We start from the raw sequence: 144,179 nt of genomic DNA on the forward strand, positions 1-144,179 counted from the left end.
GGAGTCAATTTATGCAAGCCTCTGATTACTACACAAAAAGCTTTGATTTTTACTGATAAACTGATGCTGGTAGAACTTAATCATTTAATATTAATCTACACTCCATAATGTACGATAAGTTGCAGCGTTTCGTATTCCTGGTGGCTGAAACAATATATCGCAATCGAAGCAGAACAATAGCAAGCAATTACCCAAAAAATAAAAAAAAATCAATCACGATTTAAAAATTCCGCTCCGGCTCATCTCATTGCAATAAGGAATTGTATTCGTTATTTCTATAAAATTATAATTATTATAAGAAAAGAACATATATAGGTAAGAAACCTGCTAGACTGTGAGATACTCGCTACAAATTTTTAGTAAAGGCAAAACTGTGATTAATAATTAATTAATTATTATTATTATAAATAATAACTGTATCTATTGTTACACATTAATTTCGTGATCTTCACACGTTAATCTACGAATTCATTACCAACAAAAAATATATAATAATAAGTTATTCATTATATTCTATGAGATCTACATACATATCGTCCATACGGACTGACGGACATGTATTTATGGTCTCAACTGTTGACTACAGTTACAACACCAGTCTTCTTATCGATAGAATGCGGTAAAAAAACAAATAAAAACAACAGTCGAGCGTGCTTGGCTGTGAGATTCCGCCAATCCATTTCCAATATGAATAAAACAGAGCGGTACTAGTGCGATATTTAATTATACAAAATGAATATACCTAAAATATTCAGAATGATCAAGAATATATATACTTATTTGTGTCGAAGCTGCATCCTTTTACATTTCCTTAATGTAACGCTTAAGGTAACGCTCAAAAGGTATTGAAGCGAAAATAACTTGTAATTGGTAAGAAACTATAAACTAAAAATTTATTTAACCACAATTAGCTGGGGGAACAACGAATAAAAACCGACTGAATAGACCTGAGCCGCTATAAACAAAGTAGAGAGAAAATAGATATAAATGGATTCTATTGACTCTGCATTTATAAATAAACAGACCACCGCCTTCTAAGGTTAAATCGACTTAAAATTGTTTAAGTTATCCTCAACTTCAATTCAACTCAACTCAATTCGTCCGTGACTGTTTCGGATTCCCAAAAAATAATATATTACAAAAAAGAAAAATCTATTTTTGTAGATTTTCTAACATTTTGTCAATAAAATTTTGTGTTTTACCTTACATTGTCAATTAGCTCCTAAACATTAGGCAAATAAGCGAAATTAATTTATCACCAACCAATGATAAATTAATTAGTAGTTCATTTACTTTGAATATTTCTTAGCATGAATGAGTTTTTTAAATTTCATTGAAATTTATCAATAGGTCTTGAACCGTAAGCCACGACCAAAAAATAAAATTTAAAAAAAATCAAGTAAGAAAGCTAAAGTCGAGTGTGCTCGACTGTGAAATACCTGCTACCCATTTTGAATAAAAGCAAAATATTGCACTATACAAAAAACAAAAATATACTAAATTGTATATTTTGTATATTAATACTGTATATTAATACTTCACTCAATGTATACTATAGAGGGCAAAATATACCAGATTGTCAGCCAAAGCAACTAAGACCCCTTGTAAGTAGGCGTTTTTGCCCATACAAAAGTATTTCTTTAATAACATCGACAATTTTTATCTGATCGCAATTATTCATTATTGTATATTCGCGACTCTAACTTTGCGGGGCCGAAGTGGGCGTGGTGAAAACTTGAAACAAACTTGATCTGCGTGAAAACATTACAAATGCTGTCTATCTCTTATAGTCTCTGAGATCCTGTGTTTCATACGGACAGACAGACAGACAGACGGACATGGCTAGAACGTCTCGGATGTTGACGCTGATCAAGAATATATATACTTTATAAGGTCGGTTACATACATTTCCTGCCGGCACAAACTTAAATACCCTTCTACCCTATGGGTAGCGGGTAAGAATATTTTTATAAAATTTACCAAACTTAGTTTTGGTGGTTCCAAATAATTTTTTTTTTAATATTTTTTTTATAATCATTCGCAAAAATGTACACATGTCACATACATATGTACCTTGATTAGTTAATGTATGCACATACATATGTATGTATTTGGTAAATTGTATTTGTAATAAAAATCATGTCAACAATGAAATATGTGTGGGTGTTGCTTTTTACTTTAAGTAACGATGTTTCAATCCCACTGTCTAAATAAAATAATTTGTCAATAAAGTTCTCTATAAAGAAATTCAATTTTTCAAATAACCCACAAAGTTACAGTTGAAAAAAACGTAATTATCCTTATAAGTATGTGCTAACAATAAGATTTTTGAGGACATTCAAAAATCGGTATTAAGAATACTTTGTATGTATGTATGTACATGCATTCTAAAGAATGCTAATAATAATGGAAATACGCAATTACACGTTTTTTCAGAATTTTCTTTTACTCTTTGCTTTTGAATATACAAAGTATACAGAAAAACAAAATTGTCAAAATTGGTGTAATTATTCTATTTTGAGTTTTATTGCTTTTATTTGTTTTCAGAATGAGTAGCAACAATATTAAAGGTTTATCGACTATCGAATAAGCAAACTTTATGTTTTATTTTTATACCCGCTACACATAGGAAAAAAGGGTTTTTATACCCGCTACCCATAGGGTAGAAGGGTATTATAACTTTGTGCCGGCAGGAAATGTATGTAACAGGTAGAACGAGGCATCTCCGACATCTCTCTCAACAGACGAGACGATCTAGCCATGTTCGTCTGTGTGTCTGTCCGTCCGTCCTTATGAAACACTGGATCTCAGAGACTATAAGAGATAGAGCTATCTTTTTTTTGCACAGCATTTGTTATGTTTGCACGCAGATCAAGATTGTTTCAAATTTTTGCCACGCCCACTTCCGCCCCCGCAAATCAAAAAAATTGAATAACAAGCGTAATTTTAAAGCTAGAGTTGGTATTTTTGTATATACAATAATTATTATAGTAGTTATGATTCCTGAAAATTTGGTTGCGATCAGATAAAAATTGTCGAAGTTATTAAAGAAATACTTTTGTATGGGCAAAAACGCCTACTTACTAGGGGTCTTAGTTGCTTTGGCTGACAATCTGGTATATTGAGCCGTCTATGGTATATTTTGAATGGTGTACTATATCGATATACCAAACATACCATTTGGTATATTTTTATACCGCAAAATATATTTCTTTTATTCAAAATGGGTAGCGGGTATCTCACAGTCGAGTACACTCGTCTGTAGCTTTCTTACTTGTTTAACTTTGTAACGGAAATATATGTATGATCAGCGTCAACAGCTGAATCAACTGACTATAAAAGATAGAATTTTGATAGCACTTTTTACGTTTGCACGCAATTCAAGTTTGTTTCAAATTTTGCCACCCCTCTTCTGCCTTCGCAAATTGACAAAACTCGAATAACAAGTGTAATTTTAAAGCTAGAGTCGCGAATTTATATATCAGTATATACAATAATAACTATAGTCTTTGTAATTCCTGAAAGTTTGGTTGCGATCAGATTACAAATGAAGATATTAAAGAACCACTTTTGTACTACTGGGGGTCTTAGTTGCTTTGGCTGACAATCTAGTATATTTTGTATATGATTTATTATTATTATTATTATTATATTAACATTATACATTATATTATATTATTATATTAACACACCAAATATACGTTTTTTCATATTTTTTGTATTTTATTGTATATTATTTCAGTATATTTTAGGAACAATTCCGTGCTGTTTTGCTTTTATTCAAAATGGGTAGCGGGTATTTCACAGTCGAGAATACTTGACTGTAGGTTTCTTACTTGCTTAATGTAATGAAATAGCCAAATGAAAAAAGCATGATACATTAATATTGTATGAAGATTTTGTAACATTATTCACATAATACCTAAAATTACAATTGCGCTGCCAAAACAAATTAACAAATAGAAAAACGCCAGGGTACAAAATTAATATACAAAAGTAATAAAAGAATTCAATCAAAAATAATTATAAAAATAAATAATTTGAAATAAATAATAGCTATGCCAAATTCAAACAAGTAAGAAATCTACAGTCGAGTATGCTCGACTGTAAGATACCCGCCGGAAAAAACACGATTTCGCTCATCTGGAAACAGCGCTTAAGAACAGAACAGTGCTTATTATTCGCTATTAATACTTTAGCTTCTTATTCGATTTATTTTTCGATTTGCGGAGGCGTAAGTGGACGAGGCAACAATTTAAGAACACTTGATCTGCGTGCATAACAAATGCTGTTTCTCTATACATACATATATCGTCTCGATTACGCTGATTAAGATGTATAGACATGTTACATTCATTTGAAAACACAATGGTACGAGGGTTGCTATTTATATTTCTGGCCTAATAATACAAATGCGAATATTTATAAAAAAAATGGATTTATTGTTTGTCACAGTATTCTCCAGCAAGATTTATATACTTTTGAATGCCCTCAAATCAATTGTCGAAGCATATTTTCCACTCTGATTGAGGCACCTCCAAAACATAGTTTTTGAACGCTTTAACAGCATCTTCTGACATCGAAAATCGATGACCACGCCTTTTTTCGATGATGTGCGGATATAAAAAGAAGTCATTGGGTGTCAAGTCAGGGCTGTACGGTGGATGACCCATGAATTTCACGTTTTGACCGCAAAAAAAGGCCCGGATTTGAGCTGGTGTGTGAGAGTTCGCGTTGTCATGGTGCGGAATGATCCACCTTTTCTTGTTCGTTTTTCGAATTTCTACAAGGATTTCAGGCAAACAAATTGTGGGGTACCACTCAGAATTGACCGTCCTACATTGCTTAAGCGAAACTGTCGCCACATGACCAGTTTTACCGAAGAAACAGGCGACCATTTGCTGAATAGTGCTTCCTCCACGAACAAGATTCGTTGGATTTGGCTCGTCTTCAAAGACCCACACGGTCGATTGCTGTTTTGTTTTGGGCTCATAACCATATATCCATGAATCGTCACCTGTGACGATCTTATAAATGTCTTTTGAAGCACAGGGAATGTATTTTTTCAAAATTATTTTGAACCAATCCACACAAGCCGTTTTTTTGAGCAATTGTCAAATTGTGCGGGATCCAACGAGAACAATCCTTTTTTACGACCAGGTGTTTATGCAATATCGAATGTATTCTGGTGGAAGAAATGTCAAAGGATGCCTCTATCTCACGATATGTCACATGACGATCTAGCATTATCAGTTCACGCACGGCATCAAATTTTCTGGCACAACGTCTGTTTTTGGACGACCTTCACAACCTTCGTCTTCCAGCGAGCATCGGCCACGATAGAATCCATTAAACCAGTATTTCACAGGGCTATAGGATGGCACTTCATCGCCTTATAAAGATTTAAGTTCATCGGTGCACTCTTGTCGTAATAATCCAAGTCGAAAGTTGTGAAAAATTATTGCTCGAAAGTGTTCACGAGTTAATTCGATTTTTCTGCCGAGGTAAGTTTTTGATTAATCATTTATCGATATCAAACGTGGTCGCACATGAAAAAGTTGTATGGAGCTTTTATCGATAAAAGTCCAAACTTTTTTTGGGAAATAGCCAATTGGTCCTAATATGGCTAAAAGTGACCTAGGCCAGAAACTTAAATAGCAACCCTCGTATAATACCCTTCTACGCTATGCTTCAATTTAAGAAAAATTCAGAAAATTGTTGTGATACACATGCACAATAAAGTCGCAGTAGGAATGTAACTGAAGACTCTAAAAATTCTGGTTTTGATTTTTATTGTTAATTTCAAAATAATCTTGTTAAATCATATGCAAATAAAAAGTTTCATAAAGAAAAGATAAGCAAAATTGTAATTGAAAATAATTACCGCAGGCCACAGAGCTAAACGTTTTTGTCTAAAATTAATAATATGGCATTTTGAAATTCGGTGGATAAAAATATTCCTAAAGATCAATGCTTGAACGCTTCCATAATGGTATTTGTTTGTTTTTATAATTTAAATACGTGCAAAGGTCGCATTCGAGGCCAGAGCATTACCAAAGGTGCACCTGATCATACATACATACATATGTTATATGTACATACTGTCTATGTCTGTATTTTTGTGCTGTGCATACACGGTTAGAATACGCCAGTGCGTCTGTTCACATACATGTATATTGTTACGTATAGTGGTGATTTTTCTGATTCATTATAAATTATTTCAAGCATCATATATTAAGGTATATGTAAACATACAACAAAAATAAGAACATCATTAAATGGGGCACGCATAAAAACATGCACCAAAAAGGAGTACAAACTTTATACTTACATATGTACGTATGTGCGTACGTACTACATGATATGTATGTATGTACATATGTAGTATATATATACATATGTATATATATTTCTTGGGTTATTCGGACATTTCGATTGCCTCGTAAAGGAGTGTGAGAACGGAAAGAAGCTTGCAAATTGCTTGTGTGCGTGGTCATTTATCAGTCTTAGTTTCAGGGGTTAGAAATGTTTTACAATAAATTCAACAAGCAAATTTTTGGTTTGAGTTTATTAGCTGTCGGCCATTACCTCAGGCCAAAGAGCACATTCCAAGGAAGGATATGGCCTGTCTATCCAGGCAATACAACCCATTCCATTCCATAGTCCATTCAATCCGCCCTTCTTTACCCTTCTAGTATTAATTGACGAACCACTCATTCATTCATGTTTATTGTCAAGTGTCGTCAAATCACCTTCCACTTTTGGAACATTACATACATACATACATTCATATGTATAATGTTTGCCATGCTCTGCCGCAGCATTGCCAGATACAATTAAGCTCTGACTGCGCATGCTCTAACTCTCCCATAATCTCATATTCTTGCGCTCAGTTGACGTCATACTAGCTCCCATGCTTAATGCTGTTCGTTGCACTTTTGGCACGTTTTCACATTCGGCTGTTGCGCCTAGGACATTGTTTTTCATATTGTATACTCGCTCACGTCGATTCATCGGAATTTGTCTTCGGCTTGCGCTTCGTGGTTGTTCTAAAAACGAACGTTCAGAGCGAAGGTCGTCGGCCATAAAATGCGCATTATGTTGTGCGGATGTGTCAGTACACGTTTGTTATTTGCCGCAACAACAGTGGGGCGCCGTCGGCGACAACTATAGCGGCAACGACAGCAGTAGCTAACGGTAACGGTTACGCAGAAAGTAGCGAAGTCAGCAAAAATCGTGGACTCCGCATCGAAATCGCATTCAGAATGGCGACCGTTTTAAGTACATAAAGCGCATTTCGCATTGGCGTGCAGTAGTGACGGTAAAGGAATCGGTCAAGAATATACAGAACCCGCTAGTTCTTGTTATTGTTGTTGTTGTTATTGTTGTTTTAAATGGAGTGTGTTGGAATGCATAAAGTGTTTAAGTGAAGTGCTCCTCAAACTTTGGACGCGAAGAAAAGGCCAACAACCGTTAGTTATATGTATATGCAACAACTGGATACGGATACTTTCGACAATCTTTAAGCACAACCAAACAGCCAGTTAAGTAGGTAACGTTACCATTACCTTACCCCTGGCTCTCACCCATTCAGCACACATGCTCTTGAATAAAAGTTCAATTTCCTGCTTTAATTGAAGCGTAGTGCAAACAGCAAGCGACTTGTTCGCACACTGTCCAATTGCTCTGGCTATACGGCAACATAAGGTCTGGTTAAAGGAGGAAGTCAGAGATACACATATATATATAAAAAGAGAGACAGAAAGAGATATAGTAAAGAGAGGGAAAGATACATGCCTGACGGGGGCTGTTGGACGTTTGACTCTGGTCAGTCATTAGTCATTTGCTCATTTCCGCAAACGCAGCCGGACGTACAGCACTTGTAAGCCAATAAACAAGCGATGGCAACGAAAGAACGGACGATACGCAGGCGAGGACGAGGAATATGGGGAAGTAGACAGTCACTCACATTTCTCCCTAAGCATACAATGAATGAAATACTGATATAAAGTTGGACGTATTCATGTCATGGTTTGTGATAAAGATGTGACGGGTTGGTCAACTTCATACAAGGGAGTGCTTGCGGCTTTTAGAAATCAACCGCAAGACGATTTTGTTCTACTTTAACTTTCATAGAATCATATACATATATTTGTATCTTGAGCGACATTCTAAATTATTGGACAATTTTTCGTCGTGCTAACTTCTGCCTCAGATTTTTTGTAAAATCGATTTAACTTTGTTGGTACAAATTGCGTACATTTATTCCTTGTACATTGAGTTGGAATTGAAACTTTCTGCCTAAAAAAAATATATTTTACAGAAAATAAAAGTATTTTAAACTCGTTAAAGAATATTAGTATGTGTCACATATTCAATTCGACAATTTGAGTTAGTGGGTCTGTAATATTAGAGTTTTAATCATATAATTTATAAAGTTCAATGTTTCTATGTTGGTATTGGTAATCACAATAAAACGTATAAAGTGAAACTTCACATAGCGGACACATACATACATACATAAATAATGCTGACCCCCTTCTGACACTTTTTAACCAAACTAATCTCGAAGACTAGAAGATGTAGAGTTATAATGTAGAGGTGGATAGTAATCGATGACACTATTGATAGTTGGGCGCTATCGAGCCACAATCGATAGCAGCAGATACTTTCGAAAGTGGGCCAACCACTATCGATTGTGGCATCGATAGCTGGCGTCTCACATTGTTCTGTGTAAAATCGTCAGCAATAAAAAAAATATAAGTACATATGGATCGCTTTTTAAAAATAGGTATGTTTAATGTATTAAACATAAGTATTTTGATATATAATGTGTCAAATTTAATATAAAAGTCAAATGTCCGCAACGCCTAGTGCGTCAAGTAAAGATAAGATGTGGAATAGTATTACAAAAAATTTCACAAGTCTGGAAGTATTTCAAGAGGTCAAACGTTAAAAAACTTGTGAAATTCCTTGACTGCTGCAAAGAATACAAGACAAACGGCAAGACGACAAAGTTTGTATTACAAGTGATACTATCGTTGACAATCGATAACACTATCGATGGTTCAAAATTGACTGTCGTCGAATATCGATGGCGCCTATAGTTCTTCGTATTTACTATAATTGTGTTTTGACACCACTTATTATCATTGCAGACAGATTATTTTGTTTCCTCCCGCCCTTGTAAATATAAAATCGCATAGCAAGGGCAATTTTAAAGCTATTGTTGATTTTATTACATACAATAACATTTTTTATAACATTTTCCAATCAGAAACCAATCAGATAAAAATTGTAGAAAGTGATTAGTTGACATTCTGGTATATTTTATCTGGTATTCCGAAATACCAAATATAACCTTAAGAATATTTTAATATTCTTTCGTTTTATTTAAGAATTAGCTTAATTTTGTAATTAAGTTACTAAATACTGAGACCACTGTTCCGCGGATAATTCTGGTGGTCGTACCGTACGTGTTTTTTCTTGACAACATCTCACTGAGTGATATGTTACTTATATTCTAAAGTAACAGTTCTTCACTAGGAACAAGAAAGGAGTTGCAACTGAATATGTGTCCTATTAAAATACAATAACAGAGACAGAGCTCAAGAACGTACATCAAGCAGCATTCCGCTCATAAAGCATTAGCATAGGTGTAATGGAAAAAAGACAAAAAGAAAACAGAGCAGCGACGCAATACAGATGGCACCTCCTCTGCAAATACTCACCGTGTCCCACCTAACCCAAATTGTTGTTTCTTCATGGTTCGCTTTTTCGCCCGTCTGTTTCTCTTTCTCATTGCCATGATATTTCTTTTTTTGACTTGACTGACGGCTCGCAACGCGACAAATACAAGCCTCAGCCAGTGGACTAGCTAGCCCTAGACCACCCCATCCATACGGTCTACCCCTCCCTCGAAAAGCAAGCTACAAAAACCAAGGCATTGGGGAAACTTGTTTTGTAATTGTTTTTGTGTCGAGATGTTGTTTGTGTTTTTTGTTGCTACTATTCGTGCTTCTTTTTGTTTTGGGTTTTCTTATGCCGTTGCCCTTACCTATGAAAGGGACGAAGGGACACAGTTAGGACTACCCCCGGTCCATTATCACGTACATCCCAGTCAGAAATTAGTCTTGCTGACTAAAATATGCCTGCTTACACATTATTTATAAAAAATTACTAAGACTGGTGACTTTTTTTTGTGTGGTCTACAAACCAGCCAAGCGGACTATAAGCCAATGCTTGAAAAAAATTATGTGGTAATGAAACAGTTAAATCGTACTTCTGAGTATATACACAAAGTCTCTGTATTCTTTTGGTTCTAAGTATTGATCATTTTACACTTGCCGGCTGGACAACACACAAAGAGAATGCGCATTCACATTCGTTCGTGTTTTTAATACGTAGCGGGTGAACATTCAAGGGATTCTGAAAGCGACATTGCTGGGTTTATTCTGAAAACGTGGACTTGCTTAAGAGATCTATTCGAAGGCTTTAAAAAATTCTGGGTTTAAGAGTTTGAAACTCTTGACAGAGTCTCAGACGCGAAGAAGCCCTAGACACGTCTATCTATTGCCTGAAATCATTTCTACCGAATATTTTCCACTTTCGTCTGCAAGCTAATGTCATTTGGTTCTTCGTCTTTTTAAAATTCCAGTTGTTGAAGTCCATCATAATGATATTATGTCGTTAAATGTCGAAGTTCCAATTTCTGCTCCGATTTTGGCACAGTTGGGAATGGTCGATGAAATTCAGTCTTCTCAATCCTCTATTGAAGTTAGTCAACTATTTTAGAATCTCGTCTGGTCCATTAATTGTCCAGAATATGATAGTTACAGTGCCACTGCTTAAACAAATTTTTACCCTTGATGCGACATCTGTTGATGTTCGGGATTATAAAAAACTCAAGCCACTACTAAAGTGCACAAATTCGGTTTTCGTTGTGAAGGGAAAATTTCCTTCTGCTGTTCCTCGTGAACAATTTAGAAAGATTTGCTGCAAAGAGTTTGGACAGGATTAAAAAGTGGCTTAAAAAGCTTTCCATTGGGTATATAGGTATTATAACTTTACGCCTACAGGTAATGTATGCAACAGACAGAAGGAGGCATCTCTGACCAACGAAAGTATATACATATATTCTTATTCAGCGTCAACAGCCGGGACGATATGTCCGTCTGTTTGTCTGTCCGTCCGCCCGTATGAAAGCCGGCACTTTAGACACTATAAGAGAGAGAGAGAGAGAGATATTTTTTTTCTTAACATTTGCTATTTGTGCACTCAGATCAACAACAGAATTTATGATTCTTGAGAATTTAGTTGCGATCAGATAAACATTGTAGAAGTTACTGCTGAAATTTTGTACTATCTGGTATATTTTGAGTATATAGCTTTCGGTATATTATTGTGTCATTTCAGTATATTAATTTGGTACAATTTTAGAATATGAGTTTATTGAAAACGGAAAGCGGGTATCTCACAAAAACACACTCGACTGTAACTTTATTATTTGTTTTCTTTTAATGGCATTGCCCTTACTAAAACTTGGTTAAGACATGAAATTCTTGATACTGATAATTGTACAAGTACATTTTTTCAGAGGTAATTGCATGCAGCGTCGCGTTAGTAGTGTTTTAATTGCCGTAGATGCTCATATTGCATTTGGATTTATTGGACACTACAGGTTTTCCTGTTCGTATATGCCTCCAACTGCTTATGAAGCTTTGTATTTAACTTTTATGAATTTTTGCATTCATTCTGATTGTGATAATTTGAAATTTCTTGGTGATTTATTTCATGTTAGTTTATTGTTGAAAAAGTTAATCCAATCAATCTATTGAAAATGTTCAGTAAATCTAAATTCAAATAAAATCAATACATTTGAAAAATTTAAATATTGCTAAACAAAGGGCATACTCTGTTGAAGATGCGATATTTATATTTAAAAAAACTTTCGATCGAATAAAGAGAAAAACCGAAATATCAAAGATAGATATTTAGTACACAAAACAGTGTCTTTTCATTTGGTTGCGATTGGATAAAAAAACTTTAAAGTTATTCAAGAAGTAATATTCTAAGTAATTTTATATATACATATGTTGAAATCAAATAAACTTTATCTTAACCCCAGCTTGTCCTATATTTGCCTATCTCAGTTTTATGCAAAGAATAATTGTTTGCTGTATGTATTCGGTTGAACATATTTAACATTTCATGAAACAATATAGCTATATAGCTGTGAATTATACAATACAACTTTATTTCTATCATTTAATAATAAAATAATAGTTTTTCAAAATAATTATTGTTATTTCAACGAAATTAAAGTTTCATAAAAAGGTTTAAGTACCAGCGTTGATCTAAACGTTTGCCAAATCAATTTTAAAAATTAAAAATTAAATTGGCGATGAAATGATCCGTTACGTGACTTGGAGAGACTTATAAAAACCATTTAAATTTTTCCTAAATTTGGTCAAAAAGCTATTTGTAAATAGACTAGCAGCAGTTGTTATAAGATATTCCATAAGAAGCTGGGGCCGAAAGGTTCGAGGCAGACGCAAATATATGTATGTATGTAAGTGCTCGTATACGAGACTCAACCGCACAGAAATAGGAATAGGCCAGAGTCAGAATTAGACCGACATCAATAAACCTCAACTAAGCCGTGTGTTTTGACATAGATTTAAATTGACATGGCTGTGCAAACAAAACGCAGAACAGAAAGTCGGGGAAATGGTGAGTGTGAATCGTTGAAGAGGCTTGCGGCTTACAGTGGAATTCGCATCGGTCGAGTGGGCCACATTTATAATCGAACCTCTTCTTTCACTCACAACTAAACCTACATTCATTAACATACGCATTTGCTTTAACATTTACATTTGCCTAATGCACAAGCGTTGGGTCATGGCAATCACTTTGTTATTTTAACTTTTAAAAAATTTGATTTTGCCAACATATTGCGAATACATATGTACATACAAACGCGAAGACAGAAGTAAAAGAATATAAATAAAAATGCAAAATAGTTTATCATTTAACATATTTGACGGCCCTTGGGTATTCCCTCTCGTTCGTTACGAAAATTGTTTGCTAGACATTAAATTCGAGGATGACAGTTGCAAGCCAAGTTGAAGATTGTTTAGTAGAGGTGATTGGGATGTTGATCTTGTATAATAAGGTATGAGAATGTTATCTATCCAAGCGTCGCGAAACCATTGGCTTTTTTCTGTAGGAGCACGTCTCCACGTCGTTGGCTGTATTTCAATCTCGGATTTTCGATGCCTACAAGAACATGTGTAATGCCCTGTTTCCACAGCACCAAACACTCGGTTTTTATACCCGCTACCCATAGAGTAGAAGGGTATTATAACTTTGTGCTGGCAGGAAATGTATGTAACAGATAGAAGGAGACATCTCCGACCCTACAATGTATATATATTCTTGATCAGCGTCAACAGCCGAGACGAAATAACCATGTCCGTCTGTCCGTATGAACACCTAGATCTCAGTGACCATAAGAGACAGACAGTATTTGCTTTGGTATATACAATAACGACTATCGAAAGTGCGATTCCTAAAAATTTGCTTGCGATCAGATAAAAATTGTCTAAGTTACTAAAGAAATACTTTTGTATGGACAAAAACGACTTCTATGTATGTATGTAGTATATGTTTGCGTATTCGTATATACATACATACATGCTCGCCTATATTAGTATCTGTATGCATAGAGGGTTCATAAGCAATGCGATAGCTCTGGTGGTAGAGTGCAAGTTGAGCATGTTGTGGTGCTCGGGTTCGAGCCCGGTCGGGGTACAAACTTTTCTTTTTTTTTTAACCACCCGGTCGGTGGTGCTCGAGTTCAAATCCCGATCGAGAATACATGCATATTTTTTTTTAATATTTTAAGATTATTACCGCAATATTTTGCTTTTATTTAAAATGGGAAGCGGGTATTTCACAGTCGAGCACACTCGACAGTAACTTTCTTACTTGTTTTCGACAGCATTTGATATGTTTGTTGTTTGTTTCAAAATTTTGCCACACCCACTTCCGCACCGCAAATCAACAAAAATCGAATAACAATCGTAATTTTAAAGCTAAAGTCATGAATTTTGGCATATACAATAATAACTATAGTCATTGTGATTCCTGATTTGGTTACGATCAGATAAATTTGACATGTTTTTTTGATATTTTTATGGTATATTATTTTGGTATATTTTGAGAATATTACCGCAATATTTTGGTTTTATTCAAAATGGGTAGCGGATATCTCACAGTTTTTTAAATATACATATGTATTTGAAAAGTCACTTTTGGCTCATGTAAAATCTTATAAAAACTCAGTTTTTTTACATGCATGAGAAATATAAAAATATCTGGCACTATTTTCGGTATAATTTTTTAGTTACGCGATATTTTATCGAGGTGAAATCGAGGCGGAGTTCACCACAGAAAAAATGATAACAAAGTGCGTACTGAAACTGATTTTTAAAAAGCATTTTGCGTCAATTTTTCGGTGATGTTGATTGCTTACTTATTTACATATAAGTTAGTGATTAAAGTTCGTTTACATTATGGGTACCAGTTTTTCGTGAGAATTTTATCGATGCCCATTTTTTGCTGTGAATTCCACAGTGTGGAAGCAGCAAAATGGGATTTGATAAAATGTGAAAAACTAAGTGGCTGTGTAAACAGGACATAAGACATTTTCTGCCGCGTATTTAAATTGAAACATATTGAAGGGAATACATTACCTAACACTCTCTTTCAGTATTGATTCAATTTGTAGCAATCAGCAATTCCGCAGCTTTACCAGCGGTGTATTTTGATATATGTACATATTTTAACTTTGTTAAATTTTAAAATATGATTGTCTTCGATGAAATTTTTGTATATACATGTACATGTGTTTGTTTTTGCAGTAGTTTTTATTTTGGAAAAGAAAAATAAAATTGTATTTATAAATTGGTTACACCATCGTAATTAGGATCTGTTACTTATATTTTATAGGAAGCTAACATTTTTTCCCCTTCAGGCAGAAACTTTTCTTCCAGACTGGTAGTGTATATATGTTACATATTTATTAAAGATTTACGTACGAAGTCCAAAGTAGCACGTAACAACGATTCCCTTGGTTTGTTGAATGTTAATCAATTGGTTAACTTTGCTTATCTGTACGTCCATTTCTATACTATCTTTTAGAATGCCAGCGACTAAGGCTTCTTTCGTGTTGGAATAGAGATATCACATAACATCGCGGTTACCAAATAATGTGCCTGTCAACATTTTAAACAGCGAACAGTCTAGTCCATCGGTTTTATGAATCTATAAAACTAACAAAAGCTTTTACACCCGTTACCACCTATAAGGTAGAAACCATTGTTCCTGCAGGCAGTAGGAGCCATCTCCTACTGCATAAAGTATATACATATATTCTTGACCAGCGTCAACAACCGAGACGATATAGGTATGTCGGTGCGCATAATACCTAGATCTCAGAGACTGGCTATATTTTCTATTCGACATCACTCCTTATTTTAGCATGCACGTCAAAATTGTTTTATAATTTGGCCACACCCACTTTCGTCCTCGCAAATTGAGTAGCAAGCTTAATTTTGAAGAAAAACAAGATTTTTCATAACTACAGTCTTTATGATTCCTGAAAATTGTCATCAGATAAAAATTATAGAATTTATTGAATATGGCAAAAAACTGTGCGACTGTTTAGGTTGATAATCTGGCACATTTTGTAGTTTATATAATAGATATACCAAATATAACCATCGTTATTTAGAAACCATTTTTCAGTATTTTAATTTGCTATATTTGTTTTGCTTTTAGTGTGAATGGATAGCTGGTATCTCACAGTCGAGCACACTCGACGCTAGCTTTCTTACTTATTTTTATTTTATGCAATGCACATTGGGATGAAATGCCTTTATTTTGGCCAAAACCTAAAAAGTTCATGTTAATATATCAATAATGTTACAATTATTTCAAGCTTATAAATGTCCCTAGACATCGAAAATATTTAATTGGTATTTTATTGTGGAGCCCTCGACTTGCACCAGCCGTTGAAAGTCAGCTGTTCTTGCTACGTGGTGCGTGCAAGCTTGCTGACTAATCAAATTTCTTAATTTTGGCGTTCTCGTATTTTTAAATAGTTTGACCAATTAAAATACCTTAAATTGGAAAATGTTCCGCATGGTATGTAGAAAATATTTGTATAAGTGTTTAATTATATGTACTTTTGTGTTGTCATGTTTTTAATGAAATACTTAAGCAGTAGTTTTGTTGGTTCTAACCTTAAAATATTTGTGTTTATTGGAGCATATCTAGCAAGATACAACAGGATTCAAATAACAACTTATGTGGTAGTATGAGTTATTATGTGTATATTCAGATAGCAATTAAATAATTTGCGGGGGGTTAAATATTTCAATAGATACAAGCAAGGATTTTATTCGTCAAGGTGACTTACTAAAAATTTGGCTGGATACAAATCGCAATTTCAACGCCTCTTTTGCCTGGGTAATTCCAAATGATTTTATGGAAAACGATTTAAAGGTGATTAAAAACAAAAAAATATAAAAAATAGAAACTAAAAAAATAAAAAATAAGAAAATGGGAAATTCACAAATAATATAAGCAGCAAATTCTCTAAGTTTCAACTTTCTAGCTTTAAAATTACGGTTGTGGCCAAAATAAAGGCATTTCATCCCAATGTGCAATGGTTGTTTTGAGGGGGACACATCCGACTGTTTTTATGCTCTATGGTATACACAGGTATTCTTCGACCTATTGAATGCTTGTTCCATTTTTTCCACCTTTCTTTGTATTCGCAAAGGGTTATCATTGTTGTTTTTTGTTTTTGACGTTCTCATCAACGTTTCTGTTGGCGCTGTCGTTGTCCAACATGTGTCAAATGCAAATTTAAGTCTTATAGAAAATGAGTATTTGGAGACTGCAAAAGAAGCTAGGATAGAATAAGAAATAGAGAGTGTTGAGGAGGTGGTGATAGGGGTTAGTTGTAGGTGCTTGCAGTGAGGTTTCGCTAGTGGTATGTGACATCAATGAAGGAAGAAAAAAACTAATAAAGGAAGAACCATAATATATACGCTCATTTGCATGTCGAACAAAAATGTTGTAGGTTTGCAGGTTTTAAATGGATTTTTGCGGTAACATTGCATTGCAGGACAGTTTTCATATTCATATCAAGACGACATCAGGTCACTTGCCGTCTCCATTTTTATATAATAGATAGTCTGTAGTCTAGTCCCACGGTATTATCAGACAAATCAGCATATGTTCAATGACGCTTCTACTCCAACAAAGCAAGCACCCAACCAAGCAACGAAGCAATCAAGCCCCCAGCAACCAACCCACAAGCGAAGAATACAAAATGCAATACAATGTCAAATCCATACAATTTTTTCACAATTTCAAAATGTTTTATGTTACGAGCTCCTTGTTTCTTTGTGTGTCTGTATGTGTGTAGCTGAATTTGTGTGTGTGTGTGTGTGTGTGTGTCTACTGAGGAATATTCAATATTTTCTTCACATAGCGCTGCCTGATGCCATATTCCGTTGGTTTGGTGGAGAGGGAATGGATATATTTCAAAGCTTTTGTTATCAATATGTCGCTTGCTTATTGAAAATAATACAATATGTAGAAAAGTGTATGTGTGCGTATGTGTGTATCTTGTGGGTACTTTGAAATCCATGATTCGCTGTAGATGTGCGGCATCTGTGCGCTTTGTCACCTGTCTATCTCGGCACTTGAGCAATGACTTCTTGCGTAATTTGAACAACAACAAGCAGGTCATCTTTCTAATCATCTCAATTGTCTTCCTCGGCGCTATCATCATATTATATTATCATTTCTAATTTTTTATCGAATGATTAAAAAAAAGAAACTCAAAACATTGTTTTTTTTTATTAAACTACAAACTCACAAAGACATTTCGCATACGTCTCTAGATACATTTTTGCATAATTATTTCGGTGAGCCTTGCGTATTATTAATTTATTATTACTATGATCACGTTGAATACTATATGCACCCTAGAACTTCTTATCAATGTCCACATAGGATCAATATGACGGTAATGTGTTGCATCTATAGTTAAACTTCTTATTTGTCAAATGCTTTGCAATTAGTCACATAAATTCCAAAGTCAAAGAATCTATGCCCTTTGTTCGATGTGCGAGTAGACGACCAAGATTTGCTCATATCCTAATTGAAACATGGCAAAAACATCAAACCTAAATAGAAAAACATAATAAAGTTGATTAAATCAATCAGGCGAAAAGGTTAAGAGCGTACTTCATACATTGCCAATAAGTTCCATTAGCGTTCTTATGATTAGCTCAATAATCGTATTCAGATTTTCGTTGGGAGTTGGGTCTGGTGTTCAATGATGCTGTGCGATAATGTTATTCCAATTCAATGCTGAAAATAGAATTCAATTGAGTTTGTATTATTAACTTATTTGTTAGTCATTTGAGTAGCCGGTAAACGGCAACAAACGAAAACAAATGCTTTGTACATTTAGTTCTGTGAGGGATAGACACATTTTTCTGTATTTCGAATTATTTCTTCCGACACCATCATTTGAATTTTTATATCAATTATCGCATTGAATCATTATATTCTATAAAAAGCTATAATATTTCTTCAATAACGTTTTCCACTTTTAAAAGTCGAAAAATTTGAACATGACATTTGTCAGGTCCCAAGTGACAGGATACACAATATAACATAGAGATAAAGACAGATGTCGAACGAAATGACGCCATATTAACTGAACCATAAATCAAGTTGTAACGAGACTGACTGATGTACACGGGAGCTGGCAGCAGATGTTTATAAAATGCCAGCGAGAACAACAAGAATAACAGAAACAATAACAACTATAATAACAGAAGACGGTATCTAAGAGCTGGCAATCTAGGCAACATAGAAATAAAAAACAAAAAAAGAAGTGTCAAAATTGAGCTGGACAGTTGCGAGGCATTTCGTACAAATATGCAGACCGACCTACATATATAACATGAGTACATATGCATGTTCACATTTACACACACATGCGGCTATAAAAGTGACAAATGTTAAACGAAACGAAAAGAGAAACTGACAACAGGAAGACGCGACGTAATGAAGCAGAAAAAAGTATGTACATTTTTCGAGACTGAAAATAGTACACATACAAACATATGTATGTACATATGCATGTTCTTATGCCGATAGTATGAGCAAAAACCGACAGTCGAGTGTGCTCGACTGTGAAATACTCGGTACTTGTTTTTAAGAAATGCAGTCGGATGTGTTGCTATAACATACAAATTTAATATTTTTCCTTATAAGTTGGTTATTTTATTCCCCTCACACGCATTACACTTGTAAGAAATACACGAGTTAGCTTCTCAGTTTTCGAAATATACTAAAGTTCCGGTAGCCTTCAATTCCTTATCGTTTTGGTTTTAATCTCCTATATAATATAATAATATTCAAATTCTGCATATTTTGCCTTTTCATTTTATAAGGATATCAGTAACAATCATTTTTGTCCACAGTAGCTTCTGCCGTAGTCGTTGGCATTTCCTAATCATCAATTGTCCTCTATAAGAAGTTTCGTTCACATGTGGTCCCAACTATTACCTTGCCTCACGTATTGAATTTAAAAATTATTACCATACACTAGCACTTTATATATAGTTGTAGCAATGTTTGGGTTATTGCAGGTTTTTGGTATACAAAGGACAGTTCCGGCATCAGTCTTAAGCACAAGAAATCATTGTTCCTGACTATGTTAAATGACTTATATTTTCTGAGATCTACATTGTCTCGGCTGTTGACGCTGATCAAGCATATCTATACTCGTACTTTATCGTGGAAGTAGATGACTCCTTCTGCCTGTAACATTTCCTGCAGAAACATTTCTTTCTATCCTACCAAAAAACCAAGTTCTAAAATTAAAATCATTATTTCGTCTTAAAAATTGATTGTTGTAATAAGACCACTTTAAGAACATATTCTTCAAACTAAACACAATAGTCCTCAAAAGGCAAAATTTTAAAAATAAAACCAAAAATTCTGTATTTAAGCTACAAAACTTTGTAATCTATCAAAATTCCTATAAGGTTTTTATTTAAATTTGAGTGTTTTTGTGCATAGCTCAGTACTTGGAGCTGTCGCGATCATTCTCAATTGCAGTCTAAGAAGAGGAGGGGTTCTTGGGTTCAAATACTGCCAAAATTATAAATATTTCAGAAAACAGAATGCTCTAATTAAAAATCGTACAACGGTAATAGAATAAAAAACGTAGTAAGAATAAAATTGTACAAAATAATATTTTCTTATCTTATAATTAGATTTTTGGTCTTAAAACTATAAGATTTTTTATTCATATTAAATGATCTTGAAATCAAGATGTGTTTTCTAGCTTTAGGATGTTCATGTTCTTGACGTACCCTTCAGACCAACATTCTAGGTACTAGGACCAAAACCATGATTTTTTTCTGTATACAAACAACACTGATTACCTTGTATAACCTATACATAGTAGGACATTGACGAACAGATTTGCATAATTATTTATTAATTAATTATGAATTGAATTTAATTTACGAATTTCTTATTGTAAAAGTAATATGAGTTGATTGTAAGAATTAATTGATTAATACCTATTAAAACTGTGAAAGCGTCAATTTTGAAATGAAGAGCAATCCAATAAATCCGAGAAACTGATTTAATTGACGGCATGTTAATACAATAATAGGAATAGGAATAAATATACTATGAAATATAAAATCGTTTTGGGAAACCCTTACACAAATATGAAAGGATTCAAGACTTTTCGAGCATCGGTTTGTTTTTTTAGCGAAGATGGGTTGAATTATGAAAATTTCGTAGGATAGAAATATGTTAACCAAAAATTTCATAACATTAGAGAAAATGTAATATATAATAATTTATTTAATAATTTAATATGTTTAATATCCACTTAAAATTTAATTACTTGTTACTTGTTACTGAAAGTTGACAATTGAGCTCAGGGTGTAGCTGAGACATCTTGCAAGTTTAATAAACAAATTCCGATTATAACAAGCACGACCACACCAACGCTGTATTACCAAGATTAACTAGAGAATTTCCGTGGTTGAGGATTGTATATAAACTGCTCATAGCAACATATTTACATATAAAACAAAATATGTGTATATATAACCTCAAAATAAACTTTTCTATTAGGGTTCAAGTGTTTAACATAGATTGTGGGCGAAGACGAGAAACACCTCAATGCTAAGGATTTCAAGTTAATCCTAGCATAATAATGAAACATTTTCGCTTTGGCTGATGCTCCAATTTTCAATTTGATTATATACTTGACCGAATATTTAATATTTCCATACTCGCGAGGTTCCACACAATAATTATACACTTACTCATACACATTCACGTTGACACACAAATTCAAACGCTCTGCATGGCATTTACTCGTAAATTAAACGCATTAAGATATTAAAATAATATTTTCTTTTTGTTCCCTGCTTAATGTGTCACGTGATTAGGTCAAATCATGCCAAAAATTCGTAACATTTTGGTAATTTTAACTACGCCTAAAGTTTTATTTTACGCCTGGAAACGAAAGCCGATTCATAAAAAAAAGTTGTTCGGAAAGAACAAGTTATATTTACTCCTTCAGAACGATTTAAATTAATTGGACTCTTTATTTGCCATTTCTTTTCTATTTAAGAAATCAAAAAGTATATATATATGTTTAAATCCATCTAATAGAGATTTGATATTTCGAATTTCGATGCCTCTTATGGAGGCTTAAATCATGACCGCACTCAGTTCATTAAAGTGTCTTTTATCGGTTTCCAATTTCGGAGGCGCCTTTCGTGATCCTTTTGGGTCATAACTAAGCCTTTGACACCCTTCACCCAACACCTTATCAAATAGAGTCAACTTATGTTTATGTGCTGGATCCCTTCGTTCTATCGCTCTCCATCCGTCTGTATGTCGTTGAACAGTCAGTCATGCTGTCGAAGTCTGAACAATAAAAATAAAATTTATTGCTCAAGTTTATGTTAAAGCAATAAATGTATCATGTATTGAAAGACTCACTAGAGGAATACATAAATATGTATAATATACAATATGTGTCTATGTATCTTTATCTGAGCGTGTTGAGTGTGGGTTTGTGTTGTGTATGTATGCACAAAGTACTCATCTATAAATTTTCGCCCATTCTCACCTAGACGCGTGTCCAGGCCACATGTGGTGCTCCCTTCACCGACCTGCCGCTAAAATGATTTTGCTGTTGCCTTTTAACTACTCAACCCACTCAACTCGCTCATGGCTATAACCATCCCTTGATTCAAATCCCATAAAGTTGTTCAACTTGGCGCTGCTGTTGTTGTTATTATTGCTGGGATAGTTGCCGTTTATTTGGTTGGCAATTGCCGCATCATTAATCTTACTCACGGAAACGGCGCTTAGGTCAAAGTTTTGGGTTTGCGTAATTTATCTTTGAGTTGTTCCGCAATTATGTACCAAAACGGTAAAACCCCGAAACTGAATTAAGCTCAATCCAAACATTTTACTTTGTTCCGCACCTGCAGTTGCAACAGATACGCGAATTTGGCATGTTGACCGGGCATGTTTATAGCCAACCCTTTGCTCGAGAGGCCTTCAACCGCTTGATTTAGTCCCCGTTCTAATAATTCTTTGCCTTAATAATTGAGGAGCAATTTCGCACCCGCGGCACTAAAATTAAATTGAACTGTTTATAAAACACATGAATTGTTTATGAGCAACAGCCAAACGCCACCAAACAACTACTGCAACACAGCCACACCTACACATACATATGTATATATGTATAGGTATGTACAAATACATATATACATATAAAATACACGCGCACACATTCTCACTCACAACAGCGCAAACTACCAAGTTGGGGCTGGGGTTGGGATGGATGGGCGTGGCAGGTTGCGTCGTGTCGCACGTGAGGCGTCGTCAGTCATGTATGTATGTATGTATGCAGGGAATACTTATCAAGCAAATGACACTGCAAAACTTATGTTGAGAACGCCAAACAGATGATGACCAAGCAAATGTGCGCTTGTTCAAAACCTAAGCAATTACGCGTTTGTAGTTTTGCCAATTCACACATATGATATGTATATGCTAACTTAAAAAAAAGACATATACACATGTTTTATGCTAAACATATTGCCATATTTTTTATGGTGTGCAACGGGTCACTTGTACGTCATGAATGAAAAAATTAACTAATTTTAAAAATGTCAATTTTCCAAATAAAATTCGTTTGTGCTTTATACAGAAAGACACGATTTGATGAATTTTATATTTCGCATATTTCAAAAACTGTTTTGTACAAGGTAAAAAAGAATAATTCATTCGTCCCAAACCGAAATTTGAGTAAGAATGCAAAATATTTTTTAATGATAACCAAAGTACACGCAGATCAAGTTTCTTTTAGAATTTTGTCACGCCAAATTTCGTGAAGTCAAATCGAAAAGAAACCGATCAGATAAAAATTTCAAAAAGATCTGGATGAAATAATTTAAAATTGCAAAAAAAACAGCTGCACAGTAGACAATATTTTGTATTCTATAAAATAATTTTAAAGTATATTTTCAGTAATTGCAGGTATATATATATGGTACAATTTAACGATAATACCGCTTTCGTCCCGCAAATCGTGCTTACTTTTTAAACATACAACAATAACTACAGTATTTATGATTCTTAAGAATTTGGTTGCGATCGGGAAAAATTTTAAAAGTTGTTTAAGAAATACTTTTGTATGGCTAAACACTCCTACTGCAATCCACCCGATTAGTTACTTTGGCTGACAATCTGGTATATTTTGTACTATAGTATATTTTAAATATTATTCTATATCAATATGCCAAATATATGCTTCGGTATATTTCATGTCTCTTTTTTCGTATATAATACAATGCTTTAGAGTTGTTATTGCCTAGAGTTGTGATACCCTATGTGCGTATTGAATTATAGTATTCAATTCGCCTATAATTACAGCACGAACTACTCGTCGCGTCCACAGTAGCTTTTGTAAATGAAATGGCTGCATTTCCATTGAAACAACGCTGGCGACAACGTCAGCAATAATAACAGCATTAACATCAGCACCAATTGCATGAGGGTAGTAGCAATTAAATTATTCAAGTTTTGTTATTAATAAAGACGCAAAGTTTACAATTATTTTAACGAATTACATGCAAGTTCTGCCATGACCCAGATGATGACCACGACTTTATACTTTAGGATTGACGGTCCTCACAAAATGGTATAATTGTGGGGTGTGGGGCGATATCACAATACATGAGTTTTTAAATTTATGTGATGCGTTTGTTGTATGCTTTTGACTATTCGTCCATATGTGTAAGTGTCGTACGGGCTTGTAAAATATCAAGCGACTGCTTTTTTAAAATGGTTAATCTCAATTACTAGCGTAAAATATACAACACATGTGTTATTGTGTATATACCGTAGATTCATTCTAACGCATACATGCAAAAATCATTGTTTTATTGTGTTTGCTTTAACCGTTGCTGTCAAGCCTTTGGATTTGCCAGAGTTGTTTTAAATGGCGCTTCCCCTTGACTCTTTTTATCCCCGCTGCCCATAGAGTAGAAAGGTATTACAGCTTTGTGCCAACATGAAAAAATCACGCATCTCCCCATCCATAAAAAATATATAAAAAGGTACGTTAATCAATGGCAGAAGTCAAGTCCCTCAATCTGCCAGTCGTATAAATGAATATTTTAAGGAAACTGCATCTTTCATACAGGTTTGGTTATATTGAAATTGTGTAGAGGGTATCTGATAGGCAAGCACTCGCGATTGTAATTTTCTTAATTATTTCTTGTATTCATAGTAAGTGATAACAAAAAATATACATATATAAATAAGGCTCAAAGCAAAACAAAGCAAACAATACTAGGGTTGTCCACATGTTACATTTAAAAATAAATAAGAAAGTTACAGTCGAATGTGCTCGACTGTGAGATACCCGCTATCCATTTTTATTAAAAGAAAAATATTGCGGTATTCTTCTCAAAATATACCAAAAATAATAAAAATATACCAAAATGTATATTTGGTGTATCGATATAGTACCACGTTCAAAATATACCATAGACAGCACAATGTACCAGATTGTCAGCCAAAACAACTAAGACCTCTAGTAAGTAGGTGTTTTTGCTCATACAAAAGTATTTCTTTAATAACTTGCACAATTTTTATCTGAGCAACCAAATTTTCAGGAATCACAATTACTATAGTTGTTATTGTATATATCTAGTATATTTTACAGTGATGGTATATTATGAATGTGGTAATATATCGATATATCAAATATATCCTTTTGTATATTTTTAGAATTTTTGTAGTAGACTATTTTGGTATATTATTTTTATTTTAGTCATAGTGGGTAGCGGGTATCTCACAGTCCAGCACACTCGACTGTAGCTTTCTAACTTGTTTTCTTTTATTTCGTGTTTCTGACACGTTTTTTTTTTTAATGTTAATTTGAGAACTGAGACCAATACTTTATGTACCGTTGGGACATGGGTACATTATGGTATATAGTAGTTGTAAGCCAGCAATGATGAAAGCTGATCGGAACGCAAAATATTGCGGTATTCTTTTGGAAATATACTGAAAATACTACAAAGATACTAAAAATTGTATATTTGGTATACCGATATAGTACCACATTCAAAATATACCAAAGACGGCACAAAAGTATTTTTTAATAATTTCCACAACTTTTATCTGATCGCAACCAAATTTTAAGGAATTATAACTAATATTGTTATTATAGTAAACAACAAAATTCACAGCTTGACTTTTGTTGATTGCGGGGGCGGAAGTGGGCGTGGCAAAAAATTTGAAACAAACTTGATCTGCATGCAAACATAACAAATGCTGTTTCATACGGATATACGGACAGACGGACATGGCTAGATCGTCTCGGCTGAGAATGGTGATCAAGAATATATATACTTTATAGGGTCGGAGATGCCTCCTTCTACCTGTTACATATATTTCCTGCTGGCACAAAGTTATAAAACCCGTCTATCCTATGGGTAGCGGGTATAAAAACGACGTCCGGACCACAGTGGGTTGAAACATTTCCGATTTGCTTTTGTGTGTTGTGCCGTTTTTTTATTCTTTATTTTATTTGTATTTTATTAGGCTCAGTTAAAACCCTTAAACACATAATTTCAATTGTTATATGTACATAACACAAAGGGACCTTTGATTTTGACATACGTATAACTTGGACAGAAAGCTTAGAGCGCGCATGTGCATTTGTGCTTTGGGGTTTGTTGAAAATCATTCCGTGTTTATGTTATGTAACATATGTGTGTATAAATGCTTGACATTGCCTGAATCTTATTTCGTATATGAAACCTAAGCAATAAAAACAAAATTCAAGTTGAGAAATAGCTTTCTATTTCTTGTGCCACTTGCTCAACAAATGTTTATACCCGCTACCCACAGGGTGCCGGCAGGAAATGTATGTAACAGACAGAAGGAAAATCGAATAGCAAGCGAAGATGTGATCAGATAAAATAGTTATTTAAGAAATAATTGCTTAAATAATTAATTGAATTCTTTGACCATCATTTGCACTCTATGGTGTTTTTAATGTTATACTCGTAGTATATAGATATACTAAATATAGCCTTTGGTATATTTAAGTAATTTTTGTTTATATTATATATTTTAGAATCGAGCACATTGGACCCTTGCTTTCTTACTTGCTTTAATGTTAATTGACTAAAAGAGCAAATGCATTCATACTACTATATATTCAATCTTTTTGACGCATTAATATGTATGTGCATTGTGTTCAGTAAGGATAAGGTAGAGTCTGCTCGTCCGTTACTTGTTTCTTGCTACACATTTTCAATAAAACGAAAAAGTGCGAAAATATCAATATATTGAGTGAATGCCATATAGCATTTTTTCTTGAATAATTTACAAGTTTTTCATCTGATTGCAAACAAATTTTCTTTATTGTGTATACCAAAGTTATCTTTTTATTCTTTATTTTAAATGTGCGGGTGCCAAAAGGGAGGTAACAAAACTCAAAAAGTCGGTGGTAGATAAGACGACAGATTATGTTATATCTATCGTCTGTCTTCATATATTATAGATACATTTCCAGTTAGCACAAAAATATTTCCCAATTATAAATAGTTCAAATAGAGCTGATAAAAATAAAAGAAAATATAGGTGATCAGCATTTGTTGCATCTAAGAAATTTTCTTTTCGAAATTTCCGAAAATAATGTCTGATTAAGAAAGTTGATTTAATTTTACATTCTAAAGCGAATTTCTGATTATTAACGCTTCGCAGAGATACTAACTCAAACGCATTTACTCACCTACATAATATGGTGAACCCGCATGTTCAGAAACTTTGGCCTTAGCTTTAAATTTGACCAAAAGAAGTCATGTCTGCCTGAGTGCTCTGTGTTGCGTTCAGTTCCACTAGCTCCCGCCATGGAACCGGCAGCTTATGGGCTAAATTTAAAACCTCTTTGCTACTTACACACTCAGATACATTTATATACAAGCAACTTACATATGTTATTATCACACAAACTCGCAAATTTTCGCCGGAGCTCTGGAAAGAGGCAACTGCTCCCAAATGTACGTTACGTTTTTCACAATTTTTCTGTGGTGCGCAGGGTTTCTGCTTAGGCTGCGTTGGGTCGCAGCCCCTCAATGGACATTCAGTCTCAAAATATTTATGTTGGTGGCGAAATGACGGGCAGGCAGGGAGGCATGACTGGATACTGGAATTGGTGATGGTTGCGTTGCGACTTCAGCTGTTTGTTTTGTAACTCGTTGACACTGTGTCACTGACATAAAAAATTAAAAATATAAAGCTGCAGACCCACCATATAATTTAAACGGCATGAGCAAACGAGTGAGCGAGAAAATAGCTGGTATTATACGCGCAATAAAAACTTCCAGTTGGTCTTCTTATCTGATGTTGACCTTTTCGCAGCACTCTGAACTCTCGATAAACGGAAAACATCAGCAAAAAAAGTGCTTTGCGCAATAGTGGCATGTAATATACCACCATGCTAGTTTTAAATGCACTGGAATACAAAATAGATATAATATACTAGCCAGCTTGGCACACAGCTTTGACTGTGATTTATACTCATGTATGTAAATTATATACATATTTATTTTTCGCAATTTAGTTTTAACTGAATGTGGGTTATTTGATCAAACCATTTCCAAACGGGTAAAACTACAATTATATACTATTTAATATCAAAAAACTTGTTACATTTTCGATTAGCGTTTATTGTTAATATTTTACTCACTGCTGCACTCCCCGCTGGTTAAATGAAACACGTGAAAGACAAATATTATATTTTCTCTCCGTAACTAAATCGAAACATATTTCACAATCACAATAAATGTATAGTAGCGGTTTATTTTAAATAACTATTTTTTATATTATTAGTAACATGGTCTCCATCAACTTCACTAATATTGGTATTTCAATATATATTTTTACTATATTAATTAATAACTCACAAACGAGTTCGGAAAAAGAAATTTAAATAAAACAAAAAAAATATATATATTATATATGTATGTTACGTATATTGAAATATGGTCACCCTTAACTGTGTGATTTCGCAATCCTAACATCAATACAGCCGAGACGAGTAGACATGTCCGTCGGCCTGTGTGTGCGTCCGTATGAATCTCAGAGACTATCATATATAGAGATATAATTTTTTCGTCAGCACTTGTGATTTTTGGTAAATACAATAATTACTACTGAAAATTGGTTGTGATCAGATAAAGATTTTATAACTTATTTAAGAAATACTTTTGCGGTATATTCTTGATATATTTTAAACATATTGTTTTATTGAAAATTAATAGCTTGCGTCGAACCCAGTCGACTGTACCTATCTTATTCATCTTCGACCCCATAAAGTATATATGTATACTTTATGTATGTATACATTCTTGATAAGCGTCAACAACCCAGACCATTTTGCAATGTCTGTCTGCCCGTATGAAACACATAAAGAGATGGAGAAGTAATTTTTCTACAGCACTTGTTATTGTCGCTCGCAGATCAATTTTATTTTAGATATTTAATTGAAATTTTTGCTTTTGAAGAAAGCTAAAATCACGAAAAAGACAGCAAGGGAGGGAGCGATCGAGAATTTACTTTAATTTATAGTGATAGAAAGAGTTTTCTAGTAAATGATAAAAATAAGTAAATAAAAAAAGTTCAGTATGTATTAATGAAATTTGCTTTTATTGAAAACAGGGAAAAAATTTCTCAGAGTCGAGTCGACTGTAGCTTTCTTACTTGCTTCTACTACATTTGTATTACATATATACATTTTACTTTGCTTGGTAATAGATAATTCTTATTTATATATAAAAACATATATTTTATTATCCAAATTCTAAGTGAAGTTGAACAAACTGTGTACAAGGTTCGTGAAAAGGTTAGGTGGTGGTTTTTTGGTTTTAGTTTTGTACGCCTTCGTAATGTTCGTAGTGGCACCCAAACAAATGAAGTCTTAAAGCTCAACAATCGTGCTAATGGGCCGTAGTCGTCGTCATCGTCGTCCTTGTCTGTTATGCCAAAGTTTTTATTTGTTATTTTATACTTGGCGTGTCAAATAAATATCACACATCTACGTACATGAAGCATGTTTCATATGCGTGCTTTCTTCTCTCTCCCAGAGACCCGCCCCACTGTATAAGTCTTTACTAGTGTACCTGTGCGGATATCCCTACGGGCTGTGGTTGCGCACTTATTAAAGTGTGTGAGTATGGGTATGAGAATGAGAATGAGAATGAGAATGGTGTTATTTTGTAGTATGCGTGTGTGCATGTTGTGTGTGACAATGGCTCATTTGCATGAAATGTTTCTTTCACCGAACTTCATCGTTCGGAGGAGTACAAGAATTAAATACGAAATAAGTGAAGATTTATCGAAAATTCTTTGCTAACAAATGATAAATAAATATTCATAAATAATGAAATAAAAATATAATTTTGGAATAATATTCTTTTGAATGAAAATTTTATCTTAAGATGTTTCGATGTAATTATTTATATAACGGAAAACAGTTAAATATTTATAAATTTACTAATACATTTGAAAATATGCAATATTCCAGGGCATATTTTAAATTGAAGGTGATTGAAGTCCACATGCGGGAATATATTCTCTGTAATGTGCGATAAAAAGTACAATTAAATAGTAAAGCTCAGAGGCAAAGTTGTCTGACACAGGTCCTTCCATTACTATAGAGACTTTATAATTATGATTACAAATTGTAGAAGTTATATAAGAAATACATTTCTATGATAAAAACAAGCATTTGTAGTTTTTTTTAGCTTTCTCACTTTTGTGTCCTTTTATAAAGAAGTACTTTTAGTATATGTTATAGACTAACTGACATTCCATCACAAAATTATTTAATTTCTTCTTTTACAGCATGCAACTTTTCCTGGCTCTTCTCCCATTCCTAATCAGTACTGCACACTGTTGGCAGTTTGATGGCGGAGGCAATAATAGTACTGATACTGGATTCAAAAGTGGTCCTGCGACTGAAGGTAGAAGACATCTTCGAATTGCAAGGAATATAGCACAAGCATCGTCCCGCGGTCCGCCCCCAATGAGAGAATCAACAGTGCTGCTCAACAGTCAGCAACAGGACCTGCTTTACGCCTGTCCTCTAAACTCGATGTGTCAGTGTGCTGGCCTACCTAACGATACATCGACACTGATTGAGATAAATTGCAATGAGGTGACGCTCTACAAATTTCCAGGTAAGCAATCTGCTTAAGGAGTATTGTTAAAGATATTTTGTGGTAATTACTACACCGGTTAATCAGTGTATCCAGGCCTTCTCTATTTATGTAGAGAATATCTTGGAGTGTTTTGCGTTATAAATTTTCACAGCCAAAGTCACAATGACAATTACAAGGATGGTATCAGTTCAGGATATTAGTGTGCCAGTTATAATTTTTGAATAAAGATGTTGCTCGTTTGCCCCTTTTTTCTTGTTATTTTCTCTTGTTGCCTGGAGCCAATGTAATTTTTAATGAAGCTTCAAACTCGGCTTTGTCAAGGCTCCAACTACAGACACACAGACATTCTGTATACTTCGTTTCCCACAACAAAATTAAATCTTACATTTAAGTTTTCCAATTAGTTTTAAAAATAAAGTTTATTTGGTTGCTCTTCCTCTTCTTTCTTCGCCCTGTCACGTTCCCAATTCGCATTTTTCTCTCCCCCAATTTTGGTTGGCCCAAAGTTCCTAACAAGTACTGTGGCATATTCTACCCCACTTTTGTAGTTTTTATGTCCGCTATTTTTTTTTTTTTTTTTTTTTTTGAGACTGACATACATACATCACATTGCGATTTTTAAAATATATTTAAGCAAATGTCTCTGTTTAATGAAACTTATATCTTCCATTTCGGTTAAAAGCTATGAAAAATATACTTTCGAAACCTTCGGTAGTTAGCAATTTTATAATTGGAAAATAACTGAAACAGACCAGCATACAGCTAGAGCAATCACTTTTATTAACATTCTAAATAATTACGCGATATTCTCGTAAAACAGACAACATTCAAACATTATAAGCATTTTAATGTGTTTCAACTTACACATAAACAGGTATTGTATGTAAGTCTGACATTGATAATAGGATAGCAAAGGATAAGAGAACGATCAGAAAAGTTAAAATATGGTAATACGAAAAATCATGAAGGTATGCTGTATATTTCGGAAGGAATGCGGAACAACTAATCAAGGAAAAGAGAAGAAAACTGTCAGGATGATACGAATGTGTAATAAAAGAAAACCATATTTATATAATCTGGTATTTATTGATTTGAACAATAATATTTAAATATTTAAACTAAAAATGAAAGTTTTTTTTAATGTTCCTGCTTGGAATGTGATGTACATAGAAATGCGATTTCCAAGGGTATAAGTAAGAGTAGCTTTGTAAAAATTACAGCGTTCCCTGGTAATGTGATATTCTGAAGTTATGTTAGGAAAATTTATATAGGTATGGATCTTAAACTTGCTTACCGCTTGTCTTTCTATATGAAAATATTCCACAATGAGAGCGAATAATACCCTACTCATTGTGGTATATTATTTCTCTGATATTGGGTGTTGCTTTGAATCTAAAGTTGAGATAATAATACTATAACATATTATGTGAGCAGGGAATTAGTCTTATTATGTGATCATTATCTTCGTATAGGTAATTAATTATCAATATTGGAAAAATCTTGTGAGGAATATTATACGTACCATTAAAACGTTTTGTAGCATTGTTACAAGATTTGATGGTGATTCAGAATATGAATATACTATAGGTAGATTATAACATTATTTTTATTTCTATGAACATAAAATGTATACATAAATATTGCCAAAATGTACACAATGCTTGTAAAATATTCATTAAATTCACAAAGTTCTTACTTTACTATTTTTTATCAAAAGAGATTAATGCAGTGCTTGCACTTGTTATTAAAAGTAATTTTAAAATATACCAAAAAGTTATTTTTTTATACAACACAATCATAGTAGTTTGCGGGTCTTGATTAACTTGTTCGTTAATCTAATATATGTATTTATATTGTGCTCTATGGTAATTGGTATAAGATCGAAGTATCGTATTTACCTAATACTACTACTTTTTTGGAATTTTTTCGTTATATTATTTAGTTTATATACCACAATTTCCCTTTGGCTAGAAGATGTAGTGGGTATTTCATTGTTATTCCTTACTGTTTGTGTTTATTTATTTACCTTCGGTGAGTTAACTGCTGGCAAATGACACAAACAAGAAGCCAATATACCGAATACATACAGAAGGGCCCAAGAAAATAAGATGGATATAGTGACGCTGGCACGAATAGAAAATAAATAAATATGGTTGGCATTGTCAGCGAATTGACTTGGGGCCACTATATATAACCTTAAGTGCGATAGATTTTCCACTGTCACCAACTGTCCACTGAATATTTTCCAGTTGTAGCTTCCTCATGTGTGTTGTCACCCCTCTCATAGCAGAAACAGCTATATATACAACTACAGTTCAGATATGCATACATTCGCTCCATATAAATACACATACTACTGTGGGCAAAAAGTAAGGTGAATTTTCAATTTAAACTTCGCGGGCCTAACAATTCGGCCTAATTCTTTTTTTCTTAAGTTGGCAAGACTGTTAATGACATCTGGGCCAAATTTTATATGAATGTCATCATCAGAAATATATTTACGCTTGTGTTTTCCAAACGACCAAGAGTGCATTTTTCGATTTTTTACAATGTGTGAATGAGAAATGCCATCAAATTTTGTTTGGCGAATGAAATTTCGACTGCGGAAACGTTGAGGATGTTGCGGAAGACCTTTGGTGATTCTACCATGTCACAAAAAAAATGTTTTTAAGTGGTACAAAGACTTCAAAGAGGGTCGAGAACGTGTTGATGACTTGCAGCGCTCCGGACGACAATCGACGTCAACACATGACCAACACGTCAATGAAGTGGAGGCAAAAATCGTCGGTTGACTGTTAGAGACCTTACTGATATTATCGGAATATCAGAAAGTTCTGTAAAAACCATTTTGAAAGGCCATTTGAGCCTACGAAAAGTCAAATCTCGTTTGGTACCAAAAACGACCAATTTCTGTACACGTTTTTCTTGACTATTTCGCCAAAAATTCGAGGCATATCGTTCCACAACCACTGTACTCGCCTGATTTGGCTCCGTGTGACTTCTGACTATTCCCAAAACTGAAGAGACCACTTCGGGGAACGCGTTTCTAGTCGATTGAGGAGATAAAAGCTAAATCGAAGAAGACACTGATGGCTATACCGAAAAAGGACTATTTGGCATGTTTCGAGGATAGGAAAAAAAGTGTGCATAAGTGTATTTTATCGGGAGGAGATTACTTTGAAGGGCATGATATTGATTTAGAAGAATAAATAAAGATTTTTCATTTTACAAACAAATTCACCTTACTTTTTGCCCACAGTAGTAAATGATTAGTTTTGGGCAAGTTGACGCAATGTGCTTGCCACATTTGCTACACGTTGCGCGTGTCAACTAGGCGTATGATTAATAATGTATTAATATGCGATATGTAATTAACATGTAAGCTGTTTGTGTGCTTTAATATCGCTGCTTAAAATGTTCAAGTTGGGTTTTACAAATTTCTAGTTCTATTAGTGACACATAAGGCACGCTTCCAAATATATTAGGATAAGTTTAAACTTTATTGATTACTTAAAACTTTAGGAGTCCTGGTAAACTCATATTTTAATTGCAAACTTAGAAATTAAAAGGCACTAAACTATTTTTTTAAAGATAATAAATCATCATGGAGGAAGTTTTGAGCTTGAGTACGCAACTATATATATTTATTCTAATTAATACCAATTATGGTAATTCATTATTTTTAGTGCAGTCAATTATACGGAATGCTGCTTTAAAATATTCACGGCGAAATCAATGACAATAATCTGCACTCACATTTCACTTTGACTTTTCCCTGACACACGTTGCATGGCTATAAGAGACAAGCATATTGTATACGAACTGTCACTCCATTTGTTTGCCCATATTTATATACAGTATCTGTGTCCGTATTTTGAAAAAAACGCCAGGAAACCAGTACTAAAAAAAACATCAAAAATAGAACCAGAAAAAAATACAAGTTCACTACAAACAGAACCAGCAAAAAAGATAAATGACAATTCACTTAAAAAAATTTTCAATTAAAAGCGAAAAGTGCATTTTCATGTTGCACGTCAGTTTTCAGCTGACCACGGTTGTGTGGCTGCACTCATTCCTCATCGAGGTTCAACACTCAAAAAAAGTTGTTTTTCTTTCTTTTTTTGTTGTCTATTCGGGGAAGAGCGAGTAATATTCGGCGAACCTGGACGGACTACGTAGGCGTGGTTAGAAAGGCGCCTTATTGCTTGAGGTAAGGTCGAGCCATAATTTAAGCTGACAAGCATGACATGAAAATTCCCTTCGGAGAGCCTCTGCGGATAGTCGTAATCAGGCTAAAAACGAATGGTCACCATGTGTGCAAATGCCCCAAGTACCCAGAGCACCAGCTTGCTTCACTATTTGGTTAACTGTTGATCCATTGAGAGCAACGGGCTCATTGTAACGACTTTGTCGCTATTGTTAATTAACACATGCTCAACGAATCGCAAATTAATTGCGACACTCGTATCCCCACGAGTCTATATAATTCCCTTCAGTTGTAAAACCCAAAAACATGTTTGCTATTGGACGGCTTTTATTCTCTCGTAAGGCTATATAAATTATAAGACTATGTATAAATTAGGCCAGTAAAACAGCTTTGCTCGCGGTTGTATTTTTGTATATGTAATTTATAAATGTGTGTACATGTGCTTATGTTCCATCCATTCTTAAAATGTTTATTCAAAGGTTTTTTTGTTGTATGAAAAATTCGGTTTCCACTGCATTTATAAGCATTTCCTTGTATTTAATGACATCCTTTAAGAAACTCCTTTTTGCAATCAACAGTGCAAAAGCAATATTATCTTTCAAATACATATATCGTTTTAATATACCGAAAAAAGACTAAAATTATTTCAAATACACGCTACAAATGCAAAATGTACTGCTTTGTGTTCCAAAGCTTTAAACCTTTTTGCTTATATCGAAAGTGTTCCACATGTTGATTTACCTGTATCTAAAGCTTCTTTACAACCAAATATTCTTTCCATTAGCATCACTGTTTATTTGATGGGGAGGCATCACCAGAGGACCCTTATTAGCTTTGATTAACAGTCTCGAATATTTTGTATCCTATGGAATATTTTTAATGTTATAGTACATCAATATACAAAATATAGCCCCTCGTATTAATTTGATGATAACCAAATAAAATACTTCATTTATCACGAATGCTCGTAGTTGACTTTAAATTCAAACAAGTAAGAAAGTTATAGTCGAGTGTGCTCGACTGTGCGATACCCGCTACCCATTTTTAATAAGGGCAATATATTGCGGTATTATTTTCAAAATATACCGAAATACTAAAAAATACTGGAAATATATCAAATGGTATGTTTGGTATATCGATACAGGACACCATTCAAAATATACAGTGGATCACAGCTTATTTCAACCACCACCAACCGACAACTTTAAGTCAGTATACTGGCCAAACTAAAAGAGATATTAACTTTATTTAAACGCAGGATTTTAGTTAAATGTTTTAACATACAAGATACTTTTTCATTTATCCTCTAATTTTTTGTTTACTATATAAAATTATTGAAAAACAAAAAAATGCCAAAAAAAAAGTACCACAGCTTATTTCAACCAGCTGGAAATAACTAAATATAAATATGTTAAACTGTGTATTTAGAATTTCGTATGGCCTCCTTCTTGGTTAATAGCTCCTTCCAGACAGTTTGGAATAGATTCCACCAATTTTTTTTTGTAATATACGGGCTAATTTTGTCCCATTCTTCCACTAAAGCCGTTTTAAGGTTAGATTTGTTGGAAATTGGCCTTTTTCCGATGTACCATAGACGGCACAATATACCAGATTGTCGGCCAAAGCAACTAAAAGCCCTAGTAAGTAGGCGTTTTTGCCCATACAATTTTTATCTGATCGCAACCAAATTTTCAGGAATCGTAACTACTATAGTAATTATAGTAACACGTGGGCTGAAAAGTCCCGGGCCTTACACATAGGTGGCGCTAGTTTTTTTTCAATCACCTTTTTTTCAGTTAATACAATCCTTCAGAAGACAGCTGCTAAAATTTCATGATATTCTATTCATTCGTTTGTAAGTTATTGAGCTAAGAGTGACACTACTTTTGCTATTTTCAAAACAATGGATCAAAAGCAATTTCGTGTTCTAATCTTACACTGCTCCTTGATGGGAAAAAATACCGTTCAAGCACAGTTTTGGCTTGAATAGTGTTATGGGTACTCCTCTCCATCAGAAACAACAATTAAACGTTGGTTTGCTGAATCAAACGTGGTCGTAGAGACACCGATGATGCAGACCCCAGTGGACGTCTAAATGGGGAGGTCACACCAGAAAACATCAAAAAAATCCACAAAATCGTTTTGAATGATCGAAAATTAAATTTGCATGAGTTAACTAACATCGTAAAGATATCAAAAGAACATGTTGGCCTAATATTGCATGAACATTTGACTATGAGAAAGCTCTCTTCAAAGTGGCTGCCGCGTTTGCTCACTTTTGACCATCAACAAGAATGTGTTCATGATTCATTGACAGTGACAAAACTACATGAATTTAACTTCGAATTGCTCCCACATCCACCGTATTCGCCAGATTAGGCTCCCAGCGACTTCTGGAGGTTCGCAGTCCTGAAAAAATATTCGCCGGTAAAAAATTTCGTAGGAATGAAGAGGTTATCACTGAAATTGAAGCCTATTTTGAGGCAAAAAATTAATCTTTCTAAAAAATTTATATTGAAATGTTACAGCGGCTCTGGAATGATTGCGATGCTCTTGATAAAGATTAAATTAGTGAGTAACGCCAATTTTGATCGCAACTCTAGCTTTAAAATTACGATTGTTATTAGATTTTTTTAATTTGCGGGGGCGGAAGTGGGCGTGGCAAAAATTTGAAACAAACTTGATCTGCGTGCAAACAGAAATTATAGCTCTATGTCTTATAGTCCCTGAGATCCAGTGTTTCATACGGACAGACACACAGACGGACATGGCAATATCGTCTCGGCTGTTGACGCTGATCAAAAATATATATACTTTATAGGGTCGGAGATGCCTCCTTCTACCTGTTACATACATTTTCTGCCGGAACAAAGTTATAATACCCTTCTACCCTATGGGTAGCGGGTATAAAAATACATAAGTTTTTTTTCCTTACATTGTTTTTTTATTAAGTATTAAATAAACCAAAGTAGTGTCCGTACTAATTGTTATCCATCGCAAGTAAATACGATACTATATTTCAACTGTTTGATCTCCAGCGAAGTGAGTTGCACTCGCAAGATTGCTGATGATCGATGTGATCAGTCGAGGTGGCTAAAAAGTTGTTCCATTATGTTATTCATATGTTATATTTCTAACTAAGCCCCTTCCTATTTGACGTAGAATATTTGCATGTGTAATTACAATAAGAAGAATGGACCTGGAAACAAATTACTTTACCTACTACCTGTAGCGATTAGCTTATGTCGAGTCTCAACGACGTTTGCAGCATTACTGGCGACAGTCGATCGAGATCGGGCAATCTGAAACTCGCAAAGGAATCTCCCAATTTATTTCGTTGACGATTATTAGAACAGCAGTTGGTGTAATAATCGGGAGACTTGGAAAGAGCTGCTAGACAGATGTAAGCAGCACTTTAAGAGTCTCAGCGATGCTTCACACTCCATTGCTAGTCTTGAGCAGACTTGCATGGAAATATCTTTCTGAAGATGAGAAAGCTCGCCATGAAGACCTTAGTATAGGACTTCAGAAGAAACTTGTACTCCTCCTAGACATAAACGTTATCTGCATTCATAGCAATTTGAAGCAGGTAAGTAGGCTTACCCTAGAGCGATGAGCATTCTAGATTTCATTAAGATAGCTTCGACCATCTCATTAGCCTGTAAGGTATGCAGGATTTGCGTCGCCCGGAGAGTAGTTTTTCTGATATTTCACAAATTTCTCTATGTACTACACCGAGCTGGTTGTAGTCGGCGGACCTAGAGTATTTGTAACGATACTGGAGATCTTGATCCAGTAAGTAATTAGCTGTTTTTTGGAGGAGCAGACCATATCCACTATGTTAATCTCTACAGATATCCCGACAGAGTCGGTTTGCAATAGAAGAATGTTAGCAGCGTACATAATTTACAACTCTCTAGCACCACCACAATTAGCTCGCCAGTGCTAAGATTTGAAGTAGAAAGTTTATAACATTATAAATGTATAATTGTTAGGATTCCCCAGAAATTGAAAAAAAACGAGTAAGAAAGCTACAGTCGAGTGTACTCGACTGTGAGATACCCGCTACCCATTTTTAGTAAAAGAAATATATTTTGCGGTATTTTTCTCAAAATATACCGAATATACTGCAAAAATACTAAACATATACCAAATGGTATATGTTGTATATCGATATAGTACCGCATTCAAAATATACCATAGACGGCTCAATATACCAGATTGTCAGCCAAAGCAACTAAGACCCCTAGTAAGTAGGCGTTTTTGCCCATACAAAAGTATTTGATCGCAACCAAATTTTCAGGAATCATAACAACTATAGTAATTATTATATATACCAAAACTCTAGCTTTAAAATTACGCTTGTCATTCGATTTTTTTGATTTGCGGGGGCGGAAGTGAGCGTGGCAAAAATTTGAAACAAACTTGATCTGCGTGCAAACATAACAAGTGCTGTCGAAAAAAAATTATAGCTCTATCTCTTATAGTCTCTGAGATCCAGTGTTTCATACGGACGGACGGACAGACACACAGACGAACATGGCTAGATCGTCTCGGCTGTTGAATATATATACTTTATAGGGTCAGAGATGCCTCGTTCTACCTGTTACATACATTTCCTGCCGGCACAAAGTTATAATACCCTTCTATCCTATGGGTAGCGGGTATAAAAATCACGCTACAAATTCATGGACATACACACATACATACTAATCAGGATGAAGAATTAAATATTCGCAGAGAAAATATCGCTCCTGCCATAACCCCTATTAGTAAATATAATATAAATCTGGAGTGAAAGCTTTGAAATTGTAAAGGGTGGGCAAACGAAAACAATGAATAGGCAGCCTGAAAAAGTCAAAAACATTTGAAAATTTGTGCAATTTGGCAAAATGTTGAGACTTTAAGACATGGGCCAACGATGAATTTGTATGGGCAATCAAAAAAATAGAAAACCTTCATATTTTTCAAAATTTCGAAATTCTGAGATATTGGTAGACGTAAAAAAACATGAGGCTACCGATGCACTATGGGCAAAAAGTCCCGAATTGCGGCATTTTTACCATTTTTGAAGATAGAAACATGAAACTTTGTACATATACCTAAAAAATAAAGATCGAATTTCGGATTTCTTCTTTTTTAAATTGGACCACGCCTTCCTTCCCGCCCACCTTACCATGAGGTTATAATTTTCGATTTTTTTTCAAAAAATTTGTTTTAAAATATTTTAATGTAATATATTTAATGAAATTAAACTAAATTTATTAAATTAATATATTTTTAGCAAATTCGCATTTTAAATTTAATTTGGATCTATGCAAAATTAAATCAAAAATTTATTAGAGCCCAATATTATGTTTTGTGACTCCATACCTTGGTGTCCAGTTAATAATTTATTCTTCACAAAGCTTTTCCTCCAACTCCAGGGAACTTTGCCCAAAAATTTCGAGTTCATTATCTCCGCCTTCTACCTGATTATCATTATTACACATGCCCATGTTATTGGGGGCTCAATATCAGGAGATTTCAAAAGAGCTATAACATCTCTTGGTAGGCTTTTTAATAGTTTAATCTTTGGCGTTCCTTTAGATTTATAGTTGAAAGCAGTGGGTCAGAGGAATCCAATGCTCTATTAAACACATCAGGCGGCTGTTTTTCCTTGCATGAGAAAACATATCGAGTTTGTACATTTTTTTGCGCTCTTCTGACGCATTTTCACGGAGAGCCCCTAGAAGAAGTACGGAGGTTTTCATAATTTGGTGCCAATGTACTAGTACTTTATGCAAAATTTAAGACATTGGATACAACTTATAAGTATTAACGTATAAGTACATCAAGTACCTACTTTAACTTTTGATGGGCATACCTCAAACTCACATTATGTAGCAATTAAAATTATATAAACACTTTTCAAAAGTCATGCAACAATAGCATTGACTTTTCTGTTTCATAGACTAGTTTAAATGCTAATTTTCACTTTAACCTTGGTCCTGCCTCAGTATACGTCAATCGTTTACGACCAGGCTTTTCGCGTGGAACATCATCTTAAGAAACTCAATTATGAACGAGGATGCAAGCCATTGCGCAGGCTTTTCTGTTGCATTTTCGTAAATTAGTGTTATTCAATCCGAAAAACTGAATAATCTTATCTTTTATTAAGATTTCCTGAACATCACTTAATTCATTTTCATTGATATTTTGCAAAACAAACTGCTGTGAAGCAGTTTGTTGGCGGTTGTTTTTGCTCCAAAAATCAAGCAACGTTGAAAAGCAAGACGTAAATACAACTGCAACATTGCGTTTTGGCAAAAATGTTAATCACTATTTGATTGTTAACAGTTTGGTTAATAACATTCAGCTTTAATATTGCCTCTACCGGCCTAGACGCACAAGTTACACTCCACAGAAACACAAATACATTTGTTACCAGGGACCTAAAAACATACTAACAACACATTGCATGATTGGTTAATATATCACATGTACTAAAAATTTAGTGCCAATAATTAATATTACATACCTTAACGATTAAATTCCATATTCAAGCTTTTTTGTTTGATTTAATATTTGAATATAAAATAAACAGAAAAAATCACAAATTTTCTCGCCAATTTTTTTTTTTTAGTTGGTCCAGACCATAGTCTTTAAATATGGGCGAATAACAAATTACCAACGAAGTCTAAAATTTTTTAAAAATATGTTTCAGTATTCTTGAAGTATTCTAATTCAAAAAATAAAGTCAATTTAATGATACCGAACACAAAAAAAATGTAAAAATGCCGCACTTTGCGACTTTTTGCCCATATTGCGATGTACAGTTTTATTTTTCATAATTTCGTGGTGAGGGCAATCATTTGCGACCGATTTTAAATAAAAATTTCAAAATTTTGAAGAAGGCATTTTCATAAACAAATTTTAAAAAGAAAAATTTTTATTTTTTGAAAAAAAAAAATTTGTTTTAATTTTAAAACTGAGGGTGGGCAAAAAAAAAATGTTCATGGGTAAACATGGGCCAACGATTTCAAACAACGGGCACCATCTTTTTTTTGATTACCTCAATTAATTCACTGGACCCAGATTCTCTGAGCTATTCAGTGTAACCTTTTTATACAAGATCGAGTAAATTAAATTGATTCTTCGGTGCTATTAAGTCAAAGCAAACAGAAATTTTAGTTCTTTTTCATTTCACGCAACACTATTAAGCTGACAAACCGCATTTCGAATACTTACAATTTAAACTGATTACCACTCAAAAAATCATCCAATTTCGTTATAATGAAAGTGCTGTTTTTCTCAGAGAAAAACAAAACAAACGCATCACTGGCCAATTTTATCCTCTTCATATAGCTTATTGTTTGTAATAATGACATCCTACGACCCATTTTCTTTAACGTGCTTGCTATCAGAGTTCTAAAAGAAAAGCCATCATCGTTAGCCATACTTACTAGCATCAGAGGCAACAGTGGATGCTCTCATTCCCCTAGTAATGGGAAAATGCTTCAATACTGTATGAAATCAATTTGAATGATGAACTGGAAGGGCAAAAGTGGCGACACTTAGATCTGCGGTGTAGACTCTGCACCAAATATGCTAATACACGACTCTCTTTGATTCCCTCTCTCTTTTCTTATACAGAGTTTATACACAGCAGCGTACGCTATATCGAAATGTCAAATACGCATCTACAGAGCGTTGATGACGAAACATTCCAAGGATTGCGATTGAAGACACTAAAGCTAATCGACAATGAGCTGCAAGATATATCCGAGCGCAGTTTCAGGTAAGTAAATAGTTATATCAGATAGTGACCCAAAATTGGAATGTTATTTACGATTAGGGCCATCACAAAAACTCTGCATGAAACTGCAGATTTTGCAAGTCTATGAGGTCCTACCATAGGCAAGTTTTTATCGTTTGCTTTCGCAGCGGGTGCCTTTGTGTTTGTGGTGTTTTCAAGTGCTTTGTACGCGCATATTCGAATACACTTGTATATAGTATGTACATACATATTACAACATAAAACTGCAAGTTGTAAAAAAGGAGTAAAATTAAGTTTAACAAGCAACTGGCAAAGGATCGCTGCGCACTATGTAAAGGGTTGTACAGTTGGAAGTGTTTCATGCGGCACTCACTCTGAAAATGCAGGCAGGAAATGCAAACTCACATACATTCGTAAATACAATCCAGCACAACATACACATCGAGGTAAAGGGAAAAGTTTCAAGCGCTATTCTTTATACCCTGTGAACATTGAAAATGTGTAAAAAGGGTTATATAGTTTGGGGAGCCTGTCCATTTCTACTTATTTTTCTGTATGGAGTATCTCAAATCTCTATTTTAGTATGACAATTACCATTTATATTCTATACTCTTTTTATAGACATAACGACTTGGTTGCAATATGAAGTATGCGGAGTATGAGCATTTTACACTCTCTTTGGGTCTATCAACTATAAAATATAATAAATCCACTATCTCATAGATAACAGACTATAGATTAACGATTTTAAATCCTAATCCTAATCTATTCGACCCTGGGTTTATTCCATATGTATATTTAAAAATATTAGAATAATTAATGTCACATATGCAGTAGAATACTAAACGCCAGTCATGACTGAGCTCTCCGCTTTTCCCAATTAATTCTTCCATCTCTTTTGCCAAATGTTGATTCTCTGACCCTTAAGGTATACTCTGTATGTTCGTTGGGATACCTTATAGGTATATACAGATACAGATTTCATATTTTGGACATTTATTATAGTTGCACGCAGATTAAGAAATTATTTTATATTTCGAAAACCTACTAGAGCTATCAGGTCTTAAAAGCTTTAGCCGAACTATATTGCATTAATTGAAGCGGGTATCTCACTGTCGAGCTTACTACTACTGAACTTGTTTTAAATTGCAAAAATTTGTTAACAAGCACAAAGAACCGACGAATCCCGCCGTATTTTATGTTCTGCCTATACAGAGTCAACCACCTACCGCAAAACCAGAAACCGAATCCCAGTCATATACACATGTTTTCGTTTGCACATTTCCCAGTTTTTAAGATCCCCACAGAAAATTAAATAGATATTCTGTATGAGAAAGGTTAAAGATAGGAACTGGATTGTTCAGCGGGGATGTAAGTATTCGCATTATACAAACTTTCTCATTAAATGAACGTATTTTAACTTAAATCAAACATATTATTGTGCGAAATCTTCCCAAATATTACAAAGAACACGAGATAAATGATTCAGTGATCTGAATATAGTCAACGACTTATCAATTTACAAAAATAATGAATAAGAATTATGCATATGACAACGACAAGAAAGTAATCTGCACAAAACTGGAATTTAAATCAGACTTGAACGAAGACTTTTTGTTTGTTTGTTTGTCACCTGATCTTAAAACTATTGCTAGATTCTTTACAAATATTTACCTTGACAGGGTCTTAGATTTATCGGTAGTGCGCTCTTACCCTTCATGGTGTTTTGTTTTCGGGCTTGGATTATTTTTTTTGCGATATTGATTATGGCTTCATTAAATATCTGCGCCACAATTTGTTTTCCATTGAATAAACTTCAACGTACAGGACAGTCCCCAAATGCTAGGATGTTCATTGCGTCACAATTAATCTCAGGGTGTGATATCAAACTTCACAATTTGTAGGTGTCTTTTAATACATGAAAATATTACTATTTTGACAATTGGTAATAAATTTGTGAGTTTACTTTGTTTTTATATGTTAGTATTTTGTGTTTTACAGCTGAAAATCCTTTTTTTTGCAAATGTAGTTATCTCTTATATATCTTTTATTTTCATTATATAACTACACAGCTTTACAAAACAATTACAAAACTGCAGTCGAGTTGACTCGACCCGCTACACACTTTCAATAAAAACAAAATATCATAATGCAAAATATACCAGATTGTGAGATTTTTCTTCTTACAAAAGTATTTCTTAAATAACTTCTGCAATTTTTATTTATAGTTATTATAGTTATAGACTCCAGCTTCAAATTTAACTTGTTATTTTAATTTTATCGATTAGCGGGAAGCGGGCGTGGCTAAAAGTTGAAATAATCTTGACGCAGATCAAGTTTGTTTCTAAATTTTGCCACGCCCACTTCCGCCCCAAAAATAGAATTACTAGTGTAAATTTAAAGATAGTGTCGATAGTGGTATTTGCAATAATAACTAAATTATTATTTTTTTTTATGGGCAATCTGGTATATTTTGCACTTTATAGTATACATTGAGTGAAGTAACATATCAATATACCAAATAATTGATCATTTTTTAAAAGGATTTTTGTGCACACAGTCGAGCCCACTCGACGGTAGCTTTCTTACTTGTTTTTTTTTTTTGTAAGAATTGCAAGAAATTTCAAATGATTGCCATCGCTATCTCACTTTTTTCGATCAATATTCCAAAATATTACCCAAGATACGCTTTTTCGGGACCATTGTCACATTCTTAATGATGCGATTTCATCAGCCATGTCTCTTCGACATACAGCCGCTTATGAAATGGTTCGGCGGAAGATTATATACTTCAGAAATGTTCAATGATCGCGTAAGAAAGAGTGATGTATAGCAGCAATTAATAAACCAACCGACAACTAAATGCGTTGATATATCTCAACGAATAAAGTTGGCAAGATGAGTTACAAAATTTAGATTGCGATATATGGTTGAATTTCTGTCGCACGAGTAATAAACGTAGCAACAATAAAGAAGAAGAACAGTGTAGCTTGTTTGCACAACCTCGTGGTTTTCATAATTGAGGTCGTTCTTCTCTTCTCCATCGTCTAACATAAATGTAGTTTGTGTGCTTGTGGGTTTTAGGTCGTAAATGTATGTAAATACGTATGTATTAATGGAATTCAAAAATAATAGCAAGGGACGCATATTCGGTGTGGGGTGCACGGACCGTCGTCAGGTCTGTGGTGCGTTAATTAAGTTTAAATATTTGTTTAATCTGTTGTGGGCAGGATATGTCAAAAGGCATGCAATAACCACATTGTCGGGACTGTTGAGGGCAATTTAAGCACACTACAGAACTTTTAAAGTTTAACCTAACTTTTACAATTAAAATTGTTACTTTTATTTATATTCAACATCAAATTACATATTATATGTACGTATCTAAATCATACATTATTCAATTATAGCACGATGACTTATTCGCTTATGACGCTGGACATATCGGGCAATAAGATGCAAAAGTTACCATTGCAAGCTTTACAAAAGCTGCATTCACTCACTCGACTAGTCGCCCAACGGTAAGCCATTCTTGCTAGTTTCTAAAAACCAATTAGTGAAAGTAATTACTTATTTTAATATGTAAAATATAAAAAAGTTATTACTATGCAATTATATACAACGTTATCCCAAAAAACTATATGTAATATAATTAAAACAAGTAAGAAAGCTACAGTCGAAAGTACTTGTATTGTGCAATACCCGTTACCTAATTCTAATAAATGAAAACGCTGCATTATTATTTTAAAAATATATTGAATTAATATACCAGCAAATGTTAAAATATTTTTAAATATTACTAAAATTTATTTATTTGCAAAACATTTACAATCCGTTGCACATTGGGATGAAATGCCTTTATTTTGGCCAAAACCTAAAAAGTTCATGTTAATATATCAATAATGTTACAATTATTTCAAGCTTAGAAATGTCCCTAGACATCGAAAATATTTAATTGGTATTTTATTGTGCAGCCCTCGACTTTCCCCAGCCGTTGAAAGTCAGCTGTTCTTGCTACGTGGTGCGTGCAAGCTTGCTGACTAGTCAAGTTTCTTAATTTTGGCGTTCTCGTATTTTTACCAATTAGAATACCTTAAAAATATTTGTATAAGTGTTTAATTATATGTGCTTTTGTGTTGTCATGTTTTTAATGAAATATGTACGTAAGTAGTAGTTTTGTTGGTTCTAACCTTAAAATATTTATGTTTCGTGGAGCATATCTAGCAAGATACAACAGGATTTCAATAACAACTTATGTGGTAGTATGAGTTATTATGTGTATATTCAGATAGCATTTAAATAATTTGCGGGAACTTGCGGGGGGTTAAATATTTCAATAGATACAAGCATGGATTTTATTCGTCAAGGTGACTTACTAAAAATTTGGCTGGATACAAATCGCAATTTCAAAGCCTCTTTTGACTGGGTAATTCCAAATGATTTTCGGGAAAACGATTTAGAGGTGATTAAAAACAAAAAAATATAAAAAATAAAAACTAAAAAAAAAAAAAATAAATAAAAAAAAATGAAGAAAATGCGAAAGTTTCAACTTTCTAGCTTTAAAATTACGGTTGTGGCCAAAATAAAGGCATTTCATCCCAATGTTTAAACAAAAATCTTCTTATTACGACTTAAAGCTAACATGTGTGTGTATGGCTCTATGCGTGTGTTAGTGTATTTATGCTGTGTCTTCATATCACAAAGTATATATACATATATATATATATAGTAGATTCCGGTTATAGCGACTTTCAAGAGACCGACGTTTTTACGTCGTTATACCCGGAAGACGCACTAACCGAAAGGAGCAAAATTAAGTTTTGTTTTGATTTTTTTTATGGTTGCCATGTTCGTAATAGGGGTTTAAGATAAAACAAATTAATTTTTAAACAAAACAAAAAAATGTATAAATTTTATTTAATATCATCGTTTTTCCATAATAATTCGTATACCTGCATGTTCCTTAGCATAGGCTAAGGCGTCAGCTAAAACTAACAGAGAGTAGTGAGAATGTAAGAACCTTCCTGTCGCTCCTACGCACCCAACAAGAGTGCCAATCACTGTTAAATACATACATTTCTAACAGGGTCGTTTGATGCTTAAATTTTTCGGCATTATTTCGCTGATTTTTTTTTTTCGTCGCAATATCCGGTTGAATTCTGAAAAATTTCGTCGGTATAAGCGGTTAGTCGCTAAAAGCGGAGACGTTCTAAGCGGAGGTCCTTTCATATAAGTTTGTATGGGGACCAACCAAGCCATCGAGTTTTCGTCGTAATAACCGATCGGACACTATAAGCGGAGTCGTTATAACCGGATTCTACTGTATATACAGTGGCGTGCAAGACTGAGTACATGTTTGCAACTACTGACTTTGGGTTTGCATAAAAAAGTTATTAGTGTAGTAAATGAGCCCAAATTTTTTGTGTTTATTCTTTGAATATTTATTAACAAAATCTTATACAAAATATACCAAAAAAGACTAATTGATTTATTTAAGAAATAAAAAACAAAAAAAACTCGCATGTACTCAGTTATGCTCATTTTGAACAATTTTCAACAAACGCTTTTTTTTTAATACTTGGTCCAAAGACCGATATTTGTAATTGTGATATTTATTCATTCTGGTATATTTTCTACCAAATTTGGTATTATTTATCTTAGAATAGCTCTCCATTCTTGCTGGACTCGTTGCTGCATCTCGCGCTAGCTTGCTGGTACTGATTCGTAGAGTCCAATCATCTTCTCATTATCGACCACAAATTTTCGATCGGATTTGGATCAGGACTCTGTGCTGCTGTGCTCCTTTACCTTAAAATGTTGTTTTGCGATCCATACTTTGAAGATTTTGGACGTGTGTTTTGGATCTCCATCTTAATGAAATGTGATGTCACTCTCCTTATATGCACATTTGTCAACAAAATCGCAAAGATGGGTTTGCAAAATATCTAGAAAGTCTTCCTTTTGCCTAGTATCATCTATTTTCATAATTGGTCCAACGCTCCACCAAGTAGAACAGCTACAGACCTGTCAGACCTGTCATGACATTTCCTCCTCAGTGTTTCGCAGTTCCTTGTACGTGGCCTATCTGCAGCGACTCCTCAGGCTTCTTCCAACAATATTGTTTACAATCCGACTGGAATCGATTCAATTTCGTTTCATCAGACCATATAACTATTTTCTAGTCGTCCAGTTCCAAAGTTTTATACCCTTCTACCTTATGGGTAAAGCTTAGCGCATATATTTATCATTATATTATAGTGTGAATTTCGTTTCGGTTTCACCTAGAAAACTATCGCATAACTGAAAAATATACCGAACAATGTTTTAATAGATTTGTCCTCTGTGCTATTGGAATACGTTTAGCAGCCGTTTATATGCATTGTATGTTTTCAGACCTTTGTTATTTACATTACTATGCAAAGTATTATGCTAAATGGAATTATTATGTTAATATATGTATTTACAATGCATGATCAGCCTTGTCCTGATACAGTTGTTTATTTTTATATAAATAACTCTCTTTATTCGCAGCAATTACATTACTTCCTTGGATGGCAACTGGGAAGCCCAATATGATACTTTGCGTTCGCTACATCTTGCTGGCAACGACATAACGGAAGTCACACCTGCTGGAAGTCTAGACTTAGTATCAAATAGTGGCGATAACAGTACACAGCCATCAAGCTTGACAGTGCTGCAAACTCGGTTGGATACAAGCAACACTGTATTTCCAGCAATTTCTACGACTCTAGATCGATCAGGGACTCGTACCTTTGATCAGCTGCAGAAATTGCTTTGGCTAGACTTGTCCAACAATCGTATAATGCACGTTTCTTCAAATTATATGCCACGTTCGCTGGTAACTATGGATCTATCCAGCAATCTATTAAGTGTTTTTCCTCAACAATTATTCGAGCGGTTGCCAGAATTACGCATTGTGAGTCTGCGGGATAATTTGCTACGAAGCTTACAGTGGAAGGAAATACCGGGGCACCCATTGCGCATGCATTTAGAAAAGTTAGATCTCGGACAAAATTGCATTGAGAGCTTGGAATCGGATTACTTTCACCAAAACTATTCAGATGTTTACATTCGGGCACTTAACATGGAACAAAATTATGTCGCCGAGGTGCCGGCTAGAGTATTTCAAAACACTGGTATTGTGCATCTCGTGCTAGCATTTAATGTTATTGGACGTGTCCATCCCGCAGCATTTGATGGTCTAACTGATACATTAGAATACTTGGATTTGGAACGTAATCGGCTCATCACTGTACCTGTTTCTATATCCGTGCTGCATCGGCTCAGATATTTGTATCTGACTTCTAATCAGATCAATCAATTAACCAACTTACCATCGTATACGGATAATTTGAAAGTTTTAAGCCTAAGTGGTAATAACTTTACAATGATACCAGTATTAGGGCTGAAAAATTATACGCAATTATCTTACTTAAATATGGGCTACAACTCTATAACTGATATTCCAGAAGGCATCTTTGCTGTCGATGGCTGGGGTGCAAATCTGCAGACAATTCTTTTGCGAAACAACAAGATCACTCACATTCATCTGGGATCATTTTCAGGTTTGGAACGATTACAAGAGATCAGTCTAAGCTTCAATGACATAACTATTCATCATCCATTGGTTTTTGAGAATGTTTCGCATACACTTAAGATTCTGGAACTCTCTTTTGCGGTTTTTCCAGCAAGAAGCTTTGAATCTTTGGATCCGTTAGCTGCCCTCCAGCCACTGACACAGCTTATTTGGCTTGGTCTCGATAACAACAATCTTAAGACAATTTCAAATGAAAGTTTTGCTCGCATGCGAGAACTAAGCTATATCAATTTAAGTTTTAATCAACTTAAGACATTGCCGCGTGGGCTCTTTCTACCAGATATTCACAGCCATATAGTTGAGATTGAACTTTCGTACAATGTACTGGAACATTTGGAGTCACAGACTTTTTACAACTTGGGAGATTTACAAACCCTCAATCTACAGTCTAATAGACTGCGCAGCATAGCCCGGCATGCCTTTCACAACATGGAGTTCCTACGATACATCGACCTGTCCCACAATCGTCTTAATAATATATCTCACTCTGCCTTCGCCGTTCTACCAAATCTGGCTGCTCTAGATGTCATGTATAACCAGCTGTGTTCGTTTTCATTGAAGTCCTTTCACTATGTATCCAATGCAACGACACCTTTGAGACTTAATGCAAGTCACAATCACATCTCCATCTTTGATGATGAGCTCAGCAGTTACATGTATATATATCAAGTGGATATCAGTCATAATCATGTGTCTAAGTCGGATAGCTTTACTAATCTAGCGAATACACTACGCTTCCTCAATATGGCACACAATGCCTTAGGCACCTTGCAGAGCCACGCCTTTGGGGACTTGGAGTTTCTAGAGATACTAAACATATCATACAATAATCTAAGTTCGCTACGCCGACGCAGTTTTCAGGGCTTAAACAGTCTACAGGAGCTCGATCTAAGCCACAATCAACTTGATCAGTTGCAAGTGGAACAGTTCTCTAATCTCCGTAAGCTGCGTGTTTTGCGCATCTCTTCAAACCGATTACGTGCGCTGCCTCGAGAGGTATTTATGAATACTCGACTGGAGTTTCTTGATATATCCGAAAATCAGCTTAGCGTTTGGCCTGTACCAGCGTTTACAGACATCGGTTTTACTTTGAGATCCATACAGATGTCGCGAAACAATTTGGAGTACTTGGATGCTTCCATGTTTGTCAACTCACAGTTCCTGTATGATATTTCTTTGGCTCGCAATCGCATCACAATTCTGCCAGATAATACTTTCAGTTTTCTAAATAATCTGACTAATCTGGATCTCTCGGAGAATCCCCTAGTTACCACCAATTTGCGTGAGGTATTTGTGCACACGCCTCGAGTTCGAAAATTGAGTCTTCGTCATATGGGGCTCTACGTTTTGCCACCGCTGAAGCTACCCCTCCTGTCATACTTGGATGTCAGTGGCAACTATTTACAAGAACTGTCACCAATGGGAGTCCTCCGACATCTGCGTCATGTGAATATCTCCTACAACAAAATCGTTAATGCCAGTTGTGCCATTGATCATTTGCCTTCCTCGGTGAGAGTCCTCGATGTGGCCCACAATCCACTAAGACGCATCACTCTGCAGGATTTATCAAGTCTGCGTCATCTGTCCGAGCTTAATCTGCTGGATGTAAAGATAACCAATCCACAAACATTCTCCAAGCTGCGATCACTTCGAAAGCTGCACGTCAGCGCGCATGGAAATCTGGGCGAAATTGTGTCTAGGTTGCCTGGTCTTCAAGTTCTACGGGTGCATTGTCTGGAGCCAAATATTGGAGGACAGCTCTTGGCCAAATTGACGAACAATACCAAACTGCAACTGGTGGAGCTCTATGGGAACAATGTGCAAACGATTTTTCCTGATGCGTTTGCGGGACTCTCGCGTAATCAGAGAATCCAAGTGAAGATCTCGCACACAAGAATTTCGGATCTACCTCCAGGAATTTTCCATACCCTTCGGGAGGTGCCTCACCTTTCTATTGATATATCCCATAACCGCATCAATGCCTTAGCCGCTGATAGCTTCTATCCGAACAAAAGTTATTGGGATATGGTGGGCACACGCAGCATTATGGGTGGACTTATCACTTCTCATAATCCTCTCGACTGCGAGTGTGGGTTGGTTTGGTTCGGACATTGGTTACGTCGCTGGTTGCGCGAATCGGCACAAATCAAAGTAATTCAGAAAGATGACCTTAAGCGAATGGTCCAGGTGAGTAGGAAAATAGTTTCATTTATATAGTACACATTTTTATTATACTTTTCAATTTTTTTTTATTTATTTGCCAAAAGTTACCCCTATCGACTGCCGATATGCGAGTAAGCTTTTCTATATTCTTTAAGAAATACTTTTTGTTTCTTCATTAATTTTTATAGAATATGCAAAATATTTATTTTAACTATACTCTAATGTTCTAACTCTCACCCTTCACAGAAAGCCCGTGCCAATACTTGTCGTGATCCTTCTTCGGGTCATCATCTACCCATTCTGGAGATCTTTCCCGAAGACCTGCTCTGTCAGGCTAGCGCATTAAGCAGCTCAGGACAGCGCATTTTTCATTTCATTTTTTCATTTACATTGTCACTTTCTTTGTTCATCATAATTCTTTGATGTGCCCCATACATACTGGACTTGGCGAAGTAAGTCTTAATTTGGCTGCCTTGAACTGAATGATAACGAAGAATGAAAATGTAAATGAAAATGTAAATAAAATTCAGCATAATTGCACTTGGAATTAGATTATGAACCCTTACAATAAAAAAAAAAAACAGCAAATCGGTTTATGTCCACTCCACTATATGATGTAAGTTATATAATGTCATATGTATAGGGATGCAAAAAATTGAGATCCATAAATTATGGCCGCAGGTAGAAAACGCATTGCGATGTTTCGATAAATTACGGTATCTAAGATATTTTAATATTTAGTGGCATAAGATTGATGCGATCAAGCGGATACATCTGCATATCCTTTGATTCAAGTCACATAATACATTTAAGTGAAAAATAAATTGCATATTTTTTCAGCATTGAAGAATTATTTCTTTGAAAATTAAGTCGACGTTGCCAAACTTCTTAAAATATGTATATATATTATTATTATTTTTATTATTATTAATTATTATTATTATTATTATTATTATTATTATTATTATTATTATTATTATTATTATTATTATTATTATTATTATTATTATTATTATTATTATTATTATTATTATTATTATTATTATTATTATTATTATTATTATTATTATTATTATTATTATTAATATTTTTATTATTATTGTTTAAATTTTACAATTATCATATATTAAGATATTCATTATCTTAAACAATATTGCCATCCGAAAGAATGTTGACGTAAATACATTTGCGTTTGAAATTATATATTGCCTATCAAATGCACCAAATCCTATAGAATAAATATAATAATATTTATTTTGTAAATTTAGTTCAATCTCGACAACGACAACTCTTTTCGTCCTCCCTATTCGCCTCACAAACGTTGACCAATTAACTGTTAGCGTGTCGGAGAATCGATTACACACAAATACATATATATAATATTAACTAATGAATATTTAGTAATTTTATTCAACTCCCTCGCATGGCGCTGTGTCTTCGCCAACTAAAGGGTAATTAACATAATGCAATTGAATTTAATACAATTTTGTATATACATACATGCATACATACATCAGTGGACATATAATGCTTCCTAATAACTGACTCATACACATAGAACAACACACTTGGTAAACACATTTAGAATATACACACATAGTTAAAAATCACGTATAGTATGAATCAATAGAATTATTAGACGAATAAAATATTAAGAAAGTTTATTTTTTAAAGCTGAAAACGATTCTTGATACGAAAATGATATACATATATTATTGCAACGCAGAAGCAGGCCAATAAGTATAAATAAATATATAATGAAATATAATTATAATATAATATTGATATGCAAATGATATGAGTGATCAATTGGATAGCAGCTGTAATGGTTTTTTAATGAACGTAGAGTACACATAATGCACAACTAATTACTTGTACTACTAAAATACAGAAGTGCAAATGATAAAGGATTCTCTTTTTAATTGAAGCAAAATATGAAGGTGAATTAGTACGAATACTAGAAATGAGTTTTGCCAATTATTGTGGCGGTTCATTTACATACATATGTAGGTACATATCAGTTTGGGCAAAATGTAATAACACATACCAAAATTTAAAAACAATGCAAAGCGTGTTTAAACACAGAATGCTTATGCGAAAATCTATGAAAACTAATTAAATATAATATATTCAAGAACATTTTAATTTTCTTATGTTCTTTGTGTTTTTGTAACAATGACAATCGTGATACTAATTGTAGTTGTTTACACGACGATGATGAATAATGCACAAGTATAATAATTATACGCAATAAATTCACTGATAAAATGAATAAATAAACTATAAAACATATGTATATACATAGATGTTATGTAAAGTGTGTTTGTTGAAGTTACCGGTAATTTTAGTATTATTTTTTGGTGTGGAAACTGTGACAACTTAATCAGATTTGGTCCCAAGCAGAGCGAAATATATTGCGATTTATCCTTGAAGTATTTATCGCTACAAAAATAAGTTAACATATGTTAAATGTCCACAACGAACAGGAAACTACGATCTATCAATTCAAATTTCTCTTTTATATACTATGTAGTACATTCAAAGAGATCATAATTTGGAGAGGGAAAATAAAATGTGTTGAAATATGCTGTTGTCTTTAATTCTTAAATTCAAATTGAATTTAATCACCTTTACAATTTTTAATCGTTCTACCTTTCTGTTTATGGATCTCAAAAACTTAACCGACTTAAAATGTTTTAAATTTGTTCCTGTAAGCTGCATATATAAATTTTACTTTAAAGGTTAATCGCTTGTATACTTTATGATTATAATTTGTTGTCTTAAAAGTTCCTCTTACAATTTTGTTTAGTTAAGAATAATAGGAATTATATGTTAACCTTTATCACTTTTAATTAGCCCTATGTATATTTCATACGCTTTTTTAAAATAGGGTATTCTGTTTGTTAACAAATGTAAGTATATCGATGATGAAACTCTGACAAAATATGCAATACATATATGTACGTGAGTTCCGTCCGTTTGTGAATGCATGATAATGTATTTTCGCGATTGCAGAACACATGTGAAGTCTAATATCACTAACCATACAATACATATGTAGATGCTTCATCCCATACAAATTTTTTTATCATTAAAAACTGAATTATGCGATTCGAACACCAGAGCCTCTTCGGCTCATTCGCAAATTCGAAGTTCTAACGCAGCGCGCAGCGTTGAGTTCAGTCGCAGATCAAATGCGGAGCGATGAGTACGGGTGTATTTCGTTGCGCTCTGCTTTCGTTTCTATGTATGCGTGTATGTATCTATATGCTCGCCTATATCAGTATGTGTATGCATATGAAGTTTTGCAACGTGCTGACAAGCAGCTAGCGCACGTCAATTTTGTTTTGCCGCGACGGAAGTATTGAAGATGAAGACAACAACAATTGCTCGCGTTCTATATGTTTGCAGTTAAATGGCGCCTGCACAAGGACCGCGTTGGCTCTGCTGCAGCAGAGTTCCGCCAGTATGGGAGTTGCGGCCAAAAATACTTCTAGTTATTATATTGCTTCGAAATTTTGCCCAAAATTCTATAAAAATGTTTTAAATTATAGAAAAAAAATTGGACATATCGCGCGACAATTTCCTGTAGCTACCATACAAAATATCGGACCAAATTTGGAACGTATTCCTATTTTCAGTTTCTAACTTTTTTTATGAAAGTATTTTTACATTTAAATAATAATTTAAGAGGAAGAAGGCGCCCACAAATATTAATCGCCCACATATACTAATCCCTTAGTTTTATTTATTACAAGTAAATTACAGTAAAATAAAAAAAAATAATAATAATACGAATCTAAAATACAAATTATAGCCAAAGAAAATCAAATTTTAAAAATTAGATAATAGCAAGAAGTTGAAGTCATCAAGTAGTTCAAATGCTGATGCTGATAAGTCGGATTTTTTAGAATGTGGGAGCCTTCTTCGGCCAGTAATATACGGATCCGAACTCAGAAGTAATCTGTGCATCAAATCTATATTCGTATCAATCCGAGAAGTCTTTCGGGTGTGCTGCCTTCTAAACATTTTGATGTCTTTATTTTTAGGCTCTGCAGCTTCTTCAGATAATTCACCAATCGGCACAAGTGCATAATTTATCACATCTGGAGCATGAACCAAAATTTTGTGTACGGATGGTGGAAGATAGTACCATGGATACAAATTAATAAGCTTTCTGGCAGTATCAAGTGCATATTCTCCATATTTTGGCGCATTGATTTTGTAACCTGATGCCAAACACTGCAGCAATATTGAACACCGGATTATAACGTCTTCATCAATACCCGTTATTTCAGCTGCTACTTTCGGATTTTTAAAAAACGCTCTTGCCTTATTTCCATCATTTGACGTGCCACTTCCTCCACTCCTAGGCTTGCCTACAATGAGTCCCATTCGTTTGCGAAAATCATTCTGCATATTGGATTTCCTTGTCAAAAGTACTTGTTTTCCTTCTGGAGTATTAACTCTCCAGCTCTTCAGATCGAGTCTATACGATACGTGCAAAAAGTATTCAAAAAAACGAATATAGGAGTGTAATTTAGGAGTACAAATTTTCCCATCAACCATGGTCAACTGCAAGCTGTGTTTAATTTTAATTTCTCTACCAGACACATTACATAGAGTGGTACATATCCAACGCTTCAATCTTAGCTTTGAAATATTTTTCTTCGTCTTCAGATAATTGAGCTGTTTCTTTTGCAAACTAGAATCTTAATGGTCTGCAGTATCCTGTAGATGAAGGTCGCGGATTCTTCCAAATAATTTTTTCATTTTTTTGATCATTTTCCATGGTTTAAAGTTGCAATGGCACATATGATGTCACAAAAAGACTGGAATCGATCACATCCTTATTGCAGACTTTCTGTTTCTATTCTGAATGTCCAGTGCTGCCGTCAAATCCCCATTTTCCAATTAAAATAATGTTATCAGAGCAATCACTTCCAACGCTTTCAAGAACATCATGCTGAAGTTTTACAATATGCTTCGCAGTGTGATCAACTAAGCTCTGTAGATCGACTTCAGCTTTTGATTCACTTACAGTGATTTTGTCTGGATAGGTAAATTTCTTAGCTTTTAACAGTTGTTTGTAGCTTGGAAAAAGGTCATAGGATGTCTTTGAGTTCACATAGCTTCGAATAAGAAAATATTGATGCTTGCTCAAGTTTGCCTCTATGAGAAGCGATAGGACTTCTTCGATGTTAGCTTTGCTACATATTGCATCTGATTGAATGTTGCACGATCGTAAATCACGAGCTGCAGATTCATTAATTATTGAAAGCTCAGCAATTCTTCGTCTTTTTGTTCTTTTTGATGACTCACTAAAATCCACTTTCGGACGTCCACGTTTAGTAGTTTTGATCAATTCTTGAGGCTTACTAGGAGTGCGATTCATTAAAATTGTTTCCTTTTCGTTAAGCCAATTAGATTGGAACTTAAGAACTGATGCCTTTTGCGGTGATATTATTGTGTGCAAAACAAAGCAATTTTTTTGCAAATGTGTCCAATACATTGCATTAACACGCCCATCTCGGACACGTATCCAATGTCTTCAATATTGCTGTTTACATGATCGATGACCTTCCGTAATTTTTCTGCATTGCTGCCGATTGCTGTACACCAATAATTGAATATGTACAACCGAGTGAAGACACATTGAGAAAACTCACCTACCAAAATTTAATTAATAAAAAAAAAAACGCAATTAAAATTAAAATTTAAAGCTAATAAGAACACAAAACACAAAAGACGAACACAAAGACACAGCACAACTACAATGCAAAACAGCTGCATCGGCCTTGAAGAAAAAAAGAGACGATGTTAGTATATTGTTGATTATGTACACATCTGCAAATATCTGCAGCTAGTTTTACCTTTTTTTATACCTTAATATATTTACAAATACACTGAATAAAAATTTAACGGGGAGTCTTGGGGGATCACAATTAAAACTTTACGTAAACATAAAAAAAACGAATACAAAAGATACTAAAAATATAACAAAGTGAAGAATTAATTTTATATTAACGACAACACACGTTAGCTTTTATTAATATTGAAACTTAAAAATAATACCTTTAATTTCAAAATCCATTTTAAATAATATAAATTGGGCAGAGTAATTAGTTGACTGAACACTTTGAAGTTTGCTTTTGTTGTGAAATATTCGCGATGCGCGCAGCTGCGCTTTGCAAATGAACACGTGTTCACAGCTTCAATTCTATTTTTAGAAAGAACCGATAGATTTCCAGAAAAATCTAGTTTGCAATGAAGAAGAATTTTTGTTGTTATGACTTTTTTTATTTTTGGCCTATGGGCCCAACATGTTGTGGGTCCGGGTTCAACTCCCGATCGAGAATGTGTACATATTTTGTTTTTTTTTAATGCGATTTAAATTTTTTCATTCCCTTTCAACTTTACTGACAGAAGTAAAATCTAATCGCGCATTGATTTTTGATGATTTACAAATTCCTTTTTGCAAACACTTTTTAAAACTCTATTTAAAAAAGTTTGAACTTTAAAATTTTGTTTTTACATTTTAAGATAACAATAACAGATAAATATATTTTTGTAATTTAGTTTTAATATTAATTTTCGCTAGAAAATTTTATAATAATTTAAAACTAAAACTGGTAAAAAATTTAAATATAAATATTAAAAACATAGTGTTACAAATATAATTAATATTTTATTGCAATTATGGTTTTAATATTTTTATGTAATTGTATTATATATATATATATGGCCATGACAACCCTTTTATCGGGTCTTGGCCTGAAGCGCAATGTGCCTTCACGCGTCTCTGTCCTGAGCGCGCCTTCGCCAGTTGGTAACACCAAGTGTGGACAGGGTTTCCATCACCTGGTCTTGCCAACGCGGTCGGGGTCGTCCTCTCCTTCGTGTCTCAACAATCACCGCATCAAACACCTCCATACGGGCAATGTGGCCAGCCAGCGAAGTCTTTGAGATTTCACTCGACTGGCTACGTCAACATCACCGTACAGCTCATACAGCTCGTGGTTGTATCTGATGCGATAAACATCGTCCACGCAGATTGGACCAAAGATTTTGCGAAGAATTTTCCTCTCGAACACTCCAAGAGCAGCTGCATCTGACAGCGTCACTGTCCAACACTCCGCACCATATAGGAGTACTGGAAGAATGAGCGTCTTGTAGAGTGTGGTTTTTGTGCGTCGAGAGAGAGCTCTACTATTGAACTGCCTACTGAGCCCAAAGTAACACCTGTTGGCAAGTGTTATTCTCCGCCTAATCTCCAGACTGACATCATTTGTGCTTGTTATAGCAGTGCCTAGGTAGATAAACTCCTTGACGGACCCAAAGCTATAGTTCTCTGCAGTCAGCTGAGAATCAAGACGCCGCGATTCTCTGCTAGAGCACACCATAAACTTTGTTTTCTCCATATTCACTGCTAGTCCTACTTTTGCTGATTCCTCTTTAATAGCCATGAAGGCTCCTGTGACATCACGCTTGGTGCGGCCAATGATATCAATATCATCAGCGTAACCAAGGAGCTGGACACATCTGTTGGTTAATATCGTGCCCGTCCGATGCACACCAGCCTTTCTTATAATACTCTCCATTAAAATATTGAAGAGTATACAAGACAGCGAGTCACCTTGTCTGAGGCCACACTTGGTAGTAAAGGTCTCGGATTGGCCACTTCCTACCTTGACAGAGCTGATGGTGTTGCTCAATGTCATTCTGTAAAGTCTAGTCAGCTTTGCTGGTATACCAAGCTCAGACATGGCGGCATATAGGCGATCTCGCCGGGGGCTATCAAATGCGTCTTTGTAGTCGACGAAGAGATGGTACGTGTCGATCTGGTTTTCGTAAGACTTCTCCAGGATTTGGCGCAAGGTGAAAATCTGGTCAACAGTGGACTTGCCAGGCCTGAACTGCACTGATAAGGTCCAATAAGTGCTTCAGCATGGGGTTTCAGTCTTTCACACAATACACTCGTTAGGACCTTGTATGCAACTGGAAGAAGACTAATTCCGCGGTAGTTGGTGCGCATCACCCTTCTTCAGGATGGGACAGATCATGCTGAGGTTCCAATCTTCGGGCATGCTCTCCGTGAGCCATATCTTACTGATTAGTTGGTGCATGCTCCCTACTAACATATCACCAGCTGCCTTAAACAATTCTGCCGGCAGGCCGTCAGCACCTGCAGACTTGTTGTTTTTAAGCCGTTGGATTGCATCCTTGACTTCGATATGACTTGGGATTGGCACTTCAATATCAGTGCCATAGATTGGGTTTCGTGGATCATAGTCTTCAGAGTCTGTGCTTGAGCCAGATAACAGACTCGAGAAGTGATCCCTCCATAACCTCAGCACGACCTCTGCTTCTGTGACAAGATTTCCATCATCGTCCCTGCACGCCACTCCACCAGTCTTAAATCCTTGGGTCAGGCGCTTGACCCTCTGGTAGAAGTTACGTGCTTCATTCCTGCATCTGCTGCTCTCACACTCTCGCCTTTCCTGCTCTTTCTTCTTGCGTCTGAAAATTGTTTTTCATCTCTTCTTCTCGACCTGTTGACATCCACAATAGCTCGTGTCGCCCCAGCCTGCAGTGTTCTTCTGTAGGCGGCGTCCTTTGCAGCTGTTGCGTCATGACATTCCTGATGGATTCCTTGTTAGAGGACGCTGGAATCCAAGCACTTCGTCTGCCGAAGCTCGCAGGGAGTGAGATATGAGCGCCCACATGTCGCTTATGTCTTCAGGTATTAAAGGCGCTCGGCTTAATAGCCCCGAGACGTGAGTGGAGAATGCATTCTTCGCCTGTTGTGATTGCAGCTTTCCGATGTCCAGCCTTCTTAACGCACTTCGACGTGCAATCTTCGCCACACATAGCCATGTGCGAATCTTAGCTGCAACAAGATAATAGTCGGAGTCGATGTTGGGACCCCGACAGGATCGCACGTCGAGTATATTAGATGCGTGCCACATCATCACAACATGATCGATCTGATTTCTAGTCAGTCGATCGGGAGAGAGCCAAGCTGCCTTATGGATGTCCAAATGACGGAATCCAGTCCTACGAACTACCATATTATGCGCAGCTGCAAAACCTATTAATCTGAGACCATTGCTCGAGGTGGTCTCATGTAGACTAAATCGCCCGACGGTGGCACCAAAGATGTCTTCTCGTCCTACCTTGGCATTAAAATCCCCGAGAAGAATTTTAATGTCATGGGAAGGACAGCGACCATAAGCCCGGTCGAGCTCCGCATAGAAAGCGTCATTGGTGGCATCGTCCTTTTCCTCCGTTGGGGCATGTGCGCATATCAGGCTGATGTTAAAGAATTTGGCAGTAATTCGGATAGTTGCAATTCTCTTGTTTGTTGGCCGAAAGTGAGAGACTCGGCGCCGCAGCCTGGCACCTACAACGAAACCACAACCAAATTCATGCCGTTCTGGATGGCAGCTGTAGTAAATGTCACAGTTCTTCTTCTTTATGCAGCCTTGTCCTATCCATCGCATTTCCTGGATAGCAGTGATGTCAGCCCTACATTTGTTGAGGGTATCTGCTAGTTGTTGAGCAGCACCAGGTCTGTACAATGTTCGTACGTTCCAGGTGCATACTCTCAAATCATTTTCCTTTTAACGCTTGTTATGGTCGTCAACGTTAGATCGGTTCCTTTCCGAGGCTTCTCTTGCTTCCTTCACTGAAATTGTGTTTTACATGGGTGGATTCCAAGTCCTACGCCAAAACGTAGTTTGTAGAGTTAGGACTCTCGTCGCGCGCTTTAGTTTACCACTCAACGGCTGTCGAGTGACAATCCAGAGAGAACCACGTGGAGGCTTGAAGAAAGCAGTGACAGGCTTGAAGAAAGTAGTGAAAGGAATCATGCTGACATTCACCAAGTTGAATGCAATCAGACACTTTGACCTGTATGCTTTCCCCCATTCTCCCCACGTAATTGTATTGTATTGTATAAATTGTATTATTACCTGCTTTACAAAAAAGTATTTAATTAAAAAAAAGATTGAACTTATTCTGTTTACTTCTGTTGATGCGAGCGCATTGTAGGTGAGTGGCACACTTTCCGTTCCGCCGACCCAAAAACACTCAATGCTTTTCGCTCACCCACAATGTGCTCACGCGTAAGAAAGCACTCAAGATCCAGTGCTCTCAACTTCTCTCTCTCCCACAACTCTCCACCGTAGTGTTGCCTTTTTATCCTTTTTCCGGACAGATCTGTCCGGTTTTTAACTGCGTCAGCCCGAAAAAATTTAAAACATCCCCTAGCCTTTTATATGTCCTTTTTTTATTTTGACCTGGCCTTTTTTATCCGCTTTTTATTTTTGTGTAAAGTGCTGAGAAGTAATCAAAATGTACATTACTTTTATATCGATAGCAGCACTTTTAAATGAATGCAACCCTGTTGTAATCGTAAATCGTATATATCGATATACAGTGCTATCAGTTGTTACTTTTATTGTGAAATTTGTGCGGGAAAGATGCCAAAAGAAATTTATAAACACAAGTTCCGTGATTCATGGCTAAATCAGCCGGATCTGGTGCAGTGGATGTGTCGTGACCAAAAAGTCAATGAAAAAGCATTCTGCAAATATTGCAAATGCAATATAAACCCGAAAATTGACCAGATCCGTGCACATATAGTGACGAAAAAGCACATACAAAATGCGCAGCCTTATGCCCAGGCAAATAAAATTAATTTTATGCCGATAGCAACAAATGCATTGTGTAGACAAGAAGCGGCACTGGCTATGTTTATGCTGCCACAAATCCAGTTGGCCACCTCAGCAAATTATGCAGTAGTCATTTTGGCGCCAAAGATTTTAGGCTGCATAGGATCAAGTGCACCAATATAATTAAAAACGTGTCAGCAGTCCACTTAAATGAGGATTTAAGAAATGACATTGAGTGATATTACATAAAAATGTATGGAAAAAAATATTCTGTCTTGTTTTTTTGTCCTTTTTTTTTTAAATTTTTGACCTTTTCTATCCTTTTTTTTATAATCAATCTAGCCTTTTCTGTAACGAGCTGACGGCAACACTGCTCCACCGCAGAGCCGAGCTTTGCAAGGGCTCGGCGCTAGATCTGCAAAATGCCGTCGGCATTTTTTGCCTCTCCAGTATTGATCTACGTTTGTTCAATAACGGTCACCCCCAATAACCCAACTCTGTGCGTTTCTTTTGTCCAATAACCCGAAAGTTTACAATATATATAATAGTAAATATAAACGCGAGTGTTTTTATTTATTTACGGGAAAGGGAAACTCTGGAAACTATCTGCCCACCACAACAACTTCTCTTAGATGTTATTGTTATATAAAAAATGTAAAAAACAAAATTTTAAAGTTCATACTTTTTATACCCGCTACCCATAGGGTAGAAGGGTATTATAACTTTATGCCGGCAGGAAATGTATGTAACAGGTAGAAGGAGGCATCTCCGACCCTATAAAGTATATATATTCTTGATCAGCGTCAACAGCCGAGACGATATAGCCATGTCCGTCTGTCCGTCCGTCCGTATGAACACCTACATCTCAGAGACTATAAGACATAGAGCTATAATTATACCCGCTACCCATAGGGTAGAAGGGTATTATAACTTTGTGCCGGCAGGAAATGTATGTAACAGGTAGAAGGAGGCATCTCCGACCCTATAAAGTATATATATTCTTGATCAGCGTCAACAGCCGAGACGATATAGCCATGTCCGTCTGTCCGTCTGTCCGTATGAACACCTAGATCTCAGAGACTATAAGAGGATAGAGCTATAATTTTTTTTCGACAGCATTTGTTATGTTTGCACGCAGATCAAGTTTGTTTCAAAATTTTGCCACGCCCACTTCCGCCCTGCAAATCAAAAAAATCGAATAAAAAGCGTAATTTTTAAAGCTAGGGTTACGAATTTTGGTATATACGGCAATAACTATAGTAGTTATGATCCCTGAAATTTGGTTGCGATCAGGAAAAAATTGTGGAAGTTATTAAAGAAATACTTTTGTATGGGCAAAAACGCCTACTTACTAGGAGTCTGAGTTGCTTTGGCTGACAATCTGGTACATTGTGCCGTCTATGGTATATTTTGAAATGGTGTACTATATCGATATACCACATATACCATTTGGTATATTTTTAGTATTTTTTAGTAATATCAGTATATTTTGAAAATAATACCGCAATATCTCTCAGTCGAGTGTGCTCGAGTGTGTCGAGCACACTCGACTGTAACTTTCTTAATTGTTTTTTTCTGTGGCACACCGGATATTCTTGATCATTGTCATCAGCCGAGACGATATAGCCAGGTCTGTCTGACTATGAAACATCGCTTGTTAATTTTGTCGGACGAAGATCAAGTTTTTTTAAAACTAGAGTTTTACGTACATACAATAATATAATAACCACAGTCTTTATGATTCCAAAACATGGTTGAGCTCAAATAAAAAATTGGAGTTGTATGTAAGAAATAAATTTGTATAGCTGCTGTCGGATCTTAGTTGCTTTAAATTACAATTGGAAAATTAAATAGGTAATTAAGGATATCTTGCACATCTGATAAGTCAGAAGAAGACAAACGCCCAAGTGGGCAAAACGCTGTCAAAAAATGCTCTTTGATTTGCATTTATCATAGTCATGAGGGCTTTTAGTGTTTTTCGTTTTTATCTGCAATACATTGAATTTAAGCCTTTCAGCGCTGTTTAGGAGTTCTCAACGCCTGCAAGAGTGAAAATGTTCCTTGGAATTCCAAACTGAATTTGAGTATGTTGTGTGCTGTGCTACTCCGTTGTGCCGGAGATTGCATGTCGAAGCGATTTAATTGCATTTCAAACAGCACTGCCAACGAGTCGTTAGCCATACGCTGCGCCGTGTTAAACGGAAGGAAATAACGCTAAGTACAAGTTATATGGACTGGATAGCTGCAGCCGTGGTTGGAAAGCAGTATTGTTTTGGCCATGGTCTCAAGGAAAGTGAATGGGAAGACAAAGGGAATCGAATGGATTGCCGGCTGCAGTGTAATGTGATGCCGTTTAAGCTACATACATATGTATGTTACTCGAGAAAGCGACCCAAAAGCTGCATCGTGAGAGAGTTGCATTCGAAAAGAAGGAACTCTAAACTAAATGGTGAGTTTATCGTTTACCTTCGCATTTTACAGTAGACTGACAGGAACAGACACGATAGTTCCCAGCAGGTGATTAGGATAGGACTGCATCCTGTTCTTCACCAGCATGCGAGGGCTTTGAAAGCATTCCCTCTTAGAGCAATCGTACGTACGTATGTACGTTTAAATCCAAACCTATATTCACTCAACGTGCACAGCGCTTGCCACTATTCACTGCCACTCACTAATGCAGATTCCAACTATCAGCAGGAGCAACAAAGACAACAACACGAGCAAAAAAACGAAAGCCAAACAACATACAAACAGACATATACATACGAATGGATGTATGTTTGTAAATATGTGGCAGTAATGGTAAAAACCGCCGACAAATCTGCTGCATTGCCACTGCCTTGATGAGGGGTAGCGTTCAAATGTGCCACTGTTGAATGGACGAGAGCCCATCGAGCCGGCGGGCAAACTAACAGAGTGCTTATTTTAACGAAGTTACAACAACTTTTACAATACAAACAGTAAGGCCAGGCAGATTCACACTCGGCACAACGGTCACAGGCACACACACATGCACATCCATATACAAATTGTAAAATTGCAATGGTTCTCAAAGTATATGCAACCAGTGGACCTCAATAGGTAAAACCTATGATTGGATACTCTTATCAAAATTCTCCCTATTTTTATTATTACACTGAAAGTAACGTAAAATGACGTCTTTGTTAAGCGAGGTATAGAATATGTTAATTGTATGTTTTATGTTGCAAACAAATTTCTATCTCCACGGATTTGCTTTGTAATGCATTGCGAATGACCAAAAAGTAGTGTATGTGAAGCCGCTGCTGTTCTATTGGCGTACCGTCTACACAAACTAGAGGCTGGAGGTTCAATTGGGAGCTATGTTAGGTGGAGCGAGGTGATTGTTGGGTAAAAGCTTGAGTTCTGTGCACCACTAGAAACTTTACGACATGCAAAAATTGTGAGCAGAGAGCGGATATAATTGTCGGTCTTCTCGAAACTTTACCGTGGGAGTAGATTAGTTGATTTGTACACACACACTCACCTCCATGTGGGTGAATGTGAATGTATATATGTATATGTACACATGTATATACTCTACGAATACGAGTTCATGTATAAATATATGCATCATATACACACTACGCAGTCGTTGGCTGCTTTTCGTTTAACCAAATGATACACACTGCATTGTAATTTGAATGTGTGTACATATGTACGAGTGTACTATATGTATGTATGTGTGTGTATGGAAAAATGTGTAATATGGGGCAGTAAGCAATTGTGTTGTTGCTATCGTAGTGAGCATTGCTAACTTTCTACCACATCGCAATTTAATTTTATAGTCGAAAAACATACAGTGGACGCCACTGTGGCTTAGCAACTCTGCTTCCGAGCTGTGCCTCAGTCCATAAATAAATTTGTCCGTACTCGAGCTTGAAACCAGCTTCTTTCTATCACCCATTTTTGATTTATAGACTGAGCAAATCACAACTAAATTATAAATGATAAGCTTCTGGTTGGTTACGCTGATTAAAACAAATAGTCAAGTCTATCGTGATCAAATTTCGTATGGTGTATCTCTCCCAGTCCTCTGTTTTTTAATGTGCATAATTTAGTTGGCGCTTTGTAGACTTTCCATCCCAAAGGAACAACTCAAATCAATTGATAAGCGCAGATATGATTGAGCAATGCAGATAACGTGCTGAACACAGTCAATGAGCAGAACACCAAGGTAATATGTTTGAAATTGGACCATGGTGCTGCCGGGGTTGATTATCGTTAGGGTACTGCTGTTCCATGTTAGTTACAGTCCCAAATGTGTTTGGCCGGAACCCTCAGCAAAACTTGCATTTGTGCCCACAATGTTAATAAACTGATAATAAAAAATATATATACATATTAGGAATTTCAAATTTTTATAATGCAATTGTTATATTAATTTGATTCATTCAAAAAGTGCATCAAGCTTTAAGACATTAACCAAATATTATGCAATCTTTATTTATTTATTTGGACGTTGACGTACTAATGGCAGTACCATCAAGTGGCCCAGGTTTACCAAGTACGGGCTTCTTGACGTGCGGACAAAACAAAATAAATTTGTAAACAGAATGCACTAATCGAAAACCGCGAATAAATATTAAAAGACGGTGGACAACTAATTAAATTAAATTAAAACAAGTAAGAAAGTTACAGTCGAGTATGCTCGACTGTAAGATACCCGCTACCCCAGTTTGAATACAAGCAAAACATTGCGGTATTTTTCTCAAAATATACCAAAATACTGAAAATATACCAAATTATATATTTGGTATATCGATATAGTACCACATTCGAAATATACCATAGATGGTACAATATACCACATTGTCGGCCAAAGCAACTCAGACCCCTAATAAGTAGGCGTTTTTGCCCATACAAAAGTATTTCTTAAATAACGCAACCAAATTTTCTAGAATCACTATTACTATAGTTGTTATTGTATATACCTAAATTCATAGCTCTAGCTTTAAAATTACGCTTGTTATTCGATTTTTTGATTTGCGGGTTCGGAAGGGGCGTGGCAAAAATTTGAAACAAACTTGATCTGCGTGCAAACATAACAAATGATGTCGAAAAAAATTATTGAGATTATTATAATTCAAACACAAAATACGAAAGGGATTATGGCAAGCAAAGTTAGTAGTTCTACTAATTTGACTTAACAGCTCAAAAGAGTGTATTTCGGCATTAATTAGTCTCTGTATGAAAACAGCACTTTGCATAGTTGTACGGTCAGAAAGAGAAGAAAGGTTTAGTAATAAAATTCTACTGCGATAAGGTGGTAATCTAATATTAGGATTCCAATTTAAACTACGAAGAGCAAATATCAAAAATTGTTTCTGCACCCACTCAATCTTATCTTGATAAACCCTATACTGTGGATTCCAGACAAGAGATCCGTACTCAAGGATAGGACGTGAGACGTACAAAGTGTTAGTAATGTAGGGATCGTTGAACTCTTTCGACCAGCGTTTTATAAATCCCAGTACACCCATGGCCCTATTTGCAAGAGACAGAATATGTTTATCAAATTTTAGTTTTGCTCTAGAGGACTATGTTTTATATGAACATAGTTATTAATTTAGAACCCCTACAGAAGGTCATAAACTAACATTTATTGCAATTGGAACAGTGAGCTCGCAAGACTATAATTAAATGTCAGGCAAAGTTTAACTCATCATCGTACATAAGTACACGGGAATGCTCTATAACAGAAGGAAGATCATTTATGAACAAAGTGAACAATAGAGTACACTAAAAGTAACTTGAACACATTTGAATACAAAGCCAATATAATAAACATTCTGTATTCTGTTAGAAAGGTATGAGGAAATCCACTCAATTAGGCTATGAGGAAACCCTAAAAGATTAAGTTTATACAGTAAGATTATATGTGTATGAATGTATGGAATATCGATAAATAAACATTCAAGTGTGTTTGTTTGGTATTTTTTCTGTATATTCTTTTTATATATTTAAATGGTAATAACGTAACGTTAAGCTATTAGTGCGAATACCGTACATGAGTTTTTTTGTATATACCAGCTAACCATAGGGTAGCCATGTCCATCTGTCTGCCTGTCCGTATGAAACACTGGATCTCAGAGACTATAAAAGATAGTCCTATTATTTTTTTTTTTTTCGTCAGCATTTGTTATGTTTGCACGAAGATCAAGTTTGTTATAAATTTTTGCCACGCCCACTTCGGTCTACCAAATTGACATAACTCGAAGAGCAAGCGTAATTATAAAGCTAGAGCGCGAATTTTATATAATTTAATAACTATATTCTTTGTGATTCCTGAATGCGAGTCCTTGGTGGCGATCAGATAAAAATTGTCGAAATTATTAAAGAAATATTTTTGTATGGGCAAAATCGCCTACGTACTAGGGGTCTTAGTTGATTTGGCTGACAATCTGGTATATTTGGCACTCTAGAGAATATATTGAATGCAGTACCAAATAAATATTCCAAATATACCATTTGATTTTTTTTTTGTTTTATGATTTTTGTGGTATACTATTTTGGTATATTTTAAGAATAATACCAATAATTTGCATTTATTCAAAATGGGTGCGGGTATCCCATAGTCGAGCACACTCGAGTTTAGCTTTCTTAGTTGTTATTAATATGTTTCATCATCATCGCGTGGTTAATCTTCAAATACTTATTGAACTATACATATAGAACTCTTTCCACAACTATGTTACATCATTTTATACGTTTTGTCACTTAAACGTCTGTCTCAATGTGACTGCACAATATCGGCAATAATATAGTATGGGAATATGTCCTATCGAGCAATCGAGCTTCACAGCCTTTACTTCATGCTAACACTGTGGCTGTTTCAATTTCGAGCATTTTTCAGGTGGAAACTGATGAAAGTACCAGCGGCAAACAGCAATAAACGGAACCTGAATGCAAAAGCTTAATTTGTCCATATGCGTTGCAAGCATGACAGGTCGGAAGGATGCCAGAGTGGATACAAGGCACATGTGTGATACAGGTGATGATAGACACGCTCATCAAATGACCAATCAGCTTGCTGCTCAATGAAATAGAATATAATCGGCTTTTGATTCTGCAAGTCCTATTCAGAATGATTGTCGGTGGCTGCCCCTTTACTTGAATTGCTATACACATACATACATTTATCAAACTAAGAGTGGAATGATGGTTAGCTATATTTGTCTCTGGATATAACTTTTCCAGTTAAGTTTTGATAAAGATAAGAGGAAAGAGAGAGAGCAAATTGATTTAAAAAAAATATATCGGAGAAATAAAACGGAGAATCCAAGTAAACTCTCAACTAAATTCATGACGCTTTTCAAGGTTACACTGCGCTGGTAAGCCTTTTGGCCAATGGCACCAAATAATCTCTATGAATGATATCAGACTGCCAAGAGTTCTTGAACAGTGGCCTCCACCCGCCGTGCATTCAATTGAAGCAGAATTCGAGTCCTGAAAACCTTTTCATGTAGCACTTTAAGCACACTCAACTGTTTGTCGTTGCTATTGCCTTATCGGGCATCAGACATTTTATTACGCCACACCAAGACCTTCAGGGCTCTGGCTTAAAGTTCGTCTGCTTCGTATAGATGTGACCATGCCAGGCTAAGCCTTAATTGGAAAACGGAAATTGACGTATGTCTGGCTTCATTCTATGACCCAACCGTAGTTTATTACGAAGTTAAAATGATTTTCTGATTGATTTGTTACCACTTGACCGCTCCAGAATTTTTCAACGATTCTTGGTTCAAATTTAAATCAGTTGAGCATCCGTAAACTGCCACCATCATCGTAAGTAAACTGTTATTTAATATTTAATATGAATATTAATATATCCTGTATTTGTGACGGAATGAGCTAGCTGTGTGAACCGTTGACTTAATAGTTTATTTATGTTTAACACAGAAATCACTAGTGCTTTGGGATATTAGCAAAAGTCAAACGATTGATCAATTTTTGCCATATCACAGAATTCTGAGTGTTTAGCCTTTGTAATACAAAATGTTTTTTTTTAATGACTTAAATATGTCGTTTTAAATAAAATTAAATAGAATTTTTTATTTAAAAATATTAAAATAAACGTCCGTCAAAGTTAGTAACGAAGTCCGAATGAAATCGAGAAATATTTCATCCGGTTGTGGGCGCACGATTATTTATTTATCAAAATCAGCGACTCAAGTGATTTATAAAAATAATATATTTTTTTTTAAAGTAGAGTTTAATCACTAATTGAAGACTCTTAATGAATCGATGACATTTTTTTACATAAAAATTAAGTTTCATAACTCTTTTTAACAAAGATCTGGCAAAATAGTTGGTGTCTTCGAAACCACTAAACATTTCGAGTGGAAGTGTTTTCTGTGGCACCCCTGAATAAAAATTGGTGTATTTATTGATATTAAGCATACGAGTACTGCAAAAACTCTTTGAAAACTAAACTTTTGTTTTTAATATATTTAAGAATGTTTCATCCTCGTGAACGAATATGGATTTTATGAGTATTTTAAAGTTAACTTGGCGTTAAGCAGCTTGGGACTAAGTGGTTGGTTGATGGCATCAGCACTGCTAATGTATGTATAATTATGCATAAACGACTAAGCTTTGGCCAGCTGCTGGTACTACTGTTGGCTTCTCTCCTTGTTGAAATAATGACGAGTGAATTTTTGGGTCTTGGACTATGGCTCACCCCAGGTGCAGTCGTCGTCGTCCTTTTGCTGGAGTCCATCATAACCCGGAACGAAAATGAGGTTAATTAATGAATTGTTAATATCATTTGCGACCACACGTCGCCGCATTTCACATCATGTTGTCCTTACTGGCTGTAGTGGCAGTTCAGTTGCAGTTCTTCGCATCCACACATCCACTTCCTCAACGTCATTCTCATCCTCATCTACATTGTCGCAAGCAAACAGTTGCTGCAACGATCTCTATGCCTTGGCAGCTGCAACATAATAATATTATGTCGGTATGTGGGTTGCGAAGGGAAAAGTTCTGTTTTTTTCTGCTTCTTCCCTCTGCCAAGCGTCAGCTGCAATCCAATTTCTAGCAGAATAATGTGTTAGCGTGTGTGTGTGAGGTGTATTGTGTGTAGACATATGCTACTAAAATAATAAAGCAACACACATACACACTACTACTACGAGAAATTGTATGTTGGTGTGCTGCTCATTATTATTAAAATTTGTAAAATTTTGGGTTGAAACTAAGCTGCATATAAACTCAGCTGCTTTCAGCTTTCAAAATTTTGCTCCTGTTATGTTAAAGCGTGCCAGTCTGCTGCCACATCCTTCCTTTCCTTCATCCTTTCCATATGCGGCTCCCCTCTTTTAACTCGGTCGCACACATTTACTGAAGCAGTAGCTCCCTGTATTAGTATGTATGTATGTGCAAAAAAGCTTCCTGCAAGATGCATAATTCAAAGCGCAACCGCAACTTGACAATTTGCTGGCGAATGGCAGCAGATGCTTCTCCTGGGTAGGAAAACAGTAAACAAGAGCAAACACTATTATTTTTAACTAAATATTTTTCGGGTATATCTAGTAAATAACTTTGGCTAATAATCAAGTGATTGTTACCACTACTATCTCATCATAACCACAGTAAGTTTAGTAAAATTGCCACACTCAATAAAAACGATATTTCCGAAAACTAAATACATATAATTGTGTCATACCGGTGAGGTATTACTTACAAAAGTATGGTATTTATAAGGAATTATATAAGCATAGCGTAGTAGTAAAAATATAACTTTCTGACTATAGGGAATGTATGTAACAGGCAGAAGGGGGTGTCCACAACGTATGTATATACATTCTAAATCAGCGTCAAATGTCAAAAATGATATAGACGAGTCCATCGATCTGTCCGTATGAGAACCTAGATCATTGGAAATAGATACAGCTCTAATTTCGTCACTACTTCATATTGATGCACGCAGATCAAGTTGATTTTAAATGTAGGCCACACCCATTTTCGCACAATGCAAATTGACTATCGAATTTTCATTTTTATACCCGCTACCCATAGGGTAGAAGGTAAATGTAAAATGTATGTAACAGGTTGATTAGCATCAACAGCCGAGACGATCTAGCCATGTCCGTCTGTCTGTCTGTCCGTCCGTCCGTATGAACACCTAGATCTCAGAGACTATAAGAGATAGAGCTATAATTTTTTTTTTGACAGAATTTGTTATGTTTGCACGCAGATGAAGTTTGTTTCTGTTGGAATGTGTTATCAAAACCAACATCACAAATGCGGTCACACTGCCCGATCTCTACTTTATGAATTCTTATCGATATTAAGTTCCTTCTTCACTTTTTTTCTTTCTACTGACAAGGCTGGTTGTGCGCGCATATATAAACAAATAATATAAATCAAAGTGAATCAACTTAAACTGACTTTTACTTGGGAACTACATAAATACGGAAAATACAATAGGTTATGGGCCCAGCCCTCACTAAAACATATTATTAAAGAGAAAATAAAAAAAAACTTAATATATTAATTTGATTCTTGTGAAATTCACACATACACAGAGACGGTTCTATAGGTCTTGTGAAATATAGTATATAGTATAGTAATATAAAAGTTTTGTGAAATATAATAATCTTATTAAGTATAAATAATCTGAAGAATATAATAGTTCTTGTGAAAGTCACTTATACATTTTATACATACTTAATTTTTCAGTTATCTTTAAATCTGATGAAATAGGATAGGCCTTGTGAAATTCACACATACACATACATATACATACTTAATTTTTTTTCAGTTCTTCTAAACCTGATGGAATAGAATTGGTCTTGTGAAATTCACACATATACATATACATACTTCATTTCAAAGTTCTTTGAAATCTGATGAAATAGAGTGGTTCTTATGAAATTCACAATACACAAATACATACTTCATTTTTTGTAGTTCACATTCACAAGTCATACATACAAATTTAAAAAGAAAATATGGATAAGACAAAGAATAATGTAAAACCGTTTGATGGGCAAAAGTATGGGATATGGAAATTTCGAGTAAGAGCACTCCTGGAAGAGCTAGAGGTCTTAAAAGTTATAGATGGGGAAGTACCGCATGAAATTGACGATGATTGGTTAAAGGCAGAAAGACGTGCAAAAAGCACAATAATTCAACATTTAAGTGACTTATTTTTGAATTTCGCGGCAAGCGACAAAACTGCGCGAGAAATATTTAAGAATTTGGATGATACTATGAGAGAAAAAGTCTTGCATCGCAATTGTCGCTTCAAAAAAAATTATTATCTCTTAAACTTAAAAGTGAGATGACACTTTCAGATCACTTTATAATATTCGATGAAATTGTCAATGAATTAATGGCCGCAGGATCTCGAATTGATGAATGGGTAAAGTATCGCATTTATTGCTGACTTTGCCATCATCATATAACGCGGAGTAATCACTGCCATTGAAACATTGGCTGTAGAAAATTTGACATTAGCATTTGTGAAACACAGATTGTTAGATCATGAAATTTGAATTAAGAATGATTCTAATGATACTAGTAAAAAGATAATGAATACAGTTAGTTTCCTTTAAACGAAAGAATGTTAGAAGTGGACCGTTTAAAAATAATTACAAGAAAGGGATAAATAATACTGGACGTAAACAATTTAAGAGAAAACAAATATTAAGTGCCACTACTGTGGAAAAGAGGGACACGTTAAGAAGGACTGCTACAGTTATAAACGAATAAATTCAAATAAAAAATAAAGAAAATGAAAAACAAGCAAAAGTCGCGACAACTCAGCCTGGTTTTGCATTTATGTTTAAACGTGCAAATCAGAATCTGACAAATTCCGATAAGAATGCCAGCTTCATATTGGATTCTGGTGCCAATGATCATATTGTAAATGAAAAAACCTTTTCATGGATTCAATCCAATTGGAGCCTCCCATTAAGATTGCGGTGGCAAAGCAAGGAGAATTTGTTTATGCAACAAGGCGTGAATAGTGCGTCTGTATAATGGACGACAAATAACACTGGAAGATGTCCTCTATTGCCCAGAAGTTCCCGACATCTTAATTTCGGTGAAGCGCCTCCAAGAGGCTGGGATGACAGTGGAATTTAACAAAAACGGAATGAAAATATCCCAAAATGGGTTGTTAGTTGCTGAGAATACCGGTATGTACAATATACCTATTATTAAGTTTGCAGCATTTACATTAAATATGCAAAACAAAAATACAGATCAAATTATGGCATGAAAGGCTAGGTCATATAAGTGAAGGGAAATTGTTAGATATAAAAAGAAAGAATTTCTTTAATGATAATAAACTTTTAGACAAGGTTCTACCTATTACAGAGATATGCGAAGCTTGTCTTAATGGAAAGCAAGCTAGATTACCTTTTGCAAAACAAAAAAAATAAAAATTATATTAAAAGAGCACTTTTCGTAATACATTCAGATGTGTGTGGCCCCATCACACCTACTTCAATTGATGACAAGAATTATTTTGTAATTTTTGTAGATCAATTTACACATTATTGTGTAACTTATTTAATTAAGCATAAATCTGATGTATTTAACATGTTTAAAGATTTCGTTGCAAAAAGTGAAGCGCATTTTAATCTAAAGGTTGTAAATTTATATATAGACAATGGAAGGGAATATTTGTCAACTGATATGCAGGAATTTTGTGTCCAGAGAGGGATTAGTTACCATCTAACTGTACCATATACACCGCAGTTAAATAGAGTTTCGGAGAGGATGATAAAGGACTCTCACAAAAAAAAGCGCGTGCTATGGTAAATGGTGCAAAATTAGATAAAACCTTCTGGGGTGAAGCTGTGCTAACAGCCACATATCTAACGAACAGAATTCCAACTAGAGCACTTGGTAATTTTGAAAAAACTCCATATGAGATGTGGCATGATAGAAAGCCAAGTTTTAAAAAATCTTAGGATTTTTTGGGTCAACAGTTTATGTTCATAATAAAAACAGAAAGAGAAAATTTGATGAAAAATCATTTAAAGCAATACTAGTTGGTTATGAACCAAATGGTTTTAAATTATGGAATTTAAATAATGAAAAGTTTATTATTGCAAGAGATGTAATAATTGACGAAACAAACATGATAAATTCTAGAGCTGTTCTGAACGATATTGAATTGCTGAATGAGAGTAAGCAATGTAGTCAATTTAACTTCCCGAATGATAGTAAGGAAGATAACCATACAGATGTCCTGAATGATAGTAGGGAGAAATCAAACAATTAAACTTCCCGAATGATAGTAAGGAAGACGACTATACGGAGGTCCTGAATGAGAGTAAGGAAAAATCAAATAAATTGAAATTCCCGAATGATAGTAAGGAAAATGACCAATCAGATGTCCTGAATGAGAGTAAGGAGAAATACAGCGATTTTATCCGGAATGAAAGTACGGAATCAAAATCAAAACAAGAAAATCATATTAATACTGATGTCGTAGAACAACTTGTTGAAGGTTCCACTAGACGAAGTAATAGATTAAAGAACTTGCCAAAAATATCCTATAATGAAGATGAAACAGATCTTAATAAATGTATATTAAATGCTCACAGCATTTTTAGTGATATTCCAAGCACATTCGATGAAATTCGAAGTAGAAGTGATAAGCGTGCCTGGGAAGAAGCTATTAATGTAGAACTAAATGCCCATGAATTGAATAATACATGGTGCATTGTTAAAAGACCTGAAAACAAAAATATTGTTGACAGTAAATGGGTATTTACTTCAAAATGCAATGAATTTGGAAACCCTGTAAAGTATAAGGCAAGATTAGTTGCACGTGGGCTTATGCAAAAATATCAAATAGATTATGAAGAAACATTTTCACCAGTTGCCCGAATTTCAAGTTTTCGTTTCATAATGTCAATATCAACTCAATATGGCTTGAACGTACATCACATGGATGTAAAAACTGCTTTCTTAAATGGAACACTGAAAGAAGAAATTTACATGAAAATTCCTGAAGGAGTAGCATGTAGCAAAGATAAAGTATGTAAATTAAATAAAGCAATATATGGACTTAAGCAAGCAGCGAGATGCTGGTTTGAAGTATTTGAGAAATCTCTAAAAGAATGTGGATTTGTAAATTCACCTGTTGAGCGCTGTATATATATTTTAGATAAGAAAGATATCAATAATAACATCTACATATGTACTACTATATGTAGATGACTTGGTGATAGCCACATTAGATATAGAGAGGATGAATAGTTTTAAAGCATATTTAATGAACAAATTTCGAATGACTGATGACAAATAAAGTATTTTATTGGAATGAGGATAGAATTCTGTGAAAAAAAAATATATTTGAGTCAATCAGCATATATTAAAAAGATTTTAAATAAATTTAAAATGGAAGATTGTAAAGCGGTCAGTACACCGCTCCCAATTAAACTTAATTATGAATTATTGAATTCTGAGGAGAATTATGATGCACCTTGTCGCAATTTAATTGGTTGCCTAATGTACGTTATGTTATGTACACGACCAAACATTGCCACTGCAGTAAATATTTTAAGTCGTAAATAAAAATAATTCTGAGTTATGGCAATCCCTAAAGAGAATTTTAAGATATCTTAAAGGTAGCATTGATATGAAATTAGTATTCAAGAAAAATATAGAATTCGAAAACATATTTACAGATTATGTTGATTCTGATTGGGGCGGTAATGAAATCGATAGGTTACAACAGGTTATATTTTTAAAATGTTTGATTCCAACTTAATCTGTTGGAATACAAAAAGGCAGAGTTCAGTAGCTGCTTCGTCAACTGAAGCTGAATATATGGCTTTGTTTGAAGCTGTAAGAGAAGCCTTATGGTTGAAGAGTCTTTCTAACATAGAAAGCGTTTACATAAAATTAGAAAGACCTATAACCATTTTTGAGGATAATCAAGGTTGCATAAGTATTGTTAATAATCCATCATGCCATAAAAGATCAAAGCACATTGATATAAAATATCATTTTTCCCGAGAACAAGTCGAGAATAATATTGTTTCTATTGAGTATATACCCACAGAAAATCAACTCGCTGACATCCCTACAAAGCCGCTGCCTATCGGAAGATTCAACACCCTAAGAAGCAAAATGGGACTAATTTAAATTCAAGAAAACAAATTTTTAAAGGAAATCCTACATATATGATTTAATCTAACTTAACCAAATGAAATAGTACCAAAATGTAGTTTATTGTTTACTGAAGTAAGAATTTTATAATTTACCATATCTTATATAATGATTTGATTGGGTTTTTCAGGGTTTTCCCCAATCCATGCAGCAAATGCTGAATCATTTTATTGTAACTCCCAGAATGCGCACCAGTACTTATAAAAAACTTGTAATGTTAATTTTGAGGAGGGCGTGTTGGAATATGTTATCAAAACCAACATCACAAATGCGGTCACACTGCCCGATCTCTACTTTATGAATTGTTATCGATATTAAGTTCCTTCTTCACTTTTTTCTTTCTACTGACAAGGCTGGTTGTGCGCGCATATAAAACAAATAACAACTTAAACTGACTTTTACTTGGGAACTAAATACGGAAAATACAATAGTTTCAAAATTTTTGCCACGCCCCTAGCAAATAAAAAAAATCGAATAACAAGCGTAATTTTAAAGCTAGAGCTGCGAATACAGTAGCAACTATAGTAGTTGAGATTCCTGAAAATTTGATTGCGATCAGATAAAAATTGTGGAAGGTATTAGTTGCTTTGGCTGACAATCTGGTATATTGTGCCGTCTATGGTATATTTGCAACGTGGTACCATATCGATATACCAGATAAACCGCTTAATATATTTTTAGTATTTTTGTAGTATTTTCGGTATATTTTGGAAGTAATACCGCAATATTTTGCCTTTATTCAAAATGGGTATTTTAGTATATACAATAATAACTATAGTATTTATGATTCCTGAAAATTTGGTTGCGATCAGATAAAAATGGTCGAAGTTATTAAAGAAATACTTTTGTATGGGCAAAAACGCCTAATTACTAGGGGTCTAATTTGCTTTGGCCGACAATCTGGTATATTGCGCCGTCTATGGTATATTTTGAATGAGTTACTATATCGATATACCACATATACCATTTGGTATATTTTTAGAATTTTTAGTATATTTGGTATATTTTAATAATAATACCACAAAATATATTTTTAGAATTTTTGTAGTATAATTGGTATGTTTTAAGAATAATATCCCAAAATATATTGATTTTATTCAAAATGGCTAGCGGGTATCTCACAGGCGAGCACACTCGACTGTAGCTTTCTTACTTGTTAAGTCAATTTTTGATTTTTGAAGTTCGTTTAAGAAATAATTATACCTGCTACCCATAGGGTAGAAGGGTATTATAACTTTGTACCGACAGAAGATATACAGGATCGCAGCTTATTTCGTGCAGTCGCAAACTAAAAGTTTAAACCTCCACTGCATCTAAACCATCAAAGATATTTCACAAATTTAAATGAAGGTTAGTACAGCAGAATTTGTAGATATGAAATTAATAAGAAACATTTTCTTAATTACAATAGTACAACATTAAGATGAAAAAAAAAAATTTGGGCTTTTTTTATGCCGCAGCTTATTTCGTGCAGACATTTTATATAGACGAAATTCTAACTTGTTTGACTAGAATATTAGATTTTAACGCCAGATTTGGTATTTTTGGTAGTTAAAATAAAATATTTAATGAGTACTTTGACTTTGAGACATTGAAATACGAAAATTTTGGGGAATTACAAACATGGCACCTCGAACAACTATTAAACAACGAGAATTAGTTCTCAAATATTTTAAAGATGGGAACAGCCAGCGTGCTATTGAGGAGAAGGTTTCACTAAGCTCTAGCACAGTACAATATATAATTTAACGCTTTATTCGTGAAAATTGGGTGGAAAATAAAGGTCGAAATGCACCAAATAAAATTTTTAGCGAACAAGAGGAGCGTCGCATAGTAAGAAAACTTAAACAAAATCCGAAGCTATCGCCTCCAAAATTGGCTGTGGAGATAAAGGATGAAATGGGCAAGAAGTGTAGCCCGGATACAGTGCGCCGGGTCCATCTTTTCCATCTTGATGCCTCTATTTACTTTTCCGATATGAGTGCGGAATAATAGGGTTGGCTTTTTAAACACCCGTTACCCATAGGGTAGAAGGGTATTATAACTTTGTGCCGACAGGAAATGTATGTAACAGGTAGAAGGGAGCATCTCCGACCCTATAAAGTATATATATTCTTGATCAGCGTCAACAGCCGAGACGATCTAGCCATGTCCGTCTGTCTGTCTGTGTGTCTGTCCGTATGAACACCTAGATCTCAGAGACTATAAGAGATAGAGCTATAAGCTACAGCATTTTGTTATGTTTGCACACAGATCAAGTTTGTTTCAAAAAATTTGGCACGCCCACTTTCGCCCCGTAAATCAAAAAAATCGAATAACAAGCTAGAGCTAATAGCTATAGCAGCTGGAATTCTTGAAAATTTGGTTGCGACCAGATAAAAATTGTGGAAGTTATTGAAGAAATATTTTTGTATGTGCAAAAACGCCTACTTACTAGGGGTCTTAGTTACTTGGCTGACAATCTGGTATATTGTGCAGTCTGTGGCATATTTTGAATACGGTACTATGACAATATACCAAATAAACCGTTTGTTATGTTTTTAGTATTTTTGTAGTATTTTCGGTATATTTGAAAATAGTACCGCAATATTTTGTTTTCATTCAAAATGGGTAGCGGGTATCTCACAGTCGAGCACACTCGACTGTAGCTTTCTTACTTGCTTTAAATAAAATAGAAATTTTAATCAGTTCCTAAAACTTTTCCTAAACTTAATGTTGACTCTATTCTAAAAGTACTCGAAAAGCTCTCGAAAAGGAATTGCTATAAAGCTTTTACAATAATTATAGCGAGATTAAGACAGTTTGTAACCGGGGTTAGTTAATATTAAAGTTTTTAGTTCATATTAAAACAGCTACAAAATACATTTCGCAATGATTTTCTCATTATAAGCGCTTTAAGTCTCAAACAGCTCGGGTTCCGTTTGTGTCGGAGTTGAAGCTTCTCTCTAAAAACTGAAATGAAATCCATCAAGCATAAAATTCGCAGTCAAGCGTACAAATCGGGAGAGGCTGGAAGAAGAGGCATGCAGTGCCCCGCACAGCCTCTACAAAGTCGAGCGGGAGCAATGCTTTAAAGCTATTAATCTTCAATGAAAGGCGTTTAATTTATTTCCTTTGAATTTAAATTTAAATTTTAGCTTACGGTGTATAAGTACAACTTCGTAGATGTTTTATAAAAGTTTTTATTATTCTCATAGTTGTATACTATTTAATATACATATATATAATAATAAATATGTACTAGACAGCAACATTTTTTGGCAACATTTATGAGCCTCATTTTGGCACGGAAATGGTGCCACGAGAAAATGCCAAGTGTAATTTTGAAGTTAAAGTCTTGAATTTTGGTACACACAATAAATTAAGTAAATACAGTATTTATGTTATGATCAGATAAAAAATGTAGAAGTTATTTAAGAAATTCCTTCGTACGGGAATCCTTCTGAGTATTTTTTGCTGACAATCTGGTGTATTTTGTACTCTATGGCATATTTTTAATGTAGTATTATAAATATCACAACTTTGGTCTATTTTTAGTATTTTTGTTGTATTAATTAAGTATATTTGCAGAATAATATCGCACTGTTTTGCTTTTATTAAGAATGGGTAGCAAGTATCTAACAGTCGAGCATACTCGACTGCAGCTTTCTTACTTTTTTATAGAGAGTTGCGCGGAAAAAACACGATTTCGAGCATCGGGCAACAGCGCTTTAAGAGAAAGTAGTACATCAGCATATTAATGCACATTGAAAATTTTTTGAATATTAGACCCTGTTTAGACTAGTGTAGGCTCATCATTCTATGGGCGTTTTGTGTGTAAGAGAGGGACGGCTAATGATTCTGAAAATCGAAAATAGATAAAATGCGATATCGATGAAAATCACTTACAAATTGTAACGATTTAAAATTATTTAAAATTGCTTTGCAATTTAAATAGGAAAACAAGTAAGAAAGATACATTCGAGTGTTCTCAACTGTGAGATACCCGCTACCCATTTTAAATAAAATCAATATATTTTGCGATATTGTTCTCAAAATATACCAAATACATCGCAAAATACTAAAAATATACCAAATGGTATATGTGGTATATCGATATAGTACCCGCATTCAAAATATACCATAAAACGGCACAATATATCAGATTGTCAGCCAAAGCAACTAAGACCCTTAGTAAGTAGGCGTTTTTGCCATACAAAAAGCATTTCTTCAATACTTCAACAATTTTTATCTGATCGCAACCAAATTTTCAGGAATCAAAAACTACTATAGTTGTTATTGTATACACCAAATTCATTGTCGAAGCACTTTTCCCACTTCGATTGAGGCACCTCCAATATATTCTGGTGACGAAATCGTTGACACACGCATTTTTTCCCTGTGCGGGAATAAAAGGAAGTCATTGGGTGCCAAGTCAGTGCTGTACGTAGGGTGACCCATCAATTCCACGTTTTGGCCAGTCTAAAAAGGCGCGGGTTTAAGCTGATGTGTCATGGTACAGAATGATCCGTATTTTCTTGTTCGTTTTTTCGAATTTCTTCAAGGACTTCAGGCAACAAAATTGTGGTGTACCACTCAGGATTGACCGTCCTACGTTGCTCAAGCGGAACAGTCACCACATGACACTTTCACGAACAACTTTCGTTGGATTTGGCTCGTCTTCAAAGACCCACACGGCGATTACTGTTTTGTTTCGGGCTCATAAGCATAGATCCATGATTCGTCACCTGTGACAATCGTATAAATGTCTTTTGAAGCACCGCGAATGTATTTTTCCAAAATTTCTTTGAACCAATCCACACAATCCTTTTTTTGGGCAATTGTCAAATTGTGCGGGATCCAAAGAGAGCAAACCTTTTTTTCGATCATGTTCATGTAATATAGAATGTATGCTGGTCGATGAAATGGCCAAGGATCCCTCTATCTCGCGATATCTCACTTAACGATCTTGCATTGTCAGTTCACGCATGGCATCACTAACATAACGACTGTTTTTGGACGACCTTCGTCTTCGAGCAAGCATCGGTCACTATAGAATTCATTAAACCAGTTTTTTTCAGTGCTATAGGCGCTTTATCGCCATACAAAGATTTAAGTTTATTAATGCACTCTCGTCGTGATACTTCGAAAGTTGAGAAAAAATGATTGCTCGAAAGTGTTCACGAGTTAATTTCGTTTTTCTGCCGAGGTAAGTTTTTGATTAATCGTCTATCGATATCAAAAGTGGTCACACATGAAAAAAGTTGTATGGAGCTTTTATCGATAAAAGTTCAAACTTTTTTTTGGGAAATAGCCAATAATATGGCTAAAAAAAAGCATAGGCCAGAATATAAATAGCAAACCCTCGTAGAAAGTAAATAAATACACTCGTCACATCACCTTTTGAATGATTTAATGGCACATTTATTACAGGGTTGTATGTTATTCAGCAAGATAAAGGTTTTCATAGGCTATCCGCTGTCTGGAAGTCACAATTTTTTCTTTATATAAGATTAATATGAGATTAATAGAGTTCATTCACATTCACTTGGATATTTTTACTAACATTTAATTTAGAAGTAGCTTAAAATTGTGTTAAGATGAGCAGTTACTAGCCCAACTTTATTTAGAAATACATTCAAATTTCGAACAGTAGCTGTTTCATTAAATGAATTTGAATACCTTCAGGTATTTTATCATTTATTTTATTGAAGCTAATAGTGTCGGGTATCTTACAGTCGAGTACACTCGACTGTAGCTTTCTTACTTGTTTGAAATGTGGTAGGAAAATATAAGTTTATGATTTAAAAGAATACATATAGTAGCAGTAATTCTATCCAAATCATTATCTTACAGTAAGTAAAGGCCAAATACTGATACTATAAAAGGACATGAAATGACATTTCGTAATACATATTTCTGCAAATTATTATATTGCATGAACAATCCTTTTATCCTTGTATTGCATGCTAGTTTCAACATAATCTGCGTATATCATTTACCGATAAATATTGAATGAACATTGTGAAAAGTAAGCCCGGATTGTATTAGTCAAACTTATAGAATACAACTCGGTTTCTTTGATTTCAATAGCTTGATATACATCATAAGAAATCAATTGGAAATTTAACAAATGGTATGTGTTATCGTACTCATTTCTCAAAATAATAATTGTTACAAACCTATGAAAACAATCCGAGAAGGTTTAGATTTTGATTATTAGTTAGACTCTCCGATATTCGTACGTACTTATAGTCGCTAACCTAAGGCTGTGCTTCTCGTTGAGTGCCATAATCCCGCTCTAAACTCTGGGAACGATACGATACGAGCTGAGCAAAGTTAAGAAGCTCAGCCAAAGACGGGATAACGCACATATGTACATAGAAGAGATGCTTGAATGTTGCGTTAACTCCAGACTCGGTACATTTCCTGCACTGATCACTATTCATGATTCCCACGACCGCACATGCGTTCAGCTCTCCAGGACAACCTTGGTTTTGACCACAGCATTCTCCAATGCTGGTCCCAATCAACAAGCCACCTTTTGGGGTTTCAAAAAAAACATGGCCGTGCCCGTGATGCCCGCAACTGATACAATGCAGCCTCCTTTTTACCTGCTTATAGCGAAGAGACAGAGTCAAAGTTTCCAAAGATTGAATGATTGTGAGGCTACAAAGGCCCGCTATGCCCACTTCTAATGTCTTTTTCCACTTGAAAAACAGAAGAATAATTGAGAAAGTTGTTTCTGCAGGAGATCAGCAATGCTCGTAGGAAAAGCGACAATGGAAAGTTTTTGCTGTTCACATTGTTCGGGTTTTACGCAATTTGAGGCTCTAGATACCTTTCGGTCAGGCCCCCGCTCCGTGGTCAATTTATGTGACGTTTGGTTAGAATTTAGAAATGTTTGAATATTCAAACAATTATAAATACTATTTCATATGTTAATAACTTTCAAATAAGTTCAATACAAACGAGCTTGTCACACTAGGACTACCTCTTTTTTAATGCTGAGCACCTAGATCTGACAGTCTGGTATATTTTGCGGTCTATTTATATTAAAAATGGGTAGTGGGTATCTCACAGTCAAGTGTGCTTAATAATCGATTAGAAATAACTTATAAAACCTTAAAACTAAAAAATTAAGACTCGCTGCCAATGTTCCTTTTGCCGTAGTTTTGGGTGATTCCACGGCGATATGTAGATATACAAGTTTTCCGCTATCCCAATGATATGCTTAGCTTTCTGCAGACGATAGTAAGTGTAAAGCTACAGATTTTTCAGAATTAGTAGAGTACATTTTAAATGCACTAGGAAAAATTTCGCAGTTTTGAAAACACGTTTGTTAATTCTTCCTCTTTCTAGCGGGGACTTCCTCGGACGGCATCTCGGCAACTAGTTTTTTTTTAAGTTTTTTAACTCCAGGCCCATGCTGCTGTTGTGGTCACTAATATCATAATGCAGGAGAATAAAAAGCTAAGTGGTTTCTGAAGTTTTTGCAAATCTTGATTCACTTGATATATGTATGTATATTTTTCTGCGATTTTTGCTATGTCGTCTTGGACTGAATAACGAAATTAGGTCGACCTCGATTTCATCAATGTCCGCCTTGATTTTTACTTCGAAGGCATTGAGTAAATGGGGCTTGTGATGTGCTGTTCCTTGATGATATATAGGAGTCCTTACATAAATCAAAGATTTATTTATTATTACAAATAGTCTTATCATTAAGTGTCTTGCATTCTTGCGTGTGCGCATACATATAACATATTGTTGAATTCATTAATAAAGATAATTTCTTCATTATATATAATTTCTAAATGTTTTCCTTAATTTATGATAATATTATATTAACAGTATTTTTGCCAACTTATTGCATTTATTAAATTATTCAAATAATTTTGAATGATTTGCCCGGCAAGCAATTAATAAGCATACAGAAGGAAGCATCTCCAACCCCATAAAGTATATATAATGAAAAAAATGCCCAAAATTCAAAATTTGGCCTTACTATTATGAAAGTTTAAGTCAAGAACATGAAAATCTTTATGTGAGAACACACATCTTTATTTCAAAAAAATTTCATATAAGACCATGTTGTTATTAATTAAACGAATTATTATAGTCTTGAGCCACTTAATGTAAGATACAAAAATATCACGTTTCATTTTATTGTTTCTTTATTTTAAATATTTATTATTTTATTTTTAATATTAGTACATTCGGTTATTAATTTGTACGTATGTTTAAGTTTGATCACTACTTACGAAATACTTATCATTGAATAGTCTTAGAAGGGTATGTCACAGTTGGTTGTAATACGACATCAATAGAAACTCAGAAATACTATCATAAAAAATTATGAAGTTTGTTTAATTCAATGGGATTTCATTGTCGACATTGTTAAAAAAAAACAAAGTGCCTATCGACATTTAAACAGCACAGAATGAAATACTCTCCAGTCACTTGGGACCCATGGTAAGTTTTCGGACGCTTGGCTTATTGTTAGCTTACGTTAAATGTAAATATCAATTCCATTTCGCTCGGCCTATCAAAATTAAATCCTTGTTCTTAAACTAGATTGCCAGATCAATAGCCAAAAGAAAACAATGTTCAAATCTACAATAATATGTGTAAATGGGAAAGAAGTCATTGTAGGGTGAATGGAAAGTAGCCGAAGTCTGCACTCCTCCCCATAATTATGCCCCAAGCGCGCCGCAACGCCCTCTAACAAAACACGTTGAAGCTGCTTATCTGCAGACTCGATATGTACCGTCACCACTTTTGCCCTTTGGCCGAGGCTCCCAAGTTTTTGCACCCCCACTCTGTTCTCGTCTCGTTCTCCCACATTGTTGCGGTTATAATTTTGTGGCCTTTTCCATTTTGCGGTCAACTCCAATTGGGATTTAATTTGTACTTCTTTGTTGTCGTTCGTTCGTATTTTATTGTGTGCTATACTATGCTTTTACCAGTAACAACAGCCAGAAACAACAATACACGACAACAACAATGCGCCTTCGACGCTTGTCATCATTTCTGGTCCCTATCGTCGTCGCCCAGTCCCTTTTCAATTTCGTTCCCAACAAGCGCGATTTTCAGTTTGAGCCTCGAAACGAAAATTCCATTTTTGGTTGGGAGCGCCCAATGAGTGTGTATTGTCTTCCCTACATGTATTTGTGTATGCGTGTGTAAGTGCGCTTGTGGGAATGCAAACCGAGTTTATACACTCGAACTGTTAATGGGCATTTTGTATTTTATTTAATTTGAAAAGTTTTGTTGAATATTTCTGACCTCTTTTAGTTCAGGCTTTTGCTATCACAGATGCAAAATTTTAAAACTCCACAGAAAATATTTACCTGGCTGAACAAAGACTGTACAACCTAAACTGTCTTAATTCGCTGGTGCTATTAATATCCTATAACTATATTTAAAAATTAGTTGAATTTATTATTATTATGGTTAACTATGGATTTGGCGTACCTACATTTCGGTCATGTCTTCTGTCAACGTCGCAAACTATCAGGAAAATATCGTGGTTTTCAAATCTTGCAATCAGATTCAAATTTTACATTTTGTACCCGGTATTCTCCTAGGGCAGAAATGTAAATAAATAAATTTAACAGATAAAAGGGGGCATCGCCTACCCCATAAAGTATATAAACAGAAACGATAGGTCATGCCAGTATTACCAACCATTCCACTTATTTTATCTCAGACTATATATTATATAATATTTTCTTATCCGCTAGAATAGTTTAAATGTAACATTGCGCCGGAATTTTTATAATCTACAACAGGAGACATCTGTGTAGTATATTAACATATGTACTTCATGGTATATTTTAAATGTAATAATTTATTATTTTATTTTTAAACAGTACTTTTTTTATTCCATTGAAAATGAGTAGTGGATATCACACCGTCAATTACACTCTTTATCTTTCATACATTATTATATCCGCTATCCATAAAGTAGAAGGGTATTTTAACTTTAATGAATGTAACAGGCAGGAAGAGGCATCTCCGACTCTATATTGTATATGGGCAATTCTCTGACGGATGTCGCGTGCGACCATATTTTCAGTGAGCAAAACAACCTAACCTGAAACAATTTTAAAAAAATAAGAAAAGGTTACTCTTAAAGCTCTATATTAGTACTTAATTAGAGCTAAGAATGGCTTTGGAATTTTCTTTCTGTTTTGTTTTCTGTTCTGATAATTGCAAAAATTAACAAATTCGTACGCAAAACCAAAAAATGAACGAATTTATATATTTTATCGTAAAACAGAACAAGTTTCTAAAATCAATCTTAGCTCTAAAAATAGTGCTAATCCAACGCTTTAAAGAATAACTCTCACTTATTTCAAAAATTGTTTTAGTTTATGTTTTTTTTTTTACCTGTAAAGGTGGTCGCACGCGACATTTACCAGAGAATTACCCATACATATTCTTCATCACTTGTTATGTTTGCACGCAGATTAAGGTTCAAATTATTGACAAAATCGTCTCCGCAAATCAATATATTATTTTGCACTCTATGGTATATTTTGAATTATAACCTTTGGTATATTTATACCCGCTACCCATAGGGTAGAAGGGTATTATAACTTTGTGCCGACAGGAAATGTATGTAACAGGTAGAAGGAGGCATCTCCGACCCTATAAAGTATATATATTCTTGATCAGCGTCAACAGCCGAGAAGATCTAGCCATGTCCGTCTGTCCGTCTGTGTGTCTGTCCGTATGAACACCTAGATCTCAGAGACTACGAGAGATAGACCTATAATTTAGACAGCATTTGTTATGTTTGCACGCAGATCAAGTTTGTTTCAAATTTTTGCCACGCCCACTTCCGCCCCCGCAAATCAAAAAATCGAATAACAAGCCTAATTTTAAAGCTAGAGTTACGAATTTTGGTATATACAATAATTACCATAGTAGTTATGATTCCTGAAAATTTGCGATCAGATAAAAATTGTCGAAGTTATTAAAAAACACTTTGAGCAGCGCTGCATGAGAGACTCATGAACACCTGCAACATGTATTGTTATTTCAAAAACGGGCAAAAGCGGGCAAAAACCATTACTAAAAATGGATTCTATAGAGATTTGTTAAAAAATATTACATTTTTACCTTTAAGGCACTTTGAGGCACTTAAAAGAAAAGCTTCACAGAACACATGTACTTTTTGTTAGAATAAGCTAGAACAACACATTTGCAACGCATTAGTCAAAACAACACAAACATTTAGAAATATATAAAAACGTTTAGTAACTATTAATTTACATACCTTGACCTTTATTTCCATTTACACACTTTTAACTTTTAATGTTTGGTTCAATTGATTTACGAGCTGCAAGTCGTCAAAATTTTCGCGGGTTTTTTGTCTAATACAAAACGACACTGAACAGCTGACTTTAAAAAGCGCGCAAAAAATTAGGGGTATTCCCAATAAATTTTATCAAAATTTTTTTATATCATATAAGTATTCAAGATACCAAAAAATAATTAAACAACACTATTTAAAAAAAAAAAAAAAATCATTTATGCCGCATACTTGGGCTTTTGACCCATAGTGGATTGGTGAGTGGTTTGTGAAAGCTTTGTTACTAAAAGGCAACCACACTCATGTATGATAGGCAGGAATGCTGAAAGGCAGGCAATCAGACAAATCAAACAACAAGTTGTTGGGTAATCCTGACTTCCTACTTCCTTACGTATCAGCCCTTATCCTCAGTCAACCTGCCTAAAGTTGCAGGCTACAATTTTAATATGCCAACCTAAAAGCAATCTACACCACTTGCCAGCCAATTTGCAGCTGCAGTTGACGAAGGCAAAAAATGGCAGTTGAGAATGAGGTTTAGCGTATGTGGCGACGTTGACATAGGCGCAGGCTCTGTATCTGAGTCTTAACTTAGCGCTGCTGCTGGGCGCTTTTAATAAGGTGGCAGCCACAAATTTTCGCGCGCGCTGTGAGACGAGGAATCAGGAAAACGACTTCGTTGCTTGTTTTGCTACAGTCTAAATTAGAAAAGTCGCAAAGAAAAGCAAAGCGAACACTGCAGCCGGAGAAATAGCTAGCAGGACCAGAAGGGATCGGGTGGAAGTAACGGGGTCAGGACGGTAAAGGCAACTGGGATATGCGCCGGAAATCAAGTGTCACGTGATACATGCAATGCAACAACCACGTGCAGCTATAAATTGCATTTGCCGAGGCAGGAACTTAGCAGTATGTGTGTGCATACTTGCATGTGTGTGTTATGTTACTAATTATCTGACGGATTAGCTTAATTGGTAACAAGTGCACTTTCAGCCACACTTCACTGCGACTCTGTGGCCAACTACTAGAAAGTGGCATTAGCCTGCTTTTTCGGTCGGCTCGGCACAAATTTGGGGGCCTCAGCGTCAGTGGCTGTAAAGAGAGTAAGAGGGCACTATGAGTGAAGGGCAAAGTGTGGAGGACTGAGTATGCGGCATCAGCTTTTGCACACCAGTTATAAGAGTGAAGTGCAATTTAAAACTCTTGCGACGAAATAAACACTGATTCAGCAGACGAAAAATGTGTTTTGTGAATCTGCAAGGAATTTGATCCTCTCAACGGAGTCAGAGATGCAGGTTGTGGCTGTGATTTCACATAATTGTATTGCATAATTGTACATACGGATGAAAGTATACATATACGAAGCAGCATATGCATCCAAGACAATAAACAGTAGCAACCACAATTCTCTAGTTGTTAGTTATTGGTATTGAGAATGTATTTTACCTTTTCTTTCTCACCTACTAAAATACTAGTTAAGATAACTAGCATTTCTATTTGAGCTGCTAATGTCGGCCATGATACATGAGCATTATCAGTCTTTTTATACCCGCTACCATTTTGTGCCACACATCCGGAGATACCCCGACTCGATAAAGTGTATAAGATGTAAGATCAAATAAAAAATACTTAAATATACCGAAGGCTATATTTGTTATATTTATTTATTACTACATTCAACTAAAAACTTTTTTTGCATAACATATGTGATTTTCATCCGATCGCAACCAGGAATAGAAAAGATTGTAATTAGTATTGAATGTGTCTCTAAAACAATATCTCGCCCCGGTTTGCTGATCAAGAATACTTCATGGGCCGGAGAAGGATTCTTTTGATTGTTACACACATTTCTTGTCAGCACAAGGTAGAAGGACCTTATGAGTATCGGGTTTAAAAATCGATTATATTTATATTGAAGTGGCTTAAGTAATCAGTCTGTTAGCTAAGACTTAGCTGATTCAAGGTTAAAATACCATTTCATTTCTCGACACGAGTTTCAAAATTTATATTGAGATATATCATATTTTTCAGATATAGTTTTTTTAATTAATATATACAAAAAAATTTACGAAAAAAATCAAATTTAGAATTAGTTTCAAAGCTATTCAAAAGGTATTAAACAGTAAAAACAGAAAATTTGCTTAGGTTAACGCTCGCATACAATAAGTAAATTGTTTACCATTAATCATACACCATAAGCACACCATTAAAACACCAATCTCAACACACATACCACAAGCACAGCGCACACACGCATAAAAGGCGTGAAACTCATACTACTTTGACAAAGTGCAAGAGCAGAGCTCGAGTAGATTTGACAACGAGGAATACGAACCCACTGTTGTTTTTCTCGTTGTTGACTGCACTCTCCGACAGGCTCATGTTTTGAAGCAACAACGTCAATTTCATACATAATCATCTGCTCGCAAGAGGACTTTCCCCAGTTGACTGCTGCTGGGATTCTGCGGCAATTTCAAATACAAATTACATTGTTTTTATAGCTACAAGTGCCTTTTAGTAATTTATTTTTCTCATACATATGTATATCTCTCTCTGTCGCTCTCAATCACTTTCTATCTTTGTCCGTATCTCTCGGACTGTCGTATATTGCCGTCATTGTTGCAGTATATGGAGACAGCTTGTACAAGGGGATCAGCGACGTTGCCCACAGTTTCATACTACGGTAATCCTCTATACCCAAATGCAATCGGCAGTCGCTGTTTAACGGAGTGTGTTCGTATGTCTTTGTTAACCCCAAAGGCAAAGGACCACAGGCACGGATTAATGGTCGATACACATACAACCATTGTAATATGTCGCACAGCCGCAAAGTAATATTCTTTTGTATAATTTTAGTTTCAATTATTGAATAATTCAAATAACAAATTCCGAAGTTAATTCAATAAATAAAAGAACTATTATCCAGAAATTCACCCATTTAAAAAAGTCGATGTTGAAATGTATTAAATGCGAAGGGCTTGAATGGGTTGCTCGTTGCTCACCAAGGCTACTTCTTCATGACTGTCACCGCCATTTCGGTTTACTCTTTGTAGCACCCAGAAACAACAGTAAAGAAAGAAAAATCCATGACAGTTTTAGCAGTGTGTCGTATCATGTCAATCCGTTTGCATTAAAGTGGCGCCAAAGAGCAGAGGTTAAAATTGTGGACTTCTAGCCCTCTAATTGCTTTAGTCGCCAGTTCAGCGGGTTCGCCTATAAATTTTGTACAATCCGTAGGTAATTTGAACGTGATGTATGAGCTTATATTATGGCAATATCGAGCGGAGTTTAGTCAAGCCAAGCTCAATTATGAGAGCAACCTATTTAATTACGACTTCTAGAGCAAAACTCAAAAAGCTACAACAACTAAAACATTAATGGATAAAATGTTGGCTAATACCAAAATGGAGCCAAAACTCATTTAGCCACGTTAAAGTAATTACAATTTATAGGTCACAAAAATCCGTAACACAACATAAATCCAAATGAACGCGCAATGTGCCGACCTACTCCCCTCTCTCGCCACCAAAGCCCCTTATCATCCATCTTGTGCTTCGCGCCTTGGTTACATGGAGTTAAAATTTTAACCACATACACAAAAAGTAGCAGAGTAAACGACACCTGGCAGCTGTCAGACGTTTTACCCTCCACCACCCGTCCTCTCTCTCTACCTCCCACTCTCTTTGGTTTCACATTGTGTCTTGATTACTCCGGCAAAGGCAACGCGTAATAAATAAATAAATAAAACCCGCAACAAGGCGAAATTTGTTGCAATTCATTGACTTTGCGAACAGGCATAAGCATAAATCTCGATGACCCTCCACAGCCTGCAATACATTTACAGTATTAGAAGCAATAGCAGCCTCAGATACAGCAACTTTCAACATCAATATGTAAGGTAGAGCGAGTCTCATAAAACGTAAGCTGAATATCCATAGAGCATAAAAAAAAAAAACAGTGCCTATGTACGTGCAACACATGAGATTGAAAGTGAAAGCTAAAATACAATCAAAAACAAGGCTCTAGTTGCCTACTCGAGTCCTTTAGTTTATAATCTTTTGCACACATGACTTTCGAATTTTATTGTAAAGTTTTTTTGGAATGCTTCGAACATTCCGACTAGTGTGGACGCTTACAATGTTTATTTGTTTATTTAGTAAAGCCAATTCCTAGTATTCCTAATATAGACATTCGATCATGTTTTTATACACGCTACTCATCGAAGAGTATTATAACTTAATCTGTGGACATACATATGTATGTTACAGATGTACAGGAAATGTATGTACATGTATGTAACATGCAGAGGGGTATTTACCCATAGAATAAAGACGGGAAGATGTAGCCATGTCCGTCTGTCTGTCTGTCGTACTGACTGCGGATAGCGGCTTTAAAAACAGATCTAGTTAGTTTAGCGAAATCGAAATATATGTAACATGTAGAGGGAGACCTCTAAAAGAATATACATACATATACATTTTATGGAGATGTGTCTATTTCGACTCGGCTCGTTATGTTTTCTTGATTACCGTCAATAGCCGTGACGATATGGTCGCATTGACTTCTCAATTACAACCCGAATTTTTCTGAATATCGAAAAAACTTGATCTGTGTGCAAACATTACAAACGCTGTCGAAAAAAAAGATAGCTCTTTTACTTATAGTCGGGGTCTTCATACAGACGGACGGACATAACATATTTATGTATGCATATACATATAGTTCATATAAAGTATATATATAAAGTATATATATTCTTGATCAGCATCAATAGCCGAGACGATCTAGCCATGTCAGGGACTATAAGAGATAGAGCTTTAATTTTTTTTTCCACTGCATTTTTTATATTCGCACTCAGATCAAGTTTATTTCAAATTTTGGCCGCGCCCACTTCCGACCCGGTAAATCAAAAAAATCGAATAACAAGCGTAATTTTAAAGCTAGAGCTGCGAATTTTAATGTACTATATACAATAATAACTATAGAATTTATGATTTCTGAAAATTTGATTGCGATCAGATACAAATTGTGGAAGTCATTAAAGAAATACTTTTGTATGGGCAAAAAATCATGTAAGAACGAGGTTTTTTTTGATAAGGAGCCACCAAACTGGCTTAAACTATAAATGCCACCAAATACATTTCAAATTTGTTAAGAATAGAAACCAATAATCTCCTTGTTTTTTAACATTTTTAAGTTTCTATAAAGTTTAACCTGTTAATTAATTATATGAAGCGACTTTTTTAATTTAATACCAACTTTTAATTTTGAAAATATGAATGTTATGCATTTTTTTTTAAAAAACAGACCAAATCTGAAGAATAAAAAATTTGTTCTGCTGCCAATTTTGAATTTTGCGAACGTAACCCCTTATTTTGTACTGAATCCATGTTTCGCTTAACACGATTTCGCTTAATACGAAGATTTCTAGGAACGTAACCCCCGTGTTAAGCGAGGGCCAGGTGTATTTTGAAAATAATACCACAATATTTTTATTCAAAATGGGTAGCGGGTATCTCACAGTCGAGCACACTCGACTGTAGCTTTCTTACTTGTTTTTTTTTTATCAACATCACAAAATGTAGGCTACAGGTATCCTATAATTTGTATTTGTTATCATCAAATTATTCGCTTCGACTATATATTTGACAAGGAAGACAATTACCAATACTTACCATTTTTTTCGATGTCGTGTTGGGGAGAGACTTGTTTAATTAACTAGTTACCACCTTAACATTTCTCTCTTTGTACTGTCAAATCTGCTGCTGCTGTTATTGCTCGTGTCTAGTTCTTTTATTTCCTTCTTGCCACACCTGCCTCGATAAATTCTTTTCCGCCTCGTTGCATGGCGACATCCCAGAACGTCTCTGCTAAGAGCAGGACCACCCGGCGCGCTGGCAAAGCAAATTTCCGTTTATTGTTCTTGCGCACAATTGACATGCTCACCAACGACTAGTTTGAAAACTTTACTTGCCCATTGTTCAAACTTTTGCTGCTGCTTGTGCTACCTCTGCTGGCAAGAGATTAGTCTTCCACTTCGCTAAATCTGCAGCAATGGACAAGAGTTATGGCCAAAGTCAATAGCAGACCTATGGCCAGTTGTTTCATAAAGGAAGTGTTCAGTCGAGATCCGTAACCTTTCAATGCGTTAGAGCGCGATACCTGGCAACAACTGTGTAATGCTTCATGACACAGCAGACTGCCGCCTTAGGACATGTCTGTAACTGTGTCTCCCTTCTTGTATATAAATTTTATTGCTCTCCTTATCCTCTACTAGGTGTAAGAGCCTAAACAACACTCTCGAGCTGCCTTTAAGAATAACAAGTAGTTTCCCAATTAAATCGCCACTTTCTTTTATAGTGTTTAAGAACTTAACGCTAATCAAAAATATATGTAAAATATAATGCATAATGCATGTTAACTATTATGTTCTCTGCCGGCAGAAAGCTAATGCCGTTCTAATCTATGAGCCGTAACTCAGTATGAAATGTAAGTAATTAGCTGCTGAGTCCACAGTTTCGTCTTCTTTGATTTTTATACCCGCTACCCATAGGGTAGAAGGGTATTATAACTTTGTGCCGGCAGGAAATGTATGTAACAGGTATAAGGAGGCATCTCCGACCTTACAAAGTATATATATTCTTGATCAGCGTCAACAGCCGAGAGGATCTAGCCATGTCCATCTGTCTGTCTGTCTTTTCACACAAGAATATAAGTTCATCGAATAAAAACATTGTTTCAATTATTTTGATTATGTATACATATGTATAAGCACTGTGTAAATATACTTAAATACCAATTCTTCAAGTATAAATATTTATAATGATATGGTGAAGCAGGTAATACTTAATTTATAAAAACACAAATTATTTTATTATAGCTATTGCAAAAGGGGGATTGCAATGCATTTAATTAAAAATGTTTCAATTTAAGTGTGCGCCAGAAAATGTCATATATGCAATAGAAAGTTGTATGCCACAAATTTTATTAGTGGCGTAATCAAATAATATTTACTTATGGGCATCCAATGACAAGTTAGGTGAAGCTGTCCTAAATGATACGACACCTCTTAAAGTTTTGTTTCGTCCTTCGTAGCAGAATAGAATAATAAACAAGTGAGGAAGCTAGAGTCCAGTGTGCTCAACTGTGAGATACCGGCTACCCATTTTGAATAAAATATATCATACATTCTTTAAAACCGTATACGAAAAATACTGAATAATCCGAATGCCATTTTTGGTACATCGATATAGAATTATATTCTAAGTATACCCAAATTGTCAGCCAAAACAACTACATATAACCCAATTGGAATCAAATTTTAATTTTAAATTTATTGTCTGCATTGCTTAAAAATTACACGTGCAAAAATAGAAAGTGGTGTCGAAAAAAAATTATATCTCTATCTCTGAGAGCTACGTTTGTAGATTCGTACAAGCACACGGATAGACGGACATGGCTATATCATCTCGCCTGTTGACGCTGTCCATGAATATATATTTTTTTAATTAGTTAGAGATGCCTCCTTCTGCCTGTTACATAAATTTTTTGGAGGCACAGTGTAATAATAACCTTCTACCCTGTGGGTAGCGGGTATACAAAGTATGAAGAATAATAAATTTCAGTTTTTAATTCTGTTTGCATCTTCAGTTTTCAAGGGGCGCTAAAAAAAGATTCAATTTAAGCAAGGAAATGTAACAAAACTACACGGCACATTTCAATATATTGGTGTTCTGTCAATATTTTATTTTATTTATGATTAATTATTAATGATTATTAGTTAATAACAGGGCATAGTACTTTTTAACGTCTGAGAAAGACCATTGTGACAACATTTCACGTTTGAGACTATCGACGGTCTCAAATTTATTGTTGTCGGCGTAAACTCGTCTGGCTAAGATACCCCATATGTTTTCTGTTCGGTTAAGGTCAGAAGAGCAAACGCTGGCCATTTCAAAAGATTTAAGCCGGGAAGGTTTTCCAAGCCATTGCGGATCCACCTCTGAAATTATGCCTTGAAAACATAAAGGGATCTTTTCACATATACTACCAATACTAACGAAACTCATCTGGGCCGTCAAGATTAAATTTTTTCTCATCAGATAAAATGATCTAAGTGAAAAATATTGATTTAATCTTTATAAACTAAATTAAATTGAAATTCCATACAGGAGCCCAGATTGTTTCTAAATTCTTTTCAGCAATCTGTAATCGTGCTTTTTTGGGTCGAGGTTTTAGGAACAGAGCCTTGGTTAAAACTCGTCTCACAATATTTTCCGAGGTTTGCATCGTTCTCCAGAGACACAGGATGACTGCAACACGCAGCGAGTGAGGCGCAAGATGCAAATGAATTGCGTTGAGTTTTTTATCACTCTGACATCTTTCGATCTTTTTTTATTTCCATTCTGCTACGAACGACGAAACTAAACTTTAAGAGGTGTCGATTAATTTTGGGCAGGAGTTCATTATCTTATACTTAAACTACCAAAATTAAGACAGATTCGCCTGCGTTCCACAAAAATTTATACAGTTAAGTCCTATTTATAGATGCTTTTACAAACAATGTATGTTTCATTTATGAGCATGATCAAGTTTTCACAATGATCCTTATTTCATTCCGATTATATTTTTGGTAAAGCCTTGAGTTCACCATTTTATAGGGTTATAATCGGAATTTTGAGTAAATTTCTGAGTTCTAACTCTTACCCTTTTAGGCTATTGCTGTTAGTTAGTCTAATCAGTCAGACGGAACATAAAACATTATATATATGTAGATATAGATAAGTTTTAAGTATTATAGAATGCCAGGAGTCTGATGGCAAAGGCTTACCGCAATAAAGTTCATTTTCTTTAATGTTGTTAATCGAAAAGGCACCCGGATTATAAGCTTTAGCTGTCTTCTAATGGTTTAAGGGCCGACTTCTCATGATTCAGGGTTATCAAGAGGCCAGCAGCTATAAACGTCTTTTGAGTCCTAAAGATTGAGCAGTCTACAATTTATTAAATGAAATGTAGGATAGGAAGTGTTATTTTGGTCGTCTCTAACTTATTCATATTCGACTTTCATAAATTCTGTGCAGCTACAAAGTTTTGTTAGCCAAGGTGGAGTGCGAGGAATTATTAAAGAGAAAGCCCCTAAAGCCGAGCGAACTAATTGTCAACTTTAATCCAAAGCTTCAATGTTGAGCTGGTAGCTTTTAAATGCCAATTGAAAACTTTAGCATTAAGATGTCAGCTTCATATGCAAATTGATTAGCCATTCTTGACTGACTGAACTGTATGTATGTACGTACATAAGTCTGAATAATTATTTAAGCAAGTGCGTCAGTTGTGACAACAAGTGACTCGAGCTAGTTTTCTTCTTGAAATTAAATGTTACATTTTATATACATACATCCATGTACGCTCAGAGATATTTGCATGCTGAGATACAGATGCCCACACTTGCACATTGAGACACTTGCATACACAGACTGTGTACGCATCCGTAGCAAACATTAAATATTTGCTCCAACACCCTAGGTATCAAGTTCGAGTCACAAAAACCAGGACAAGATTGCCGTAAATCAAAACATGCTCAACAGAAAACGAAAAGTTTCATACATTTATGTATATACCCGCTACCCGAAGGGTGTAAGGATATTATAACTTTGTGCTTACAGACACGTTTGTAAGAGGCAGAAAGACGCATCTCCGAATATGTTCTTCTTCAGCGACAACACTCGAGATGATAAAGCCATGATTGTCTCTCTGTCCGTCTGTTCGTATGAAACACTAGATCTCGGAGACTATAATAGATAGTTATATTTTCCGACAGCTCATTTTATTTGATTGTAGCACTCAGATCAAGTGTGATTTAGATTTTTTCCCCTCCCACTGTAAGCCCCGTAAATCAAAAAAAATCGATTAGCAAGTTAAAGCTAGACGCGCGATTCTTAGTTCATATAATAATAGCTACATATGTTTATACTCCTGTACATATGCATACACAGTCGAGTGCACATGCAATGAATTGAATTCGTTGTAAATTCAAAGGCTTATCTACTGTAATCAATCTTAATTTTCCACTTGACATGCTAAAGCAAAAGCTACGTAATAGGAGCCACCCACTCCTTACATTTCACCACAAGTTTTCTCTGTGTCTCTCTTTCTCCTTCTATCTCTTTTGCTCTTATTCTCCCTCTCGTGTTCTTAGTCCAACTGAGTGTGTTTTAATATTACATATGTACATATGTATATGTATGTATGAGATTGGGCTCAGCTTTACGCATTTTAAATCAAAATACATTTCCGGTTCCGTAATTTAAAAATTTGTTAATCACAATAACAACACATTAATACGATGTGCATTTCGGTATGTAAATACCTATGTTTGAGAAGGAACAATAATGCTTACAACAATAACAAGGCTGACATATCGTTAAAGTTTATTTAATATAAGGATAATTTATAATATGTGCAAAACTACAGTTTGATTAACTTAATACTGCTCCACTTCACACGACGAGAAGTAGATAAGCCTACTTTATAGCAGCGCTGCCAACTTTTGACCAGCAAAAAAAGCTGGTTTTGACGGAATTAATGGAGAAAAAAAACTCAAAAAAAATATTAAAAAATCCAAAAAAAAAAGCTAAAAACAAATGTATCAAAAAAAAGAAAAAAATGTCTTCAAAAATAACAATTTATTAAGTTCATTTTTGTTTAAAAGATAAAGATTTGCATTATTTTATCGTTATCTCCTTAGTCTGTCTGTCTCATTTGCACTTCATAGTCGACGCAGCATTTTCCCATCCGTCACAATCCGATTCTCTATATTACAATAAAAATTAATAGAGTATATCTTTTGCTTGAAATTAATACTTTAACTTATGCTTAGAATGCATTCCTTAATTTGGATTTAATTAGGTTAACCTGGCAAATAGCCAGAAATCGCGTAAATCGCGGGCAAACACAATATTTGGATGGACACAGTTGTCAACTCAAAAAATCTCCGGTTTTCACCAGAATCTTTAAAGTCCAAAATTTGTTTGTGTTGCTGATGTTGGCCCACTTGATCAAATTGAAATGGAAACACTAAGCGAGTGATGAAATTGGCGTATTTCGAGAAACACAATCGATACGCCAACACATTTTCTGGATTGTTTATAAGTGACTATCGTAAAGCTGCCACTTTTCCATATTTTGTACTTTTGTGTTAACACAAAAAAAAGTTGGGAAAAAGCCAACAGAATTTCTAAAAAAGCTAGAGTTCCCGCTTTTCACAATTCCCGCAATTCACAAATTTTTCCCGCATTTAGTCTTAAAAATAAGTCAGTTTTGACGGGAAAAAATCCAAATTGGTAGCACTGCTTTATAGTAAGAAGTTCTTACGGCTGTACCTTAGTGTCTATCGACTTGCTAATGCCTACCGATAGTCTTTATCGAACAGCCTCCACATCTATTTAATCGAAGACGACTTTTTCGCTTAGACCAAATGCATCTACTTCAATGATGCAGTTCTATGATGCCAGTATTTACACAAACTGCATCACGCGAACAGTTTTAAGAATAAAATGTAAACAAACTCAGGCAGGAAGAAGAATAACAAAGGTTATGGAAACAACCCAACCGAAAATTAGCATATACATATGTATTATAAATTATGAGACACTAGTGGCACTCAAAAAGTATAGATATATCAATTTTATTTCTATAGTACTTATGCATATCCGTTTTATATCATAATAAGTAGCTCGGTATGCAACCATCATATTTCTATACAAAGTGGTCAAATCGGCGATTTTCTTTATACATTTTCCAATGCCAATGTTTATTTCATTTCATTCTTTCGACTTTGGTTCTTTTTTAGAAGAATTGCAAGCAATTTGCAATAATTACAAGACGCCCGATATCGCACTTTTTTTGAGAAATATGTATGTATGTATACAAAAATATTGCCAACTTTTCAAAATCATTGCCGCATGATCAATGATGCGGCGAAAACAAACATTTTTCGTTGGCACAAAGCTTAGAATAATTAATCTTAATAATTTGTAATAAAGGGTAATTCTGTAAATATGTTGGTTTCATTACGATTTAAATATTCATAATACGAATAGTATATGATTTTTGCTTTGCAAATTAAGCAAACCAAACTCTTAAATCTTTTGACAGCCAATCCAATTTGTCAAGTTTTTACTCGCCACACACATGGCGATGAAGTCCTAGGGAACGAGAATAACGGGAAAGATATGTTCAGGCGCACACAGTAATAAAACAGTTACCGGTAGTATTACTTAATATGAGTAAACTGTGTGGCATCAACTATTATGCATTGCATGTTATCTCCTATTATCACAACTACTGCTCTATCTTCTGCTTGCAGTAGCCTAATGTTGCCTATCTTACTCCATCCCACTCCCACTCCCCTACTCAAAGTACTTCATCAAAGTTACCAGGGCGCCAGGTCGTGACTGTAACAATTTATCATTTAAGCATGACGCACGCACATAGCACACACACGCACATTGCACTCACACGCACTCTTACACCTCTACTCTTACACGTTCAAATGCAATGGCAATCGCACTGCAATACCACAGGCAAAGGCATTTAACATGCAATTTATGTTTGCCACAAGATCTATTACAGGAAATTCACATATGTATGCCGAGCAAGCAATGAAACGTCGATGCGCTACGACCACGCCCACCGCATGCGGGCAAGTGAGTAAGTAAGTGGGCATGGTCATGCAGCAAATTCAAATCGAAACAAAACTTGATTATTTCATGTGGTTTGAGGGCTGTGGTATTTTACCTTAAAACAAATAAATTCTATTAAATATTTTTATCTGGAGACATAAAACATAACGTAACACCACCATTTTCTCACCTAGATTCCTGAAAAGAATCATTCTAACAACTTCGGTCAAATATCAAATAAAGAAAAAATTATATATGATATAAAAAGAAATTAATTTTAGCATACAGTCCCATTAAAAATATATAAAGCTGAGTTCAACCATCGCTTTGAGATGAAAAATATTCCTTTAAAATCGAAAAATTATCAAATTTAGAATGTTGTGTTTTGTTCTTAAAACAAGTGTTCCAATAAGAAAGTGAGGACCTCAGGATGCTCTGAGTTAGTAAAGACTAAAAAACATTTAAAAGTGTGATTATTTATACATAAGTATCTAAGATAAGATCTAAAAATGCATCTTTCGAACGTTGTATTGCGCGCATTTGAAAATAAATAAAAGTGATCCTCTAAACTATGGAGTTATCTTAGAGATAAGAAACTTTTGTTAGCTATATAAGGTTCAGGATTTCAAGTAATAAACCTCAGTTCATTCACCGTGATTCAAAGTAGAATAAATATAATAAAAAAGTTTGCGCAAGAAAGTAAATATTACGTTTCAGCGGGGGAGTAGTAGCATTTCCAAAAAGAAATATTGGAGAGTAAAGTTGTACCATAAGCCTGGCGGAGGTGGATGACGACACAAATGCATACCAAAAGGACATCAAAGACAGTCGACTATAGCTTACAGAAGGTCGATGGCAAAAACAGAATTATTAAAAACACATCGTTGGACATCTCTGGAGCAGAAACCTCAAAAACCAGACCAACTATGGAAATCAATCTATATAAAGATACTTGTTAATGGTATTTAAACCTGCTACCCATAGGGTAGAAGGGTATTATAACTTTGTGCCGACAGGAAATGAATGTAACAGGTAGAAGGAGGCCTCTCCGACCCTATAAAGTATATATATTCTTGATTAGCGTCAACAGCTGAGACGATCTAGCCATGTCCGTCTGTGTGTCTCTCCGTCTGTCCGTATGAACACCTAGATCTCAGAGACTATAAGAGATAGCGCAATAATTTTTTTCGACAGCATTTGTTATGTTTGCACGCAGATCACGTTTGTTTCAAATTTAATAATAAGTAAGAAAGCTACAGTCGAGTGTGCTCGACTGTGAGATACGCGCTACCCATTTTGAATAAAAGCAAAATATTGCGGTACTATTCTCAAAATATACGAAAATACAATTAAAATACTAACATTATGCAAAACAGTATATTTGGTATACGAGGGTGGGCTGATAAATAGTCGGCCTAACAAAGAAAAATTTTTTTTAAAATTCGTAAATATTTTATTCGATTAGTGTTTTCTATCAGATGATTACTGTGAAAGTTTCAAGCGGTTTTATCAACACTGGTAATTTTGGCGGGACTTTTAGCGCATTCACTTTTGCATTGTCGTCAACATGAATAAAGTCGAATATCGTGCTGTCATAAGATTTCTGTTTTTAAAAGAGAAATCCAACGACGATATTAAAAATGAGTTGGACAAAGTTTATAAGGATTCAGCTCCATCGTTTTCAACAATAAAATATTGGACTGCTGAATAAACGCGGGCGGACAAGCATTTTTGACGATGATCGCCCGGGTCGTCCCAGAGAGGTGACAACACCAGAAATTGTGGATAAAGTCCATGGAATGATATTGGATGATCGCCGAATCAAGCTGCGAGAGATTGCAAATACTCTAAACATTTCTCGGGAACGCGTTGGAAACATTTTACACGAATTTTTACACATGAGTAAGCTTTCGTCAAGATGGGTGCCCGCGATTGCTCACAATGGAAAATAAGCGCAACCGCTTGCACATTGCGGAGGAGATTTGGCATTGCTTAACGCAAACAAACACGAATTTTTTTCGTCGTTTTGTGACTGTTGACGAAACCTGGATCATCACCATACACCAGAGAGTAAGGAACAGTCAAAGCAATGGATTTCAACTGGAGAAACGGCACCGAAAAGGCAAAGATCGGTTGTCGGCCAACAAGGTGATGGCAACGGTTTTCTGGGATGCCCGAGGTGTAATTCATGTGGATTATCTGGAAAAAGGCAGAACAATTACGGGAGAATACTATTCCAATCTCTTGGGACGATTTAATTCGGAGCTGAAGAAAAAAAGGCCGCACATGGCGAAAAATAAAGTTTTGTTTCACCAGGACAATGCTCCTGCTCACAAGAGCGTTGTCGCCATGTCGAAATTGTGTGAATTGCACTACGAAATTCTACCCCATCCACCCTATTCTCCAGATTTAGCACTCTGTGACTATTATTTATTTCCAAACTTAAAAAAAATGGCTTGGGGGTAAGAAATTTCATTCAAATGAACAGTAATCTGTGAAACAAACGCCTATTTTGAGGACCCGGACAAATCCTATTTTATGGAAGGTATTGGGAAACTGGAGGATCGGTGTTCCAAGTGCATACGTCTAAAAGGAGATTATGTTGAGAAATAAAAAAGCAAAATTAAAAAAAAACGTATTTTCTTTGTAAGGCCAACTATTTATCAGCCCACCCTCGTAAATGATTCAGATTCTTAAATGTGGGACTTGTTGTATAGAGTAGCTAATATGAGGTTCATCAACTTAACGTGTTCGCCCGATTATTGAATATGAGTTTTATAGACGTTGTCCCAACGATTTATCTAATCAATTTATCTAACTTATACCTAGATAATAGATATTAGATATGTGTTCGTGATCTTCCGTCAATGCACACTATGTGGTGCGCCCCTCTGTTTGGTGGGCGTAGAGCTGTATGTACAACATCATGGGTCCGCCAGTCAATCACACAAAAGTTTTACATTATTGAATTGATTATGCTGCCTTGGATTTACTTAAGTTGTCCTTTGGATGGATCTGTTAAAACCAAATATATAACTCGATGTATCAGATAGTCTTTTTCAAGTCTAAACAAATGATGCACAAAACTTTGTGAAATACAATTGTTTATGTAGACAGGGCTTCATACAGTAGTAAGGTTCATAATATTATAACATAATTATTCGCACAAAGATAAACTTCTTGTACACTGCACACGCTGACAAGATTATGGTTCCACAAGCTCATTCTGCACGATTTGCCCAGTATACTATATGTCCTTGAGTTTGTGAAGAACTTCATGAGTCTATTAAACGTTCGAACAGAGAAGTTCCCAGCACGACATAACTATACTACAAACTACAAGGGCTGTCAAGTTTACAAACTGAAACTTGCTTGCCCTCTCACGTTTTAATACCTTAAAACAATATACCTCTTCTTTTCAGCAGCAGCCACGCTTTGAAATCAGGTCTGGGAAGCCATTCAACAACTGGAAAAACAGTGATCACCAAAATGAAACTAATAAACGGAACATGCAGCATAGAATGACAAACTTGAGCTACCTCGATAAATTAATAATAATCATATTGTCGTCATGCTCACGGAGAAACACATCTCACAAAGCCCTTCGAAAAAACCGGACGAATAGCCCATTAAAACATCGGATTCCTGATAAGAAATCACATCAGAAACTCCGTTTTCAAAGCTTTTTACCTCTTTCCCGCAAGATAACAAAGTAACCAATCTGAATTCTAGATCGGAATATTTAACCTATCAGACATGTAATATACGAACACAGGGAAGCTTTTTCCCTATCAAACATAAACAAATACAAGGTTTTGCAGCCGTTCTTGTCTTCTGCACTAATACATTTATGGTGCTTTGGCTTCTTTCATTGTTCAAATCTATGATACCTATGTACACATTTTTTATATTCGCTACCCATAGGGTAGAAGGGTATTATAACTTTGTACCGGCATGTTTGTTTGTTATGTTTGCACGCAGATCATTCCGCCCCCGCAAATCAAAAAAATCGAATAACAAGCGTAATTTTAAAGCTAGAGTTGCGAATTTTGGTATATGTAATAACTACTATAGTAGTTATGATTCCTGAAAATTTGGTTGCGATCAGATACTACTACTACTACTTACTAGGGGTCTTAGTTGCTTTGGCTGACAATCTGGTATATTGTGCCGTCTATGGTATATTTTGAATGCGGTACTATGTCGATATACCAAATATACCATTTGATATATTTTAGTATTTTTGCAGTATATTCGGTATATTTTGAGAAAATACCGCAAAATATATTTCTTTTATTCAAAATGGGTAGCGGGTATCTCACAGTCGAGTACACTCGACTGTAGCTTTCTTACTTGTTTTTTATTGCACACACATTTAGTATATTCATGTAAATTATACAGCCTTAAAACAATTGACCATATTGGCTTATTGAATGCAAGATTTGGCAAACAATCAACTAGATATCTTATTTCTGATAACTTTAATTACTAATAGTACACCCAACATCACGCACAACTTGCATAAATAACAACAACAACGAGTGTATGAACATCAATGTCACTTGGCAATGAAATGAATATTACCAAAGAAGAGTTTTAAAACTTTGCAGAGAGAAGGCCGAGGGGGTGTGTTGCACCCCCAAAATCAGCTCTCAATATAATGCGGCGGATGCTTTTGTGAAATCCTTACGTCCAACTTTTTAATACAAAAACTTTTGCAAAGTTTAGTATAAAAGCAACAAAAATAGCAAACACACAAACAAAAGCAATTGCAACAGTCACTTGGAGGACTTGTTGTAGATAGGCGACAACCACAACTACAGCATAGAGACCAGGCCGAAACCTAAGTCCACGCCTCTCCCTACTTTCTGCTCAGCTCCATCAACTGCTGCTAAATTAGCTCTCTCTCTGGCTCAAGCTCTGTCTTTGGCTTCATCTGTAACGCAGATTTCAGTTTCAGTTGCTCACCCCGGGTGTTTAAAGCCACTTGAGAGTCCAGAAAAGTAACGCTTTCTTGTTTACATTCTATAACGAGTTATGAAAATTAAAAGTTTAAGCGAGCCATAAACAAGCGTGCCAAGCTAACCAACAAACACACATATGTATGTATACATAGATATACACATAAACGCATATATGGTACATGCACCGCAAGAAATGCAACCTCATGCCGCACACTTAAGTGTCTTATTTAAACAAACCCTACGCATGGAAAACTCGAAATTAGGACAGCAGTGTTATTTACATAGGGTTTAAGCCAACAATCGTTTATTTTTAGTCTTCCTTTAAACCATATATACCTTTGTCCAGCTTCAGAAAACTGTAAGTGATTGCAATTTTTCGTTGGAGAACACTGGAATGACGTAAAACGCACTAACAGAGGATCAGAGGTGGATGGTGTGATTGTATGAACCTGGTGATGTTGTTCTGTTCTTAGATACAACCAGGCATAACTTCTACGATTAGGAATTCCTTTAATGACATTTTTATCTTCGTCTTTTTTCTCAAAAACTAGATTTTTCTTTACAAACACTTCTGCTTTTGAACAACCTAGGTTATTTGTATTACATTTATTTTTTAAAGCGGATGCTTCTTTCTCACTTATTCATACATATATTCCTCCGACTTCCGATTTAACTTTATACCTGAAGTACCTGGATGGAATTCACTAAGGACCATATTGAGAATACATATACATATATTGAGAATTTTTTCCCTTTTTTATTAAGTGTGGGTCAAGTGTGAAGTATCCAGCGTAATGCTTTTTACTTAGAATCAGTTGCATATCTTGAATATACTTATCATCCAACTCTGGATATGAGGATTGAACCCACCAGATGTTTACTTAAAAACTTTAACCATTAATTTAGCTCTATCTATTTAGCGATCGAGTTTGTTGTTTTCCCAAATAAATCCAACATCTTAAACCTCCTTGCTTCTGTAAACAACTCACTATGTCTAGACTTTACAAACGGATTAACAGATCTGACTCTAATTTTACTTTCTTTAAGAACATTCTCGTTCGGTTTTTATCGATCTTAATGCTGTGTGTTATGATAACTACTTAAATCACTGTTATGTTAACTTTATTTCACTCATATGGTAGGAAATAGTTTTTGCTAGCTCTACAGCATAAGTGGAAATAACACTTTTAGCATATAAACTGAGCTTGTGAATTTTTGCAGCATGAAAATTTTTGCGCATTACTTGGTTTTTGGTCTAATAATATGGGCGTTAACTCGTAATAATTTGTATATAATAACATAATATAAATATACATAAACACCATAGCACATTACCCATATCTAAAAAAAGCATAAATATAAATCTTCAGGTAGTGCTTCATTTTCGTGCTACACATGTGTTTGTCGACATAAAGCCGTGCTTAAGATAAAGTCAAATTTTTTTTTTTGAGAGACTACAAACTAACGCATACGAAACAAAGGATCATAAATAAAATCTTTTTTGTTTCGATTGCTTTCATCATGCATTGAGAAATATTGTTTGATCAATTCGAATTTGCTTCGTGCCATGTATGCAATTTTTCATGTTTGGTTAACGATAAATTTACATATGTAAAGAAGGAGGTAGCAGGTATCTCACAATCGAGCTCACTCTGCAATATTTATAGCTTGATAATGGTGGAATAACGGTTTGGAATTTTTGCATCCATGAACATTTATGAATAGTAAAAAGAAAGACTGCTGATTACGCCGTTTTATCAATAATGCAACATTGATTCTAAAAACGGTGTCGAATTTTCGCTAATATTTTGGTATATAATATTTATGGGAAAAAGTGCAATATTGGTCGCAATGAACTGATGGACAGCGGCATAAGACAATGTTTAACGAAAATCCCAAAGATTAAAATGACCACAGGAAAGCAAAGCAGTATTATTTTTTTAATATACCAAATGAATATACCGAAAAAATACTTAACTATACCCGAAACAAAAATTACCCAATTGTCTTCCGAAATAACTAGGAACCCAATGTGGCAGTCGTTTTTGCCATATAAAACTGTTTGTTAAGCAACCTACAAAAAACAAGTAAGAAAGTTACAGTCGAGTGTGGTCGACTGTGAGATACCCGCTAACCATTTTGAATAAAAGCAAAATATTACGGTAATAATCTCAAAATATTAAAAATAAATATGGGCATTTCCAAAATCGCGCACGGGACATTCGTACGCGTTCAAAGTAAAAACACGGTAAAAAGGAAACGATTTTATTTTCAAATAAAAAGCTTAATGTATAGCATTATACTAGCTCTTTCATTGGTGCAAAGATTGATGTGGGGTATTTTTTCATTTAGAAGATAATTGCAGAAGTCAAGTGATTCGCACGGGACACAAAACAGAAGTGGTTTAAGAGGTCAACCAATTCAAACGCAAATTTCAGCGAATTCAGAGGCAATATTTTAATACAACTAATTTTAAACTTTTAAAAAGGTTATAATTTTTTTCAATTTGAAGTAAATTCGCACGGGACATCGCGCACGGGACATTTTTTACCGCTACAATTTTTATGTTATTGTCATTGCTGTTGTTGAGAAATATTTGAAAAAATCCATCGAAAAAACATTTTTAAATTAACAAAAATAGTGAATTTATTTATTTTTACAAAAGAAGAAACTTAATAAATACTTTAATAAATTGTTGTGTTTTTTTTAAATCGAAAAAGTTTAACTTCAATGATATTTACATTAAATTAATTGTAATATAGATTGTTGCATTAATTTATTATTTATGTTATTTTAATGTTATAAATTTATTTAATACAAAGAATAGTATATTGCAAGGAATAAGCAGTCCTCGCTGCTTTTACCTCGTTATAAGACGACGAAAAAAAGTGGAACTTAGATATACCCGGCATATTTCTTACCTCTTTCAATTTTTCGTCTAAGTTGTATTTCAAAATATCTTTGTTAATTTCATCTGTTGACAAAAAAATTAGTTGTACACCTTTAACATATTGGAGTGCACACTGATAAAAAGAGAATGCATCAGGTAAAACCATACTTTTTGATTTTGTCATCTGCCAAACTTTTCGTTTTACTACTGCTCCAACACCATCAACAGCTCCTTTCCCATGAGAGCTATCAAAAAAATTCCACTCCAATGTTGGACATTCTATTAATACTGCTATATCAGCTAGGCTTGACAATATGAATTTATTTTTAAACTGCGAACAGCAGCCATCAGAAAAAATTATATCTCTATCTCTTATAGTCTCTGAGATCTAGGTGTTCATACGGACAGACGGACATGTCTAGATCGTCTCGTCTGTTGACGCTGATCAAGAATATATATACTTTATAGGGTCGGAGATGCCTGCTTATGCCTCCTTATGCCTGTTCCATACATTTCCTGTCGGCACAAAGTTATGATACCCTTCCTGTAGTTCTGAGCACTAGTTCGTTGCTGGTGAAATAAGCACTTACCAGGGTACCGGGTATAAAGAGGCGTTTGTATATTGTCAGGTAAAATATACTACTATTTAGTGGTTAAATATCTCCTACTGTTTTTTTAATATTAGTTCAAAAGCTTCGCAAAAATACTATACATACATAAATATTTTATGTTCCTAGTTAGTTGTGTATTAAAAATTTTTTAATTTTTGAAGATGAAGCTTATTTTTTTTTTTAATCCCATTGGAAATTGGGTTATGCAGCTTATGCATACATCTGTAACATTAATTTAATAATTAAACTACAAGCAAATTTGTCTTTAAGACTTTCTTATAGTTTCTGTAAAAATTCGTGAAGTCTCTACAGATATGCACAGTGTTAGACAAAGCTACATTTCTTCAGTAGCTGCATCCACAGGTTCCTTATACCGCTAGACAACGTCCAAGTTGATGCCTCCCAGGTACCGTTGACACGTCATACTGCAACTAATTAGTGTAGCGAACCGACGGGAGCCCACTTTAGCAACGGTGATACTCATAGTGACGTACGAACGCCGTAAACATCTGCGTTGCCCTGACATATGATGCCTAACACGATGTTGTTGTCCTAACGGACGGTTCAGTATTTCGCGTGATGCCTGTTATCTCCCTTCTACTTTAAACTATCAATTGTATTTCCTGCACAATAATAAGAAGTATGCACTTGTTAGTTGATGACATTTCATTTATAAGTAGACTTTTTGCTTTCACAGCAACCTTCATTTCCCTGCTCTCTAAATTTATTGTCTATGTGTGAAAAGTTGCCTTTCCATCTCCGATGCGCTAGGCTTCTACAAAGGTCCTGTGCTTTAAGTAAACCCTATTAAAAAATATAAATTTATAAATTAAATAAAAACCGTTTAGCATTCTAAACCCATTTTTAAAGATAAGCTCTTTTTCGTTTTTTAAACACGCCATACCCATATGGTAAAAGAATTTTACAACTTTGTGCCTGCAGGAAATGTATGTATGTAACATGCAGAGTGAATCATCTTCGACCCCATAAACTATATTTGTATGTAGTAGGTTGCGTTCATTAAAAATATAAGTCATTTAAGAAATACTTACATATGTATGGCAAAAACGCAACTACAACAATCGGGACTGTTGTTTTGGCTGACATCTGGTATATTTTGTACTCTTTGTAAAGTATGGTTTTATTAAATTGGGAAGCGTCACTGAGACTCGACTGCAGTGCTGTCAGTTTAGCAATTTAGTTGCTAGATCTAGCAACTTTTCAAAAAATTTGCACATTTTTTTTGAAAATGCTATTAACTACAAATTTAGAAACTTTTTATTTTTGTTTTTTTTTTAGCAATTTCAGCTATTTTAGCAATTTTTCATTTATACTTAAAGCCTTTTTATTTTGTATTCCCTTTTTGCCATTCACTGCAAAAATTTTGATTAATAGTTCACAATGAAATCGGAACTTGTATTAACTCAACGGTTGGAATATATGAGCTACTTGAACCAAAACCCTTTTAGTGATTTATCAGATTTTGAGCTCAAAATCTTTTCCCTGCCATGGTCGAACGTTGAAGTTGAGCGTATATTCTCACAAATGAATATAGCAAAAAATAAATTACGCAACTGTATGAGCCTTAAAACATTAAATGCGATATTGCATATAAGGTTAGTTCTGAATTTAAGTAACTTAAAACACGAGCCGATATAGCAACAGGTTGATAGCCCATAGAAGCAGACTCGCTAGGAGACTCCTATCGTAAACTTCACATAAACTCCTTAAACTAATATGAGGTTTCGCCCAAATAAATACATTTTTACCTGTGTTGTTTATAGTACTATTTTCTTCCTGCCGTACTGGTTCGATACTTAATAAAAAAAGCTAATTATTTGAAAAAAAAAAAATGATTAAAAAAAAAATTAAATATTAACTTTATATATGTATTGGACTGCATAGAAATGACAAATGTTGCCATATTTATGTACTTCCCTACGAGTACTTAGTTAAAATTTCAGGAAACGAAAAGTACACGGATAGTAAGGAAGCAGAAGAATTGGACGAAATTCTAAGTATTTTGTAATGTTAACAAAAGAAGATATGAAATCCTGTTTATTTTAATTTTTTTTATTTTTAATTTCAATATTTTATTCTCAAATTAATTAAAAATGTATATACTATTTGATAAAGAACATTTAAAAGATTTAGCAATTTTTTTGGCAAATTTTTTTTCATAATTTTTAGCAATTTTTAGCAACTGTTTTTTCTCAAATCTAGCAACTTTTACTCCGGAGAATCTGGCAGCACTGCTCGACTGTGTGACTCAACGCTCAGCATATTTCATTTGTTAATTAGTGTTCTAGGGTTAGACGCGTTGTTCTAAGTAACAAAGAACATTTGTAATAAAATTTGTCACTGCACTTTATTTGCAAAAATATGCTAAGAGTACTACAATAATCACAAAATATAATGGTAGAACACTTAATTGTGTTATAATTATGAACCTTTATTTTTGAAGAAAGTTTAATTAAAAAGCAATAATAAATATTTTTGGCAAATATTTTTTGGAAATTTCTATGATGCAACCCAGTCTAAACAGCGTACTGCTTTGGGAATATTCAACGAAAAGCGAACAGAAAAAATGTTTTTGTACCATCGGATATATTATTTAGGACCTAAAATTTGAATATAAAATACATACATACGTATGTAGCTACGTAAGCTACTCTCACCCTCCACTCTTTAGAGCCTCATAATTTCGGTGATGTGCAAAGCTAGTTGAAGTGTTTGTATTAGTATAGTAGAAGTACTAGATTTTCAATGTACGGATTGTTTCCAAATGCTTGTCAATATTTCTTGGAAACAATCATTTCGATGCAAATGGGCATATGGGTAATTCTCTGACGGATGTCGCGTGCGACCATCTTTTCAGTGAACAAAAAAAACAAAATCAATAATAATACTATAGTTTTTTTTGCATTAGAGCATTGAATTCCTTTTTAACGAATCGATTAATTATCGCCTCTTTCAGAATAAAATTTATCAATGAAAAAGAGGAAAGATCAGCGAAAAGTAAAAAATTAATTTAACTGCAAATGTTGTTGTCTTTTTATTCTAAATACATATGGGCATTTCCCCGGGTCGCAAACGTACTTTCGTACGAGATAAATTAAAAAATAAAATCGAAAACAAACGTTTCCTGAAACTTTTTTTTTACTTTTCGATAGCATTTGTTTAGCTCTTTGGTTAGTGTAAATTATGGGGCTTATCGATTTTTAGTTTTCATAATATTGTCAAAAAACATGCGGTCGCGAACGTACGCAAAATGGAAGTCGACTTTATCTTAATACAGTAAAATGCAAAACTCTGCGAATTGAGACAGTATATTTTAATGAAATAACTTTACTTTTAAAATAGATTCATATAGTTTTCTATTAAGCCTATTCCCAAGAAAATATCTCCATTTATTTATTTTTAATTTAATTAAGTTCCGGGCGCGAACGTACGATTTTTCCATGTTGTATTTATTAAATTTTTTTTACCACAACTTTTTTCGTTAATAACTTATAAAAAAAACGGATTTAATTCAATTTAATGTGTCTAATAACATTGTAAGCAAAAAAATAAATTTTTATTTTTTCAAAAATCCATGCGACGCAAGTAAAAATCGATATTTGCTTATGGGTAAGGTCGCGAACGTACGCTACTTTGACAATCAATATTTCTTTATGACATTATACAAAAAAATACGATGAATGTGAAGATTTTTTTTCGGTCATGGTTTACCATTTTCAGGAATTGCCCATATGCTTCAAAATCAATCTTTCAACGTAAATTGCTTTGCCATTTATACACATGTTTTAGAAATTCTCTTTTTTATACCCGCTACCCCTATGGTAGAAGGGTATTATAACATATTTTGTGCCGGCATTAAATGTATGTAAAAAAGTAGAAGGAGGCATCTCCGACCCTATAAAGTATATATATTCTTGATCAGCGTCAACAGCCGAGACGATCTAGCCATTTCCGTCTGTGTGTCTGTGGTTCTGTCCGTCTGTGTGTCTGTCAGTATGAACACCTAGATCTCAGAGAATATAAGAGATAGAGCTATATATATTTTCTATATATTTTTTTTCGACAGCATTTTTTTTGTTTGCACGCAGATCAAGTTTGTTTAAAATTGTTGCCACGCCCCCTTCCGCCCTCGCAAATAAAAAAAATCGAATAGCAAGCGTTATTTTAAAACTAGAGCTAGAGAATTTTGGTATATACAATAATTACTGTAGTAGTTATGATTCCTGTAAATTTGGTTGCGATCAGATAAAAATTGTTGAAGTTATTAAAGAAATACTTTTGTATGGACAAAAACGCCTACTTACTAGGGGTCTTATTTGCCTTGGCTGACAATCTGGTATATTGTGCCGTCTATGGTATATTTTGAATGCGATTCTATATCGACATACCAAACATACCATTTGGTGTAATTTTCCAGTATATTCAGTATATTTTGAGCAAAATACCGCAAAATATATTTCTTTTATTCAAAATGGGTAGCGGGTATCTCACAGTCGAGTACACTCGACTGTAACTTTCTTACATGTTTTAAACATATCTTTAACATTTTAACTTTGTACATTGGAGTACACTCTACGCAGACTTTTGCAAATTTTGAATATTGTACCATAAAATTTTAATTAAAAAAATTGTTTTAATATAATTGTATTAACAGACTTGTTTAAAACAATATACATATAATAGTACACTAAACATGAGTATGAAAATTTATAATCTGATTTTACATTGACGATATATAAATTTACAACACGAAAAATATACAGAAAACGTTGCTAAGATAAGACTTCGCTCATTGTAGGAATGTTGAAATATTCAAAAACATTGTTTTCAATCATCATTGATGATATGTACATAAAGTTATTAGTTCATAACTTTAAGTATGCATGCGCATATCTAATTTACTATATAAACTAATAACTGTCTAGAATAGTGCATACCATATCTATTCATTTAGATAAGTTAAGCTTTTTACATAAAATGTAGAAAATATTGAAAATATGTAAATGTCAGGGTGTCCTGTAATTGAATTGTCACATCAAAATGTTCTTTGATTCCAGTTGCAATTTATTGCATGCAGCAACACATTTCATTAGAAACACCCATTACTGGCCAAAGTCCATTTCTATCTAATCCTCGGAATACTCCACCCGCTGGGCTAGCTTTCAGTTCAACGGCTTTAAGGGCGGTCTGACCAAAACCAATCTCTTAATTTGTTTACAAGATTCGGTTTTCTTTGCCAACCCGTCCATTCATCCCATTTGTTCGATCTCCTCATACTGCTCTCTGCGCCTAGCTGTGTAGTAGTTTTACTACACTTCTGAAACCCTCAAAAATATGTAAAAAGGTAAAACCTTGGCGTAAAGATATTTACAAAATTGCCACCAATGGTAAAACAGGCTATCTCAGCGCCATACACAGATTTTGGATTTATTTGTTACTTTGCATATTTTCACCCTGAGGCCAAAAAATTTCCAGCTGAACACAAGTACATCTATATGAAAACGCATATGTTAAATACCTACATCTGCTAAGTATATACTATATTTATATGCATACGAGTATATCAAGCTTGCGCTTTGTCAGAATAATTTTAGCAATGCGATAGGATAGGACGCTTCATTTTTGCATTCACCACTGTTTACCAGTTCAGGTTTAGCTCTTATGCCAGTAAAAGAAATACGATATATAATATACCGTAAAAATACTAAAAGTATATCAAATGGATTATTCGGTATATTTATGCAGTACATTTAAAACATACGATAGAATGATAAATATACCAGATTGCCAGCCAAAGCAATTAAGAACAACCAAGGAATCACAAAAACTATAGTTGTATATTCAAAAATTCGAGTTTTGTAAATTTGCGAGGGCGGAAGTGAGCATGGCAAAAATTTGAAACAAAGTTGATCTTCTTGAAAACATAACAAGTGCTTTTGAAAAAATTATATCTCCATCTATTATAGTCTCTGGGTGTTTATAGATGGACATGCCTGTAAAATACATACATTTCCTGCCGGCACAAAGTTATAATACCCTTCTAATAAATGATTTGTTTATAAAGCCAATATCAAAAGTGTCAACGATTCTTAGGATGATTCGTATAAATAATTTAGTAAAAAAAGTGTTGAAACAACCTTAAAACTCAAAACGTATTTTCTTTTTAATATTTCGTTAAACTAACATAAGGCAACGAGAGATTGAAAATGCCTATACTTATGTTATCTCGAATATTTATATTTCGATACATTTAAACGCAAATACCATTTTAATTTTTTATGCTTTTATTGAATAGACATTCGACTGTTGTTTTCTTACTTGTTTTAATTTGTTCGAGATCAAATGATTGAATTTCTCTCTCATCTATTATTGTTATTATTATTGTTAAGGCTTAAATAGAGGCTGCTTACCTCCAATATGAAAATGCCGGCAGAGTCAAACACATTTATATTCGATACCCATAGAGAGAAGGGTATTATAATTTTTAGTCTACAGCAAATACAGTCTAACAAAATTGTTGAGATTGTGTTGAGAATAATATAAAACAAATATATTATGCAATTATAATTATGTAATATTGACGATGCTAAAATGCAGACATTAAAAGAATTGATTAAACCAATGAATATGGAAGAAAGAAAATTAAAACAAGTAAGAAAGCTACAGTCGAGTGTACTCGACTGTAAGATACCCGCTACCCATTTTGAATAAAAGAAATATATTTTGCGGTATTTTTCTCAAAATATACCGATTATACTGCGAAAATACTAAAAATATACCAAAACTGGATTTATTGTTTTTAACAGTATTCTCCAGCAAGATTTATACATTTTTGAATGCGCTCAAACTAATTGTCGAAGCACTTTTTCCACTCTGATTGAGGCACCTCGAAAAGATGGCTTTTGAACGCTTCAACAGCATCTTCCGACATCGAAAATCGAGGACCACGCCTTTTTCCTTGATATGCGGGAATAAAAAGAAGTCATTGGGTGCCAAGTTAGGGCTGTACGGCGGATGACCCATAATTTCCACTTTTTTACCGGAAAAAAGCGACCGGAAAAAAGCGCGGGTTTGAGCTGGTGTGTGAGAGTTCGCGTTGTCATGCTGCAGAATGATCCATCTTTTCTTGTTCGTTTTTCAAATTTCTACAAGGACTTCAGGCTAAAAAATTGTGGTGTACCACTCAGAATTGACCGTCCTACATTGCTCAAGCGAAACAGTCACCACATGACCAGTTTTACCGAAGAAACAGGCGACCATTTGCTTCATTGTGCTTCTTCCACGAACAACTTTCGTCACCTGTGGCGATCTTATAAATGTCTTTTGAAACACAGCGAATGTATTTTTCAATCCACACAAGCCTTTTTTTGAACAATTGTCAAATTGTGCGGGATCCAACGAGAACAATCCTTTTTTTACGACCAGGTGCTTATGCAATATCGAATGTATTCTGGTGAAAGAAATGTCCAAGGATGTCTCTATCTCATGATATGTCACATGACCTGCTGATCCTGCATTTTCAGTTCACGCACGGCAACAATGTTTTCTGGCACAATGACTGTTTTTGGACGACCTTCACTACCTTTGTCTTCGAGCGAGCATCGCCCACGATAGAATTCAGTAAACCAGTTTTTTACAGGCCTATAAGATGGCGCTTCATCGCGATACAAAGATTTAAGTTCATCGATACACTTTTGTCGTGATAATCCACGTCGAAAGTTGTTAAGAATTATTGCTCTAAAGTCTTCACGAGTTAATTCCATTTTTCTTTTTTTTAGGAAATAGCCAATTGGTCCTAATATGGCTAGAAGTGACCTAGGCCAGAAACTTAAATAGCAACCCTCGTATAGTAGTTATTGTATATACAATTTTTCGCAACTCTATAAACTCTTTAAAAATACCGCACAATAAATGAAGACTCGAATTTTTCACGTTAACAGCCGAGACGTAATATCCATGTCCGTCTGTCTGTCTGTATGAAGACTGAATCATTTTTTACATTTGCAGGCAGATTTAGTTTGCTTTAGATATTTCCCAAGACGACTTTCGCCCGCACAAGTCGAAAATTCAATTTTTTCAACAGTAATTTGTAAGCTAATTCCCTTCTTTATGATTCCTAATTCCTATATTGATGTTCTAAATGTAGCACTCGGCGTATTTAAGTATTTTTTCAGTATATTTATTTAGTATATTTTAGGAATGGCACCTCATTGTTTTGCTATTATTGAAAATAAGTAGCGGGTATCTGACTACCGAGCACACTACACTATAGCCTTCTTACTTGTTTTAAATTTCCACACCGTCATCTATGTATGTAGATACGCTGTGGAAGGTATACAGTCAAACAGTCAAGCAAACAAGTAGACAAGTCGTCGGCCGGACTGACAAAAAGAGAGATAGGCATTCTACGTTCTTTTCTATCAGCCTTTATATTTTGCTTTGTGTTTACATAAAAGTGAAGTGAGGCAGATTGTGCACGAGTGCGTTAATCAGCGCTTCTGGGCAAGGACACGGACCATAAAGACCTGAATGCCGTCGTGAGACCATGGATACGAGGGACAGAGAGTGTTTTAAATCAACTTCAGCCAGCAACTTTATGTTGAATTTTTCTCTTCTGTTGGTCAGGTTTCTGACAAAACAGATTATACAGATTGCAGACTGCGAAAATCAAAAAATGAACGTGCGGTAATTTACATACCTATTTTTTCCACCGGGGGTTGTCTTACGAATTTATTGTGCACATGTTTTATACTACCTTCGTCAGTTATACACTTTTCCCTTCTACAATATAATATATATACCTACAAATATATATTTACAGCATATATATACATACATACATACATATACTTTTGAGTTTAGGATTACAAGGAATTTCCGGGGATTCCGTTATAATTGAATTTCTTTCGGCTGTTTGTTGCTTCCTCTCATTGTTTTTCGGTTGTAGCTGCTTTACATATTTTGTATTTCCTAATTGTAGCCGCTTTCCACTGCCCCCTGCCAGATTATTTAAATGGCCTCTGGACAACACTCGCTTTTTTTCAAGAATTTAACATATTTTGTTGTTTTGATTGTTAGGTGATTATTTTAAGCGAATCATAAAGGAAACTCGTAAGTAGTATTACGGTATAATTAAAATTTTCAACTTAGGTTAGAACTCAATTAAATTAACTTTAAACTGTAAAGGTACACTTAAAGAAAAAGATATGGACAAATTATAGGTATTTAACGGCATTCTTTACCAGTGATGCAAATTTGTTTTTTCAGATAATAATTATAAAAGTTATTTTAGCGGGTGTATAGAGTCTAGAGTGTGAAACACCCGCTACCGATTTTGAACAAAAGTGAAACAGTGCGGTATTATTCTTAGAATAAACTATACCTAAAAAGGATTTTGGTATATTGACATAGTACTACATTTAAATATGCTATAGAGTTCAAAATATTCCACATTGTCAGCTAAAGCAACTAAGAACCAGCGTTTTTCCAATATAAAAGTATTTTTTCGATAACTCCTACAATTTTTATCTCTTCACAACCAAATCTTGAAGTCATAAATATTGTAGTGCTTATTGTATGCTTCGAAAACTGCGCTTGATATTCGATTCTTGTCAATTTAAGGTTCGGAAGTGTGCAAAACATGTGAAACAAACCTGATCTGAGTGTAAACATAACAAGTGATGTTTTAACTTTTAAGCGTTCCTTTGCTAAAAATCATCACATAACGGTGCGAAAATGATGCGCAAAACAAATAAGCGATTTTTAGCCTATGCATGCCAAATTTTAGTTTGTTAGCTTTCACTCTCTGCTGATAAGAATGCATGCAGACAATTACTTTTATGCTGTTGAGCACGAGAAAATCATAAACCAGTTAAATTGAACTATTTGGTATCTAAGAATTATTAAAGAATTAGGTTTAATAAAATTTATTTAAAAACATGGACAAGAAGGCTGAAATAAGTTTGGCTGTCAGGTCTTCAACGCTGGAATAAAAGTAAAAAAATCTCAAATGAGTTCAAAAGTGATGCGTCAAACTGTACATTATCAAATTAACAAGTTCAAAAAACATAATGACGTAAAGAACTTGAGGAGAACAGGCCCTCAACGCAAAACTACGATCAATGAAGACAGACTCCTTTTGCGAGAATTTAAAATAATATATTTTTCCAAAGCCTCAATCCTCCCTTTGCGAGAATAAAAAAATATATATATTTTTCTAAAACCTGCAAATCAATGGAATATCACCGCTAAGGATCCTAAGCGTAAGACAATAAGTGAGCGCACAGTCCGTCAACGATCAAAAGGACAGGACTTTAGGACACTAAGAGGTAAGGATGTGCCTTATATAATATAAAGCAAATGAGCTTAAAAGGCTGGCCTTTGCAAAATAATATCTGAACAAGCCGAAGGAGAAGTGTTTTATGGACAGAAGAGAGCAGTTTTATGTACAACATCAAAAAATAAAGGCTTTGTAAGATTACCTAAAGTGCAAAGACAAAAAATAAAGCCTTTTTGCGAAAAAGTGAGTCATGGAGAAAGCTATTTCATGCTGTGACTTGGTTCTTATTACCGGCTCAATGAATCATTGGCAATATTTGAAGGTCCCAAACAATAATGCCTTTCCTTCCGGTGATAGGCTCATTTATTCTTCTTCAGGATAATGTCCCTGTTACAAAGCCCGGATGAAAGTCTGGTTACTTTGGTGGATTCAGTGCCAAGACGAGACGCTTGCAAAAAGTTATTGATGCTGGATAGATATTTTACAAATAAATTCATAGCTTTTTGTTTTTCGTTGGACTATAAACTTATTTTTCGATTTTTGCGTTTGTAGGGCTGCGAGGATCTTACCCGAATCTTGGACTTCCGGGTCAGCCGATCCCACTTCTGATGTCGGAAATTTATTTAATGTACGATTCATAATTTTCTTATTACAGCAAGTTCTGATCGCTTCCTCGCCGCTTCACCAATTTTTATTTCATCATGCCACGAAATTCATCAGGATCATCGGCGTCTCTTTCTCTCCCTCTCTGTCTCTGCCACTATGCTTATTGAATCAGTGCGTTTGCAACAAAAAAGTACCGCAATATTTGCTAAGTGTGTCTCGCCCTTATTCTTGTAGTTATTGTCTACGACATATACTATACTTTGTACATACCCATCAGTAGGGCGGTACGGCTGGACGGCAATTGGCTAGTCCCGAACTAGCTACTTGGTAGATTTGTGCGATTTCTGCAGAAGGTGACTGGCTCGTACCACTTTGTAAACGAATACACGCTCAAATTTATAAAGGTGGCATTCACGATCATTGCATTAATTTGTAAACCGCACCAAGGAGCGAACGATGTAAAAATAGATAACGAGTAGATAACCATATTTTTTTTGTAAGCGAAATAAAAATAGACGCGCAGAACCAAACACTCGATTCGACAGTTGCTATATGCGAGTCTACATCTATTGATAATAATATGTTAATTATAGATCAGTTTTTACGTTATTTAACTCTTAACTTAAAAAAAAGGACATACGTTTTAATAGTAGACAATATGAAAAGAGTAAAGCCATTAAACTGACTATTGTTAATAATGTGTTTTAATTAATTTATAGAAAACAATCTTGCTGGTCTCAAATTAAATATTAAATCAAATTAATCAAAAAATGTAATAAATAATATATTTTATAACTTCATAACATCACACATACCAATCCCGTTACATATCATTTGTAGGATGATTGATACGTTCTGGTTCCGAGATAATCTGGAGGGTACAACTTTACTGGCACTATGATATCGGCATTCACATTCAATTTCATGGCTCATGTATTGATGTCGTACTAGTAATGCCCCAAGCTCTCTAGTGATTTCGCTTGTGACGTACTAGTACCTCGTTTTGAAGGGCAGTATGCAGTCTGCTCCCATTGTATTGGCAAACCATGTCTGTGTGAGCGTGTGAGAGAGAAAACATGTAATGTTCTTGGAGAAACTCTTGTTATTTTTATTGTAGCTCTGATTCGTGCTTTATTGCATTATAATTGAATCTTGAAGCGCACAACTAACGCAGGAAATGTTGGCTGACTGGTTGCCTTTCCCTTTCTGCTTCAGCGCCGTTGCCTAGTGGCAGCTTCTCTACTTTCCGTGCTTGTCTTCACACTCCTGCTGCATTTAATGCCAATGATTTAAAAAGACAAAAAGCAAATAAGATTTCTCTTTTCAAATAAACACGAAGTCAAAATACCCTAATAGGAACCGTTTTAAAAGTACTCCGTAATCACAGCATACAAAAACAATCCATAAAATAAGTACAAGATTATTAACAGACGATCAATTAATTTGAGATTTTGTGTATTAAAACATATTTTATGTGCATAACATACATACAGAGGTATGTGCATAGCTATTTAATGCTGAAGATTAAACCACTTTGATTACTTTAATTTTTTCAAAATCTGAGCGGAGAAAATATTCAAGCTTTAACTTACTAAAGTACTACATGCATATATACGCTTTAATGAAACTATAATACACTCTACCATTACAAACATAAAGAGATGGGCAAAGTAATATTTACTTACTGGTAGCCACTCTATCTTCTAACCATCATCCATCTGAACTCCCTTTGGTTCATCATTGATAACAGCGTTCGCTATCCACCTCGTCACCTCACCGCTCATTTTACTCATTGCCAGCAAAATGCAATAAAAATTGTTTTCTCATAGACGACGAGGACGGGCAAGCAAATGTTGTTGTATATGAGCTACATACATATGTATATAAACGAGAAATTGTATTTTGCGAGTACAGTAAGTTTTTGCAACACACAAACTACTGAAGTCCTCGATTGATAGTCCTTTTCTCTTAATCTTTCTATGGGTGTTTCACTTGCACGTCAACGTTATTCATGCCACTGTCACAGATAATCCGCTGCTAAGTTGGCTTCTCTTGACTTCGCTTGGGATTAGGTCTACGTTTTATACAGTTCGCTTTAGTATGGTATGATATTTTGCCATTCGGTTCTTTGTGATCTTCTCTTACTTAGTCTCGGCAGCGCCTAACTTGGCTTATAAGCTGCCAATATTAAAATTATGACAAGTTTACGGCAAAAAGGCAACAGAAAAAAGAGCAAAATGCAATTCATGACAAGCTGATGTCTTGCGGTTTCACTTTATTGCCCTTAACCAAAGTGTTCCTCCTAGGAACAATAAGTAAGAAAGCTACAATCAAGCCTGATTGACTGTGAGCTACCGCTACCCATTTTGCGGTGTTATCTTTAAATATACCAAACTAGTATAACAAAAAATTCACAAATATTCCTAAAGCTGCCTTTGATATATACCATAAATCACAAAACATACTAAATTGTCAACTAAGGGCCGACACAAACTGCCATTTTTTGCCACATACAGAGAGCGAACTTGCCGATCAAGGATAAATGTATATACTTTATGGAAATACAATTTCTGCCGGCACAAATTAATAATAATTAAAAACACTCTACGAAATTTAAATTTAAGGTTTTCTTGAATAATATCAATTTAAATTCAGAACCAGTTTACCAGTTCTGTTTAAGAAAACGAATAAATGAGAACAAACACGAAAGAAGTGAAGAAAGAAGCACCATAAATAGCTGCACAGCATTTGTGCCTTTCTAGTTGCCACATTTGAATAAAATATGAATAAAACCGAAATGCATTTAGTTGATAGTACGACGAGCGAGGAGCAAATAGTCAATTTCGTAGAAGAAGGTGCTCATCAGTCCGTTAACTGCCTTTTCCCAACTTGCCAGTTTCTCACCTTTCATTTTTGCTAGCTCTTCACATACTCTCCTACAAATACGATAATATTTGCATTCAGTTGTCCCTTTATCCTGTTCGCAGTAGCTTTTTTATTTTGTCGTCAAAACGTCAGCGTCAGCCCCGACGTTGTCGACGTTCTGGTTGCCTGAGCTCGTTCCGGAGTAGCATTCGCTTGGCTTAATTTTGGCTAGGGAAAAAGTGCATAAAAATCTGAGGCGAATTTGCAATTTGATGTGGACTGTAGGCCAGTCACAGTCACCACTTCCACGTCGCCAAATACCGTTTGCCGTGCTGTGTGGCCTTTATTGAGGCCAGAACATGAATGTTTGGTCTTCGGTGTATGGTTTCTAAAGCGTCTTGACAACCAGTCAGGTTGCTATTTAGGAAGTAATTTTCGCGTTTTCGTCGCAGTTCCTTTTTTACCTTGAGTGTTATCGCTGTCTTTGTCTCTGACTGTCTGCGGTTTCCTTTTGGGCAGGTTTTTCACGTTAGCTTTTATTTGATCTGAGACTACTCTCTTGCAGCTCTACCTCTCCATTTCTATAATATAGCTGCTTGACAAGCTGCTTTAATGCATTTTTTAAAAAGCCAAATGCGTGAATTGAATGCGCCTTGCCCGGCTTTTCTGCGGTGTCCTTCTAGATAGAGCACGTGCGCTCTCAAGCTGCCAAACAGGCAGTACACAGAGACCGGAAGCCAGACCAGCAGAGAAACACACGCCGCAGAACGACACGCAGGCATAATTTCTGCTGTTGCACTCAGACTTAATGAATATTTCAACAGTCATACTTGTCCATACATTAATACATAATACACTTGTTTTATTTACGTGCAAACGTATATACATATATAGGTAAGCATAAATGTTTTGCATTTATGTATCAGTGAACTGTGCAATTTAAACGCCAAATGCAATATACATAGGGTCTAATATTCTTCGTTTTCATTTTTTTCTTGTTAAAACGCAGTGTTTCAAAAATTACTTTGTAAATAAGCAAACATTTAATCGCTAATTTTTTAAGCTAATCTGCACTACTCACTTATTTTAATGATCTCTTCAATTCGACAAGATTTTGACTTCATTCAGGGATTTTATTTTTATACCTGCCTGCAGGAAATGTAGGTAACTGCAAGAAGGACCCTATTACGTATACTTATAGTATACTTGATCTGCGTCAACTGCCGAGACGATATAGCTGCGAAATCCGTATAAAACACTGGTTCTCAGAGACTATAAGAGATTTAATTTATCATATTTTTACAGATCAAGTTTGTTTGTTTTTGCCACGCCCACTTCCGGCCATGCAAGTCGACTAAAATCAAATAACATGCGTAATTCCGACGCTAAAGCACATTTTGGTACATACAATAAATAGGTTTGCATGCAAAAAGCGCCTACTACAATCGGGTCTTAGTTGCTTAAAAATTCTGATATATTTTCTACTCCAAGGTATATTTAAAACTAGTTGACCCGGCGAACTTTGTTCCGCCCTTATGACAATAAATAAGCAGATTGTGTTTTTTTTGTATTATTTCATTCATTATTATTTCTGTATTTTAGTACATAGGTTGCTCTTCACCTAAGTACCTTGTGATATTTAATATTTATTTATTATCAGGCGCAAAAACAAACAACGCAGATGGTCTTCCGACCCGTGAACATGCCACGTATAATTGACCATGGGAAAAACATGAATGTTCTAGATTTAAACCACAAACTTTTAATGATTGGCCTTGTGATTTGTTGATGGTCATGGCAAATGCAAGACGCATCGGAAATTGAATTCTTTTAAATTCAAACGGCATATCAGCTGGGATTATCGGGATCCTCGGAATAAAAACTTCCTCACCTTTGAATTTTACTATCATTATCATAGCGTAAATTACATTGTTCATCAATTTTCTAACCACCAAACGCGTACCGTTGCAGTTTTGGTTGGTTTATGTATCGAAGCATGATTTCTACGGAGCCAACCTTTAGGCGTAAATTGTGCGGTGGTAAGCCAGGCACATCCAAAGAGTTTAAAAATTCAATTGGATAGTTGGTGGCTTCTCAGCTTCATTTGTGACACAGTCAATAGATTTGAATTAATGCATTGTGCCAATGATCTTATTTTGAATTATGTAATTCAGGTCATCTACATCTTTATTCTTAGCCGTTAAAATTGCTTGCTCACTCAACCATTCATTATTTTATTTTATTTATTTATTATTTATTTATTTTTATTTTATTTTTTCATTATTTATAATTTATGTTTTGAGTAGAAAAAGGATTACAGTATTGGAAATTAAATTCAATGTATACCAGTTTAATTTCAATTCATTTAATTATTTTTTTTCTAACTTCAACTTTTCATTGCTCCTAACAAGCTCCAAGGAACTGACCCTATAAAAACTCTTTCCCTATCCATTAGCATGTGTAATATGCGAGTGGCTTCTTAAGGAAACTTCCAACCACAATTTAATCTCTGTGGTATTATTTGTTCCAATGCTTAATCCACATTGGTCTTACAAGATACTCAAAACAGTCACCCTCTTTCTGTATATTGCTCCACTTTCGCAGTCCAGGTGTCCTCGTGTTTTTTTATACCCTACTATACTTGTTGAAAAAGAAGAGGTGTACTAATTTTTTCTGTGAACATAACAGGCAAAAGAAATCATTTGGGATGTAATTTATCGTACTATATATACACCTAACATATAATTAAACTACTACTACAAACCCTCATTACAAAATTGTTTGAGGATTTTCAAAGATTCTTTGTGCTTGTAATTAACTGTTAATATAATATAACTTAACATACTATATTTCTTTTTACAAATAACGAATATATAATATAACATATTTTAATTCTGGCATTCTGGCAGCACTAACAACAAAGCTATAATATATTTTTTAATACAACCATTTCTAAGAGATGAAAGTAGTAGTATCTCGTACTCGAGCACTAAGTATTGGTGAGAGCATACTTACTTCTTTTCTGTGTATTTGTTAATAAACTCCCTGGCAGACTAAATTCAAATTACGCACACATCTTAAGAGCAGGCAACTGAGACATAGGACGGCAATGCTCTGGAGTCGACAGTCATTTCGCTTATAGGCGTCTCATTATGTCAGGTCTATATTCATATACATACATACATACATACAAACATACTCGTACACAGTACTTCCCACGTCGTGTCCCGCATATCCGTTTTCGTATCCGTATGCGCCAGTGCGTTTCAGTTCTTGGCATGACTGCCTAGTTGGCATCTGCTTAGGATGACTTCTCCTTTTGAGTTTGCTTGTCGTAACATTTCATCGTTATTTTAGCATGATTCCCTAGGCGACGCTTATTGTTTTCCGTGGAAAAGGCAAATGCAATGGCTACAAATTAGAAGCGTGCTTAACGCCCAAGACGAGGCATGTAAGCATGTAGCTCGAGCCAGTTGGGCAGTCTCTAATTGGGAACACGACTAGAATAAACAGACCCCACTGCCAAATAATATATGTAAGTATTTTTTTTGGTTTGTAAAAATGTGATGTAAATTACTTATAATTAACTATTTAATCAAAAAATCTTTTATATTTTTGTATATTTTAATTTGTTTCTTTTATAATTAGATGCTAGTTTACCTATTAAATACCATACATATGTTATGATATGTATATATGTACATAAATAAGATTATAATTTTTATACAATAAAATTGATTTAATTATCTAAGACATTTAGTTCTTAGTATTTATAACAAACTAATTATAGCTCAAGTTTTCGAGAGATTTTTTAAAAGCTCTGAACTCTTTAAAACAATTTTATTATTATTGTGCATAAAGTACAGCTGCAGCGTTTGGATTGTCCAATTTTGTGTTTTTGCATAGAACCGAAAAATTCTTGTATGTTCCTTAATTTTTACGAGGGCTACAATATTTCAATTATCGATCAGTTGGTTGCTGCCCGAAAAAAATCCAGAAAACTCTGAGCTTTTGGCATTTTTTTATTCTTCCACTAAATTGAAAATAAAAAATTAAAAATATAATTCAAACAATATAATATAGTATTAATTCTTTTGAGAGTGAGATAATCGACAATACTACTATGGTCGACTGATGGATTCTAACATACATATGAATGTACATCACATGTGTCTACAGTTTTTCTCAACACCAAGACGTTTATATGCAACAGACCGAAAGCTTCGTCGATGAGACCCACCCGATAGTGTTTTGAAGCTGGCCAAATCTTTGTAATACCTTAAACAAAGTTGCCGAGGGTGAATTGAGAAGTTCAACAACGTTTTGGTGGAGCTTGGATTTATTTCTTGTATTATGTGTACACCCTTTAAGTCACCCACATACATATCAGCTAAGAACACCGAGACATGACGAAAATATGTTGTCAAGACATGTTGGTTCAGTATGGTACCGAGAATTGTAAGCCGACCATTACCGTTAGAAGCAGACTGTCAGGTGACGTGCGAAACTAAAGGATTTTAAGCGGTGCACCAACACAACATAACACACCACTCAATAAGTTCCCGGCCTAAGAGGGAAAACCACATTTTTTTCTAAAAATTTACTTTTATTCATCAATATAGTTTCCATTTAAGGCTATACCGTCAGTCCAGCGGTTCTCCAACCTTTCGATGCTATTTTTGTAGAGGGATGAACTTTTGCCCTCAAAATAGGCCTCAGTATCGGCAATCACCTCCTCATTTGATTGATATCTCTCGCCTTGAAGGTGCTTTTTGAGATCTGCAAAAAGCCAGTAGTCGCTGGGGGCCAAATCTGGAGAGTAGGGTGGGTGTGGCACTAGTTCGAACCTCAATGCGCTTAATTTCAGCATTGTTGCCATAGACTTGTCACACGGTGCATTATCCTGATGAAACCGCGGTTTCTTCTTTGCCATATGTGGACGTTTTTTCTAAATCGCTTGGGCCAGTCGCCCAATCGCTTAGCAGCTTTATATAATATTCGTTGTCGATTGTCTTACCTTTCTCCAGGTAGCCTATAATCAAAATTCCGTATGGCTTCTACCGTATTCTTTCCCATTAAAATGCAGTGTTTAATGAGGACACGAAATTCCCTTTTTTCCATATTGTAGAAAAACTCAAAGGTTGTTTCACTTTAAAAATTGTAACTAATTAAAAGCACGTGGTCGCAGAGTTGTAAAATTTTTACACAGAGCTTATGATAATTGACATTATCAAAAAAAAATATCGACGTTTGCTTACTACTGCCCCCTATATGTCGGGCCGGGAACTTATTGAGTGGTGTGTTATCCCGATATTATGTAATACGTCGACAAGTTTGACCAAGGATTACTAATTCATATCATGAGCAGCAAACTAAAGCCAAAAAACGAACTTGTGGTAAGATACAGATGGGCAGGCCACAAAAGTGATCGCAAGTCGTTTAGCACTTGGGCTTCCTATGCAGCGATAACTGCGTTCACATATGATTCGAAGGCGCAATGTATGGTCGCACACTGATGAATTCATCAGCGGCTAAGAAGGCCAAGAAGTTGTTTGGAGAAATGGGGATTTATAAGATGAAGTATAGAATAATGTATAGTAGAGGTGGGCACGGGCCGGGCTTTTTTTCGTGGCCCGCGGGCTTACACAGGCCCGGAGCGGGTTCGGGCGGGCCCGGGCCTTATAATTAAGATTCGTACGGGCTTCGTGCGGGCCCGGGCCTTTTTTCTAAGGCCCGTAAAAACCCAAAATAGGCCCGTAAAAGCCCGAAGTAGGCCTGAAAACAATTTTGATTTGACCGAATTAGAACCGCCATTTATCGCATTTTAATTGCTTATCGATGCTACTATCGATTTGGTTATACAATATTTTACTTGTTTGCACACCACTAATTAAAAATTGGCGGCCTATTGTGAAATTACCAAATCTGTAGGCCATGGTTTAATGAAAAACGCACTAGGCTAAAAAGCAAAAATGTAGAAAAAAGTTTATTTTTAAATAAAAATATGAATTAATTTGTTTTTCATTACATACATAACAATATTCAATATAAATACCTTAATAAATATATATAAATTACATGTCTTTTGAATTTCCTTATATGTGTAAACAAGTTTCGTGCCGGGCCGGGTCTTAGTGAAAAAGTTTCGTGTTCGGCCGGGCCGGGCCTCTCAAAAAAAAGTTTGTTTTCGTGCGGGCCCGGGCCTTAAAATACAGGCCCGCGCCCACCTCTAATGTATAGTGATAACAAAAGTGCAGGGTCTTGTAAAAAATTCTACATTTCATGCATGACGTAAACATATAGATAAATAGATGTAGATAGAAATAAGTAAGAAAGCTACAGTCGAGTGTGCTCGAAATATACCAAAAAAAAAAATTACAAAATACTGAAAATATATTAAATGGTCTATTTGGTATTTCGAAACAGTACCACATTCAAAATATACCATAGACGGCACAATATACCAGATTGACAGCCAATGCAACGAAGTAAGTGATTTCCCCATACAAAAGTATTTCTTTAATAACTTCGACAATTTATATCTGTATATACCAAAATTCGCGACGCTAGCTTTAAAAAGACGCTTGTTATTCGATTTTTTTGAATTTCGGGGGCGGAAGTGGGCGTGGCAAAAATTTGAAATAAACTTGATCTGCGTTCAAACATAACAAATGGTGTCGAAAAAAAATATAGCTCTATCTCTTATAGTCGCTGAGATCCAGTGTTTCATACGGACGGACGGACAGACGGACATGGCTAGATCGTCTCGGCTGTTGACGCTGATCAAGAATATATATACTTTATAGGGTCGGAGATGCCTCGTACTACCTGTTGGTTACATTTCCTGCCGGCACAAAGTTATAATACCCTTCTACCCTATGGGTAGCGGTATAAAAACCTCAATCTCTTATAGGCTCTGAGACTTAGGACAGACGGACATGGCTATATCGTCTCAGCTGTTGTCGCTGATCAAGAAAATATATAATTTTTAGGGTTTAGGGTTACATTTCCTAACGGCACAAAGTTATAATACCCTATGGGTAGCGGGTATAATAAAAATATTCACAGATGTCAAAACTTAACGCTGGCGAAGCTGGTTAGTACCTATAAAATAGGAAGTTCATTAAATACATCGCGGTTAAAGTTTCAGGGCACTATGGCTAGTGTAGTATAAGTTTTCACAGCATAGCCAAAAAGTAATGAAATCTTCTAAAAATTAAAATTTCTTGCAGTAATAATTTCATTTTATTTTTCATCCGCAACATAATAAGAGCATTCAGTTTTACATTTATTCATCGTACAATAAGTTGATTAACACTTTTCATTTTCATTTAACTTTCAATTACTATTTTGCTTCGGTTCCTCTAGTTCCTGATGACACCTTTATCATAATATTAACAATGCCCAGTTCACATTTGATTAAATGTTTTAATATCTTTCAAAATGTTAATAGCCGTTGAAAATAGTCTTGTATATAGTCTTTGCGACGTAAACTAGAAACATGTAAACATTTTAGGGACTTCTACTTTTTCAGGCCCCAGGCGTTATTACTGGGCACCGGAACACGGCGTTGGCCTGACTCACGTGCCAAGACCTCCATGATACTAGTGGCGGGTAACCAACACTACACAAAAAAAGAAAGAAAGTTTCATAGTAGTACTAGTACGAGTTTATGGATGTTAAACTTACACGCTCCTTGTACGCCGTGGCAACCACATTGCGATTGGGCTCCTTGTCATAAGACACGGACTCAATGCCAAACACCTCACATAGCTCGTGGACCAGTTGTCGCTTCTCGCGGTTCATGGTGGGAAATGAGTGGCTTCTCGATTTCTGCTTGCTTTCCTTGGCTAACTTTACTAAATCGCTTAACGTTTCATAGACGCTCTTGGTCAAAGCTGGATTTCGCTTGGCGAATCCACGAGTGAATTCCGAGTACTTGGTGAGTGACTTTAACTGTGTATCCGGGTTGCGTGACTGCAAACCGATAGCCAACCGACGATTGCGTTCTAATAGGCGGCACTCTTCATTGCAGTCCAATCTGTAAGTAATTATAAATAAAATCTAAATAACCATGACTAGTATAATTCATAAAAGCATTACGTTTTGTTTGATTTGCTTGCTTTCCCTGGAGCCAAAATTTCGCTAAGTTCCATGTAGTTGCCACGAGACATTTCAGCCATTGACGAAGCCAACTGGGCTGTAGCAATCCGACTGTGCTCTCTGGCCAGCTCTTGACAACTGCGGTTCTGCTTCCGGTTTCCACATTCACACTGCACCTCGACGAGCTCCTTGCACGGCGTCTCTGGGCAACTACCTTCATGGCACGGTGCAGCACATTTGTGACCACAAAGCACACGTGGCTTGGTACAGCTTTGGCGGCACAATTCACCAGCTTGCTGACAATCGTCTTCGTGACATGGTCTTATACATTTGTGGCGTCCGCAGGCAAGTGGCTTTCCGCAAGCTAGACCACAACTAAAGCTAAGCTGCGAGCAAGGTATGGTCTTGCGCTGCTCATGATTGCCGTGACACCATTTGGTCGTGAACATCATGCATGGCGGACAAATAGCCGCCGCATGGCAATTGTGTTGAGGTACATGCTCGCATCCATGAGTGCGAGAACAGGGTCGCTTGCAGACGGGTTTCTTGGTGCCACAAGGCACCGGTGGGTAGATGACTTCTGCACCACACTCGCAATAGAGCTCCTCAAAACTACTTCGATAGCAGGGGGGACAGTTACCGCGATGACATGGCTGGTCGCACTTGTGGCGTCCACAGCTCAACGTGCGATTGCAAGGCAAAGGGCAGGCGTGATCAAGATCAATGCAGCACTCGGCGTTACATTTGTGCTTGCCGCAACTGCGCTTCTTGGTGCAACGTCGCTTGCAGCGCGCATCGTCGGCTCGCGTCGACAGCTGCCGACATTTGATCATTTGATCCATGTGTCCACAGCGGCATTTGACGGCCGTCTGCTTGGGACACGGCGGACATTGTCCCAAATGGCATTTGCTCGTGCACTGATGAGGATGAGCAGGCTTGCCACAGCGTAATGTCTTGCCACACACGCTATCGCAGGTGGGCACTGGATCAAGGCAACTGGCACGCTGCTCAACAGCAACGGGCAGCTTACCGCAAGGGCAAGTAGTAATCTGAATGGGGCTGAGCTTACAAGGTCGGCAGGCGCCGGCATGGCATGAGTCCTTGCACTTGTGATTGCCACAGGGTAGCGGTTTCCCGCAGCATTCCTTGCACGAGTAGCTACGCCTGTCCTGGCTCTCCTTAGTGCACATTACGCCACGCTGCTGCTTGCCGCAGTGACAATGCTGCTGCACCTTTTCCGCGCAATTCTCGCATTTTCCCGCATGGCAGAGTTGCTGACATCGATGCTCGCCACAATTGAGTAGCTTGTCGCAAATTGATTCGCATTGCAGCGGCTGCTTCATAGAGCACTGCATCAGTTTGCTGCTTCTTCCGCAGCCACAACTGCGACTCACATTCGCCTGGCATGGCGGACATGGACCCGGATGGCATAGCAAAGTGCACGCATGGTTGCAGCCCTCAGCACGGCAGCAGAGTTCCCCACAACTGTGAGCTAACTCGGTGCGCGTTAAGGGCGGATTTTTGAGCTTGCCACAGAAGCACAAATACTCGCGCGGCAGTTCCTGCAGAACGTTCTGACAAGCTGGGCAGCGCCAGCCCTCCGCCGACTTGGAGCTGCTGGCCCACGTAATTGTACACTTGAGATGAAGCACATGGTAACAATTCTGGCAGGACCATGTGCCATGATGCGGCTTGATTTGTTCCACACACACCAGACACTCGAGACGCCGTTGCTCAATATCTCGCATAAGTTTCTCGCGTTGCGACAACTTCTCGTTGTCCGGGCCAGCGCGTCTTGGCGATATTTGATGCTGCTTTTGCTTTTCCGGTGATGGATGGGCGCTGTCATTACTATTGCTTGTATCGAGCTCTTCGCTGGCACGAGCATATCCATTGATGCGGTCTCGATTACGATTCCAGTCGTCGCGTCGTTTGTTGCTTCTATGATTGTCATAGCGCTGTTGCTTCTGCGGCTTCTTGCGATCATAGCGATCATCATTGCGATCGATGCGATCCTCGCGGTAATCGTTGCGTCGCTGTTGGCGACTGTTAGAACCATGTGCCTTTGGCTGCTGGGCTTGTTGATTATGCTGCTGGTAGGGCTGCTGTTGATGATGATGATGGTTAGTTGTTTCACTACTTACTATGGCAGTGCTGTTGTTGCCATTAATATTGCATTTATTGTGATTATTGCTGGTGCTGCTCGATCTAGGGGACTGTTCTCCCAATCCCGTTGCCGTTGCAGGTGCTGGGGAAGCACTTAAACTTAGCTTTGCAAAAGTGGGCACAAATTCTGGAGCCGAAGCCTGAAGCTTGGAAGTGCTGAAATCAAAACTGCTGGCTGAGGCAAAAGGATTGATATCCAACGCATGTCTTAACGATTCTTGATAATTGTTGCTAGATGCAATTCCCCCGCTGCCACCGGCTGCTCCATCACCATTTTGATAGCCGAAAAAGGGTTGTGCATATGGAAGCTGTAAAAAAAAAACAAAATTTAGAATATCTCCAAAGTAAGCAACTCTTTTAGTTAAAACACTCTTACTCCACCATAGTTGCTATTATTCGGCGTTAGTCCAAAGGCTGCACCTCCGCTTCCATTACTATAACTTAGATTCGAAGTTGCCAGATTATGTTGCGTGATGAACTGATTGAAATTCACATAGTTGTTATTGTTTCCACCGTGGCATACAGCAGCGGACTCATCTGGAGCTACCAAATCGCCACCTGATTCGTTTGCAACAAACTGTTCTTGCTGTAACTGTGGCTGTTGTCGTTGCCAATACTGGTCCATGACTAGTGCCTAACTATGAATCCGCGTGTTTTTCTTTTTTTCTTTCGACGTCGTCTATTGCCCACGCTGGCGAAAAGTTGATCCGAATTAATGTGTTAGACGTGTCTTTTATTCCTGCGTCTACAAGTAAACACAAATACACCGATTAGCTACAATGTTGAACGTAAGCTTCAGCTGCTAAATTTCACAATAAATGGCAACATTCACCCAAATTTTGATAATTGAGTCCACTCGAAGAAAAACATCTGAAGACACACGTTATACGCGTGTGTAAGTGTGACAGCTATATATGTAAGTTAGTGAGAGTTGCTGACGTTCACTGTTACTTTTCACAGCAAATATCGCTCAAGTAACGAGTCATTGCTTGAGGAGTCAATTTTGCTAAATTGAGGAGCACACATTGTTGAAGAGCTGTACAGTGTACAGCCTACCAGTATTTTCTCAAAATTATTTTTTAATCATTTATTCAACTAATGTCATATTTTTCAGTTTACATTTGTTAAAGTAATTATTTTTTATTATTTCAGGGCAATATCGATATACATATATCGATGAGCATATACACATTTTGGGCGATTTAAAATTATTTCAAATTGTTTTGCAAAAAGGTAGCCAAACGCGAATGTATTTAGCGCTACTTTACGCTAATTCACTATTTATGCGCTGTTTGGACTGGACTGCATTGTGGAAATTTTCAATATGTGAATCTTACGACTTGTTATTCCTTAAGGGGCTGTATGTATGAGAGGGATGGCTATTGGAGCCGCATCATTGATCATGCGACATTAAATTTGAAAATGTGGCCGTATTTTGGCTAATATCAAAAAACGTTATCGTTGCAAATGAACTGATTATTCCACTGGCAAATTTTGGCGGCATAAAACTACATATTTAAAAATGCTTTGCTATTTATAAAAAAATAAAAAAAATATTAGCGATTGCAGAGCGATTTATAATGTAAAACGGATATAAATAAAATCAATTGATGATAAAAAATTTAATTTAATTTAAATTCATTATTATTATTTTCAGTGGATTTGCTCTTATGACATTGTGTGACATTTTGTTTCCTGCCTGAGTTTCTTTTTTCCACTTTTTCACCCCTTAGCAGCACTTAGCATGTTGCAAGTTTGGCGTAAACACTTGCATCATAGATTGCATCGGATGATTGAATCAGATGCTGTTTTTTATTGTAAATCACTAGTCACTTCAATATACACACCTTTTAAATCATCTGTTCATATATCCGATTCGGGTCACAGAAAACACTCTAGTTTAATATAACTAAAATTTATTCCCTTAAGTAGAAAAATGGTTTATTTAGAACCCCTTTTACACTTTTTACTTCATTTCCGTTGTATTGTGCATTTTCAAACAAAACATTTTTACGTTGTTTCAAAACACAGCACAACTATTTTGAACACAGCGCTTATGACCACAAGAAAGATGACAATTTTCAGTTTTATGTAGAAAGATATCATTGATGCATAGTGTTCAATTTCCATGTACATTAAATTACGATTAACCATATATCGCAAATTAATGACATTAAAATTGATTATAAGATGTAACATTAACATAAATCACAGTCACTTCAGTATGTCAACGCTCGATTTTTCTGTATAGCATGCCACATTTTTTCATGACGAATTCGGGTCACAAGTGTAATTAATAAAAAAAATCTATATCAACGGTATAACTAAGAATTTATACATAAAAAGTAAACATGCAGACTTATTTCACTTACGCACAGTAAGCAATAATTGTAAATATTGTTACAAATAACAAAACAAATATAAGTTATTTGAAAATTTCCGTAATTGTGCATAATTCCAAAAACACTCTGTGAAGCCTGTGTTGTTTAGATAAACATCCCAGATGAGCTAAATTTTGAACTTGCGAAAAAGCAATACACTGCAAGTCCAAAAAAATAGAGTGATTGTTTGGTAGAAGACTTAGTTATTTAGCTACAATTTGGTATATTTTGTACTCTATAGATACTTGAATGTATCAGTGATGCCATTTGTCCATTGTACGGACAGATCTGTCCGTTTTTAAACGTTTATTATCGCAAAATTAATGAAAATCATCCGCATACCTGAAATCTGTCTTTTTTTAGATTTTTCATCCGGAAATCTGTCCGCTTTTAAATCATATAAATTCACATTTTTCTAAAACAGTTGCTTTCACGCTCCAATTTAAACTCGAAATTCTGTGGCATTCCGAACAGGTTTTTCGCGGCTGCCATACCTATATCGACGTTTGGTGATTAATCGAAAAACTCTAGTCATTTCTTTTGCACGGTACTGACACACAATGAAAATTGTATTAGACGCAGGTAAAAATGCGAAGACAATGTATAAGCAAAATTATGGCTACAACATTTTGAAGAAGTAGCCATAACATGCAAGGCTTATTTCACTTACGCAAACAGTAACAATAATTGTAAATAATGCACATGACGACAAAAAACATAAACAAAATACATAAGTTTATTGAAACAAAGTAAAAATTTATTCTGAAATAATTGTTAAGAATGAATTAGTATTAGAAGTCATTAGTAAAAACACATTTTGCAAGAAGGTTTTTCACAAACCAAGTGCACACCTCCCAGATGAGTTTCTACAACACTGAACTTGCGAAAAAGCAATATATTTTGCAAGTTCCACAAATTTTAGAGTGGCTGTTTACCTTTATAACCCCAAATTTTGGTAAACAAGGAGTCTTAGTTACTTTAGCTCAACAATTCCTGGTTTTCTCAATCTGTACTCTATAGTATTATCACTGGAATGTATATTACTTCGGTATATTTTAAGAATAAAGCTTTTGATTAAAATACTCATTCTTGAATGATTAGTTTCAATTATTGACATGATTATGATATATGGACAGCCCCATACCAGAAACATATTTAACAGGAATTGCTACAAAAATTGCCGCTTCTATAAGCTCTTTTTCTCACATGAGATGTATTTATTTGGAAATGATTAACTAACATACAGTAATCACAGCTTTTGTAAGCATTACATTTTGGAACATTTGTCGATTTCTTAATAAAACGCTGTTTTCCAAATAATCGAAATCTTGTTTATTTCCGCGTAACTCCATATGAAAACAATCGTCAATAATTTTCACGGTGGCATTTCGTTTCACAGTTTTCAGCATAAAGGGTACGGTACTGATATTCCAATGCTGGAATTTATATATATGGATGTCAAATTAGCTGTTCCACAGACGAAAAACCCGACATCAGAATTGTTAATTGCGATCTCATATAAAAATATAAAGAATTTTAAAAATATGAAAAAATAGCGTGTTAGGCATTTTCCTGGGAAGATAAATAGTCACAGGACTGCATGTGAAATATAAAATCCAAAAAATTTGATTGGGATATTATTGCCATAGAAATAGACAAGGAATGTGAGCTCATCAGTTTCTTACAATAATTTAATTTGTGTGGACGTAAATGTTTGCTTTTTCGTAGGTCATTTATATTACTAATGATTAAAAATTTGAATCAAACTTAATCTGCGTGCAACAATAACCTTTGATATTAAAACTTTCTGGAAACCTTAATGACCCTAAATTTTACACGGAAGTGATAAATCAACAAAAATGTATGGCCACAGCACTCAAACACAAGCACATACTACTGCAAGTTGGTTGCAAGATTTTCTTGATTTTAATGCAATATGCAGTCTTGCGACTTCAGAATTTTACAGGAATGTATGTATAGTGAAGTCAAATCAACTGTTTCACATGCGAAAAATAGACAATTTTATTGTACACAACATAAGGATGGATAATTAAAAAAAATAAAATTAAAGGAAGGTGAGACATTTTCTCGAGAAGGGAAAATATGACTAATGAAAGCTGTGGAGTTACAGGATTGTATATATTTTTGGTTAAATAGCTTTCCCGAAACACATGAAAAGTTACTTAACAACTTTAAGAATTATTTACCAATTTCTGGGAGTAATCAAGTGGAGTCAGGATAGGAAGGTGATGGCCTCAACAGAAGTATAATTTCCTACAAATATTTTCACATACTGCACATTTATTAAAAAAACTTTTTAAGTTTAATTTGTGGTCTTGGTTTCGAAAATCCCAACCGAAAAGATGGCAGAATCATTCCACTCAAAATTTGTCATCGGAGTGAGGTGTGCCACTGCGAAATAGAATTGATGCGAAATTGAGCGGAAGCGATTACTGTGCCACCCCTGAATAAATATTTTGGAATCAAATTTATTTTTAGAATATTGCAAATGGAATTGGCGATTTTATGACACAGCCTCAAAAGTCACTCAGCATTTTTTTGAATATTCATTTTGTATATTTTGTTGTTGCAGTTTTTCTTTTATTCAAAATTGCTAGCGGGTATCTCACTGTCGACGACACTTGACTGTCGCTTTCTTACTTATTTCGTTTTTAGTTCACTAGTTCACTTCTATGACAATGTGTTTGCAATTTCATTACTTCTGCCATACAAATTTACTATTCTGGCAATACTACCAGTTGCTTGTGAATAGGCTGTTCACCTGACAATGTTTAGTTATTATTTTGCTTTCATTTTGATACTGAGATATGTATACATTCATGAGTGGAGATTTTTGTATAAATTTCGTATAAACGAACCTATCAACCTATAAATTAATGTAACTATTTCGTAAAAAATTAGGGAGTTTAAAATCTTGTTATTATTTCCAACTCAATTTCATAATATGAACCAACTTTATTCAAATTATAACAGCCAAATCTTGTAAGTCTCTTATGCTTATTACGCAAATTGCTTTTCTGTACAAAAGATCGTAATACAAGCTGAATTCGACATTTGGAGACGGATATATCTTTTTTCTGCGTGCCCGTCATCAGTGAAATACGCCAGTGAATTTTACCAAGGCACAAAAATGCATATGTATTAGATATCTTTTAGAACAACATAATGTAATATTTTAAGAAATATCTTTAGTATAAAGGTAAATTGCCACAATCATTCCATAAAGCCCCAAGACCTCTGCGAAAATTAAAATGAGAATCATTCCAATAAATAATCGAGGCTGTAAGGCGGTATTGCGGACCCCGACGTCGCCAACTACTCCAATAGCATAACCTGAAGCTAGTCCACACATGCCCACAGACAAACCAGCAGCTAGATGCACATATCCCTTGGCTATGGAATAGGACGTCGCTGAATTCAAGACTCCAGCAATTAGTACAGAAACCACCAAACCATAGATCGCTATAATTCCAGCCATAACAATGGGTATAATAGATTTCATAATCAGTTCCGGTCGCATGACTGCTGTTGCTGCTATCCCAGTACCAGATATTGCGGTTCCGTAAGCAGCTCCAAACGACGATAAAACCATGGCTGCAGATACGCCCATTACTCCATAAAAAGGCCCATACGACGGAAAATTCTCGTACCGCCTAATCGTAGCAGTATTCTCCACACTGTCCATTATATTCAACAAATTTGTTATTTAATAATGTTATTTATTTATTAACAGGTAAATCACATTCGAATGCAAAACTAACTATTGTATTAATGCTTAACTTGACAGTAATAACATAGAAATATTGTTCATTATTACTTAACACTAATAAGCGAGAATTGACAGTAATGCTTAGAAAGTCCTCAAGTTACTAAGCAGTGTTTGGTGTGCCGGCGGAAAAGTGGAATTTGCAGTGACAGCCTGAACCGGGTACGATGTTGGTGGAAGAGTAAGGCTGGGAGTGGCTGCCATTGCCAGAGACAGCGTTGTCTGTGGCAGTGGCAGTTGAAGTTGTTGCTGTGATTGCTGCTGATGTTGTTTAGTGGTCACAGGAAATGCTTGCGCACTATCTAACGGTCGGTATTGACATTTTTTAGCATGTGTTCGCATATTGCTGGACTGTGTAAATGCCTGGTTGCAATTCGGATGCGGACATACATAGGGCTTGCAGCCCGTGTGGTAATTGAGATGAGTCTTCAGATGGTGCTTTTTGGTAAATGCTTTGGGGCAAAGCGGGCAGCTGAAGGGTTTGATGCCAGAGTGCAGACGATGGTGAAGCGTCATATTGCTGCGATCAGCAAAGGATTTGCCGCACACGGAACACTGATACGGTTTCTCGCCACTGTGTGTCCGCATGTGCTGCTTCAGCAGCATTTTGCGGGAGAACCTCTTGCCACATTCGGCGCATTTGTGCGGCTTGACGCCTGTATGAATGCGAACATGCATGTTGAATGCGACGCGTTGATTAAAGGACTTGGGACAGTAGGGACATTCGTATTCTTTCCGGTTTCGATGAATTTTCATATGACTACTGAGGTAGCCCTTGTCATTGAAGGTCTTACCACATTCCGGACATTCTGCAGCAAACTCCTTAGTGCCTCGATGTACGGATAAATGATATTTATAGTTTCGAAGCTGAGAAAAACCTTTGCCACAGTCCGAGCATTCGTAGCGTGGTGATTTGTGTGTCTTTTCATGCGCCTACAGATAGAGAGAGAGAGAGAGGGGGAGAGAGAGTCAAAGAGAGTGAGAATGAGAAAGAAACGTTGGAGAAATGCTGCTCATTGGTTGGTAGCCATTTTGTAAAACAACTCTCATTGAAACCGAAACAGATTATCTAATGTGACTTTATGTATGTGTGCGTGTGTAAAAGTGAGCGTGAGAGATGTAGAGAGAGCACGGGCTGCACCCATGCGCATAACCAGTTCTCGCATCTGCCTCAGACTTCTCTCTCGTCACTTCTGTATTTGGGAGCCTCCATTTTATCTTATTGAGATTTGCATAGGCTCTCTTCGACTCTATTGGCAACTGTTGCTCCGCCTTCGCTTCAGACCGCCCATTTGAAAAGTGTTTACATTGAAGCTGGTCGACAAAGATACGCCCAGTTAGTCTGACAAATTAGAGAAAATGTGATCTTATTGAGGATTTAAAATCCTTGCAATAAAACGCAAGATCTTATGATCTCACGCAATATGTGCATATGCACATAATCTTCTTGTATGATTCATAAACTGAGCAAAATTATAAAAATTAAGTTGAATACTAAGCTGTAAAATCTGAATACGCGAAGACAATTAAATGGCTGGATCTACAAATAAATATATTTTTGGTAGATTAATGAAACTCACCTGTAATGTTTCAGAGCACCCAAAGACCTTGTCACAAATGCGGCACTTATAGCTGATTTCCTCAGCTATGATTGTGTTTACACTGGATCCGATCTTCGACTGCAATTCAGATGTTGACGCAGATGAAGATATAAGTTTTACATTGGTAACTGTTGTAAGGGAGATGTTCGTGGTACAATTTCTCGCACGAGCTGGCTGGGTACTGCTGGAGCTGCTCACCGAAGAGGCTGCTGGTGATGTCAATGGTGAGAGTTTATAGCCAGCTCCAAATTGCTTATAATAATCCAGACATTCCAGGCAATCGACTCGACTGCAAGCGGCCGAAGCAGCATTCAATTTAGGTTGCGATGGACTCTGCGCATTAATCACATAGGGAGCAAAATATCGCTTCTGGTGCTGGGGCTGCGGTTGATGATAGGGGGATGTAGGCGGAGTGGTTATGCCTGCTGCAGCCGCAGCTGCAGCATAAGCTGGTAGCAATTGTGGAAAGAATTGTGCATAGAATTTTGTGGCGCTGGCCATAGCCAGGAAGTCCGGGGGCAACATGGCGCAACTCCTTGCTCTATCGCCCGTGTATCCAGTTGAATTGATTGAAGCGGGCAGTACGTTGGAGGCTGCAACAGGAATTGAAGGTTGTGATGATGTGGGTCCAGGTACTAAAGTTGCAGTGATGACATCTTGATTGCTCCTGGATAAGTCCAGAATATTGTTTGAGTTAGGCTGTGCCTGCGGTGTTCTCTTAACATCATTATCCTTGGCTAAGCCGCCTAAAATGCGGCTGATACTAAAGTCAGTAACTTGCTGTGGCACCGCAGCCGGACCCGGCGCCAACTGTGGGCTAGGAGATGCCGCCATTTCATAGCTGCGCTGCAGCATGGCTTGCTTAAAACCCATACTTTTTTCTTGCGTTATGTTTTTGGCGTCGGCAGCGTTCATATACTTGAACCGTGTCTGAACGTGTGGAACTGTCACGCTACGCGTCGAAAATCGAAATGTGCAGGCTAAAGTGTTGTCAACAGTCCACAACGTCTTGACCAGCTCGATATTGTATTACGGCTTCTGGCTCTCTGGCGTTTAATTGGTTAAAAAACTGGTTTACAACTCAACAGAGAGCCCAGCCCGCTATACGACTGGTATCCAAACTCATACTCACTCTCTGACTGCGACGGCTTCTCAGACTAAGATTTAGCTCAATCTCGCATTCGTACTCAAGAGATTCGGAGCCAATTAAGCAGCCCTAGCTGCCACTGCTGAGACAAAAAGTCGCGCCTCCAATTACGAGAGCTGCCAAAGAAGTGGCCGAGAACAATTTCGTAGTAGCATTTTACTAGTCACATCTATCATAACGTTTATCACAGATCTTTCGTTTTGGGTCTTCTAGCCTGGCTCATGCTCTCCATATGTTCTTTCTCTCCCTCTTGCATTTTCTTTTTCTCTCTCGTTCATACTTGTATGGTTGTGTTGATCACAGATTG

The 144,179-nt window shown here is 35.5% G+C and overlaps 5 protein-coding genes and 1 long non-coding RNA gene across 13 annotated transcripts; 1 reads left to right on the forward strand and 5 right to left on the reverse strand.

Moving 5' to 3' along the window:
* Positions 1-7,129: 7,129 nt before the first annotated feature.
* LOC127565039 (chaoptin) lies at positions 7,130-53,514 on the forward strand. 3 transcript variants are annotated; one of them, XM_052002014.1, is made up of 7 exons: positions 7,130-7,552; positions 30,577-30,911; positions 42,736-42,880; positions 46,270-46,380; positions 49,391-52,664; positions 52,745-52,771; positions 52,887-53,514. In XM_052002014.1, the coding sequence occupies exons 2-7, from the start codon at positions 30,578-30,580 to the stop codon at positions 53,061-53,063; spliced, it is 4,068 nt and encodes a 1,355-aa protein (XP_051857974.1). In that variant the 5' UTR covers positions 7,130-7,552; position 30,577; the 3' UTR covers positions 53,064-53,514. The 3 variants fall into 3 exon arrangements, with proteins under 3 accessions (XP_051857974.1, XP_051857973.1, XP_051857975.1); XM_052002013.1 differs by having other exon boundaries at positions 7,130-7,548; XM_052002015.1 differs by lacking the exon at positions 52,745-52,771 and having other exon boundaries at positions 7,130-7,548.
* LOC127565042 (uncharacterized) lies at positions 17,870-44,672 on the reverse strand. 5 transcript variants are annotated; one of them, XR_007954440.1, is made up of 5 exons: positions 44,534-44,672; positions 43,233-43,341; positions 18,328-18,453; positions 17,957-18,266; positions 17,870-17,884 (listed from the first exon to the last, which is right to left on the reverse strand). It is a non-coding gene; the product is annotated as an uncharacterized LOC127565042 (long non-coding RNA). The 5 variants fall into 5 exon arrangements; XR_007954437.1 differs by lacking the exon at positions 43,233-43,341; XR_007954438.1 differs by lacking the exons at positions 43,233-43,341; positions 44,534-44,672 and adding an exon at positions 18,551-18,675 and having other exon boundaries at positions 18,335-18,453.
* Positions 53,515-59,551: 6,037 nt separating the features above from the next.
* Positions 59,552-62,070, reverse strand: LOC127565084 (uncharacterized). The gene is made up of 4 exons (XM_052002162.1): positions 62,048-62,070; positions 61,278-61,952; positions 60,679-61,160; positions 59,552-60,561 (listed from the first exon to the last, which is right to left on the reverse strand). Exons 1-4 carry the CDS (start codon positions 62,068-62,070, stop codon positions 59,552-59,554), a joined length of 2,190 nt encoding a protein of 729 aa, XP_051858122.1.
* Positions 62,071-131,903: 69,833 nt separating this feature from the next.
* Positions 131,904-135,894, reverse strand: LOC117563948 (protein shuttle craft). 2 transcript variants are annotated; one of them, XM_034242520.2, is made up of 5 exons: positions 135,789-135,894; positions 135,333-135,701; positions 132,791-135,264; positions 132,377-132,728; positions 131,904-132,311 (listed from the first exon to the last, which is right to left on the reverse strand). In XM_034242520.2, exons 2-5 carry the CDS (start codon positions 135,579-135,581, stop codon positions 132,210-132,212), a joined length of 3,177 nt encoding a protein of 1,058 aa, XP_034098411.1. In that variant the 5' UTR covers positions 135,582-135,701; positions 135,789-135,894; the 3' UTR covers positions 131,904-132,209. The 2 variants fall into 2 exon arrangements, with proteins under 2 accessions (XP_034098411.1, XP_051857976.1); XM_052002016.1 differs by lacking the exon at positions 135,789-135,894 and having other exon boundaries at positions 135,333-135,714.
* A 4,574-nt stretch (positions 135,895-140,468) lies between these two features.
* On the reverse strand, positions 140,469-141,050 carry LOC117563949 (V-type proton ATPase 16 kDa proteolipid subunit c-like). The gene is made up of 2 exons (XM_052002026.1): positions 140,812-141,050; positions 140,469-140,751 (listed from the first exon to the last, which is right to left on the reverse strand). Exons 1-2 carry the CDS (start codon positions 141,041-141,043, stop codon positions 140,534-140,536), a joined length of 450 nt encoding a protein of 149 aa, XP_051857986.1. The 5' UTR covers positions 141,044-141,050; the 3' UTR covers positions 140,469-140,533.
* Positions 141,051-141,200: 150 nt separating this feature from the next.
* On the reverse strand, positions 141,201-143,685 carry LOC117563508 (zinc finger protein 883). The gene is made up of 2 exons (XM_034241883.2): positions 142,705-143,685; positions 141,201-142,057 (listed from the first exon to the last, which is right to left on the reverse strand). Exons 1-2 carry the CDS (start codon positions 143,638-143,640, stop codon positions 141,209-141,211), a joined length of 1,785 nt encoding a protein of 594 aa, XP_034097774.1. The 5' UTR covers positions 143,641-143,685; the 3' UTR covers positions 141,201-141,208.
* Between the last annotated feature and the right edge of the window lie 494 nt (positions 143,686-144,179).

The sequence above is a fragment of the Drosophila albomicans genome, chromosome 2L (genome assembly GCF_009650485.2).
Source record: "Drosophila albomicans strain 15112-1751.03 chromosome 2L, ASM965048v2, whole genome shotgun sequence".
NCBI lineage: Eukaryota > Metazoa > Arthropoda > Insecta > Diptera > Drosophilidae > Drosophila > Drosophila albomicans.

What these genes read in the sequence shown, in the direction of transcription:
- LOC127565039 (XM_052002014.1), top strand. Translation starts at nt 30,578, where the DNA reads ATGCAACTTTTCCTGGCTCTTCTCCCATTCCTAATCAGTACTGCACAC. An exon ending in GACGCTCTACAAATTTCCAG is followed by an intron (nt 30,912 to 42,735) that starts GTAAGCAATCTG and finishes TTTCTTATACAG; the next exon opens with AGTTTATACACAGCAGCGTA. An exon ending in ACTCGACTAGTCGCCCAACG is followed by an intron (nt 46,381 to 49,390) that starts GTAAGCCATTCT and finishes CTTTATTCGCAG; the next exon opens with CAATTACATTACTTCCTTGG.
- LOC127565084 (XM_052002162.1), bottom strand. Translation starts at nt 62,070, where the DNA reads ATGAATTTGGTTGTGGTTTCGTT. An exon ending in ACAAGGAATCCATCAGGAAT is followed by an intron (nt 61,161 to 61,277) that starts GTCATGACGCAA and finishes AACAATTTTCAG; the next exon opens with ACGCAAGAAGAAAGAGCAGG. An exon ending in CTGTCCCATCCTGAAGAAGG is followed by an intron (nt 60,562 to 60,678) that starts GTGATGCGCACC and finishes GGACCTTATCAG; the next exon opens with TGCAGTTCAGGCCTGGCAAG.
- LOC117563948 (XM_034242520.2), bottom strand. Translation starts at nt 135,581, where the DNA reads ATGGACCAGTATTGGCAACGACAACAGCCACAGTTACAGCAAGAACAG. An exon ending in ATAATAGCAACTATGGTGGA is followed by an intron (nt 135,265 to 135,332) that starts GTAAGAGTGTTT and finishes TTTTTTTTACAG; the next exon opens with CTTCCATATGCACAACCCTT. An exon ending in GCAAGCAAATCAAACAAAAC is followed by an intron (nt 132,729 to 132,790) that starts GTAATGCTTTTA and finishes AATTACTTACAG; the next exon opens with ATTGGACTGCAATGAAGAGT.
- LOC117563949 (XM_052002026.1), bottom strand. Translation starts at nt 141,043, where the DNA reads ATGGACAGTGTGGAGAATACTGCTACGATTAGGCGGTACGAGAATTTT. An exon ending in TGGAATTATAGCGATCTATG is followed by an intron (nt 140,752 to 140,811) that starts GTTTGGTGGTTT and finishes CCTATTCCATAG; the next exon opens with CCAAGGGATATGTGCATCTA.
- LOC117563508 (XM_034241883.2), bottom strand. Translation starts at nt 143,640, where the DNA reads ATGAACGCTGCCGACGCCAAAAACATAACGCAAGAAAAAAGTATGGGT. An exon ending in GGTGCTCTGAAACATTACAG is followed by an intron (nt 142,058 to 142,704) that starts GTGAGTTTCATT and finishes CTCTATCTGTAG; the next exon opens with GCGCATGAAAAGACACACAA.